This window comes from Bufo bufo, chromosome 6, assembly GCF_905171765.1.
Source record: "Bufo bufo chromosome 6, aBufBuf1.1, whole genome shotgun sequence".
NCBI classification, from domain to species: Eukaryota; Metazoa; Chordata; class Amphibia; order Anura; family Bufonidae; genus Bufo; species Bufo bufo.
Window position 1 is genome coordinate 439180228 of NC_053394.1, and position 110259 is coordinate 439290486.

Here is a 110259-nt window from a genome sequence, read left to right on the forward strand (position 1 = left end):
GTGCAGACCCCCCCCATATACTGTGCAGACCTACCCCCCATATACTGTGCAGACCTACCCCCATATACTGTGCAGACCTACCCCCATATACTGTGCAGACAGACCCCCCCCCCATATACTGTGCAGACAGACCCCCCCCCCCCCATATACTGTGCAGACAGACCCCCCCATATACTGTGCAGACCTACCCCCATATACTGTGCAGACAGACCCCCCCATATACTGTGCAGACCCCCCATATACTGTGCAGACAGACCCCCCCCCCCCATATACTGTGCAGACAGACCCCCCCATATACTGTGCAGACCTACCCCCATATACTGTGCAGACCCCCCCATATACTGTGCAGACAGACCCCCCCATATACTGTGCAGACAGACCCCCCCATATACTGTGCAGACCCCCCCCATATACTGTGCAGACCCCCTATATAATAGAACCTATTTATAAGCGAACAATATGACAATTGCTCCTGCAAAGGGTTAAAAGCGCTTTTGTGAAATGGATATTTATACTACCCTCGGCGCTTGCGCACTGGGACGTAATTTTTCCCTACCCCCACACTGCGCAGGCGCGTATATCGGGTGGATTTTTATAAGTTAACCGCGCTTGCGCACTGGGCCGTAATTTTTCCCTAGCTCGGCTCCCCGACGCATGCGCAGTGTCCCAGTGTGCTGCTGAAATCGGCAGTGAGATTTTCACTAGTCTGGCCTTTTGCGCATGCGCAGATTGTAAAAACTAAGACACGTCATCGCCGATGCGACAGGAAGTCAGGGGGTAGGGAAATCTAACGAGGAAGGGTAATGTAACGCTACACCGGCTCCAGGTTATAAACGCTTCTGGCGCAGCCAATAGGATGCAGCTGTCGCGCAGCAGGCCACCCTGCTGGACCGACAGGGAGGTGACGCTGCAGACTTCTCCGTCACTGATTGATGGAACCCACAGCCCTCAGCCAATAGCGCACGAGCGAAGACGGCAGCGAATGAGCATGGAGATGGGCGGTGACGCGCAGTCAGCTGCTGTCTGTTTACTGCGGATGTGGAGGTAGCCGGGGTCCGAGAGGAGCTCAGGCTGGAGCTGACGAGATGGAGCCTGGAGGCGGCGGCGGCGGCGAAGCGGGCGCCGGGGACAGCGACATCTGCTGCCTGTCCTACAACCAGGACTGCACGTAATGCTGACAGGCTGTACAGCGGGCGTACCATTATCACTCTCCAGGGGGGAGACCACTGCTCATAATGGGGAAGGGCCGTTATACGTATGGACTAGAAGTAGGAGGTGGGCCAGTCCTTTCTCACATTATACCACGGAGGGGGTCGTACCATTATCATTGTGGAGGGGAGTGTGGGGAGCTGGACTACTGCTTATAATGGGGAAGGGCCGTTATACGTATGGACTGGAAGGAGGAGGTGGGCCAGTCCATTCTCACGTTATACTAGGGAGGGGGTCGTACCATTATCATTGTGGTGGGGAGCTGGACCACTGCTTATAATGGGGAAGGGCCGTTATACGTATGGACTGGAAGGAGGAGGTGGGCCAGTCCATTCTCACGTTATACTAGGGAGGGGGTCGTACCATTATCATTGTCGTGGGGAGCTGGACCACTGCTTATAATGGGGAAGGGCCGTTATACGTATGGACTGGAAGGAGGAGGTGGGCCAGTCCATTCTCACATTATACTAGGGAGGGGGTCGTACCATAATCATTGTGGAGGGGAGTGTGGGGAGCTGGAACACTGCTTATAATGGGGAAGGGCCGTTATACGTATGGACTGGAAGGAGGAGGTGGGCCAGTCCATTCTCACATTATACTAGGGAGGGGGTCGTACCATAATCATTGTGGTGGGGAGCTGGACCACTGCTTATAATGGGGAAGGGCCGTTATACGTATGGACTGGAAGGAGGAGGTGGGCCAGTCCATTCTCACATTATACTAGGGAGGGGGTCGTACCATTATCATTGTGGTGGGGAGCTGGACCACTGCTTATAATGGGGAAGGGCCGTTATACGTATGGACTGGAAGGAGGAGGTGGGCCAGTCCATTCTCACGTTATACTAGGGAGGGGGTCGTACCATTATCATTGTGGTGGGGAGCTGGACCACTGCTTATAATGGGGAAGGGCCGTTATACGTATGGACTGGAAGGAGGAGGTGGGCCAGTCCATTCTCACGTTATACTAGGGAGGGGGTCGTACCATTATCATTGTCGTGGGGAGCTGGACCACTGCTTATAATGGGGAAGGGCCGTTATACGTATGGACTGGAAGGAGGAGGTGGGCCAGTCCATTCTCACATTATACTAGGGAGGGGGTCGTACCATAATCATTGTGGAGGGGAGTGTGGGGAGCTGGAACACTGCTTATAATGGGGAAGGGCCGTTATACGTATGGACTGGAAGGAGGAGGTGGGCCAGTCCATTCTCACGTTATACTAGGGAGGGGGTCGTACCATAATCATTGTGGTGGGGAGCTGGACCACTGCTTATAATGGGGAAGGGCCGTTATACGTATGGACTGGAAGGAGGAGGTGGGCCAGTCCATTCTCACATTATACTAGGGAGGGGGTCGTACCATTATCATTGTGGAGGGGAGTGTGGGGAGCTGGACCACTGCTTATAATGGGGAAGGGCCGTTATACGTATGGACGAGAAGTAGGAGGTGGGCCAGTCCATTCTCACATAATACCAGGGAGGGGGTCGTACCATTATCATTGTGGTGGGGAGCTGGACCACTGCTTATAATGGGAAAGGGCCGTTATACGTATGGACTAGAAGTAGGAGGTGGGCCAGTCCATTCTAGCATAATACCAGGGAGGGGGTCGTACCATAATCATTGTGGTGGGGAGCTGGACCACTGCTTATAATGGGGAAGGGCCGTTATACGTATGGACTTGAGGGAGGAATTGGGCCAGTCCATTCTCACATTATACCAGGGAGGGGGTCGTACCATTATCATTGTGCAGTGGAGTGTGCGGAGCTGGACCACTGCTTATAATGGGGAAGCGCCATTATACAAATAGACTGGAAGTAGGAGGTGGGCCAGTCCATTCTTGCATTATATTGGGGGGGGGGGGGGCTGGGCGTCATACCATTATCACTCTGCAGGGGGGTGTGGGGAGCTGGACCACTGCTTATAAAGGGGAAGGGCCGTTATACATATGGACTGGAAGGAGGAGGTGGGGCGGACTGTACCTATACTGTACATGGGCAACTGAAGTGACCCCTTATACATCTCATGACTGGACTGCTCCATTATATAGGGGGGAGTTGATGATCTTATGTGTCTATGAAACCAGTAGATCAAAGTCTGGAAATATACATAAGTATAATGCAGGATAAGTAATGTACATACACAGTGACTGCACCAGCAGAATAGTGAGTGCTGCTCTGGAGTATAATACAGGATGTAACTCAGGATCAGTACAGGATAAGTAATGTATGTACACAGTGACTGCACCAGCAGAATAGTGGGTGCAGCTCTGGAGTATAATACAGGATGTAACTCAGGATCAGTACAGGATAAGTAATGTATGTACACAGTGACTGCACCAGCAGAACAGTGAGTGCAGCTCTGGAGTATAATACAGGATGTAACTCAGGATCAGTACAGGATAAGTAATGTATGTACACAGTGACTGCACCAGCAGAATAGTGGGTGCTGCTCTGGAGTATAATACAGGATGTAACTCAGGGTCAGTACAGTATAAGTAATGTATGTACACAGTGACTGCACCAGCAGAATAGTGAGTGCAGCTCTGGAGTATAATACAGGATGTAACTCAGGATCAGTACAGGATAAGTAATGTATGTACACAGTGACTGCACCAGCAGAATAGTGAGTGCAGCTCTGGAGTATAATACAGGATGTAACTGAGGATCAGTACAGGATAAGTAATGTATGTACACAGTGACTGCACCAGCAGAATAGTGGGTGCTGCTCTGGAGTATAATACAGGATGTAACTCAGGATCAGTACAGGATAAGTAATGTATGTACACAGTGACTGCACCAGCAGAACAGTGAGTGCAGCTCTGGAGTATAATACAGGATGTAACTCAGGATCAATACAGGATAAGTAATGTATGTACACAGTGACTGCACCAGCAGAATAGTGAGTGCAGCTCTGGAGTATAATACAGGATGTAACTCAGGATCAGTACAGGATAAGTAATGTATGTACACAGTGACTGCACCAGCAGAATAGTGAGTACAGCTCTGGGGTATAATACAGGATGTAACTGAGGATCAGTACAGGATAAGTAATGTATGTACACAGTGTCTGCACCAGCAGAATAGTGAGTGCAGCTCTGGAGTATAATACAGGATGTAACTCAGGATCAGTACAGGATAAGTAATGTATGTACACAGTGACTGCACCAGCAGAATAGTGAGTGCAGCTCTGGAGTATAATACAGGATGTAACTCAGGATCAGTAATGTATGTATACAGTGACTGCACCAGCAGAATAGTGAGTGCAGCTCTGGAGTATAATACAGGATGTAACTCAGGATCAGTACAGGATAAGTAATGTATGTACACAGTGACTGCACCAGCAGAATAGTGAGCGCAGCTCTGGAGTATAATACAGGATGTAACTCAGGATCAGTACAGAATAAGTAATGTATGTACACAGTGACTGCACCTGCAGAATAGTGAGTGCAGCTCTGGAGTATAATACAGGATGTAACTCAGGGTCAGTACAGGATAAGTAATGTATGTACACAGTGACTGCACCAGCAGAATAGTGAGTGCAGCTCTGGAGTATAATACAGGATGTAACTCCGGATCAGTACAGGATAAGTAATGTATGTACACAGTGACTGCACCAGCAGAATAGTGAGTGCAGCTCTGGAGTATAATACAGGATGTAACTCAGGATCAGTACAGGATAAGTAATGTATGTACACAGTGATTGCACCAGCAGAATAGTGAGTGCAGCTCTGGAGTATAATACAGGATGTAACTCAGGATCAGTACAGGATAAGTAATGTATGTACACAGTGACTGCACCAGCAGAATAGGGAGCGCAGCTCTGGAGTATAATACAGGATGTAACTCAGGATCAGTACAGGATAAGTAATGTATGTACACAGTGACTGCACCAGCAGAATAGTGAGTGCAGCTCTGGAGTATAATACAGGATGTAACTCAGGATCAGTACAGGATAAGTAATGTATGTACACAGTGACTGCACCAGCAGAATAGTGAGCGCAGCTCTGGAGTATAATACAGGATGTAACTCAGGATCAGTACAGGATAAGTAATGCATGTACACAGTGACTGCACCAGCAGAATAGTGAGCGCAGCTCTGGAGTATAATACAGGATGTAACTCAGGATCAGTACAGGATAAGTAATGTATGTACACAGTGACTCCACCAGCAGAATAGTGAGTGCAGCTCTGGAGTATAATACAGGATGTAACTCAGGATCAGTACAGGATAAGTAATGTATGTACACAGTGACTGCACCAGCAGAATAGTGAGTGCAGCTCTGGAGTATAATACAGGATGTAACTCAGGATCAGTACAGTATAAGTAATGTATGTACACAGTGACTGCACCAGCAGAATAGTGAGTGCAGCTCTGCAGTATAATACAGGATGTAACTCAGGATCAGTACAGTATAAGTAATGTATGTACACAGTGACTGCACCAGCAGAATAGTGAGTGCAGCTCTGGAGTATAATACAAGATATAACTCAGGATCAGTACAGGATCAGTAATGTATGTACACAGTGACTGCACCAGCAGAATAGTGAGTGCAGCTCTGGAGTATAATACAGGATGTAACTCAGGATCAGTACAGGATAAGTAATGTATGTACACAGTGACTGCACCAGCAGACTAGTGAGTGCAGCTCTGGAGTATAATACAGGATGTAACTCAGGATCAGTACAGGATAAGTAATGTATGTACACAGTGACTCCACCAGCAGAATAGTGAGTTCAGCTCTGGAGTATAATACAGGATGTAACTCAGGATCAGTACAGGATAAGTAATGTATGTACACAGTAGCTGCACCAGCAGAATAGTGAGTGCAGCTCTGGAGTAAAATGCTGTCAGACATGTAGTATTGCAGGATGAAGGCTCTTTGATGATGTTTCCTTGTGATTATTCTTAGGAATGATGAGTTCTGATTCACGTATAATAATGACCTGTTATGTGAAGTGTCATAAATGTCAGATAGGAAAACTAGGCCTAAACTAAGGGCTCGTTCACACGACCGTGCAGTTTTTTGCGGTCCGCAAATCGCGGATCTGCAAAACAGGGATGGCGCCTTGTGCCTTCCGCAATTAGCAGAATGGAACAGGAGACCTATTCTAGACAAAAACGGACAAGAATAGGACAGGATAATTTTTGTGGGCCCATGTAACAGAGCAACGGATGAGGACAGCACACAAAGTTCTTTTTTCTTTCTTTTGCGGACCAATTGAAATGAATGGTTCCGTATACGGACCGTATTCGGAACGCAAAATACGTTCGTGTGAACTAGCCCCAACTCTCTGTCCTTGCTCCTCACTCCTCTCGTTCCCTGGGTAAGGAGTTGCTCGGCTGATCTAGGGAGGGCTTGAAGTTGCAGATAACATATTTATTAAGGCTGATAAAAGAAGTCCATCTGTGCCGTTTGTTATTCTGCCAAACTGGACCAATGGAAGGGAAATCCTTGGTGACGTGTAGTATTATCAGTGACCTCTTCCTGCCTTTCTGGTATATGCAGGTCGCTGGCGATCGGGATGAGAACAGGGTACAAGCTTTTCTCTCTTTCCTCGGTGGATCAGCTCGACCTCGTCCATGAAAGTTGTAAGTTGGCTCTGTTTAGCTGCTGGGGTGGGTTGCGGTGCTGTGTGGCTGCTGGGGTGGGTTGCGGTGCTGTGTGGCTGCTGGGGTGGGTTGCGGTGCTGTGTGGCTGCTGGGGTGGGTTGCGTTGCTGTGTGGCTGCTGGGGTGGGTTGCGGTGCTGTGTGGCTGCTGGGGTGGGTTGCGGTGCTGTGTGGCTGCTGGGGTGGGTTGCGGTGCTGTGTGGCTGCTGGGGTGGGTTGCGGTGCTGTGTGGCTGCTGGGGTGGTCTGGGGGCGCCGTGTGGTTGTTGGGGCATTCTGGGGGTGCTGTGTGGCTGCTGGGGTGGGTTGTGGTGCTGTGTGGCTGCTGGGGTGGTCTGGGGGCGCCGTGTGGCTGCTGGGGTGGTCTGGGGGCGCCGTGTGGCTGCTGGGGTGGTCTGGGGGCGCCGTGTGGTTGTTGGGGTATTCTGGGGGTGCTGTTTGGCTGCTGGGGTGGGTTGGGAGTGCCGTTTGGCTACTGGGGTCTGAGGGCGCCTTTTGGTTGCTGGGGTGGGTTGGGGGCGCCTTGTGGCTGCTCGGTTGGTCTGGGGGCGCCGTGTGGCTGCTCGGTTGGTCTGGGGGCGCCGTGTGGCTGCTCGGTTGGTCTGGGGGCGCCGTGTGGCTGCTGGGGTGGTCTGGGGGCGCCGTGTGGCTGCTGGGGTGGTCTGGGGGCGCCGTGTGGCTGCTGGGGTGGTCTGGGGGCGCCGTGTGGCTGCTGGGGTGGTCTGGGGGCGCCTTGTGGCTGCTCGGTTGGTCTGGGGGCGCCTTGTGGCTGCTCGGTTGGTCTGGGGGCGCCTTGTGGCTGCTCGGTTGGTCTGGGGGCGCCTTGTGGCTGCTCGGTTGGTCTGGGGGCGCCTTGTGGCTGCTCGGTTGGTCTGAGGGGGTGCTGTGTGGCTGCTGGGGTAGTCTGGGGGGGGCGCTGTTTAGTTTCTGGGGTGGGTTGGGGACTTTTCATTGGTGCAGTTGTCAGGAATTTATCGCTTTATTATAAAGCGTGTTCATTGTGAAAGTAAAAAGCTGTTGATCATCAATGATGGGAGTAGTCATTGTCATAGGGATCCTAAGCACACAGCAAGGGGGCAGCAAAGACTTCTACAGAGGCGATGGAGTGTTACATGGCGGCCCCTGCAGGGGAGATGGACTGTTCCGTCAAGTGCTGCTCCCCTGCCCCATCTTGTGCCGCGCTCATGCCTTATGTCTGTCTGGTGTAGATGACCTCTCAGAAGTCTACATCGTTGAGCGCCTCTTCTCCAGCAGTCTCGTGGTGGTCGTCAGTCACTCCAAGCCTCGCCAAATGAACGTCTTCCACTTCAAGAAAGGGACCGAAATCTGCAACTACAACTACTCCGCCAACATCTTATCCATCAGACTGAATCGGCAGGTATGTGGCGGGTTGGGCAGGGAATTTCTAGAAGGGAAGGAGCTTGCTGACAGATGTCACTCTGTGTTCTAGAGACTGGTGGTGTGTCTGGAGGAGTCGGTTTACATCCATAATATCAAAGACATGAAGCTGCTGAGAACTCTGCTGGACACCCCCAAAAATCCCACCGGTAAAGAGAGGGGCCCCAGTCTGATAGGCTGGGGGAGGAGGAAGTGGGAGCGTCAGTCTGTGCTCCGATGGGGTAGGGGACATCAGGAGGGTCATTGATAGGATAGGTAATTAGTGGTAGGTTGGAGAGGAGGGCCGGTCAGCGTTAGGGTAGAGGGGAGGGCCAGTCAGCGGTAGGGTAGAGGAGAGGGCCGGTCAGCGGTAGAATTGGGGGCTGATCAGTGGTGGGATGGCAGGAAAGTCAGTAGAAAGATGGAGGAAGGGCGGTCAGTGGTCGGATGGAGGGAGGGATGGCAGGAGAGTCAGTGGTAGGATGGGGGAAGGGCGGTCAGTGGTAGGACGAAGGGAGGGATGGCAGGAGAGTCAGTGGTAGGATGGGGGAAGGGTGGTCAGTGGTAGGATAGAGGGAGAGATGGCAGGAGAGTCAATGGCAGGATGGCAGGAGAGTCAATGGCAGGATGGCAGGAGAGTCAATGGCAGAATGACAGGAGAGTCAATGGCAGGATGACAGGAGAGTCAATGGCAGGATGACAGGAGAGTCAATGGCAGGATGACAGGAGAGTCAATGGCAGGATGACAGGAGAGTCAATGGCAGGATGACAGGAGAGTCAATGGCAGGATGACAGGAGAGTCAATGGCAGGATGACAGGAGAGTCAATGGCAGGATGACAGGAGAGTCAATGGCAGGATGACAGGAGAGTCAATGGCAGGATAGGGGAAGGGTGGTCAGTGGTAGGATGGAGGGAGAGATGGCAGGAGAGTCAGTGGTAAGATGGGGGAAGGGCGGTCAGTCGTAGGAGGGAGGGATGGCAGGAGAGTCAGCGGTAAGATGGGGGAAGGGCGGTCAGTCGTAGGAGGGAGGGATGGCAGGAGAGTCAGTGGTAGGAAGAAGGGAGGGATAACAGGAGAGTCAGTGGTAGGATGGGGGAAGGGCGGTCAGTGGTAGGATAGAGGAAGAGATGACAGGAGAGTCAGTGGTAGGATGGGGGAAGGGCGGTCAGTGGTAGGATAGAGGAAGAGATGGCAGGAAAGTCAGTGGTAGGATGGGGGAAGGGCGGTCAGTGGTAGGATAGAGGAAGAGATGACAGGAGAGTCAGTGGTAGGATGGGGGAAGGGTGGTCAGTGGTAGGATAGAGGGAGAGATGGCAGGAGAGTCAATGGCAGGATGGCAGGAGAGTCAATGGCAGGATGACAGGAGAGTCAATGGCAGGATGACAGGAGAGTCAATGGCAGGATGACAGGAGAGTCAATGGCAGGATGACAGGAGAGTCAATGGCAGGATGACAGGAGAGTCAATGGCAGGATGACAGGAGAGTCAATGGCAGGATGACAGGAGAGTCAATGGCAGGATGACAGGAGAGTCAATGGCAGGATAGGGGAAGGGTGGTCAGTGGTAGGATGGAGGGAGAGATGGCAGGAGAGTCAGTGGTAAGATGGGGGAAGGGCGGTCAGTCGTAGGAGGGAGGGATGGCAGGAGAGTCAGCGGTAAGATGGGGGAAGGGCGGTCAGTCGTAGGAGGGAGGGATGGCAGGAGAGTCAGTGGTAGGAAGAAGGGAGGGATAACAGGAGAGTCAGTGGTAGGATGGGGGAAGGGCGGTCAGTGGTAGGATAGAGGAAGAGATGACAGGAGAGTCAGTGGTAGGATGGGGGAAGGGCGGTCAGTGGTAGGATAGAGGAAGAGATGGCAGGAAAGTCAGTGGTAGGATGGGGGAAGGGCGGTCAGTGGTAGGATAGAGGAAGAGATGACAGGAGAGTCAGTGGTAGGATGGGGAAAGGGCGGTCAGTGGTAGGATAGAGGAAGAGATGGCAGGAGAGTCAGTGGTAGGATGGGGGAAGGGCGGTCAGTGGTAGGATAGAGGAAGAGATGGCAGGAAAGTCAGTGGTAGGATGGGGGAAGGGCGGTCAGTGGTAGGATAGAGGAAGAGATGGCAGGAAAGTCAGTGGTAGGATGGGGGAAGGGCGGTCAGTGGTCGGATGGAGGGAGGGATGACAGGAGAGTCAGTGGTACGAGGGAGGAATGGCAGGAGAGTCAGTCGTAGCATGGGGGAAGGGCGATCAGTGGTAGGATGGAGGGATGGCAGGAGAGTCAGTGGAAGGATGGGGGAAGGGCGGTCAGTGGTAGGAGGGAGGGATGGCAGGAGAGTCAGTGGTAGGATGGGGGAAGGGCGGTCAGTGGTAGGAGGGAGGGATGGCAGGAGAGTCAGTGGTAGGATGGGGGAAGGGCGGTCAGTGGTAGGAGGGAGGGATGGCAGGAGAGTCAGTGGTAGGATGGGGGGAAGGGCGGTCAGTCGTAGGAGGGAGGGATGGCAGGAGAGTCAGTGGTAGGATGGGGGAAGGGTGATCAGTGGTCGGATGGAGGGAGGGATGGCAGGAGAGTCAGTGGAAAGATGGGGGAAGGGCGGTCAGTGGTAGGAGGGAGGGATGGCAGGAGAGTCAGTGGTAGGATGGGGAAGGGTGGTCAGTGGTCGGATGGAGGGTAGGACGAAGGGAGGGATGGCAGGAAAGTCAGTGGTAGGATGGGGGAAGGGCGGTCAGTGGTAGGATAGAGGAAGAGACAGCAGGAAAGTCAGTGGTAGGATGGGGGAAGGGCGGTCAGTGGTCGGATGGAGGGAGGGATGACAGGAGAGTCAGTGGTACGAGGGAGGAATGGCAGGAGAGTCCGTCGTAGCATGGGGGAAGGGCGATCAGTGGTAGGATGGAGGGATGGCAGGAGAGTCAGTGGAAGGATGGGGGAAGGGCGGTCAGTGGTAGGAGGGAGGGATGGCAGGAGAGTCAGTGGAAGGATGGGGGAAGGGCGGTCAGTGGTAGGAGGGAGGGATGGCAGGAGAGTCAGTGGTAGGATCGGGGAAGGGCGGTCAGTTGTAGGACGAAGGGAGGGATGGCAGGAGAGTCAGTGGTAGGATGGGGGAAGGGGGGGTCAGTGGTAGGACGAAGGGTGGGATGGCAGGAGAGTCAGTGGTAGGATGGGGGAAGGGCGGTCAGTCGTAGGAGGGAGGGATGGCAGGAGAGTCAGTGGTAGGATGGGGGAAGGGCGGTCAGTCAGTGGTAGGATCGGGGAAGGGCGGTCAGTGGTAGGACGAAGGGAGGGATGGCAGGAGAGTAAGTGGTAGGATGGGGGAAGGGCGGTCAGTGGTAGGAGGGAGGGATGGCAGGAGAGTCGGTGCTGCTGTTCTCTGCTTTGTCCTCTGTGAACCTTTGTTTTGTCTTTCTCTGCCCAGGTCTCTGTGCTCTATCGATTAACCATTCCAACTCCTACCTGGCATACCCTGGCAGTGCCTCTATGGGCGAGATCATGGTATATGATGCCAACATACTGGTGAGTGGCCGCGGGAAGAGGTGAGAACACAAAGCAGCTTTTATCTTTTTCTTTTTTTGGGTGTACAGCACTGGGTTCTGCCTCCTGGTTGGTCAGGCTTCCCGGTTAGTCGCTGGATTCACACCAATCAGTGGTGGGATTCGAATTAGAAGATGTAAGAGGCTTCCATAGGTGACGCCTGCTTCTCCCTGCATCCTTGTAGCTTAGTCCATCTGCCGGAGCAAAATCACGAGGGTTCAAGGAACCATAGTGCACTCACTAGCCATGACGTGTAGAGGGTCACGGCCCCTTTGTCAAGTGTATGCCATCATCACGTAGCTCCATTTACATACCACGTTACATGATCCTACTAATGTATCAAATATTATACATACATATACACAGCCGTGAGTGTCCTATATACATATCCATACATTAACAACGACCACGTATTATATAAGATATCAATCACTCAAGTGACCTTAAAATGAATAGGAGGGATCGGGGGTAGGTTGGACGTGCCGATAGGAGTTAATGAATAGTTAATAACATTGATTTTTAAGTATGAATATAAACATGTGCATAGGCGTTACGTAACATAACTAAATACCAGTTTGTATATATGGACATCTGCACACACCTGTATCCATCCATCATAGATGCAGGCACACATTCATATACATATCTATATTTACACGTGTATACATGTCAACATATATACTACACACAATATATCAGTAAGGACACTGGTCTACATGCACGCACCCACATACAGTACAGACCAAAAGTTTGGAAACACCTTCTCATTCAAAGAGTTTTCTTTATTTTCATGACTATGAAAATTGTAGATTCACACTGAAGGCATCAAAACTATGAATTAACACATGTGGAATTATATACATAACAAACAAGTGTGAAACAACTGACAATATGTCATATTCTAGGTTCTTCAAAGTAGCCAACTTGTGCTTTGATTACTGCTTTGCACACTCTTGGCATTCTCTTGATGAGCTCCAAGAGGTAGTCCCCTGAAATGGTTTTCACTTCACAGGTGTGCCCTGTCAGGTTTAATAAGTGGGATTTCTTGCCTTATAAATGGGGTTGGGACCATCAGTGGCGTTGAGGAGAAGTCAGGTGGATACACAGCTGATAGTCCTACTGAATAGACTGTTAGAATTTGTATTATGGCAAGAAAAAAGCAGCTAAGTAAAGAAAAACGAGTGGCCATCATTACTTTAAGAAATGAAGGTCAGTCAGTCAGCCGAAAAATTGGGAAAACTTTGATAGTAAGGGCTATTTGACCATGAAGGAGAGTGATGGGGTGCTGCGCCAGATGACCTGGCCTCCACAGTCACCGGACCTGAACCCAATCGAGATGGTTTGGGGTGAGCTGGACCGCAGAGTGAAGGCAAAAGGGCCAAAAAGTGCTAAGCATCTCTGGGAACTCCTTCAAGACTGTTGGAAGACCATTTCAGGGGACTACCTCTTGAAGCTCATCAAGAGAATGCCAAGAGTGTGCAAAGCAGTAATCAAAGCAAAAGGTGGCTACTTTGAAGAACCTAGAATATGACACATTTTCAGTTGTTTCACACTTGTTTGTTATGTATATAATTCCACATGTGTTAATTCATAGTTTTGATGCCTTCATAGTCATAAAAATAAAGAAAACTCTTTGAATGAGAAGGTGTGTCCAAACTTTTGGTCTGTACTGTATATGTTAATCTTAACTATTAAAGCATTAGTTATTATATATTTTATAATATAGATATCAACATTAGTCTGGAAATGATCTATGATTAAGGGAAAATCCATCTGGTCTGGTACTTGGATAGTTCGGGTTCCATAGAGACCAGTATTTTTTTGTTTTTCTCAAAGATAGTGAATATGATGCAAATGTAACTTCCATACTGTGTGCGTGTGAGCGCGATGTCCGATTTCTGGACTTTTTCATCCTTGTGCTATGAGGCCTCTTGCGGACGGTGTTATATGGGAGCCCACTGATTTGGTAGGAAACATAAGGCAAAGTCTGGAGATGGTTGAATGTTTATATGGAGCATCTTGTTTAGTTTTTCTTATACCGTTTTCCAAAATGTTTGAATTCTTGGCCATGACCACCATAGATGTAGATTTTTCCAGCATATATGCAGGTATACACGTGGATCTTTTTGTATGGATATACATGGATTAATAACAACTGAAAACCTTCTCCACTCACTAATATTATATAATTCAACCACTCGAATTAACAAATAACGATAATACAAAGAAACCGTTGTATGTGGTAATAACTTTGGAACGCCTTTACTTATCCAGGCCATTCAGAGACTGTTTTCTCGTGACACATTGTACTTCATGACAGTCAATATATTTCACCTTTATTTATAAAAAATTAGCAATTTTCTCAATTTCAAATTTTAAAACAGAAAGTGATATATATATATATATATATATATCATTCCCCATATGTCTACTTTATGTTGGCATCATTTTGTAAATGTCATTTTATTTTTTTAGGACGTTACAAGGCTTAGAATTTTAGAAGCAATTCTTAAAATTTTTATGAAAATTGCCAAAACCCACTTTTTAAGGACCAGTTCAGGTCTGAAGTCACTTTGTGGGGCCTATATAGTGGATACCCCCCTAAATGACCCCATTGTAGAAACTACACTCCTCAACTTAAAACTGATTTTACAAACTTTGTTAACCCTTTAGGTGTTCCACAAGAATTAAAGGAAAATGGAGATCCAATTTTTACATTTCACTTTTTTTGGCAGATTTACCACTTTAATCCATTTTTTTTCTTTAACACATCGAGAGTTAACAGCCAAACAAAACTCAATATTTATTACCCTGATTCTGCGGGTTTACAGAAACACCCCATATGTGGTCGTAAACTGATGTAAGGGCACACGGCAGGGCGCAGAACAAAAGGAGCGCCACATAGTTCTTGGAAGGCAGATTTTGCTGAACTGGTTTTTAGATGCCATGTCCCATTTGAAGCCCCCCTGATGCACCTTTACAGTAGAAACTCCCAAAAAGTGACCCCATTTTGGAAACTAGGGGATAAGGTGCCAGTTTTATTGGTACTATTTTTGGGTACATATGATTTTTTTTATTATTCATTATAACACTTTATGGGGCAAGGTGACCAAAAAAACTGGTTGTTTCGGAACAGTATTTATTTATTTTTACAGCGTTCACCTGAGGGGTTAGGTCATGTGATATTTTTATAGAGCTGGTTGTTACGGACACGGCGATACCTAATATGTATACTTTTTTTCTTATTTATTTCACTTTAACACAATAATAGAATTTTTGAAACAATAAAAATGTTGCTTTAATGTGTCCATGTTCTGAGAGCCATATATATATTTTTTTTTTTGAGCGATTTTCTTATGTAGGGGCTCATTTTTTGCGGGATAAGGTGACTGATTTACTGGTACCATTTTTGGTGGACCTACGCCTTTTTGATCACTTGGTGTTGCACTTTTTGTGATGTAAGGTGACAAAAATGGCTTTTTTTTACACCATTTAAATTTTTTTTTATGGTGTTTATCGGACTGGGTGGATCATGTGATATATTAATAGAGCCGACCGTCACGGATGCGGCAATACCAAATATGTTTATTTTATTTATTTTGTTCTCTTTTTTTTAAACATTTTTTTATTTTTTTATTTTACACTTTGCGTCCCTCAAAAGGTCATACAAGACCTCTGGGGGACATGTAACTCCCCCCCCCCCCTTCACTATTGATTTCTCCTGTAACTGGGGCTGACATAGTAGCCCCAGTTACAGGGGAAATACACCCGCCAGAGAGGCTGTACAGCAGTATACTGTGCTGTACAGCCTCAGTGCAGGGCTCATCGAGGTCTGTAGAAGACCCGACATCTCCTGCACTCTCTGGCCCTGGGGGTCATGACCGCCGGGCCGGAACAGGAAGCACATAGCATATACAGCGATCTAGAAGGCAGGGACACCTGGGCACTGTCCCTGCCTTCTCTAAGGGTTGCCCGGCTGTCACTGACAGCTGAAATCTCTGAATGGACGTTCAGAAACGTCCATTCAGAGATAGAGAACCACCTCCCGGATGTTTATAGTCAACGGGCGGACGTGAGGTGGTTAAACATATGAAATGTATTGCATCTTGTATTTGTATCTTATTTGATCTGAACGGATATATATGTATCTATTGTATCAAACAGTCAATATGTTTGTTTTATTGGCTGATAAAACAATAAAAAGAGTTTTAAAACAAAAAACAATAAAAATGTACTGATAATAAATAAATAAAAATAATTATATTATTAGCTGGATTTGATTCCAGAACCTTGACTCATGGGAGTTTCACAGCTTCCTATTAACTTCTTCAGAGCCAGCAGTGTCCACTTGAGGAAGCCCGGGGATTATTTTTTTTTTACTGATCTCGGTCTTTATACGTACAGAAGCGTTTTCAGGATGATGCACGATATCGCCACGTCTCACTGCACAGTAACGCCGGCAGTCCCAGGGGACGGACCCTTCTTCTACACTGAACTGTAACGCCAGCAGTCCCAGGGGACAGACCCTTCTTCTACACTGAACTGTAACGCTGGCAGTCCCAGGGGACGGACCCTTCTTCTACACTGAACTGTAACGCCGGCAGTCCCAGGGGACGGACCCTTCTTCTACACTGAACTGTAACGCCGGCAGTCCCAGGGGACGGACCCTTCTTCTACACTGAACTGTAACGCCGGCAGTCCCAGGGGACGGACCCTTCTTCTCCACTGAACTGTAACGCCTGCAGTCCCAGGGGACGGACCCTTCTTCTCCACTGAACTGTAACGCCTGCAGTCCCAGGGGACGGACCCTTCTTCTCCACTGAACTGTAACGCCTGCAGTCCCAGGGGACGGACCCTTCTTCTACACTGAACTGTAACGCCGGCAGTCCCAGGGGACGGACCCTTCTTCTACACTGAACTGTAAAGCCGGCAGTCCCAGGGGACGGACCCTTCTTCTACACTGAACTGTAACGCCGGCAGTCCCAGGGGATGGACCCTTCTTCTACACTGAACTGTAACGCCAGCAGTCCCAGGGGACGGACCCTTCTTCTACACTGAACTGTAACGCCTGCAGTCCCAGGGGACGGACCCTTCTTCTACACTGAACTGTAACGCCAGCAGTCCCAGGGGACGGACCCTTCTTCTACACTGAACTGTAACGCCGGCAGTCCCAGGGGACGGACCCTTCTTCTACACTGAACTGTAACGCCAGCAGTCCCAGGGGACGGACCCTTCTTCTCCACCGTCTCACTGAACTGTAACGCCAGCAGTCCCAGGGGACGGACCCTTCTGCTGACCGTCACGGATGCGTGTCTAGAAGCGGCAGATGCGGCGGCTACCAGCAAGTACACGCCCAACTTGCTGGTAGTGAAGAAATTTGCATATGATAAAAGTATGCTAAGCCACAGACAAAGGTAGGACATGTATGATTGCACTCAGCTGACATTAGCAAATAGCTAATGTCGGCTAATGAAAATTGCACAATGGGGGGTGACAGAAGCCCTTTAAGGAATTTTTCCATAAGACAGTTGCTTTAGGCCTCTTTCACACGAGCGTGACGGATTAGGTCCGGATTTGTTCAGGGTGCATTCAGTGACACTCGCACCATTTTGAAAGCAAGTTCAGTTTTGTCTGCGATTGCGTTCAGTTGTTCATTTTTTTTTTTTCCGCAAGGGTACAATGCGTGCAGTGCAATGATTTGTTTTTCACGCGCATGATAAAAAAAACGGAAGGTTTACAAATAACATCTCTTAGCAACCATTAGTGAAAAATGCATCGCACCCGTACTTTATTCCGGATGCAATGCGTTTTTCACTGAAGCCCCATTCACTTCTATGGGGCCAGGGCTGCGTGAAAAACGCAGAATATAGAACTTGCTGCGTTTTTCACGCAACGCACAACTGATGCGTGCAAAAAAAAAACGCTCATGTACACAGACCTATCGAAATGAATGGGTCAGGATTCAGTGCGGGTGCTATGCGTTCACGTCACACATTGCACCTGCGCGGAAAACTCTGGAAATGTATTTGTTGGGTTTTTAATGAGAAACCTTTTATGAAGTGAATTAGACCTGTGGGTGTTTATTTTGTGATAGGCGATTAAGGCTCCATTCACACGTCCGCAAATGGGTCCGCATCCGTTCCGCAATTTTGCGGAACGGGTGCGGACCCATTCATTTTCTATGGGGACGGAACGGATGCGGACAGCACACAGTGTGCTATCAGCATCCGCATTTGCGGAGCGCGGCCCCGATCTTCAGGTCCGCAGCTCCGCAAAAGATAGAACATGTCCTATTCTTGTCCGCAGCTTGCGGACAAGAATAGGCATTTCTATAGGGGTGCCGGGCGGGTGTGTTGCGGATCCGCAACACACCACGGACGTGTGAATGGAGCCTAAGGGTTGTGGGGGGGAGCTGAGAAGCTGGATGCAGAGCTGAGAAGCTGAGCTCCAGCAGCCACAGCAGAGTACAGCATTATAAAGCGCCCCAGAGGCACCCAAACCACGCTGGAGAAGACCCCTTTCCACCCACTCACCCCCAGGAAGACACTGGAGATGACGAGGACAAAGAAAAATCCTGGTTCCCCCACAAAACTCGCCTCTTTCTTTACAGCAGCACCAATCCAAGATGGCCCCTGACACATTCAGGAGACAGCACAGACACCAATGAACTCCAGTAACGAGCGCACCAGGAGGAGCTGGTAGGATATGTGAGTGGGGGGTCTGCCCAAAGCTCTCCAGCAGGGGCACAGCCCTAATACAAGCTCTGAACATGATAGGGTCACCCTGTCTGCTGTGCAAGATTTAATGGCAGATATTCAGTCAGCCTTAAACACTAAGGGCAGACATCGCGGCCATTGGGGATCGCACTGCGCACCTTGAGGAAAAGATGGAGGAATTTAAGGAAGCACACAACTCCCTGGTGGATTTCTATAATGAGACGCAGGATGAGTTTGCTGCCATGAAACTGAAATTAGCAGACCTTGAGGATAGGTCTAGAAGGAATAATCCCTGAAGACATTAGAGGACTCTCCAGGATTATCTGATAGATCTCTTTCCATCAATCCTGCCGGACACCCCAGAGAGGGATTTACTTATAGATAGGGTGCACAGAGTCCCTAAACCCAAACCTATGCCGGCCAGCACGCCGAGGGATGTACTTCTTTTATTTTAAAAACAAGCTTCTGAGGGAAGCAGGAAGAAAAAAAGATGTTCCTGAGCTTTTAAACCAGTTTCTTTCTATGCTGATCTCTCCAGCAACTCGAGCCAGGAGGAGGGAGTTTGCTAAATATACCACAATCCTGAGAGAGCATGGAGTGAAACTTATTGTCAGTAGAAATGGCACTAACTTTATTTTACTTTCTCCATCTCAATCTGCAAACCTCCCTGGAGAGGTCGTCCTTACTCCAGCCACAAGAGGGAGCCAGATCTCCAGGGAAACGGAAGCCACCCACGCTGACCCAAAAATGGACTGTGGTGAAATCCACCAAGTGATGACCTCCATAGGTGCAACCATGTAAGGTACCTCACCTGCCTACTAGGGTTGGGCGATATACCGGTTTTTTGATATACTGCGATATAAAAAAAACGGCGATATCGCCGTTTCCTAATACCGCGGTGTATTTCGTGACGTCACAGCTTTAAAAACTGAGTCCGCGGCGCCGCTGCCCTCCCCCATCATTATCTATATCTACCAGCAGCTCCTCCTGCTTGCTCTGAATGTGCTGTGACTGTCTCCGCCCACCGACCGACCGACGTCGGAATCAGGTGCCGCCCCCCCCAGGCTGAGACTAGAGCAGTACATACAGACTACAGCAGCGAGTGGTAAAAGGTTTGTAATGTCACTCCAGTCCACTCTGCCTATTACCCCAGTTATATGTCTTGGCCCACAGCCCACTCAGTCCTGCGTGCTCCGCAGTGAGCCATCATCAGTCCCTCGACTCCCTCCAGTACCTCCCGGCTCCCCCATGACATGATGAGCATGACCAACAAGAAAGAATTATGGTGGTGGCAGCCTGGCAGGCAGGTGACAAGTCAGTCACACAAGTGGCCATAAGACATGGGGGGGCAGCTGCCCCCCAGCCCCATACTCTAACTAAGTAATGTCTCCTTTTGTGGCTGCTGCAGGCGCAGCTGCCCCCATACTGTATGTAACGTCTCCTTGTGGCTGCCCCCATACAGTATAACGTCTCCTTGTGGCTGCCCCCATACAGTATAACGTCTCCTTGTGGCTGCCCCATACAGTATAATGTCTCCTTGAGGCTGCCCCCATACAGTATAATGTCTCCTTGTGGCCCCCCATACAGTGTAACGTCTCCTTGTGGCTGCCCCCATACAGTATAACGTCTCCTTGTGGCTGCCCCCATACAGTATAACGTCTCCTTGTGTTTTTTTCTTTAAAACAGGTATTTATCGCGATATATATCGTTATCGCGATAATTTTTTTTATATCGTTATCGTCTGAATATTTTTGATATCGTCCAACCCTACTGCCTACACCATTCCACATTGGGTCTGCTTTCCTTCACTCTTGACCGATCTATATATCTCGAAACACACAAATGTTATAGTCCTTGACTTTCTCATCTACTTCGGAGACTCCCCCATATACGAGCTGTTGGGACATCCAGTAGTTATGTCTTGGCGGTGGCTGTTGGATGTCTACTGTTAGATAAAATTCAGATTTTTCACCACATGTTGTTTATTTTATTTTTTATTTTTTCGTTTTTGCTATTTTTGTTCTTCTTTTTCTCAGCTGATGTAGTTGTTTTTACATAGCGAACTGGATCTCCCCCTCTCTCTCCAACCCTACACATGGCAATTGTGACTGGGTTTGAGTTTGGCGATCTACTAGAGACTGTACGGTTTCTTAAAAGTTTTACTTTCCTTGTTGTTTATTCTGTTTGTTTTGAGGGTGACATGTCATTACCCGCTTCTGATTTACTGACGCATCTTTGCACTCTATTCTTCTATGTAGCATTGTACATTTTATATGGCATTACAGGGGTTTATGGGCGCCTTCTTAGGTACCTGATATGGCATTAAAGATCTCATCCCGAAATGTCAAAGGGTTGAACAGCCTAGAAAGAAGTATCTGACTTGCATTGTGACATTCTAGGTGCCCAGGAAACTCCTTTATTGCCTAAAGATAGTTTCAGGATTCAAAATAGGCGCTTTCCTCATATTTTTCACTCCCACACTGAAAAGAAACAAGCAGGGGTGATTCTAGCCTTTAAAGATATGGTCTCTTTTAAACTTCTATCTACTACTACAGATAGCCAAGGCATTCTCATTGTCTAATCAATAGTCAGCTTTACATTATAGCATCCATATATGCACCTAATAAATCACAGCTTCACTTCCTTCACCGCTTCTTCAACAAACTGACACCATAAGACAGGGGTTTTTAATTCTCTGCGGCGACTATAATAAAGTTATTGACCCTACGATTGACAAGACACCAGTGGACAGTAAGGACAGAGACTTCTCACTAAGAGTTATTGCACAAAGAGGAGATTTTTGACCCATGGCGCATATTCCATGCATCTGAAAAAGATTTTACTTTTTTCTCAAGTCCACATAACTCATACTCCCGCATAGATATGGTATTAGTGGATAAAAGACTACTACAAAATATAATTTTATCAGATTTCGGTCCGACCATGCCCCTACCTCTATACTTATTAACCTACAATACTCTCCCTCGCGAGCCCCATGGAGATTGAATAATTCCATTTTGAATAACTCTGAATACTTACCACTATTCCGCACCGCTCTGCAGGAATATTTTACTCTTAATAACTCATCTGATGTCTCCTTGTCCACGATGTGGTGCGCTCACAAAGCAGTCACGAGGGGTATCTTTCCAAAATACTCTGCTTTGGAAAAGAGAGAAATCAAAAGATCGAACTACTCATAGGCCAGATTAGACAAGTAGAGCGAGACAAACAAAATTACCTTCGCAACCCAATTGAAAAATGCCTCCACTTCTTGAAAGATCTGCCATCCTCAGAGTACTTCCAGTACATGCAGCTTAGACATACGCTTAGCTCTGGATTGATTCCCATTGCTCAATCCTCGAATTTTCCTTTTATTAAGGCTATGGATCTCCAATCCTAACTCCAATTCCCACAGCATATTCTTCTGCTACAGAAATCTGCTAATGGAGGAAGGGGACAAATTGGGGAAAATTAAAGGCCACTGGCACCATGATTTAAATCAAAGCTTTACTGATGATCTGCTCTTACCACTGTTCACAGATTTTCTAAGTGTATATCCCACTTTGAAACTCATTGAAAAGTATTCTATAGATGGCACCTCACACCGTGCCGCCTGTCACGTATTTTCCCCGACACATCAGAAGTGTAATGGCGATGTAACAGTGGAATTGGTTTATATATGCATGTGTGGTGGGAATGTGGATTAACAATGAAAGTTTGGCACCAGATTTATTTCCCTCACCCATGACGGCACCCATGCGACTAGGATCTCCCATCCAGGTCAGGAAACCTGAAGAGATAAAATGGTTCACACCCCCACGACACCTCAGTTCAGGTTTCCTGTCCTCTGGATAAGAGGTACCTGAGGAGTTCCCTCTTTTTTTGTATTTTTTTTAAATTATATTTATAATATTTTATTTTATTAAATTTTTTAGGCTGGGGAAGGTCCGGGTCTACAACACCGTAACGGGGCCTATTCCCGGCTGCGTACGTCTTCTGGGGGAGCCGTCGCCTAAGTCTGTCCTGCTTCCTGCCTCCACCCAAGCCTCATTGAGGAGTCGCTGTGGCCGTGTTCTGGCGGCTCCCGGTCCATAGTAGTGCGGTGGCCGGTGTCCCACTTCCAAAATGGCGGTGCCTGATCCCAATGCGCTTCGCGCATGCGCGCCAGGGCGACTTCTTCCGGCACATTGAGGCTGGTTTCCGGCAGCACTGACCGGAAGGGGGAGGGCTTACCTGCCTATGGATTAGGTGTTTTTTGGGCCTGGTGTTAAAAGGAGCTGAGGCACGTAATAAGTCGGCAGCAGGAGAGGACAGCCAGCCTTGGTGCGCACACAGTGCTGTGCAGGATCTGGAGCCTCCATGAAACATGTCTGAACCAGGTGACTGATGCTCCGATTCCTTGGAACCCTCGAGGCCCACAAGCTCGGTATTGGACCTGAGGAGTGGGGAAGCTTGACTCTACGAATTGGTGAGATTGATCCTCTACTAATAAAGATAGGTGTTGTTTGCTTTTTTGTAAGTAGCAAAAACACCTACAAAATCTTCCGGCAAAACTAAACATAAAGAATGTGGAGGATTCTTGAGGGCCTTGGCCCTAAACGCCATAGAGTTTTCTCCGTTCATAAGAACATAGAAGCACTGATTAAGAAAGAATGAAAAAACCCTGACAGAATTTTTTTTTATTCCGTATTCTGTTAAGAGAAAATATCCATTTGAAGAGTCAGTGGCAGGCGTATGGGACAGTGCTCCTTCTGTAGATGCCCCTGTAGCTAAAATAGCAAAAAAATCGGCTCTTCTGTTTGAGGATTTAGGCTGTTTAGGAGATCCTTTAGAAAAAAAAAGCAGATGTTTATCTTAAACGTACTTGGGAATGTGCCTCTACAAGTCTCAGGCCGGCCATTGCTGCCTCTTGGGTCTCCAGGTCATTAAGGCTATGGTTAGGTCAACTAGAATCTCATATTAGAGACAAAACTCCTAGAGAGGACTTGCTATCCTCCTTCCCAACCTTCCTCAAGGCAGCAGATTTCCTTGCGGACGCTTCTACTGAAGTGGTCCGTTTTTCTGCCAGAGCAGCTGCCATGTCAAATGCAACAAGACGTGCTATTTGGCTTAAATCATAGAAAGGGGGTCAAGGGTCCAAGTCTAGACTTTGCTCTCTCCCATGTGAAGGTTCTAGATCGTTTGGTTCCTCTCTTGATGACATATTTCCGGTTCCCCAGAAAACGTGTTCTTTTTTTTCGTAAACCCCAGGCCAGTTTTAAAAGACAATGGGATAGGCAAAGTAATAGAAGTGAAAGACAAAAATTTCCTAAAAGATCAGATTTTATTTTATTTTTTTGTTTAAAACCCAGTTAAACAGATTAAAAGACAAATAGCAATGATGCCAGAAGTCAGGTGCGAGGAAGACTGTCTCAGTTCTTCCCAGCCTGGAGGTCCATTTCTCAGAACAAGTGGATCCTAAGTGTAAAAGAAAATGGATTCCGGCTGGAGTTCATTTCTCGTCCCCAAATTTTTTCACTCAGACAGTTCGTCCCAAAAATCTGGAAAAAAGGAAAGCTTTAGAATTGGAGATTTTTTTTATCTCTTAGACAAGGGAGTAGTTTGTCCAGTCCCCAAGACAAAGAGGGGCAAAGGGTTCTATTCCCCTTTTATTTTTGGTGAAGAAACCAAATGGAACATTTAGGGTTATTTTAAGTCTGAAGAAACTGAACAGGTCCCTGGTCCAGGATTGCTGGATGGCAAGCCTGGATCTGGTGGATGCGTATTACCATGTTCCAAACCACTCCTCCTCCCAAAAGTTTTTAAGAACAGCAGTCTGGGTTCAGGGGAAGTTGCTGCATTTCCAATACAGAGTGCTTCCCTTCGGTGTAGCGCAAGCTCCAAGAGTCTTCACCAAAGTGGTAGCGGAGTTAGCGGCTTTTTCAGGACAGTCAGGAATTATTCTGGTGCCCTATCTGGATGATTTTTTGATAGTCTCTCAGTCAAAAGAAGGGCTAGAAAAAGATTTGAAATTCCTCTGCTCCACTTTAGAAAATCTAGGATGGATAATCAATTGGGGAAAAAATCAAATCTGATTCCTTCTCAAGTTTGTGTTTTTTTTGGGGGATTCAGTTGGACTCCTGTTTACAAAAAAGTTTTCTTCCACCTCAAAGGAGAGAGTCGATTATAGAACAAATATGGTCAGTCTTCCTGTCCTACCAGTGTACTTTCAGGGAAGCAATGGCGGTAATAAAAGGCAGATTACATCAGCAATCCCAGCAGTACCTTATGCACAGATCCACTGCAGAGATCTTCATGCAGACATCCTAAAATTGTGGGACGGCTCCCCTTATTCCTTGGATCAAAAATTCCACCTTTCCTCAAAGGCAGGATGCTCCCTGTTGTGGTGGATGGTACCAAAACATCTATCAGCAGGAGTTCCATGGACATTTCCAGACCAGACCATAATAACCACAGACGCCAGCCCTTGGGGTTGGGGAGCCCACTCCCAGAACAGATACTGGCAAGGGAGGTGGGATCTGATTAAGAGAAAAGCATCCTCCAATTTCAAGGAGTTAAAAGCAGTAGAGATGGCACTGACTGTGGCTCTTCCGGAAATAAAAAACAGGAAGATTGTGTTTTATTCTGACAATTCAACAGTGGTGGCCTACATAAACCGTCAAGGCGGAATGAGAGTCTCTTTCCTCCTACATCTATGCCAGAAGATCTTTTGCATAGCAGAAAGAAGAATGCTTTTCCTTTCAGCGGTACATCTGAAAGGGAAGGAGACTGTTATAGTGGACTTCCTCAGTCGAGTTTCCATAAAACAGGGAGAATGGTGTCTGAACAAAGAAATATTTTTGCAGATAGTCCAGAAGTACGGTCTTCTGACAGTGGACTTTTTCGCCTCAAGAGCCAACAGGAAGGTAGAATTTTTTTTCTCCCTCAGTCATTTGGACAGCCTATCAGCAGTGGACGGGTTAGCACAGGACTGGAGCCAAGAATTAGGGTATGCCTTCCCTCCAATTTTGCCTTATCCCACAAGTATTGAAGAAAATAGAGAGCGAGGAAGCCTTGGTTATTCTGATAGCTCCTAAGTGGCCCAAGAGGTCCTGGTATTCGAATCTTCTGAGGTAGGCAGTACAGCCTCCATGGTCCCTACCATTGAGAGAGGATCTTCTTTACCAGGGTCCGCTAGTTCATCCCAGCCCAGAAGTCCTTCATCTTTTAGCATGGATTTTGAAAGGGAAGTCTGGTCGGGAAGGGTATTGTCGGACAATGTGGTTTCCACCTCGCTAAAAAGTAGGAAGGTGGTTACCTCTAAAAAATATAATAACATTTTGAATATTTTTTTTCTACCTTCCTAGGTCAGAACCCAGATCCCTTTAAATCCCCAGAAATACCAAGGATACTAGATTTTTTACAAGCACGGCTAGATGGGAATCTTAAGGCTTCCTCACTAAAGATTCAGGTAGCTGCTCTGAGTTATTTCTTTGATTACAGGTTATCTGATCATCCATGGATTAAAAGATTCTGGTCAGCAGCCTCCAGGTTACATCCTTCATTAAGACCATTGTCTCCTTCCTGGGATTTGAATACTGTTCTTTCGGCCCTATCTCAGAGATTTTGCTTAATGGTTCAAACAGCTTCTATCAATAGGCTTTCTTTTAAAATGGCCTTCTTTCTAGCAATAACCTCGGCTAGATGGGTATCTGAGATTCAAGCTTTTTCTGCCTTCCCTCCCTATACCACGATTTTGGAGGATAAAGTGATCATTAGATTAATTCCATCTTTCCAGCCCAAGGTGGTCTCAGATTTTCACAGAAGTCAAGATGTGATCCTACCCTCTTTTTGCCCATATCCAGTCAATACGTTAGAAGAAAATATCATTGCCTAGATGTCAGGAGGGAGGTGTCTAGTGTTTTACCCAGATTCCACGTCACCTTGGAGGGTAGATGAAAATCTTCTTATTCAGTTTCAGGGAAAGTGTAGGGTCCGCAAAGTTTCCACTAGTGTTATTGCTAGATGGGTAAAGAATACTATTTCTCTTGCCTATTCTTCCATTAGCCTGCCTCCTCCTTCGGGGTTCGGGGCTCATTCTACCAGGGCCATTGCGACCTCTTGGGCAGAAAGGGCAGATGCTTCTTTGGCCCAGATTTGTAGAGCCGCTACTTGGAGCTCTCCCCATACTTTTTTTTTTTAGACATTACAGACTACTGCATCTTGATTCAGATGCGGCCTTTGGGAGGAAAGTGCTACAAGCTGTAGTCCCCTCCCTAATTTTTCTTATCTTATAGTTTAGTCTCGTATGGGTGAGGGGAAAACAATTATTGCTTTTACTGGTAATTGTTTTTCTTGAAACCCATGACCGCACCCCAAAAATTCCCTCCCTAATATATTTAGAAAAAAAAGTGTGTGTGTGTATGTATATATGTGTGTACAGTCGTGGCCAAAAGTTTTGAGAATGACACAAATATTAGTTTTCACAAAGTTTGCTGCTAAACTGCTTTTAGATCTTTGTTTCAGTTGTTTCTGTGATGTAGTGAAATATAATTACACGCACTTCATACGTTTCAAAGGCTTTTATCGACAATTACATGACATTTATGCAAAGAGTCAGCATTTGCAGTGTTGGCCCTTCTTTTTCAGGACCTCTGCAATTTGACTGGGCATGCTCTCAATCAACTTCTGGGCCAATTACTGACTGATACAACCCATTCTTTCATAATCACTTCTTGGAGTTTCAGAATTAGTGGGCTTTTGTTTGCCCACCCGCCTCTTGAGGATTGACCACAAGTTCTCAATGGGATTAAGATCTGGGGAGTTTCCAGGCCATGGACCCAAAATGTCAACGTTTTGGTCCCCGAGCCATTTAGTTATCACTTTTGCCTTATTACACGGTGCTCCATCGTGCTGGAAAATGCATTGTTCTTCACCAAACTGTTGTTGGATTGTTGGAAGAAGTTGCTGTTGGAGAGTGTTTTGGTGCCATTCTTTATTCATGGCTGTGTTTTTGGGCAAAATTGTGAGTGAGCCCATTCCCTTGGATGAGAAGCAACCCCACACATGAATGGTCTCAGGATGCTTTACTGTTGGCATGACACAGGACTGATGTTCCTGGAGGGAAACGCCAAATGGAAAAGGATTTAGGAAAACTAGAAGAATGGTCAGAACTCTGGAAACTGAAATTTAATGTGGATAAGTGCAAGATAATGCACCTGGGGCGTAAAAACCCAAGGGCAGAATGTAGAATATTTGACACAGTCCTGACCTCAGTATCTGAGGAAAGGGATTTAGGAGTAATTATTTCAGAAGACTTAAAGGTGGGAAGACAATGTAATAGAGCAGCACGAAATGCCAGCAGAATGCTTGGATGTATAGGGAGAGGTATAAGCAGTAGAAAGAGTGAAGTGCTTATGCCGCTGTACAGAACACTGGTGTGACCTCACTTGGAGTATTGTGCGCAGTACTGGAGGCCATATCTCCAGAAGGATATAGATACTCTAGAGAGAGTTCAGAGAAGAGCTACTAAACTAGTACATGAATTGCAGGATAAAACTTACCAGGAAAGGTTAAAGGACCTTAACATGTATAGCTTGGAAGAAAGAAGAGACAGAGGGGATATGATAGAAACTTTTAAAAACATAAAGGGAATCAACTCGGTAAAGGAGGAGAGCATATTTAAAAGAAGAAAAACTACCACAAGAGGACACAGTTTTAAATTAGAGGGGCAAAGGTTTAAAAGTAATATAAGGAAGTATTACTTTACTGAGAGAGTAGTGGATGCATGGAATAGCCTTCCTGCAGAAGTGGTAGCTGCAAATACAGTGAAGGGGTTTAAGCATGCATGGGATAGGCATAAGGCCATCCTTCATATAAGATAAGGGCCGGGGGCTATCCATAGTATTCAGTATATTGGGCAGACTAGATGGGCCAAATGGTTCTTATCTGCCGACACATTCTATGTTTCTATGATAGAAACATAGAATGTGTCGGCAGATAAGAACCATTTGGCCCATCTAGTCTGCCCAATATACTGAATACTATGGATAGCCCCCGGCCCTTATCTTATATGAAGGATGGCCTTATGCCTATCCCATGCATGCTTAAACCCCTTCACTGTATTTGCAGCTACCACTTCTGCAGGAAGGCTATTCCATGCATCCACTACTCTCTCAGTAAAGTAATACTTCCTTATATTACTTTTAAACCTTTGCCCCTCTAATTTAAAACTGTGTCCTCTTGTGGTAGTTTTTCTTCTTTTAAATATGCTCTCTTCCTTTACCGAGTTGATTCCCTTTATGTATTTAAAAGTTTCTATCATATCCCCTCTGTCTCTGCTTTCTTCCAAGCTATACATATTAAGGTCCTTTAACCTTTCCTGGTAAGTTTTATCCTGCAATCCATGTACTAGTTTAGTAGCTCTTCTCTGAACTCTCTCTAGAGTATCTATATCCTTCTGGAGATATGGCCTCCAGTACTGCGCACAATACTCCAAGTGAGGTCTCACCAGTGTTCTGTACAGCGGCATAAGCACTTCACTCTTTCTACTGCTTATACCTCTCCCTATACATCCAAGCATTCTGCTGGCATTTCGTGCTGCTCTATTACATTGTCTTCCCACCTTTTAAGTCTTCTGAAATAATTACTCCTAAATCCCTTTCCTCAGATACTGAGGTCAGGACTGTGTCAAATATTCTATATTCTGCCCTTGGGTTTTTACGCCCCAGGTGCATTATCTTGCACTTATCCACATTAAATTTCAGTTTCCAGAGTTCTGACCATTTTTCTAGTTTTCCTAAATCCTTTTCCATTTGGCGTTTCCCTCCAGGAACATCAACCCTATTACATATCTTTGTGTCATCAGCAAAAAGACAAACCTTACCAGCGAGGCCTTTTGCAATATCACTTATGAAGATATTAAACAAAATCGGTCCCAGTACAGATCCCTGTGGAACCCCACTGGTAACATTACCTTGTTTTGAATGTTCTCCATTGACTACAACCCTCTGTTGTCTGTCACTCAGCCACTGCCTAATCCACTCAACAATATGGGAGTCCATGCTCAATGACTGCAGTTTATTGAGAAGTCTTCTATGTGGGACAGTGTCAAAAGCCTTACTAAAATCTAGATATGCGATGTCTACTGCACCTCCACCGTCTATTATTTTATTCACCCAGTCAAAAAAATCTATAAGATTTGTTTGACATGATCTCCCTGAAGTAAACCCATGTTGTTTTTCATCTTGCAATCCATGGGATTTTAGATGTTCCACAATCCTATCCTTTAATAGGGTTTCCATTAATTTGCCTACTATTGATGTCAGACTCACTGGTCTATAGTTGCTCGATTCCTCCCTACTACCTTTCTTGTGAATGGACACGACATTTGCCAATTTCCAATCTTCCGGGACGACTCCTGTTACTATAATGATTGGTTAAATAAATCTGTTAACTGTTTTGCCAGCTCACCACTAAGCTCTTTTAATAATTTTGGGTGTATCTCATCAGGCCCCTGTGACTTATCTGTCTTCACCTTAGACAGCAAACTTAGAACATCTTCCTCTGTAAAGATACATGCATCAAACGATTTAATAGTCATTCTTTCTAGTGGAGGTCCTTCTCCTTTTTCTTTTGTAAAAACTGAACAGAACTATTCATTAAGGCAGTCGGCTAGCCCTTTATTCTCTTCTACATACCTTCCGTCCTTTGTTTTTAATTTAGTTATTCCTTGTTTTAATTTCCTTTTTTCATTTATATATCTGAAGAATGTCTTATCCCCTTTTTTCATAGACTGAGCTAGTTTTTCTTCTGCCTGCGCTTTAGAAGTTCTTATAACTTGCTTGGCCTCTCTCTGCCTAATCTTGTAGATTTCCTTATCTTCATTGCTCTGGGTTTTTTTATAATTACAAAATGCTAGCTTTTTATTTTTAATGATTTGGGCCACTTCTGCTGAGTACCACATTGGTCTCCTCCTTTTTTTGCTTTTACTGACGAGTCTAATGCAATTTTCTGTTGCCTTCAATAATGCACCTTTTAAGTAGTCCCATTTCTCCTGGACTCCATGTAATCCGTTCCAGTCTGATAAGGACTCATTTATGACTAATTTCATTTTTGAAAAGTTTTGAAAAGCGCTCACCTTTTCTTCTCCGGACAAGCCTTTTTCCAGATGCCCCAAACAATCAGAAAGAGGCTTCATCGGAGAATATGACTTTGCCCCAGTCCTCAGCAGTCCATTCACCATACTTTTTGCAGAAGATCAATCTGTCCCTGATGTTTTTTTTGGAGAGAAGTGGCTTCTTTGCTGCCCTTCTTGACACCAGGCCATCTTCCAAAAGTCTTCACCTCACTGTGCGTGCAGATGCGCTCACACCTGCCTGCTGCCATTCCTGAGCAAGCTCTGCACTGGTGGCACTCCGATCCCACAGCTGAATCCTCTTTAGGAGACGATCCTGCCGCTTGCTGGACTTTCTTGGACGCCCTGAAGCCTTCTTAACAAGAATTGAACCTCTTTCCTTGAAGTTCTTGATGATCCTATAAATTGTTGATTGAGGTGCAATCTTAGTAGCCACAATATCCTTGCCTGTGAAGCTATTTTTATGCAATGCAATGATGGCTGCACGCGTTTCTTTGCAGGTCACCATGGTTAACAATGGAAGAACAATGATTTCAAGCATCACCCTCATTTTAACATGTCAAGTCTGCCATTTTACCCCAATCAGCCTGACATAATGATCTCCAGCCTTGTGCTCGTCAACATTCTCACCTGAGTTAACAAGACGATTACTGAAATGATCTCAGCAGGTCCTTTAATGACAGCAATGAAATGCAGTGGAAAGGTTTTTTTTTGGGATTAAGTTAATTTTCATGGCAAAGAAGGACTATGCAATTCATCTGATCACTCTTCATAACATTCTGGAGTAGATGCAAATTGCTATTATAAAAACTTAAGCAGTAACTTTTCCAATATTTATGTAATTCTCAAAACTTTTGGCCACGACTGTATACATTGTGTGTGTGTATATGTATGTGTGTGTGTGTGTGTGTGTATGTATATATATATATATATATATATATATATATTTATATATATATATATATATATATATATATATATATATATATATATATATATATATAATTTATATATATATTTATATTTAATTTTACTAGAATTATAGTTGATAGAGCTTCTTTCCCATGGGAAATTAGAGGAGTTACCAGATAGGTTCTTTTCTTTACCATTATGTGCGTTTTCACTTTTTTTCAACTCTTCTTTCTTGGTGGTTGGCATGCCTCCGGAGGTCGGTTTTATATAATCACTGAGGTGTGGTGGGGGTGTGAACCATTTTATCTCTTCAGGTTTACTGTCCTGGATGAGAGATCCTAGTCGCATGGGTGCCGTCATGGGTTACAAGAAAAACAATTACCGGTAAGAGCAATTATTGTTTTCTATATTATCCGATATATGCCAATTCCAAATTGTCTCAGACCTGGCTTTAGTTCTTCTATCCCTTGGTAAAGAACAGTTCTCCCTTTTACATTCTACTATAGTTTCTCATGCATGCATCGCTATGCGACAAAAAATTGCTGCCAATTGGAAAACAAGAACGCCCATACACATTTCTCAAACATTCTACAGTCCATTAATGAACAATGCTGGTACGAAAGGATGTCCGTCTCGGCTTTCTACGCGTCACGTCAATGTCAGTCTAGACGGGAAGTTTGGATCACTTCTACTTTTCATAAACCCCTTTGATTGATTGCACGATCTCTTAATCAGATGAATGCCATATTAGCTATTAGTTAGCAAAGACTACAATTTATGTAAGAATTGACATCTCGATTCCCTCAGGTTATTAGGCAGTTTTCTATGTCTTTTCATTTGCGTAGCATTTTGATGTAATCTGTATAATTGAGAAGAATACCATGATACCTGTAAATCACATGCTGCCTTATGAATACTTGATGGTATTTCAATAAAGACTAATGTCTCAAAAAAAAAAAAAAAGTTTTTTTAGGGTTTAGTGATGAGATTTGTGAATTTTTTTCAGATCTGCGAGTTGTCGTAGGAGGTCGTAGGTGTCCCTTTCTTGTACTGTTGACCAGTAGATTCTATCTGTGGGATTAGAACAGAGTTAAAGGGGTATTCCCATCTTGGACATTGGGGGGCATATTGCAAGGATATGCCCCCCATGTCTGATAGCTGCGGGTCCCACACTTACACTTAGAATGGAGTATGAGTGGCATTTCAATGGGACTGCTAAAAATAGCCGAGGTCTGGTGCAGCTACTTCCGTAAGCCCCATAGAAGTGAATGGAGCAGTGGCGGTGGTGCGCTTCCCATTCCTCGGCTATTTTCAGCCGTCCCCTAGAAAGGAATGGAGGGCGTCCGCTTATGTGCAGAGCACCCCCTGGGGTTTTTCTGGCTCTATTCCAGAGGTGGGACCCGCACCTATCGGACATTGGGGGCAGGATAGGAATACCCCTTAAAAAAATCCTGAGAAACCAAATTCTTGTAAAACAGATTCAGATGAACTGTCAGTGCTTTACCTGCATCTGCAAGGGTCAGTTTAGTGCTGCGCTGGACCGGTCACAGTGTAATCTCCAGGAAGAGCTGAGCAGATTACATGGTGACAGCTTCTTTTTATAGTCTGCATACTGCCTGTCATAAAGCAGGAGGAGCTGAGCAGATTATATATAAAGAGAACCTGTCACCATGTAATCTGCAGGCATCGTGTTATAGAGCAGGAGGAGCTGAGCAGATTATATATAAAGAGAACCTGTCACTGTGTAATCTGCATACAGAATTTTATAGAGCAGGAGGAGCTGAGCAGATTATATATAAAGAGAACCTGTCACTGTGTAATCTGCATACAGAATTTTATAGAGCAGGAGGAGCTGAGCAGATTATATATAAAGAGAACCTGTCACCATGTAATCTGCAGGCAGCGTGTTATAGAGCAGGAGGAGCTGAGCAGATTATATATAAAGAGAACCTGTCACCATGTAATCTGCAGGCAGCGTGTTATAGAGCAGGAGGAGCTGAGCAGATTATATATAAAGAGAACCTGTCACCATGTAATCTGCAGGCAGCGTGTTATAGAGCAGGAGGAGCTGAGCAGATTATATATAAAGAGAACCTGTCACCATGTAATCTGCAGGCAGCGTGTTAGGGTGTAGCAGATGAGAGATATATAAATATATAGCAAAAGATGCAGAAAAACCTGTCATTTATACATTTTTATATCTGCTTTTTCTACCTTCTGTGAACAGAATCTGTACAGGAGGGAGGGTTTATCAGTGACTGACAGCATTGTGGGTATAACTGTTCTTAAAGATACGGCCGTCAGTCACTGATAACCCCTCCTCCTGTACTGATAGCTGTCACTGATAACACCTCCTCCTGTACTGATAGCTGTCAGTCACTGATAACCCCTCCTCCTGTACTGATAGCTGTCACTGATAACACCTCCTCCTGTACTGATAGCTGTCACTGATAACACCTCCTCCTGTACTGATAGCTGTCACTGATAACACCTCCTCCTGTACTGATAGCTGTCACTGATAACACCTCCTCCTGTACTGATAGCTGTCACTGATAACACCTCCTCCTGTACTGATAGCTGTCACTGATAACACCTCCTCCTGTACTGATAGCTGTCACTGATAACACCTCCTCCTGTACTGATAGCTGTCACTGATATCACCTCCTCCTGTACTGATAACTGTCAGTCACTGATAACTCCTCCTCCTGTACTGATAGCTATCACTGATAACACCTCCTCCTGTACTGATAGCTGTCACTGATAACACCTCCTCCTGTACTGATAGCTGTCACTGATAACACCTCCTCCTGTACTGATAGCTGTCACTGATAACTCCTCCTCCTGTACTGATAGCCGTCACTGATAACTGCACCTCCTGTACTGATAGCTGTCACTGATAACTCCTCCTCCTGTACTGATAGCTATCACTGATAACACCTCCTCCTGTACTGATAGCTGTCACTGATAACACCTCCTCCTGTACTGATAGCTGTCACTGATAACACCTCCTCCTGTACTGATAGCTGTCACTGATAACACCTCCTCCTGTACTGATAGCTGTCACTGATATCACCTTCTCCTGTACTGATAGCTGTCACTGATAACACCTCCTCCTGTACTGATAGCTGTCACTGATAACACCTCCTCCTGTACTGATAGCTGTCACTGATAACACCTCCTCCTGTACTGATAGCTGTCAGTCACTGATAACACCTCCTCCTGTACTGATAGCTGTCACTGATCACACCTCCTCCTGTACTGATAGCTGTCACTGATAACCCCTCCTCCTGTACTGATAGCTGTCACTGATAACTCCTCCTCCTGTACTGATAGCTGTCACTGATAACTCCTCCTCCTGTACTGATAGCTGTCACTGATAACACCTCCTCCTGTACTGATAGCTGTCAGTCACTGATAACACCTCCTCCTGTACTGATAGCTGTCACTGATCACACCTCCTCCTGTACTGATAACTGTCACTGATAACTCCACCTCCTCCTGTACTGATAGCTGTCACTGATAACACCTCCTCCTGTACTGATAGCTGTCACTGATAACACCTCCTCCTGTACTGATAGCTGTCACTGATAACTCCTCCTCCTGTACTGATAGCTGTCACTGATAACACCTCCTCCTGTACTGATAGCTGTCACTGATAACACCTCCTCCTGTACTGATAGCTGTCACTGATAACACCTCCTCCTGTACTGATAGCTGTCACTGATATCACCTTCTCCTGTACTGATAGCTGTCACTGATAACTCCTCCTCCTGTACTGATAGCTGTCACTGATAACACCTCCTCCTGTACTGATAGCTGTCACTGATAACACCTCCTCCTGTACTGATAGCTGTCACTGATAACACCTCCTCCTGTACTGATAGCTGTCACTGATAACACCTCCTCCTGTACTGATAGCTGTCACTGATAACACCTCCTCCTGTACTGATAGCTGTCACTGATAACTCCTCCTCCTGTACTGATAGCTGTCACTGATAACTCCTCCTCCTGTACTGATAGCTGTCACTGATAACCCCTCCTCCTGTACTGATAGCTGTCACTGATAACCCCTCCTCCTGTACTGATAGCTGTCACTGATAACACCTCCTCCTGTACTGATAGCTGTCACTGATATCACCTTCTCCTGTACTGATAGCTGTCACTGATAACTCCTCCTCCTGTACTGATAGCTGTCACTGATAACACCTCCTCCTGTACTGATAGCTGTCACTGATAACACCTCCTCCTGTACTGATAGCTGTCACTGATAACTCCTCCTCCTGTACTGATAGCTGTCAGTCACTGATAACCCCTCCTCCTGTACTGATAACTCCTCCTCCTGTACTGATAGCTGTCACTGATAACTCCTCCTCCTGTACTGATAGCTGTCACTGATAACTCCTCCTCCTGTACTGATAGCTGTCACTGATAACTCCTCCTCCTGTACTGATAGCTGTCACTGATAACTCATCCTCCTGTACTGATAGCTGTCACTGATAACTCCTCCTCCTGTACTGATAGCTGTCACTGATAACTCCTCCTCCTGTACTGATAGCTGTCACTGATAACTCCTCCTCCTGTACTGATAGCTGTCAGTCACTGATAACTCCTCCTCCTGTACTGATAGCTGTCAGTCACTGATAACCCCTCCTCCTGTACTGATAACTCCTCCTCCTGTACTGATAGCTGTCACTGATAACTCCTCCTCCTGTACTGATAGCTGTCACTGATAACTCCTCCTCCTGTACTGATAGCTGTCACTGATAACTCCTCCTCCTGTACTGATAGCTGTCACTGATAACACCTCCTCCTGTACTGATAGCTGTCACTGATAACACCTCCTCCTGTACTGATAGCTGTCACTGATAACATCTCCTGTACTGATAGCTGTCAGTCACTGATAACACTTCCTCTGTACATCCACACAGCCCCTTTGCTCTATTGTATGGTGCTTTCAGATTGCATTGCTTTATTTTGGTGACAAGTCCTTTTTTAAATTTGCTGTGTTTATAATATTCTTAGTAAGGCCATCGGGTCTCGGTGATTTGCCTAATTTCAAGGTTTTAATTTCTTCTATATTTTTTTTTGTTTAGGTGAAAGGAGAGTTTAGAGTTCTGTTTTGGTCTGATGATACTTCTGTTAGATTTAATGTTTCTAGAAATGTGTAAATGTTTGAGATCAAGGGTTGTATTTCATGTCTATTGTCTTAAATTGTATAAAGATGAGTAATATTCTTTAAAGGGGCTGTCTCACTTCAGCAAATGACATTTATCATGTAGACAAAGTTAAAACAAGGCACTTGCTAACGGGTTGTGATTCTCCATATGGCCTCCTTTTCTGGCTTCGTTCATTTTTCTATCACATTATACACTGCTCGTTTCCATGGTTACAGACCACCCTGCAATCCATCAGTGGTGGTCGTGCTTGCACAATATAGGAAACGGCATCAGCCTATGTGAGCTTGCACGGTCCCGGCCACCAGAGAGGCTGGCACCTTTTCCCATAGTGTGCAAGCACGACCACCACTGCTGGATTGTGTGGTGGTCATAACCATGGAAACGAGCTGTATATAATGTGATGGAAAAATGAATCCAGCCAGCAAAGGGTGCAATATGGAAAATTACAAGACATTAGGAAGGGCCTTGTAATTATTTCCTCTTCATGATAAATGCCACTTGCAGAAGTGACAAAAACCCTTTAAATTTAGATACTACTTCTTGAGGCTTGATTTTTATTTATTTTTTGGATTTTGGTGCACTCTGCGGTCTTACTAAACCCTCATACTGATGTAAAATTGAGAGATTAGCGAACATATCCTACTGTGGAGGACATGTCTGAGCCCGAGCACTGTGCCAAGGTTTCTCAAGTAGCTCAGGACCTAACGCTAAACCTACCTATGCCGTATGGTGGGCAAATTACAGGCGCGTAAGGTCCGACTCACAGCAAACTCCCAGTTACCTCCAGCATGCAGCCATGCTTTCAATGGCAGGAGGGAGAGAGCTCTGAGCCCCACTCAAGACTGGCTGATATAGCCCGGGCCTCACATGTGCACCTGAATGTTGCCTGTAGATGGAAATAAAGGCACATTCAGACTAGGAGTTTTTACACCTCCAAACAATTCTGTATATAAACTAGAAATTGGCGTGGTAATGAAAAGCAGGAAGTGCTCAACCCCATATGCAGTGGTGCATCTATACCGGGGGGGCAGATCCTGTACTTGTGGTCTGCTCCTAATGGCATTTCCCAGCAAAAATGCATACAATGGAGGATGCCGCAGCGGACCACAAGTACCACAATAGACATCCTACACAGGATAGCAGATGTGTGGATGTGATAAACAATCAAACAAAATAACAATAACTTTTACAAAGACAGGTGCACTCTGCGGTCTCACTAAACCCTCATACTGATGTAAAATTGAGAGATTAGCCAACATATCCTACTGTGGAGGACATGTCTAAGCCCGAGCACCGCGCCAAGGTTTCTCAAGTAAAACAAAACAATATCTGATCTTAAGGAGACCAGCGAAAGAAAACACAGTGGAGCCTCATTTAACAGTCTCAACACAGACTCCCCAAAATGCAAGGCTCCCTGGGAAACAGTAATATGCAAAATAACTGTGGATCCCCAGTTATGGGTCTTCAACACAGAGAGAGACAGATATCCTTCAAAGGAAGGAAAACCGAGCAAAGGGGTGTCTCCATTACAGAGATTAAGTGTCCCCTATATCAAGATCCCGGGATCTGGTTATCTCTGTAAGGCCTCATGCACACGACCGTTGTTTTAGTCCGTGTCCGTTGCGCCGTTTTTTGATTATTTTTTTTTGCGGACCCATTGATTTTCAATGGGTCCGTTGAAAACTCGGCTAATGCACCGTTTGCCATCCGCATCCGTGATCCGTGGTTCCAGTCTGTCAAAAAAATATAACCTGTCCTATTATTTTCGCGGAAAATGGTTCGTGGACCCATTCAAGTCAATGTGACCGCTAAAAAACGTGGAGGCACACAAGATTGTCATCCGCGTCCACATCCGTTTTTTTCCTATTGTTTGCATGGCAAACCTGTCTTAGACTTTTTTTTTTACATTCCTTTGTCTGGTGGTCCTCCAAAAATAAAGGAAGACACACGGAAACGGATCACGGAACAACGGAACCCCATTTTGCGGAACGGAACACAACAATGGTCGTGTGCATAAGGCCTAATGGAGACACTCCATTGCTCTGTTTTTCTTCCTTTGAAGGATATCTGGCTCTCTCTGTGTTGAAGACCCATAACTGGGGCTCCACAGTTATTTTGCATATTAAGGTTTCTCAAGTAGCTCGGGGACTAAGCCCTGACTTTGATCTGATAAATCTGAAACTCTTATCCAATATATTCTGATCAAAACACATCTGTGCCCACCTACCTGCACCCACCTATATGTACCACCTACTCATGGGTGCCCACACAGCTATATGTACCACCTAATCATGGGCGCACCCACAGCTATATGTACCACCTAATCATGGGCGCCCACACAGCTATATGTACCACCTAATCATGGGTGCCCACACAGCTATATGTACCACCTGATCATCATGGGTGCCCACACAGCTACATGTACCACCTAATCATGGGCGCCCACACAGCTACATGTACCACCTAATCATGGGCGCCCACACAGCTACATGTACCACCTAATCATGGGCGCACCCACAGCTATATGTACCACCTAATCATGGGCGCCCACACAGCTACATGTACCACCTAATAATGGACGCCCACACAGCTACATGTACCACCTAATCATGGGCGCCCACACAGCTACATGTACCACCTAATCATGGGCGCACACACAGCTATATGTACCACCTAATCATGGGCGCCCACACAGCTACATGTACCACCTAATTTATGGGAGCCCGCACAGCTATATGTACCACCTACTCATGGGCGCCCACACAGCTATATGTACCACCTAATCATGGGCGCACACACAGCTATATGTACCACCTAATCATGGGCTCCCGCACAGCTATATGTACCACCTAATCATGGGCGCCCACACAGCTATATGTACCACCTAATCATTGGAGCCTGCACAGCTATATGTACCACCTAATCATTGGAGCCCGCACAGCTACATGTACCACCTAATCATGGGGGTCCGCACAGCTATATGTACCACCTAATCAAGGTCGCCTGTGGGGTAGGCGGGTGCAAAAGTGTACAAAAATGCTGCTTCCCAGATAATAGGAGCACATTCACACTTGAAGGTGCCACTCCTCCAAGAGTATACTACAAACTGATAAAAAATCATAGAAAAAGATACAAAACATCCTGAACGATATGATAACTGAATATCTGGATGTACATGGCAACATTTATAAAGAAAAATCACGGAAAATAATGCACTAACACAATAGATGCAAACATTATATACGGACTATGCCCTGACTCTGATCTGATAAAATCCGAGACGCTCAGCCAATATACACTGCTCAAAAAAATAAAGGGAACACAAAAATAACACATCCTAGATCTGAATTATTTAAATATTCTTCTGAAATACTTTGTTCGTTACATAGTTGAATGTGCTGACAACAAAATCACACAAAAATTAAAAAATGGAAATCAAATTTTCCAACCCATGGAGGTCTGGATTTGGAGTCGCACTCAAAATTAAAGTGGAAAAACACACTACAGGCTGATCCAACTTTGATGTAATGTCCTTAAAACAAGTAAAAATGAGGCTCAGTAGTGTGTGTGGCCTCCACGTGCCTGTATGACCTCCCTACAACGACTGTGCATGCTCCTGATGAGGTGGCGGACGGTCTCCTGAGGGATCTCCTCCCAGACCTGGACTAAAGCATCTGCCAACTCCTGGACAGTCTGTGGTGCAACGTGACGTTGGTGGATAGAGCGAGACATGATGTCCCAGATGTGCTCAATTGGATTCAGGTCTGGGGAACGGGCGGGCCAGTCCATAGCATCAATGCCTTCGTCTTGCAGGAACTGCTGACACACTCCAGCCACATGAGGTCTAGCATTGTCTTGCATTAGGAGGAACCCAGGGCCACCCGCACCAGCATATGGTCTCACAAGGGGTCGGAGGATCTCATCTCGGTACCTAATGGCAGTCAGGCTACCTCTGGTGAGCACATGGAGGGCTGTGTGGCCCTCCAAAGAAATGCCACCCCACACCATTACTGACCCAATGCCAAACCGGTCATGCTGGAGGGTGTTGCAGGCAGCAGAACGTTCTCCACGGCGTCTCCAGACTCTGTCACATCTGTCACGTGCTCAGTGTGAACCTGCTTTAATTTGTGAAGAGCACAGGGCGCCAGTGGCGAATTTGCCAATCTTGGTGTTCTCTGGCAAATGCCAAACGTCCTGCACGGTGTTGGGCTGTAAGCACAACCCCCACCTGTGGACGTCGGGCCCTCATATCACCCTCATGGAGTCTGTTTCTGACCGTTTGAGCAGACACATGCACATTTGTGGCCTGCTGGAGGTCATTTTGCAGGGCTCTGGCAGTGCTCCTCCTGTTCCTCCTTGCACAAAGGCGGAGGTAGCGGTCCTGCTGCTGGGTTGTTGCCCTCCTACGTCCTCCTCCACGTCTCCTGATGTACTGGCCTGTCTCCTGGTAGCGCCTCCATGCTCTGGACACTACGCTGACAGACACAGCAAACCTTCTTGCCACAGCTCGCATTGATGTGCCATCCTGGATAAGCTGCACTACCTGAGCCACTTGTGTGGGTTGTAGACTCCGTCTCATGCTACCACTAGAGTGAAAGCACCACCAGCATTCAAAAGTGACCAAAACATCAGCCAGGAAGCATAGGAACTGAGAAATGGTCTGTGGTCACCACCTGCAGAACCACTCCTTTATTGGGGGTGTCCTGCTAATTCCCTATAATTTCCACCTGTTGTCTATCCCATTTGCACAACAGCATGTGAAATTGATTGTCACTCAGTGTTGCTTCCTAAGTGGACAGTTTGATTTCACAGAAGTGTGATTGACTTGGAGTTACATTGTGTTGTTTAAGTGCTCCCTTTATTTTTTTGAGCAGTGTATTTTGATCAAAACACGTGTGCCCGCTGACCTACATGTTAGATTTATGTTTATCTTCGTCCTCTAGTTTTGTTCATTTCGTTGTTGTTATTTTTTTTTGGTTTCATTTATTTGTGCTGCTGTTTGGATGAGATTCCACACATTACAGCTTTATGGGTGCTCCATATAGAAGAGGGGTTCAGTTCTTGAGCTGTATTAAAGGAGAAATACAGTTCGGTCCAGAAATATTTGGACAGTGACAGTTTGGGCATTTTAGCCGTTCACCAAAACATATTCAAGATCCAGTTATATAATCAGTATGGGCTTAAAGTGCAAACTGTCAGCTTTAATTTGAGGGCATTCACAAATCAACCGTTTGGTACATTCTGGTAAAAAAAAAGAGCGCACTGGTGAGCTCGGGAACGCAAAAAGACCTGGACAACAGTGGTGGACAATCGCAGTATCCTTCCTATGGTGAAGAATAACTCTAACCCTTCACGACATCCACCCAAGTAAAGTAGGTGGATCAGTATCTAAGTCTATAGAAGACTTCATGAGAACAAGTCCAGAGGGTTCACCACATGTACGGGTTAATGCAGGGATGTCCCTGCACTTACTATTATTTCTGTCCGGCACGCCGTTCACCCGCTGTGGCCCCCGTTACATTCTCCCGCGCTGTATGCTAAGTAATAGGACCGCAGTTCTCTGTGGATTTGCAGCGCAGAGCGTCACAGCCAGGGAAAAGGAACGCCCAGGGAGAAAAGCTGATGTCTCCTCCCTGGTGTTCCGATGCTATTACTTCGCATACAGCGCTGGAGAATGTAATGGGACCACAGCGGCGCCCAGAAATAATAGTAAGTGCAAGGACATCCCTGCATTAACACCTACATGTTCTGCTACTTAGTTTGTTATGTTTGGACCCATGAAAGGTCCTCTTTAACACCAGCCCACTCCGCGGACCAGTACCCGATGATCCACGGCTGTTGTAGGATTTCTGATTTTGGATAGGTCTCTTCTACTAAGAAGAAACAATGTAGTCTTCTGTGCCATGATGGCACCTCCTGACGTGTAAGCATCCCTCCTTAATAATTAGGCATTAATGTATCTACGTCAGGGACATCACTGAAATCACCTTCAATAAGAATTGGACCCTACGCTTCTTTTTAAGTCGTTTGGTGAAGTTATTCCGATTGGTGTTTGCGGAGAATATTTTGACTACGGTTATGTTATTGTTTATTTCATATATTAATATATCGCCTTTTGTGTCATTTATTTCATGTATCTGTAATGGCTATATAATGTGAATTCAAAAAAATTGAGAATTAATAAACTTACGTAGGATAAGTGAATAAATAAATTTACGAAGTGCGATTAAATATATGATCAAATCACATACAGAATAATAAAAAGTAAATAAACATTACTAGCCTAAATATGGGGTAGAGCTCCGGTCGGCCATGGCTTTCTACCAAGTTATAACACATGACCAACACCCCAGGGTGTACAAGAGATAGGGCAAATCAATACTTACATCCTACCTACGGTGAAGTTACTGGTGGAATCCCAATTAATGGTTAGTGCAGACCACAGTTATTCCCATCATCCCCTCCTCCAAGTGTGCATCCTGCATGTCTCTGATCACTCAGGAATGTGTAAAACTTGTAAACTATTACACAGAGTATTAAACAGAACATAAGAGAGGACAAAATTAAAGGGGACAGAACCAATTTGTACTTAAAAATACCCTTACAATACAGGCTATAAAACAACCTGTTTTTCGCTGACATTGAAGACGTATAACTGTGAGGGAAATCGTGGCGTTGGCGTTTTGGTGTTTTTTCTTTGTGGAAATGAGTTTCTTGCGCGAAAAAGAATCTCACATTTTAGTCCCTTAGTATTCTAATAGTCATCACATATAATTAATGGAGTGGGCATGTCTGAGTGCAGGGTTACTGTGTAATGAAGTCAGGCGGCACAGCGTACTGGTTGAGGGGTGCTCGGTTTGTGTGGACATAATCTCAAAATCAGAAGAATGAAAGAAAACTGGCACTCCCAAAATTCTTTGCTGGTGATAGATTTATTGGTCAGCCGCGCGTCACATGAGTGACCAATAAATCTATCACCAGCAAAGATTTTTGGGAGTGCCGGTTTTCTTTCATTCTTTTGAGTGTAGGGTTAGTCAGTAAAGAGATACTTCTCCTTTCCAATAGCTAGAGAACAGATATCGTAAAAAGTGAATTTTTTAGCACGTTAGTAGGTGGTGATGTTAGTCCTATAAATAAAAAAATATAAAATAAAAAACTAGTTCTATGGTATTTAAATGGAGCTACGTGATGATGGCATACACTTGACAAAGGGGCCGTGACCCTCTACACGTCATGGCTAGTGAGTGCACTATGGTTCCTTGAGCCCTCGTGATTTTGCTCCGGCAGATGGACTAAGCTACAAGGATGCAGTGAGAAGCAGGCGGCCTTGGAATAATGTGGACTCGATCAGCGTTACTATGGAAGCTTCTTACATCTTCTAATAGGAATGCTATTTTTGCGCCTTTCTGTGCCAGCAGTGAGCCAGTGCTAATGATGTCATCAGTGACGCTGTGGGTGGGCACTGTGAGGTTCGGAGAATGCTGATGTGTTGTGTTTCTGTACAGAAAATAGAATGCACAATCCCGGCCCATGACAGCCCCCTCGCTGCCATCGCCTTCAACTCCACAGGGACCAAACTGGCCAGTGCATCGGAGAAGGTGAGTGTGAGAAAGTAGGGCCATGCCGTGGTGACCCGCACCAGCTGACCCTCCCTCTCATTACAGGGTACCGTGATTCGGGTATTCTCCATCCCCGAGGGCCAGAGACTGTATGAGTTCAGGAGAGGAATGAAGAGGTGAGACGCACACATTTATTTAAGGAGTGCTGTAAAAAGTACTCAGCCCCTGCAAACACACAGTTCTCAACCCCCATACCACCCTTCCCCTGCACTTCATACTTGGCTACTTCCGCTTCAGTATCCATCCTTGTGCTAAACTCTTAGACAGGTGTGGGGGAAATGCTCTGCATTAAGGGTACAGCCTCACAGAGTTTTTTGGAAGAGGTTTTGAGGAGGATTTGCCTGCAGGATTTTCTGCCTAAGCCAGCAGTGGTTACAAAAGGAATCGGAAATATAAAGGAAGGATTTATATCTCTTTTTTGCTGCATCCACCTCTGGCTGAAAATTCTGCAGGCAGATCTGCCTCAAAACCTCCTCCAAAAAAACTGTATGTGGCCGTATCCTAAGAATGCTTTCCTTAATAGAAGCACTCCCACAAAAAAAAATTATTCTCTGACCTGTTAGAAAGGTAGCGAAGGTAATCTTCTTATCAGTGACTGTATTTGTGAGTTATCCCCTCCATTCTGATCCTCAGCTGTGTCGTGACCAACTCTCTGTGATCTCGAACGGACATCTTATGTGTGGGCAGGATGCTATAGTCTCTATGTACTCCTATGGGAGCCTCAATGTCCGTCTCGGGAAAGAATACAGAAGTAACTGACTTCCTGTCCAGTGTCAGTTGGAGATCTCAGCTGAGGATCAGAAGGGAGGTTATAACTCACAAATACAGTCCCTGGTAAGAATATTACCTTCATTCAGCACCAGTTCTTCTAGGTACTCATATACATACACCTGTTTACAGCATCAGTTCTTCTAGGTACATATATACAGAGTTATGCTAAAAGTTTGGGCACCCCTGGTCAAAATTACTGTTACTGCGAACAGTTAGACTAGTTTCACATCTCCGGCAGCAATTGCGGCAGGCTTTTCCGGCAGAGAACATCCTGCCGGATTTCTCCAGAACCGGCACTGCCGGATGCAGCTGGAATACCTGCCAGCCCCATTAAATATAATGGGGTCCGGCAGATATCCATCTGCTAGCAAGCAAAAACTGCAACGCGCTGCAGTTTGTGTTTGGCCAATTCCTGGCATTCTCTGCTGGAACTGGCTGCCAAATCACAATGCCAGAGAAACTAGCCTTAAGCGCATTGAGGATGAAATGATCTCCAAAAGTCATAAAGTTATAGGTGACACATTACCTATGTATTTTAAGCTAAAACTTTTTTTTTTTTTCATCTTTTACAATAATAATAATAATAATTTTAAAATAACAACTGAAGCAAAACTTTGGGCCCCCTGCATTGTTAGTACCTAGTAGCACCCCCTTTGGCTAGTATCACAGCTTGTAAATGCTTTTTGTAGCAGCCGAGAGTCTTTCACTTCTTGTTTAAGGGATTTTCCTCCATTCTTCCTTGTAGAAGTCTTTCAGTTCTGTGGGATTCCTGGGCCGTCTTGCATGCCCTGCTCTTTTGAGGTCTATCCACCGATTTTCAATGATGTTCAGATCAGGGGACTGTGAGGTCCATTGTAAAACTTTCAATAGATTAGGGGACTGTGAGGTCTATGGTAAAAGCTTCAGCAGATCAGGGGACTGAGGGCCATGGTGAAAGCTTCAGCAGATCAGAGGACTGTGAGGGCCATGGTAAAAGCTTCAGCAGATCAGGGGACTGAGGGCCATGGTGAAAGCTTCAGCAGATCAGAGGACTGTGAGGGCCATGGTGAAAGCTTCAGCAGATCAGAGGACTGTGAGGGCCATGGTGAAAGCTTCAGCAGATCAGAGGACTGTGAGGGCCATGGTGAAAGCTTCAGCAGATCAGAGGACTGTGAGGGCCATGGTGAAAGCTTCAGCAGATCAGAGGACTGTGAGGGCCATGGTAAAAGCTTCAGCAGATCAGGGGACTGTGAGGCCTTTTCAGGTAGTTTCAGGTTGCCATTTCCTCAGTTTGAAATGTAATTAAGAAATAGCAGTTAACAAGAAAAGTGGAGGTCAAGAGAAGGCCTGGAAGACTAAGAAAATGTCAGACAGCTGCAGAATTGCTAGAAAGGAAATTTTTTGGTTAGGCGGGGTTGGTGTTAGAGACCCAAAAGTCCTTTTAAGGACTATTGTATCTGGCAGCAGTATATATTTTTAGCGCAACCTGTGCTAAATAGCTTGCAATTGTTTGGCCGCTGCAGACAGTGACATTATCTGCTCTACATCTCCTGTGTAACGTGTGCGCAGCCGAAAAATATCTGTGACATCCAGTGTACTTTTTCCATAGACGCTGCGGACAGTGACATTACCTGCGCTACATCTCCTGTGTAACGTGTGTGCATACTAAAAATATCTGTGACATCCAGTGTACTTTTTACATAGACAGTGTCCGCTGCGGACAGTTACATTACCAGCGCTACATCTCCTGTATAACGTGTTCACATCTTAAATATCAGTGACATTCAGTTTAATTTATCTGCACATACACTTACAAAACCTGTGCTACTGTACGTGTGACATACTTGCAAGCATATATACCATTTAATATGCAGAAAGCGAGCAGTAAGGGACGGGGAAGTGGCCGTGCTGCTGATGGTGCACGCAGAGGCCATGGCCCTGTGCATGGTGAAACTGTGCCTGCTGCCAGAGCACAAAATAAACCACTCATCCACGATACCTAGCTTCATGTCCCAGTTTGCAGGGTGGCGCAGGACACCACTCTCTAAGTCACACCAGTGCGACCAGGTGGTCGGTTGGATTGCAGCAGATAATGCTTCCAGTCGGTTAACCACCACCCTGTCTTCCACAAAGTCCAGTCTCAGTATCCAAGAGTATGGTCAACAGAATCCTCACCCTGAGTCTCCTTCCTCCAACCATGGAGAGTCTTGACAAACAAGTGATCCCACACTCGGATATTGGGAAGGTCCACTTAACGACTGACATATGGACAAGTGCATTCGGCCAGGGACGCTACATTTCCCTGTCGGCACACTGGGTGAACGTTGTGGAGGCCGGGAGCGAGTCGTGCCCTGGGATGGCACAGGTGCTACCGACGCCAGGGATTGCGGGCCCTACTTCCATCAGGATTTCCGCCACCACCTCCTCCCTTCTCCTCCTCTTCCACCTCTGAATTATCATCTTGCAGCACCAGTCAGTAGCTGAAACCAGTGTAGCACTGCAGTGGGGAAGCGGTAACAGGCCGTGCTTAAACTAATATGTTTAGGTGACAAACGGCACACCGCCACAGAGCTGTGGCAGGGGATAAGAAACCACACTGAGCTGTGGCTCTCGCCACTCAAACTAGAACCAGGCATAGTTGTCTCTGATAATGGCCGTAACTTGGTGGTGGCTTTGGAGCTCGGCAAGCTCACACACATACCATGTCTAGCCCACGTGTTCAACTTAGTGGTTTAGTGGTTTCTCAAAACCTACCCCAATTTGCCTGAGCTACTGGTGAAGGTGCGCCGTGTGTGTGCACATTTCCGAAAGTCATCTACAGCTGCCGCCTGTCTGGCAACACTGCAGCAGCGCTTGAAATTACCAGCTCACCGACTGTTGTGCGAGGTGAGCACGCGCTGGAACTCGACGTTCCACATGTTGGCCAGGCTTTGTGACTAGCAGAGGGCAGTAGTGGAATACTAGCTGCAACATGGTCGTTGCCTTTCCAGTCAGCTTCCGCTCTTCACAAGCGACGAGTGGGCCTTGATGTCTGACCTCTATAAGGTTTTACGCAACTTTGAGGAATCAACACAGATGGTGAGCGGCGATAACGCTATTATCAGTGTAACCATCCCGCTTCTGTGTCTACTGAAATGCTCCCTGCCCACAATGAAGGAGGACGCGTTGCATGTGGAAGAGGTGGAAATGGGGGAAGACCGTACACAGGGTGATAGCCAGACCACCCTCAGTTCGTCTTCTCAGCGCAAATTGGATGATGAGGAGGAGCAGGAGACTGTTGCTTCCGCTACAGAGGGTAGTACCCATGGAAGTTTTATTCCATCTGTTCAGCGTGGATGGGTAGAAGAGGAGAAAGAGGATGAGGAGATTGAGAGTCATCCTCCTGATGAGGACAGCGAATTCTTGCTTGTTGGTACTCTGGCACACATGGCTGACTTTGTTAGGTTGCCTTTCCCGTGACCCTCGTATTATAGGCATTTTGGCAACACGGATTACTGGTTGTTAACCCTTCTCGCCCCCCCCCCCCCTCCCCCCCCGCTACAAAGAGAACTTCTCATCTCTCATTCCTGTGGTGGTGAGGACTAGCAAAATGGTGCAGTACCAGAAGGTCCTTGTGGAAAAATTGCTCCAAAAATTTCCATCTGACAATGCTGGCAGCAGAGTACGTAGTTTCTTGGCCAACCGAGGAGGGGAGACAAGGGGAACACACAGCAGTTCCAAAAGAGGCAGGGCAACACTCTCCAAGGCCTCGGACAGTTTCATGACACCCCGCCAGCAACCTCACCCTGATGCGCGGCCTAGTGTCACAAGGAGAGAAAAGTTTTGTAAGGTGGTGAAGGAGTACATAGCAGTGTAACAGTCCTACAGGCTCACCTGAGTCAGAGGACCGCTGGCTGGAGGTAGGAGTGGAGCCCAGTGGCAAGGACCGCAGGCAGGTAGTAGGTGCAGGAAGTCTGGCAGAGGCGTAGTCGGTAGGCAGGCGGTGGGTCAGGGCAGGCGGCAGTAAGCGTGGTCAGACAATCCGGATGGCAACGGTGGTAGCAGTTCAGTAGGTAGGGACAAGCAGAAGAGTAGTCGGTAGGCAGGCGGTGGGTCAGGGCAGGCGGCAGTAAGCGTAGTCAGACAATCCGGATGGCAACGGTGGTAGCAGTTCAGTAGGTAGGGACAAGCAGAAGAGTAGTCGGTAGGCAATTCCTGGTCAGCAGTGGACTTCCAGTTGTAGCAAGAGCAGCAGATGAGGAGACGCTTGATCAAGGCTCAGGAGCTCAATAATCAGCAAGCTAGAGTGCAAGGGGCTGGACTTATATAGGGAAGTACCAGGTGTGGGGAATCAAGGGTGATGAGCAAGGCTTGGCAAGACTGAGGTTACATAATAGGTTTCAGGGAGTAATGTCCAGAGAGGACGGTAGCCTAGTAAGCAGGGCTACCGCCTGGGATGTGGCTGTTCACGGGTTCGAATCCCGACAGTACTCCCCCCCCCCCCTTCCAAGGTGACCTCCGGGCACCGCAGGGGCAGGCTTACCGGGGTGCCGTTGGTGGAACTCTTTTACCAGTCTGGGGACGTGGACATTTTCTTCTGGCTCCCAGGAGTTATCCTCGGGAGGGTAACCCTCCCACCCAATTAGGTATTGTAGTCTTCCCCGGTGGATCCTGGAGTCGAGGATCTTTGCGACAACGTATTCTTCCTTACCCTGTACCCTCACGGGTGGTGGAGGGGGCGAGTGGCGGCCTGTGAAGGTGTTCTCCACGTATGGCTTGAGGAGTGAGCAATGGAAGACAGGGTGCACCCTAATGGAGTCCGGAAGGTCGAGCCGGAACGTGACCTCGTTGATTTGTTCGGTGACCCGAAACGGACCCATGTATCTTTGGGCCAATTTTTTGGAGGGGACCTTCAATCTGAGGTTCCTGGTGGACAGCCACACCTTGTCTCCCACATGGAAGCCCGGGGTGGGTTTGCGACGTCTGTCTGCTCCCTGTTTAAAACGCCTCTGGGCGAGCTGGAGGTTGTCTATAATGTTCTTTTGTGCCTCCTGTAGGGTTGTTAGGCGTTCGGCCACTGCTGGGAGGGTGGAGGCGACGGGCAGGTGGGGAATGAACACCGGGTGCGAGCCTGTGTTAGCAAAGAAAGGGCTGTGCTTGGTTGAGCTATGCTCAGCATTGTTGTAGGCGAACTCGGCCGTGGGGAGATGGTCAAGCCAGTCATCCTGCAGGTGGGAGCTGAAACAGCGTAGGTACTGCTCTAGGGTCTGATTAGTTCTCTCAGTCTGCCCGTTTGACTGAGGGTGGAAAGCGGAGGATAGGTTCACTTTAACCCCGAGCGCCAGGCAGAAGTTCTTCCAGAACTTTGAGGCAAATTGTACGCCTCGGTCGGAGACCACGTCGTCCGGGATCCCATGCAGCCTGAAGACCTCTCTGAGAATTAGATCGGCCGTCTGTTTGGCGGTGGGTATGCCTTTGTAGGGGATGAAATGGGCCATCTTGGTGAGACGGTCGACCACGACCAGGATAGTGTTCATCCCTTTTGAAGGAGGAAGGTCTACCACAAAGTCCATGGAGATCGAGCCCCAGGGGCTGGAGGGAATAGGGAGGGGTTGTAACAGACCCACAGGGGAGGAACGAAGAGTCTTATTGCGGGCACAGACCGCGCACGAGGAGATGTACCTCTTGATGTCCTCCTTGTATGTTGGCCACCAGAAGGAGCGGGAGAGAAGCTCCTGGGTCTTTCTTATGCCAAAATGGCCGGCCAGTTTGGAGTCATGGTTGAATTTGAGCACTTCGAGCCGTGCGATTTCTGGTACATATAGTTGTAAGTCCTGATGAAACCAATGACCGTTCTTAAACGTAAGGCTGATATTCCTTGTGGGGTGGGCAAGGAAGGGGTCATTTTCGTATCCTTCTTTGATTGTGCCCAGGAGTTCTTTAGAGTAGGTGGCCCCTACGACCCTTCTCTCGGGTAAGATGTTATTTTGGCCCTTGTTACTCTGTGAGGGCTCGGAAAACATTCTGGAGAGGGCGTCAGCCTTGCCGTTTTTTGATCCAGGGCGATAGGTGATGAGATAGTTGAAGCGGGAAAAGAATAGGCTCCATCTGGCCTGTCTGGCTGAGAGTCTCTTAGCGCTGCGGATGAACTCGAGGTTCTTGTGGTCAGTTAGTACGATTATGGGGTTGGTGGCTCCCTCCAGCAGGTGTCTCCACTCGGAGAAGGCATCCTTGATCGCCAGCAGTTCTTTGTTCCCGATGTCATAGTTCTTCTCGGAGGGGGACATCTGGCGGGAGAAATATGCGCACGGGTGTAATAGCATCCTCTCCCCTGTCCGTTGTGACAAAACTGCGCCCACCGCAGAGTCTGATGCATCCACTTCGACTGTAAATGGGAGCTCGGGGTTCGGGTGGATTAGGATTGGGGCAGAAGTGAAGAGGAGTTTCAACTTGGTGAAGGCCTCCTGGGCCTCGGCTGTCCAGGAGAAGGGGACTGCCTTCTTGGTGAGTTGGGTGATTGGTGATATGACCTTGGAGAAGTTCCGGATAAACTTCCGATAGAAGTTGGCGAAGCCAATGAATCTTTGTATCTCCTTCTCGTTTTTCGGAATGGGCCAGTTCATCACAGCTTGGACCTTCCCCGGGTCCATACTTAGGCCCTCTGGGGAGATGATGTATCCGAGGAACTGAGTGGTGGTTCGCTCAAACTCGCATTTCTCTAGCTTGATATAGAGAGAGTTCTGTCTGAGTCTCTGCAGTACCCTGCGGACGTGTTCGCGGTGCTGCTCGAGGTCTTCAGAGAAGATCAAGATGTCGTCCAGGTAAACGACTACAAACAGATCCAGCATGTCCCTGAGGACGTCGTTAATGAAGTGCTGGAAGGTGGCGGGAGCATTGCAGAGTCCGAAAGGCATGACCAGGTACTCGAAATGACCATAACGTGTCCGGGAGGCGGTCTTCCATTCGTCCCCAGGGCGGATTCGGACGAGGTTGTAGGCCCCTAGAAGGTCGAGTTTGGTGAAGATCTTCGCTTCCCGGAGTCTCTCAAGGAGTTCGGAAATCAGTGGGAGCGGGTACCGGTTTTTTACGGTTATGTCATTAAGCTTTCTGTAGTCTATGCAGGGAGGAGTCTTTTTTCTCTACGAAGAAAAAGGGGGCTCCCGCGGGGGAGGTGGAGGGCCGGATGAACCCCTTCCTCAGGTCCTCGTCCAGGTACTCTTTCAGAGCCTTGAGTTCAGGCTCTGAGAGGGAGTAGATACTGCCAAAGGGTATTTCGGCCCCGGGCAACAGTTCTATAGGGCAGTCATAGGGTCGGTGTGGTGGCAGCTTGTCTGCGTTTTTCTTGTCGCAGACATCCTGGAACTCACGGTATTGAGGGGGTAGCAGATCCTTGACGGATAGTTTTAAGATGGTGGTGTCTTCGGGTGGAAAGACGGGTTTGTGGGAGCAATTTAGCGTGCAGAACTCGGATGGGAATCGTATGCAACGGGTTTCCCAGTCCACCGAGGGGTTGTGGGTGGCCAACCATGGGAGGCCCAAGATCACTGGGAACTTCAGGGAGGCGATCAGAGAGAAGTGGATCTTTTCACGGTGATCAGGTTCTATGAGGAGTTGTAGTTCGGTGGTCTCGTGAGTGGCCGGCCCCGAGGAGAGTGGGGATCCGTCGACGGTTTCCAGGTCAACGGGGGCTGCCTTGATTGTCAGTGGAATGTTCTTTTCGCGGGCGAAGGTTAGGTCCATGAAGTTGCCTCCCGCCCCGGAGTCTAACATCGCTGAACAGGGGAGTTGTCGCCCCTCAATGTCGATGAGGATGGGGACGATGAAGTGGGATCCATGAGCCGCCGTGTTGTTATTTTCCGGGGCTGCTGGCGGGGTTGGAGTCTGTGGTTGCTCCTTTAGCTCCGTGACGGCAATAGTCTTTCGGATCTTATAAAGACATTTGATGGCAAAATGACCCGGCTCCCCACAGTAGAGGCAGAGGTTTTCGGCCAGCCTTCTCTCCTTCTCAGCTGTGGATAGAGACCTACGTAGAGCGTCGACCTGCATAGGTTCAGTTACTGACTGGGGGTTGCGCTGGGCGGTGGAAGAGAAGGAGTAAGTGGGTCTGTGGTCCGAGGACCAGAGTCTTTCTTTCTTCCTCTCGGAGAGTCTTTGATCTATCCGGATGCATAACTGAATGAAGTCATCCAGATCGTCCGGGGCCTCAACTCTGGCGAGTTCGTCCTTTATTAATTCTGACAGGCCTCGCCGGAATTGGCTTCTCTGTGCCGCTGGGTTCCAGGTGGTGTCCGTGACCCAACGGCGAAATTCGGCGGTGTATTCGGTGACGGAGCGTCTCCCTTGCCGCAGACCATGTAGTCGCGCCTCGGCTGTCGCACAGCGGTTGGGGTCATCGAAGACTTGGCTCATGGCGGTGATAAAGTTGTTTAGGTTGTCCAGGAGCTGACTGTTAGTCTCCACGTATGGTGATGCCCATGCTAATGCTTCATCCGTCAGGAGATTGACCACGAATAGCACCTTCTTTTTCTCGGTGGTGAAGGGGGCCGGGTACATCTGAAAATAGATGCGGCATTGGTTTAGAAACCCCTGATACTGGCGTCTGTCGCCGCTGAATCTTGATGGGAGTGGCATGCGGGTGTCTGCGGGTGCGCCGCGAACGTCCAGGAGTTGCCTCTGTAGTTCAATAATCTCCCTCTGTTGGCTTTGGACTACGCCTTGGAGCTGGGCAAATTTCTCCTGATATGTAGTACCAAATTCTTGAAGTTCGGAGACCTGCTTACGCAGAGTGGCCATTGCGGACTCCATAGTGTGGCTGATTATTCTGTAACAGTCCTACAGGCTCACCTGAGTCAGAGGACCGCTGGCTGGAGGTAGGAGTGGAGCCCAGTGGCAAGGACCGCAGGCAGGTAGTAGGTGCAGGAAGTCTGGCAGAGGCATAGTCGGTAGGCAGGCGGTGGGTCAGGGCAGGCGGCAGTAAGCGTGGTCAGACAATCCGGATGGCAACGGTGGTAGCAGTTCAGTAGGTAGGGACAAGCAGAAGAGTAGTCGGTAGGCAATTCCTGGTCAGCAGTGGACTTCCAGTTGTAGCAAGAGCAGCAGATGAGGAGAAGCTTGATCAAGGCTCAGGAGCTCAATAATCAGCAAGCTAGAGTGCAAGGGGCTGGACTTATATAGGGAAGTACCAGGTGTGGGGAATCAAGGGTGATGAGCAAGGCTTGGCAAGACTGAGGTTACATAATAGGTTTCAGGGAGTAATGTCCAGAGAGGACGGTAGCCTAGTAAGCAGGGCTACCGCCTGGGATGTGGCTGGTCACGGGTTCGAATCCCGACAAGCAGACCATGTCAGCGCCCGCAATGATCCATCTGTGCCTTGCAACTATTGGGTGTCCAGGCTGGTCACGAACTGGCGCTTTACGCCTTGGAGGTGCTGGCCTGCCCTGCTGCCAGTGTTTTGTCAGAGCGGGTATTTAGTGCTGCTGGGGGCATAATAACTGATAAGCGCATCCGCCTGTCAACTAAAAATGCTGGCACAGGTTGACTAAAAAATGAACAAGGCCTGGATTGCCCCTGACTTCTCTACTCCACCAGAGGAAAGCGGCTGAATATAAAGGCACTTTACATGTGGCTTTTATGGTGTACACCACAAACAAGGGTATATGGTTCAGTCTTCCTTTACTCGTCCTCCTCCTCCATCATATCAACATGCTTATTAGGCTGCCCTCGCTCCTAATGTTTTAGACGGTCAGCTCAGCAGCAGGCCCTCACCACTAATGATTTAGATGGTCAGCTCAGCAGCAGGCCCTCGCCCCTAATGTTTTTGAGGGTCACCAGCAGGCCATCAATCATAATTTTTCAAGGCTGTGTATGATGCCTTCCTTTATGTGATATACAGCTTGTATCTGAGTGCCTCTTCCTTGTAATTTTTGGCAGCACTTTATATACAAGTAAATATACAGGAAAGAATGTTTCCTAACAATTTTCCTCTAAAATCGATTTTATCTTCTGTTTTGTGCATATTATTCCAAAGAGCACCTTTCGGATTTCACTGGTCATTTTTTACAGAATTTGATTTCAAACTCCTTACCACACATTTGGGCCCCTAGAATGCCAGGGCAGTATAACTACCCCACAAGTGACCCCATTTTGAAAAGAAGAGACCCCAAGGTATTCGCTGATGGGCATAGTGAGTTCATGGAAGTTTTTATTTTTTGTCACAAGTTAGTGGAATATGAGACTTTGTAAGAAAAAATAAATAAAATCATCATTTTCCACTAACTTGTGACAAAAAATAAAAAATTCTAGGAACTCGCCATGCCCCTCACGGAATACCTTGGGGTGTCTTCTTTCCAAAATGGGGTCACTTGTGGGGTAGTTATATTGCCCTGGCATTTTCCAGGGGCCCAAATGTGTGGTAAGTAGGTAAATGACCAGTGAAATCCTAAAGGTGCTCTTTGGAATGTGGGCCCCTTTGCCCACCTAGGCTGCAAAAAAGTGTCACACATGTGGTATCTCCGTATTCAGGAGAAGTTGGGGAATGTGTTTTGGGGTGTCATTTTACATATACCCATGCTGGGTGAGAGAAATATCTTGGCAAAAGACAACTTTTCCCATTTTTTTATACAAAGTTGGCATTTGACCAAGATATTTATCTCACCCAGCATGGGTATATGTAAAATGACACCCCAAAACACATTGCCCAACTTCTCCTGAGTACGGCGATACCAGATGTGTGACACTTTTTTGCAGCCTAGATGTGCAAAGGGGCCCACATTCCTTTTATGAGGGCATTTTTAGACATTTGGATACCAGACTTCTTCTCACGCTTTAGGGCCCCTAGAATGCCAGGGCAGTATAAATACCCCACATGTGACCCCATTTTGGAAAGAAGACACCCCAAGGTATTCAATGAGGGGCATGGCGAGTTCATAGAATTTTTTTTTTTTTGGCACAAGTTAGCGGAATTTGATATTTTTTATTTTTTTCTCACAAAGTCTCCCTTTCCGCTAACTTGGGACAAAAATTTCAATCTTTCATGGACTCAATATGCCCCTCACGGAATACCTTGGGGTGTCTTCTTTCCGAAATGGGGTCACATGTGGGGTATTTATACTGCCCTGGCATTCTTGGGGCCCTAAAGCGTGAGAAGAAGTCTGGAATATAAATGTCTAAAAAATTTTACGCATTTGGATTCCGTGAGGGGTATGGTGACTTCATGTGAGATTTTATTTTTTGACACAAGTTAGTGGAATATGAGACTTTGTAAGAAAAAAAAATATAATTTCCGCTAACTTGGGCCAAAAAAATGTCTGAATGGAGCCTTACAGGGGGGTGATCAATGACAGGGGGGTGATCAGGGAGTCTATATGGGGTGATCACCCCCCTGTCATTGATCACCCCCCTGTCATTGATCACCCCCCTATAAGGCTCCATTCAGATGTCCGTGTTTTGCGGATCCGATCCATGTATCAGTGGATCCGTAAAAATCATACGGACATCTGAATGCAGCCTGACAGGGGGGTGATCAATGACAGGGGGGTGATCAGGGAGTCTATATGGGGTGATCACCCCCCTGTAAGGCTCCATTCAGATGTCCGTATGTGTCTTGCGGATCCGATCCATGTATCAGTGGATCCGTAAAAATCATACGGACATCTGAATGCAGCCTTACAGGGGGGTGATCAATGACAGGGGGGTGATCAGGGAGTCTATATGGGGTGATCACCTCCGTCATTGATCACTCCTCTGTAAGGCTCCTCTCAGACGTCCGTATGTGTTTTGCGGATCCGATCCATCTATCAGTGGATCCGTAAAATTCATACGGACGTCTGAATGCAGCCTGACAGGGGGGTGATCAATGACAGGGGGGTGATCAATGACAGGGGGGTGATCAGGGAGTCTATATGGGGTGATCACCCCCCTGTAAGGCTCCATTCAGACGTCCGTATGTGTTTTGCGGATCCGATCCATCTATCAGTGGATCCGTAAAATTTATACGGACCTCTGAATGGAGCCTTACAGGGGGTTATCAATGACAGGGGGTTATCAATGACAGGGGGGTGATCAATGACAGGGGGGTGATCAGGGAGTCTATATGGGGTGATCAGGGGTGATCAAGGGGTTAATAAGTGATGGGGGGGTGTAGTGTAGTGGTGGTTAGTGCTACTTTACTGAGCTACCTGTGTCCTCTGGTGGTCGATCCAAACAAAGGGGACCATCAGAGGACCTGTTAGGGGTTAAAAAAATCACATCTCCAGCCTGCCAGCGAACGATCGCCGCTGGCAGGCTGGATATCCACTCTCTTACCTTCCGTTCCTGTGAGCGCGCGCGCCTGTGTGCGCGCGTTCGCAGGAAATCTCGCGTCTCGCGAGATGACGCACGGATGCGTCCAGGTGGAATGAATCAACCACCTTCCGGACGCATCCGTGCGTTAGGCGGTCGGGAGGTGGTTAACAGTGACCGCCTTTTTAACAGTGGTCACCCCTTTAACAGTGACTTTAACAGTGGCTGCCCCTTTAATAGTGACTTTCACAGTGCCTGCCCCTTTAACAGGGACCTTCATAGCACCCGCCCCTTTAAAAGTGACTTTCACAGTATCCGCCCTTTTAACAGTGACTTTCACAGTGACCTCCCCTTTAACAGTGGCTGCCCCTTTAACAGTGACTTTCACAGTGACTGCCCCTTTAACAGTGACCACCCCTTTAACAATGACTGCCCCTTTAACAGTGGCAACCCTTTTAACAGTGACTTTCACAGTGACCGCCCCTTTAACAGTGACCGCCCCTTTAACAGTGACCGCCCCTTTAACAGTGACTGCCCCTTTAACCACCTCAGCCCCCAGTGCTTAAACACCCTGAAAGACCAGGCCACTTTTTACACTTCTGCACTACACTACTTTCACCGTTTATTGCTCGGTCATGCAACTTACCACCCAAATGAATTTTACCTCCTTTTCTTCTCACTAATAGAGCTTTCATTTGGTGGTATTTCATTGCTGCTGACATTTTTACTTTTTTTGTTATTAATCGAAATTTAACGATTTTTTTGCAAAAAAATGACATTTTTCACTTTCAGTTGTAAAATTTTGCAAAAAAAACGACATCCATATATAAATTTTGCTCTAAATTTATTGTTCTACATGTCTTTGATAAAAAAAAAATGTTTGGGTAAAAAAAAAATGGTTTGGGTAAAAGTTATAGCGTTTACAAACTATGGTACAAAAATGTGAATTTCCGCTTTTTGAAGCAGCTCTGACTTTCTGAGCACCTGTCATGTTTCCTGAGGTTCTACAATGCCCAGACAGTACAAACACCCCACAAATGACCCCATTTCTGAAAGTACACACCCTAAGGTATTCGCTGATGGGCATAGTAAGTTCATAGAACTTTTTATTTTTTGTCACAAGTTAGCGGAAAATGATGATTTTTTTCTTTTTTTTTTTTTTCTTACAAAGTCTCATATTCCACTAACTTGTGACAAAAAATAAAAACTTCCATGAACTCACTATGCCCATCACGAAATACCTTGGGGTCTCTTCTTTCCAAAATGGGGTGACTTGTGGGGTAGTTATACTGCCCTGGCATTCTAGGGGCCCAAATGTGTGGTAAGGAGTTTGAAATCAAATTCTGTAAAAAATGACCTGTGAAATCCGAAAGGTGCTCTTTGGAATATGGGCCCCTTTGCCCACCTAGGCTGCAAAAAAGTGTCACACATCTGGTATCTCTGTACTCAGGAGAAGGTGGGGAATGTGTTTTGGGGTGTCATTTTACATATACCCATGCTGGGTGAGAGAAATATCTTGGCAAAATCCAACTTTTCCCATTTTTTTTATACAAAGTTGGCATTTGACCAAGATATTTATCTCACCCAGCATGGGTATATGTATAATGACACCTCAAAACACATTCCTCAACTTCTCCTGAGTACGGCGATACCAGATGTGTGACACTTTTTTGCAGCCTAGGTGGGCAAAGGGGCCCATATTCCAAAGAGCACCTTTAGGATTTCACAGGTCATTTACCTACTTACCACACATTAGGGCCCCTGGAAAATGCCAGGGCAGTATAACTACCCCACAAGTGACCCCATTTTGGAAAGAAGACACCCCAAGGTATTCCGTGAGGGGCATGGCGAGTTCCTAGAATTTTTTATTTTTTGTCGCAAGTTAGTGGAAAATGCTGATTTTTTTTTTTTTTTTTTTTTTTTCATACAAAGTCTCATATTCCACTAACTTGTGACAAAAAATAAAAACTTCCATGAACTCACTATGCCCATCAGCGAATACCTTGGGGTCTCTTCTTTCCAAAATGGGGTCACTTGTGGGGTAGTTATACTGCCCTGGCATTCTAGGGGCCCAAATGTGTGGTAAGGAGTTTGAAATCAAATTCTGTAAAAAATGACGAGTGAAATCCGAAAGGTGCTCTTTGGAATATGGGCCCCTTTGCCCACCTAGGCTGCAAAAAAGTGTCACACATCTGGTATCTCCGTATTCAGTAGAAGTTGGGGAATGTGTTTTGGGGTGTCTTTTTACATATACCCATGCTGGGTGAGATAAATATCTTGGTCAAATGCCAACTTTGTATAAAAAAATGGGAAAAGTTGTCTTTTGCCAAGATATTTCTCTCACCCAGCATGGGTATATGTAAAATGACACCCCAAAACACATTCCCCACCTTCTCCTGAGTACGGAGATACCAGATGTGTGACACTTTTTTGCAGCCTAGGTGGGCAAAGGGGCCCATATTCCAAAGAGCACCTTTCGGATTTCACTTGTCATTTTTTACAGAATTTGATTTCAAACTCCTTACCACACATTTGGGCCCCTAGAATGCCAGGGCAGTATAACTACGCCACAAGTGACCCATTTTGGAAAGAAGAGACCCCAAGGTATTCGCTGATGGGCATAGTGAGTTCATGGAAGTTTTTATTTTTTGTCACAAGTTAGTGGAATATGAGACTTTGTATGAAAAAAAAAATAAAAAAAAAAAATCATCATTTTCCACTAACTTGTGACAAAAAATAAAAAATTCTAGGAACTCGCCATGCCCCTCACGGAATACCTTGGGGTGTCTTCTTTCCAAAATGGGGTCACTTGTGGGGTAGTTATACTGCCCTGGCATTTTCCAGGGGCCCTAATGTGTGGTAAGTAGGTAAATGACCAGTGAAATCCGAAAGGTGCTCTTTGGAATGTGGGCCCCTTTGCCCACCTAGGCTGCAAAAAAGTGTCACACATCTGGTATCCCCGTACTCAGGAGAAGTTGGGGAATGTGTTTTGGGGTGTCATTTTACATATACCCATGCTGGGTGAGAGAAATATCTTGGCAAAAGACAACTTTTCCCATTTTTTTATACAAAGTTGGCATTTGACCAAGATATTTATCTCACCCAGCATGGGTATATGTAAAATGACACCCCAAAACACATTGCCCAACTTCTCCTGAGTACGGCGATACCAGATGTGTGACACTTTTTTGCAGCCTAGATGCGCAAAGGGGCCCAAATTCCTTTTAGGAGGGCATTTTTAGACATTTGGATACCAGACTTCTTCTCACGCTTTGGGGCCCCTAGAATGCCAGGGCAGTATAAATACCCCACATGTGACCCCATTTTGGAAAGAAGACACCCCAAGGTATTCAATGAGGGGCATGGCGAGTTCATAGAAATTTTTTTTTTTTGGCACAAGTTAGCGGAAATTGATATTTTTTATTTTTTTCTCACAAAGTCTCCCGTTCCGCTAACTTGGGACAAAAATTTCAATCTTTCATGGACTCAATCTGCCCCTCACGGAATACCTGGGGGTGTCTTCTTTCCGAAATGGGGTCACATGTGGGGTATTTATACTGCCCTGGCATTCTAGGGGCCCTAAAGCGTGAGAAGAAGTCTGGAATATAAATGTCTAAAAAATTTTACGCATTTGGATTCCGTGAGGGGTATGGTGAGTTCATGTGAGATTTTATTTTTTGTCACAAGTTAGTGGAATATGAGACTTTGTAAGAAAAAAAAAAAAATTCCGCTAACTTGGGCCAAAAAAAAGACTGAATGCAGCCTTACAGGGGGGGGGGGATCAATGACAGGGGGGTGATCAATGACAGGGGGGGTGATCAATGACAGGGGGGGTGATCAGGGAGTCTATATGGGGTGATCACCCAACTGTCATTGATCACCCCCCTGTAAGGCTGCATTCAGACGTCCGTATGATTTTTACGGATCCGATCAGTCTATCAGTGGATCCGTAAAAATCATGCGGACATCTGAATGGAGCTTTACAGGGGGGTGATCAATGACAGAGGGGTAATCAATGACAGGGGGTGATCAGGGAGTCTATATGGGGTGATCACCACAGTCATTGATCACGCCCCTGTAAGGCTGCATTCAGACGTCCGTATGATTTTTACGGATCCGATCAGTCTATCAGTGGATCCGTAAAAATCATGCGGACATCTGAATGGAGCTTTACAGGGGGGTGATCAATGACAGGGGGGTAATCAATGACAGGGGGGTGATCAGGGAGTCTATATGGGGTGATCACCACAGTCATTGATCACTCCCCTGTAAGGCTCCATTCAGACGTCCGTATGATTTTTACGGATCCGATCAGTCTATCAGTGGATCCGTAAAAATTATGCGGACATCTGAATGGAGCTTTACAGGGGGGTGATCAATGACAGGGGGGTAATCAATGACAGGGGGGTGATCAGGGAGTCTATATGGGGTGATCAGGGGTGATCAAGGGCTAATAAGGGGTTAATAAGTGACGGGGGGGGGGTGTAGTGTAGTGTAGTGTAGTGGTGCTTGGTGCAACATATTACTGAGCTACCTGTGTCCTCTGGTGGTCGATCCAAACAAAGGGGACCACCAGAGGACCAGGTAGCAGGTATATTAGACGCTGTTATCAAAACAGCGTCTAATATACCTGTTAGGGGTTAAAAAAATCACATCTCCAGCCTGCCAGCGAACGATCGCCGCTGGCAGGCTGGAGATCCACTCGCTTACCTTCCGATCCTGTGAACGCGCGCGCCTGTGTGCGCGCGTTCACAGGAAATCTCGCGTCTCGCGAGAGGACGCACCGGCGCGTCCACCCAGAACAACAGGACCGCCGCAAAGACGCAATCCTGCATACGGCGGTCCTGAGGAGGTTAACAGTGGCTGCCCCTTTAACAGTGACTTTTACAGTGACCGCCCCTTTAACAGTGACTTTCCCAGTGACCACCCCTTTAACAGTGGCTGCCCCTTTAACAGTGACTTTCACAGTGACTGCCCCTTTAACAGTGACCACCCCTTTAACAGTGACTGCCCCTTTAACAGTGGCAACCCTTTTAACAGTGACTTTCACAGTGACCGCCCCTTTAACAGTGACCGCCCCTTTAACAGTGACCGCCCCTTTAACAGTGACCGCCCCTTTAACAGTGGCTGCCCCTTTAACAGTGACTTTTACAGTGACCGCCCCTTTAACAGTGACCACCCCTTTAACAGTGACTGCCCCTTTAACAGTGGCAACCCTTTTAACAGTGACTTTCCCAGTGACCGCCCCTTTAACAGTGACCGCCCCTTTAACAGTGGCTGCCCCTTTAACAGTGACTTTTACAGTGACCGCCCCTTTAACAGTGACTTTCCCAGTGACTGCCCCTTTAACAGTGACTTTCCCAGTGACCTCCCCTTTAACAGTGACTATTACAGTGGCCGCCCCTTTAACAGTGACCGCCCATTTAACAGTGACTTTCACAGTGACCGCTCCTTTAACAGGGACCTTCACAGTGCCCGCCCCTTTAAAAGTGACTTTCACGGTATCCGCCCTTTTAACAGTGACTTTCACAGTGACCTCCCCTTTAACAGTGACCGCCCATTTAACAGTGACTCACAGTGGCAACCCTTTTAACAGTGACTTTCACAGTGACTGCCCCTTTAACAGTGACCACCCCTTTAACAGTGACCACCCCTTTAACAGTGGCCACCCTTTTAACAGTGACTTTTACAGTGACCGCCCCTTTAATAGTGACTTTCACAGTGCGTGCCCCTTTAACAGTGACTTTCACAGTGACCGCCCCTTTAACAGGGACCTTCATAGCACCCACCCCTTTAAAAGTGACTTTCACAGTATCCGCCCTTTTAAAAGTGACTTTCACAGTGGCAACCCTTTTAACAGTGACTTTCACAGTGAAAGTGGCAACCCTTTAACAGTGACCGCCCCTTTAACAGTGACCGCCCCTTTAACAGTGACCGCCCCTTTAACAGTGGCTGCCCCTTTAACAGTGACTTTTACAGTGACCGCCCCTTTAACAGTGACTTTCACAGTGACCGCCCCTTTAACAGTGACCTCCACATTGCCTGCCTCTTTAACCAGTATAGAAAAATGGCTGGGTTGTTATGTAAACCTGGAGTAAGACTTACAGGCTTGTATTGGGGGGGGGGGGCTAATTATTTTTTGTGGATCTCTCAGGAACGGTACATCCTAGAGAGCTGAGACCCGGTCTAAAACCTTCCCGGACACCTGATGTACCTGTGTGCCAAATTTTGTGAAGATCGGTCCAGTCGTTTGGTCGCGCATAAAGAACGTCTAGACAGAAACTCATTTTTATATATATGAGATATATATATATATATATATATATATATACACTGCTCAAAAAAATAAAGGGAACACAAAAATAACACATCCTAGATCTGAGTTAATTAAATATTCTTCTGAAATACTTTGTTCTTTACATAGTTGAATGTGCTGACAACAAAATCACACAAAAAAAAAAAAATGGAAATTAAATTTTTCAACCCATGGAGGTCTGGATTTGGAGTCACACTCAAAATTAAAGTGGAAAAACACACTACAGGCTGATCCAACTTTGATATAATGTCCTTAAAACAAGTCAAAATGAGGCTCAGTAAGTGTGTGTGGCCTCCACGTGCCTGTATGACATCCCTACAACGCCTGTGCATGCTCCTGATAAGGTGGCGGACGGTCTCCTGAGGGATCTCCTCCCAGACCTGGACTAAAGCATCTGCCAACTCCTGGACAGTCTGTGGTGCAACGTGACGTTGGTGGATAGGGCGAGACATGATGTCCCAGATGTGCTCAATTGGATTCAGGTCTGGGGAACGGGCGGGCCAGTCCATAGCATCAATGCCTTCGTCTTGCAGGAACTGCTGACACACTCCAGCCACATGAGGTCTAGCATTGTCTTGCATTAGGAGGAACCCAGGGCCAACCGCACCAGCATATGGTCTCACAAGTGGTCTGAGGATCTCATCTCGGTACCTAATGGCAGTCAGGCTACCTCTGGCGAGCACATGGAGGGCTGTGCGGCCCTCCAAAGAAATGCCACCCCACACCATTACTGACCCAATGCCAAACCGGTCATGCTGGAGGATGTTGCAGGCAGCAGAACATTCTCCACGGCGTCTCCAGACTCTGTCACGTCTGTCACATGTGCTCAGTGTGAACCTGCTTTCATCTGTGAAGAGCACAGAGCGCCAGTGGTGAATTTGCCAATCTTGGTGTTCTCTGGCAAATGCCAAACGTCCTGCACGGTGTTGGGCTGTGAGCACAACCCCCACCTGTGGACGTTGGGCCCTCATATCATCCTCATGGAGTCTGTTTCTGACCGTTTGAGCAGACACATGCACATTTGTGGCCTGCTGGAGGTCATTTTGCAGGGCTCTGGCAGTGCTCCTCCTGTTCCTCCTTGCACAAAGGCGGAGGTAGCGGTCCCGCTGCTGGGTTGTTGCCCTCCTACGTCCTCCTCCACGTCTCCTGATGTACTGGCCTGTCTCCTGGTAGCGCCTCCATGCTCTGGACACTACGCTGACAGACACAGCAAACCTTCTTGCCACAGCTCGCATTGATGTGCCATCCTGAATAAGCTGCACTACCTGAGCCACTTGTGTAGGTTGTAGACTCCGTCTCATGCTACCACTAGAGTGAAAGCACCACCAGCATTCAAAAGTGACCAAAACATCAGCCAGGAAGCATAGGAACTGAGAAGTGGTCAGGTCACCACCTGCAGAACCACTCCTTTATTGGGGGTGTCTTGCTAATTGCCTATAATTTCCACCTGTTGTCTATCCCATTTGCACAACAGCATGTGAAATTGATTGTCACTCAGTGTTGCTTCCTAAGTGGACAGTTTGATTTCACAGAAGTGTGATTGACTTGGAGTTACATTGTGTTGATTAAGTGTTCCCTTTATTTTTTTTGAGCAGTGTATAATTATATACACCTGCACAGGACGGATCCCGGCCGGGTTCCTGGGCGCACAGGACGGATCCTGGCGATGTTCCTTGGCGGCCAGAGACTACAGTGCTTGTCTTCACTTTTCTACAAATAAAAAAATAGTATTCCAACAAGGATGCAAAAAATCTGGGAACCTGGGGGGTGAATACTTCTACACAGCTCTGCATGCTGCTGCTCTGGAAGCGACAAGACATTGCTGTCATTTCTTCTCTTGTACTACAGATACGTTAACATCAGCTCCCTGGTATTCAGCATGGACTCTCAGTTCCTTTGTGTGTCCAGCAATACGGAGACCGTGCACATCTTCAAACTGGAGCATGTACCAGAAAGGTGAGACCGAGGGATGCTACACGAGCCTCTTATCCTGATGAATGAGAAAACTGCAAGTTGAGATGGAGTTGTAATCATTAGAGAGAACCACAGGCAGTATGGAGGGATCAGTTGCTAGTGAGGACCACAGGGGGCAGTATTGGAGGGATCACAGTTACTAGTGAGGACCACAGGGGCAGTATTAGAGGTATCACTTACTAATGAGGACCACACGGGCAGTATTAGAGGTATCCGTTACTAATGAGGACCACAGGGGGCTGTATTGGAGGGATCAGTTATTAGTGAGGCCACAGGGGACAGTATGGAGGTATCAGTTACTAGTGAGGACCACAGGGGACAGTATTGGAGGGATCAGTTATTAGTGAGGCCACAGGGGGCAGTACTGGAGGGATCAGTTACTAGTGAGGACCACAGGGGACAGTACTGGAGGGATCAGTTACTAGTGAGGACCACAGGGGGCAGTACTGGAGGGATCCGTTACTAGTGAGGACCACAGGGGGCAGTACTGGAGGGATCACAGTTACTAGTGAGGACCACAGGGGACAGTACTGGAGGGATTAGTTACTATTGAGGACCACAGGGGGCAGTACTGGAGGGATCACAGTTACTAGTGAGGACCACAGGGGACAGTACTGGAGGGATCAGTTACTAGTGAGGACCACAGGGGGCAGTACTGGAGGGATCAGTTACTAGTGAGGACCACAGGGGGCAGTACTGGAGGGATCACAGTTACTAGTGAGGACCACAGGGGACAGTACTGGAGGGATTAGTTACTATTGAGGACCACAGGGGGCAGTACTGGAGGGATCACAGTTACTAGTGAGGACCACAGGGGGCAGTACTGGAGGGATCAGTTACTAGTGAGGACTACAGGGGGGCAGTACTGGAGGGATCAGTTACTACTGAGGACTACAGAGGGCAGTATTGGAGGGATCAGTTACTAGAGAGGACCACAGGGGGCAGTACTGGAGGGATCACAGTTACTAGTGAGGACCACAGGGGGCAGTATTGGAGGGATCAGTTACTAGTGAGGCCACAGGGGGCAGTGCTGGAGGGATCAGTTACTAGTGAGGATCACAGGGGGCAGTACTGGAGGGATCAGTTACTACTGAGGACTACAGGGGGCAGTACTGGAGGGATCAGTTACTACTGAGGACTACAGAGGGCAGTATTGGAGGGATCAGTTACTAGAGAGGACCACAGAGGGCAGTATTGGAGGGATCAGTTACTAGTGAAGACCACAGGGGGCAGTACTGGAGGGATGCACTGAGGTGAGAAGTACAAGGGTTGGTAAACTGCTATTGTCCTTGTGTTCATTTGATACGCCTTTGATCAGGTTGCAGTTCCTTTTGGTCACCAGCAGATGGCACTATTTGGTCACTGATGCTTCGTTGATGTGACTTGTAGAATGCGGTCTGTGCTTGGGAACGGTCCTGGGATCTGCAGCTCAGTTGACTATTATATTGCTATATCGCCCCCATAGATCAGAGGAAAACTCTTCTTGGAGCGGCTATATGGGAAAGATGTTCATGGCTGCCTCAACCTACCTCCCAGCTCAGGTGTCAGACATGATGAACCAGGACCGCGCCTTCGCCACTGTCCGTCTCAGCTTCTCTGGGCAGAAAAATGCGTGTACTCTGGTGACGTAAGTGCGTTAACCCCTGGACGCCTCTTCTCTGATGTCAGATACTGACACAATTCCTCTGCTTTCAGGATACAGAAACTGCCACGGCTCCTGGTGTCCTCTTCCAGTGGCCTTCTCTACATCTATAACCTGGATCCACAAGATGGTGGCGAGTGTGTTTTAATAAGGAAGCACAGGTAAGTATGACCATGGACATCCCAGTGCTCTTTGGTTCCACTGATGTTTATCAGTATTCTAGATGTCACAAGACCCAGGCTTGTAAGACTTCCTCCTGAGTTACATCATATATAGACTGGTTAGCACTTTCCTCCTCAGTCGTATCTAGACTGGTCAGAGGACTCTTACTCCCCTGGGTCATTTCTAGACTGGTTAGCGGGCTCCTCCATCCCAGGTCATATCTAGACTGGTTAGAAGGCATCTCCTCCCCAGGTCACATCAAGACTGGTTGGAAGGTTCCTCCTCCCCAGGTAAAATCTAGATTGGTTAGCAGGCTCCTCCCCAAGTGATATCTAGACTTGTTAGAACGCTTTTTCCCTGGGTCATAGATGGGTTAGAAAGCTTTTCTTCCTCCTGGGTCATATATAGACAGGTTAGAGGTCTCTTCCCCCTCCTGGGTCTTATCTAGGTGGGTTAGAATGCAGCTCCTCCTTAGTCACATCTAGACTGTTTTGGAGGTTCCTCCCCTGGTCATATCTAGACTGGTTAGAAGGTTCCTTCCCCTAGGTCATATCTACACAGGTTAGAAGGATCTTCCCCATGGTCATATCTAGACTGGTTAGAAGACTTCTTTTTGGGTCTTATCTAGACTGGATAGAAGGCTCTTCCAGCTTCTGAGTCATATCGAGATGCGTCAGCAGCCTTCTGCTTGGTCCTATCTAGACTGGTTAGAACGCTTTTCTCCTGGGTCATATCTATATGGTTTAGAAAGCTTTTCCTCCAAAAGCTATCATATCTAGGATGCTACTCCCCTGGAACTTTTCTTGATGGACTGGTAAGCTTCTTCCCCTGGGCATGTCATCTCTTTGCAGCCTCCTCAGTTTGGAGAAGCCAGAATCTGGTGATGTGGAGACTCCGGCGCCGGTATCTTACGCAGCCACTGTGGCCAGAGCGAGCGGTGTCCCCTCCACATCCACTGTTGCAGGTGAGACCTGCGGCCAATGATGTCCAGCAGTGTTTCACTGACTGGCTCTGACATTACTGTTTTGTTTCTCAGGATACTCGGAGGATGGAGGCGCCCTTCGTGGCGAGCTGCTTCCAGAACACGAGTTTGCTGTGGGTCCAGTGCAGCTAGATGATGAGAAAGAGTTTCCTCCTGTGAGCATTCGGGGTCCTTGAACTGGGGGCGGGAAGGGCCAGTGACCCACCATTCCAGTGCCTAGCAGTGATGTCTGGATGGTTTATTGGAGGAGCAGCTCAAGGGTTACGTATCGGAGCCATGCCTTGTGGATATCATCATTGTGACAAAGCTGGGGACCCCGATGAACGTGGGATTATTTGGCGTGTTAGATTGAGTAGAACTACACCTATCAGCATGCCCAGACGGCCAAGGTTTCTAGCTTCGGATCAGCTGCTGCTTCCCCTAGTCTGGGCAGTAGTGGCATCCTGGGGCTGTTTGGAACTCCTAAGTGTCCTATGGACAAGCGGAAATCACAGGACGTCATCTTTACAAAGTGGTCACGCCCTTGTTGTAGTGGGCGGGTTATTACCAGTGCGCTGTAATATCTATATAATGTTTCAGGGCGGACATTATACCTTATATTGTAAAACCAGTGTCCTGAGACTCGAATTATCAATGGGGGGGAATAATCCCCTATATTACACGAGTGTACGAGGTGACGTGTATTATCCATATAATGTCACAGTTGGGGGAAATAATCCCTTATATTACACCAGGGTACCAGGTGACGTGTATTATCAATATAATGTCACAGGGGGGGATAATCCCTTATATTATACCAGAGTACGAGGTGACGTGTATTATCCATATAATGTCACGGGGGGGGGGGGGGGAATAATCCCTTATATTACACCAGAGTACGAGGTGACGTGTATTATCCATATAATGTCATGGGGGGGGGGGGGATAATCCCTTATATTACATTGATATGTTGGATTATTACATTGTGGGGGGTATAATCCCTTACATTCCATTGATATGTTGGATTATTTCAGTGCCTGGGGGGGAGATAATCCCTTATATTACGTTGATATGTTGGATTATTTCAGTGCTGGGGGGATAATCCCTTATATTACGTTGATATGTTGGATTATTTCAGTGTTGCGGGGATAACCCCTTATATTACGTTGATATGTTGGATTATTTCAGTGCTGGGGGGGGATAATCCCTTATAATACGTTAATATGCTGGATTACTACAGTGTTGGGGGGTAACGTTGTCTCACAGATCTTTACCTACCCCCCCATTCCCACTAGATCACGCCAGTGTTTGGATGCGGACAGCTTTATTGATGACGCAGTGCACACTGGAGAATAAGGCGCTTCTGTTTTGATTTTGGTAGATAAATTTGTGCCGTGGAGGTCAGAGAGATTTGCCGTGACTAGCTGCCAAAAAGTCGAAGAGCGCACGCACTGGAGTGCGAACGAAGGATGGGCGAGGTGACAGGGTGTGGGAAAGGTCACCGCCGCCACCTTTCATCAGTGGATTCTGTATTTTAACATCATTTATTATGTATGATAATTAAACTCTTCAAATACTAAATGTCTGCTGAGTACAAAACGGTTAATGAAGACGGACAATGCCCCCCCCACCTGGCTCCGCACAGCGGCAAGCAGCGAGCTCCGGGTTACAGCAGGGGGCGGCTGATGGATGCTGGGAGTAGTCAGCTGTAGAAACATTGTCGGTGCGGACATCGTCATGAAGATCCACCATTGCCTGGGAAAGGAGAGGAAGCAGCCACTCGTACTCCTTGCTTCCCGGGGGTAACGGTGCCCCCTCCTGGGGGTCATAATTAAGGTTGAACAGCAGAGGGGGGTCATGGAACTGAGGGCGTCCGATGCTTCCATCACAAGCCAAAGCGCCACCTGCCAAAAAGTAACCAGAAAGTGAAGAAGATGAAAAGCTGCATCCAAGGCATTACAAAGCCGGAAACAATATGGGAGGGTGGTCAGGAGCACAGGAGAGGGCATATGGGAGGGTGGTCAGGAGCACAGGAGAGGGCATATGGGAGGGTGGTCAGGAGCATAGGAGGGGCTTATTAGAGGGTGGTCAGGAGCAAGAGATAGGCTTATGGGAGGGGTGGTCAGAAGCACGGGAGGGGGCATAAGAGAGGATGGTCAGGAGTACAAGAGGGGGCATATTGGAGGGTGGTCAGAAGCATGGGAGGGGGCATATGGAAGGGTGGTCATTGTGTCCTCACTCCTGTAATACAGATGGCAACCCCCCCCCTCCCGATCAGGTGTGCCGCGTCTTTCCGTGCCCCCATTACCTGTGGTGTAGAAGGCCTTGTAGTGCCCCCATCTCATGGCCTCTATGTCCCCTAATCTTCCGCCGGCTCCGCTGTTGGGGTGATACATGATCTGAAGAGGGAAATGAGATTCAGTTTCTAGTATGATGATTTGACCGGACGGAGAAAGCATGGTCGCCCTCGCCAATGTGAGACTGAAGGGGGCAGATAATGTGTGAGCGGACAGGGGCAGACTACGTGCCTGCAGAGCTTACACTTCATTTGTCACTACAGGGTAGAGTGATCTGCAGGCAACATGCCGGCGGCTGACACCCGAGGCCAGAGCCAAGAAGTGACGGCTGGTACCGACAAGCAGCAGAACATGGACATCATCCGGAACAGACACCCTCTTTAAAGTATTTTCTGTCGGACACGGGAAACTCTCGCTGGCAGGATATAAGCAGATCTATCCACTTCTGCTAGGAAGGATTTCTGAGGTCAGCAGCCCACGTGCCACCACTTACCCTCTGTGCATCCTGTGGGCCTCCACGCAGGATCTCAGACACGTCTTTTCCATCAAACCTCCGATTGGCAGGTAGCGTGCCATGTGCCAATGCCACCAAAGTGGGGAAAATGTCCAGAGTACTAAGGGAATAGAAGTGAATGAAATGCATCAAACATCACACCCAGCCACGTTCTCCATCATCATCGACCTGTGACCTTCTGCTGCCTGACTCTGCCGACTGGACCGTAGCATCAAGCTGCCCAAGTCACAGAGCAGGCGGCTACGCAGATCTTAGATAACATTGTGAAGTGCTGGGCAATGTAATAGTGTGTCCGTAACAGAATGCAACAGGGCCCCTGCCTCGGCTCCAAAGCCACATACAACAGGACCCCCACCTCGGCCCCAGAGCCATTTACAGCAGGACCCCCACCTTGGCTCCAGAGCCATATACAGCAGGGCCCCCACCTTGGCTCCAGATCCATATACAGCAGGGCCCCCACCTTGGCTCCAGATCCATATACAGAAGGGCCCCCACCTTGGCTCCAGAGCCACATACAACAGGGACCCTACCACAGCTCTAGAGCCATATACAGCAGAGCTCCCACCTTGGCTCCAGAGCCACATACAGCAGGGCCCCACCTCGGCCGGTGGGAGCCACATACAACAGGTCGCTCGCCTCAGCTTCTGAGCCATATACAGCAGGGCCCCCACCTCGGCTCCAGAGCCATATACAGCAGGGCCCCCACCTAGGCTCAAGAGCCATATACAGCAGGGCCCCCACCTTGGCTCCAGAGCCATATACAGCAGGGCCCCCACCTTGGCTCCAGAGGCACATACAACTAGGACCCTACCCAGCTCTAGAGCCATATACCGCAGAGCCCCCACCTTGGCTCCAGAGCCACATACAGCAGGGCCCCACCTCGGCCGGTGGGAGCCACATACAACAGGTCGCTCGCCTCAGCTCCAGAGCCATATACAGCAGGGCCCCCACTTAGGCTCCAGAGCCATATACCGCAGAGCCCCCACCTTGGCTCCAGAGCCACATACAGCAGGGCCCCACCTCGGCCGGTGGGAGCCACATACAACAGGTCGCTCGCCTCAGCTCCAGAGCCATATACAGCAGGGCCCCCACCTAGGCTCCAGAGCCATATACAGCAGGGCCCCCACCTTGGCTCTAGAGCCACATACAACTAGGACCCTACCACAGCTCTAGAGCCATATACAGCAGAGCCCCCACCTTGGCTCCAGAGCCACATACAGCAGGGCCCCCACCTCGGCCGGTGGGAGCCACATACAGCAGGGCCCCCACCTCGACCGGTGGGAGCCACATACAACAGGTCGCTCGCCTCAGCTCCAGAGCCACATACAGCAGGGCCCCCACCTCGGCCGGTGGGAGCCCAATACAAAGGTCGCTCGCCTCAGCCCCAGAGCCATATACAGCAGGGTCCCCACCTCGGCTCCAGAGCCACATACAGGGCCCCCACCTCGGCTCCTGAGCCACATACAGGGCCCCCACCTCAGCTCCTGAGTCACATACAGCAGGGTCCCTTCTCGGTTCCAGATCCACATACAGCAGGGCCCCTCCTCGGTTCCAGAGCCACGTACAGGAATGTGTATAGCCACCATGTTGGCCGAACAGCTATCTTTCCCATCTTCCTCCCCGCTTCCCCAAACACATTCATCCCGACTTTACGTGTGTGTGTATTCTATGGGGAGGGCAAAGAAATCTGCTGCCAGACACTTCTGATGGCGGCTAAAGGATCGGGAGCGCCCCACACACACATTAGACTGACAATACACCAATGTGTGTGGGGGACAACCACACAAAAAGAGTATTGGTATGTTCAGGGAAGAGCGGCCATGAAAGGGTTAATCACTCAGCATGTTATGGTGGTGAGACGGGTAATAAATCACTGATCACAGGTCAGTAACAATAACATTTACTCTGCTGGAGCAAAGGCCACCATCCAAGCTGCTGAGGTCAACCCTGCAAACGAGGGAGACGAGGCTGCTGACGAGCCGGAGCTAGCTGCTGCAGCGTAGGATGCCGTTGAGCCGGTAGGTGTACCTCTCAGCTGCTGCGGTGAGGGTGGGTCTGGTTCCTTGTGGCGCGCAGGGGATGCCGCTCTGCGCTGTCTGGACTCCATCTTAGGAGAATCGTCTCCCTCCCGGTCAGCGTCTGTCTGGCTGGAGGAGGCTAAGAAGCGGGAAATCGCTCCCGTTTTGCGGTGGATCGGGGCGGGTGTTGATGAGGGTCTCCTCCTGCGACCTTTCATGTATTCAGCTGGGTCAAGGGTGTCCTGTATTAGCGGCAAAGCTGGAGTCTGTCAGGAGCCGATGCAGAGCACGTCTTACTCAGCCATTGGTAAGCTCCTCCCCCTTAACTTTTATTTTATGAATTATGTGTGACTGTATGCGAATTGTTTACTAGATCCTATCCCACTAATAATAAATATTTTCCCTATATTCTTATGGTCCAAGTGTTGGGAGTGCTCACTCCCCTTTTTTAACTATTACATTATTTCATTTTGGGGCCGGGCACCCAATTGTGAGTTAGTAGCACCCGGCATAGCCACTAGGTGAGAGCCAACCACCCATCTACACTGCTCAAAAAAATAAAGGGAACACTTAAACAACACAATGTAACTCCAAGTCAATCACACTTCTGTGAAATCAAACTGTCCACTTAGGAAGCAACACTGAGTGACAATCAATTTCACATGCTGTTGTGCAAATGGGAAGGACAACAGGTGGAAATTATAGGCAATTAGCAAGAAACCCCCAATAAAGGAGTGGTTCTGCAGGTGGTGACCACAGACCACTTCTCAGTTCCTATGCTTCCTGGCTGATGTTTTGGTCACTTTTGAATGCTGGCGGTGCTTTCACTCTAGTGGTAGCATGAGATGGAGTCTACAACCCACACAAGTGGCTCAGGTAGTGCAGCTTATCCAGGATGGTACATCAATGCGAGCTGTGGCAAGAAGGTTTGCTGTGTCTGTCAGCGTAGTATCCAGAGCATGGAGGCGCTACCAGGAGACAGGCCAGTACATCAGGAGACGTGGAGGAGGCCGTAGGAGGGCAACAACCCAGCAGCAGGACCGCTACCTCCGCCTTTGTGCAAGGAGGAACAGGAGGAGCACTGCCAAAGCCCTGCAAAATGACCTCCAGCAGGCCACAAATGTGCATGTGTCTGCTCAAACGGTCAGAAACAGACTCCATGAGGGTGATATGAGGGCCCGACGTCCACAGGTGGGGGTTGTGCTTACAGCCCAACACCGTGCAGGACGTTTGACATTTGCCAGAGAACACCAAGATTGGCAAATTCGCCACTGGCGCCCTGTGCTCTTCACAGATGAAAGCAGGTTCACACTGAGCACATGTGACAGACGTGACAGAGTCTGGAGACGCCGTGGAGAACGTTCTGCTGCCTGCAACATCCTCCAGCATGACCGGTTTGGCATTGGGTCAGTAATGGTTTGGGGTGGCATTTCTTTGGAGGGCCGCACAGCCCTCCATGTGCTCACCAGAGGTAGCCTGACTGCCATTAGGTACCGAGATGAGATCCTCAGACCACTTGTGAGACCATATGCTGGTGCGGTTGGCCCTGGGTTCCTCCTAATGCAAGACCTCATGTGGCTGGAGTGTGTCAGCAGTTCCTGCAAGACGAAGGCATTGATGCTATGGACTGGCCCGCCCGTTCCCCAGACCTGAATCCAATTGAGCACATCTGGGACATCATGTCTCGCTCTATCCACCAACGTCACGTTGCACCACAGACTGTCCAGGAGTTGGCAGATGCTTTAGTCCAGGTCTGGGAGGAGATCCCTCAGGAGACCGTCCGCCACCTCATCAGGAGCATGCACAGGCGTTGTAGGGAGGTCATACAGGCACGTGGAGGCCGCACACACTACTGAGCCTCCTTTTGACTTGTTTTAAGGACATTACATCAAAGTTGGATCAGCCTGTAGTGTGTTTTTCCACTTTAATTTTGAGGGTGACTCCAAATCCAGACCTCCATGGGTTGAAAAATGTGATTTCCATTTTTTTATTTTTGTGTGATTTTGTTGTCAGCACATTCAACTATGTAAAGAACAAAGTATTTCAGAAGAATATTTAATTAATTTTGATCTAGGATGTGTTATTTTTGTGTTCCCTTTATTTTTTTGAGCAGTGTAGTTGATTATCGGTGCTCTGCTCCGCAGCTCTCCTCCTCCACCTTCAACTGCTGCAGCGTCTGTGTCTGTAAACCCACGGGCTGTTCAGGATCGATCTTGCCACAACCTTCAAAGAAGTACTGACATAGCATAGACCCGTTTTAAAAGTTCATAGTACGGTACACTTTTTATTTTACTTACAAGATTGTAGTCTTGAGTTCAACATCACATATAAAACAATGCCTGACCAGGGTTTCGCTCCTGCTTCATCTGGGGCGTCCGCTTGGGTTTACAGACACAGGAGCTGCAGCAGTTGACGGTGGAGGAGGAGAGCTGCGGAGCAGAGCACCGATAATAAACTATATTTGTGTTACCTCTGAGACTTGCTGACACTAGCACGGACCCTATGCCTTTTTTTAATAATATATTCTGAGGAAGTGGGGACCTGCTTCCCGGAGACAAAAGTCCTGCATGCACAACTTTTGTCTCCGCTCCAAAATCATCTTCTGAGCGGAAACATAACGGACCCCATTATAGTCTATGGGGTCCTTAGGCTCCGTTTGGCTTAGTTATGTTCCTTCTCCGTCCTGAACGGTGATGTGAACGAAGCCTGACAGTGTCAGCTGCCAGTCACACCATTTCAATTTTACTCTCATCCTCCATAGCACAAGACATGGGCTTTAATGGAACCTATACACCCCCAGCCTGACTCTGCACCTCTCCCTTTATGACTTTTTTCGGCCAATTTCCCTTCCTTTTAATCTGTATAATGTTCAAACATTTTGGAGGCTTTCTGGAACCCATCAACAAGCAGGCTATGTAATATTTCTTACGTGTTATGTGGCGTCAGCGGAGCTTGGAGTGTTTGGGATACTAAACAGTCGGTGACTTCCTTCAGAGCAAGTACATCTCTGTGCACTCAGGGTACTTGGGTAAAGATAAAAAAGTGCTGAGAAATCTCCATAAAGGCATTGGGCCGCTTGTTTCCACCAGGCCAAAACCACAGAAGAGGTGGAAATCTTTCCATGATACCTGATCTCTGTAGCCTCCACTCCTGGGTTTGGGTCCCAGTTACGGGTGATAACAATGGATCAAACACTGTGTGAATGTGGCCTTAGAGTAAAGACACGAGAGCTTCATAGATCCAACACGAGACAAGGAAGCGGGCATATCAAGTCCTGGACACGTGTCAGTGGTATACGTGTGAATATCCATCCAGTCAGGATGACAGTCACACCAAATCCATGGTAGGAAGCATTCACTGAAGCACTCCACTGCATCTGACCAATCTGCCCAGACCCAAGCACATCAGCTGTCTGGTGGGCACCTACCTCAATAATGCAGAGCTTGTGCTGTTTGGTGGAATCTGGCCAGGCCAATATACCACCGTGGGCATCCGGTGGCCACCTTCCCATGTTGTTTGCTTTGCTGAGCTGCCACCTGGATAGAGACAAGATGGATGTGTTCTCAGTCTGTGTGGACATGCAGACAACTGGATTCAGCAGAGGATACAATTGTGGCCACGTGGCTTGTAGGGTGGAGTCCATATCTATACACTTCCACGTGATATCTCCCCCCAGAACATATTGTCGTGTAGCTCAGACCACTGAGCTACAGGTATCACTCATCTCTGAGGGTCTGGAGCTGTTGCTCGGTCAGATCTGGACAATAAGGATCATTACCTTGCGTTGTCTGCCATTTTCCCAAAAAAGGTCCCACGCTTCCTGCAAGATGGCACTTCTGAGCCCAAGGTCCATTGTCACCTGCAGAAACAGAATGTGACATGAAGTCAAGCGGCAGCAGTGAAAGGCCGGTGTTATGGCGTGAACCTACCTGTGAACCAGATGAGGGTGTTACTATCAGTGCAGGCTGTGATATCGCCTACCATCCGGTCCATCTCCTGCAGGTTGTCCTCATAGGGTCCATGTTCAGGGCTTTCATGGGCGGGTGATAGGGGCACATGCATGTGTGCCAGAGCCACATAGAGGAAGAATGGCTCCCCCCGATACCTTCAGCACAGACACAAGCGGCATGTCACACTGGTCTCCATATTGAATACTGCACATTATGGTGAGATAGCAGAAGGATAGGTAACTCAGCTAAAGGTCTTGGCACTGACAGATGTCAGGAGCTGCCAAGGGCCTGATGAGGCAGAAGGAATTACACAACCAGGAGGGCATGCCTATACCCAGCCAGGAGCTGCCCTCACATGGAGCAGGGAGGAGACACACCCAGCATGTCTTGTACTTTGGACGATGAGATGGAGCAACCTGATATTTAGTGTACACAGCAAACATCACCTGACTGCAAAGAGGGCACAAACCTTGGAGTCTTGTCCGGTCACCACACAGTGCTGCGACCACCCTGCTAACACATACTGATTGTCTTACAGATTCACCCGCATTCCACCTCTCACTGTGCCACGCTAACACCGTCCTGGGCATTGATGGGAGATCATAAGAAATAACACCTTACTAACCTGGCATTCTTGATAAAAGTGACTGCCTGCTGGGCATATCGTGCTGATAAGCTGGTTAGGTTTACTGGCTGCTCCAGGATGGCAGTGTTCTCCATCAGGGGGAGTGCCAGCTTTGTATAGCATCCTCCAGCTGGACTAGAGAGAGTAATACACAGGGTCATAAAACTCTGATGTCACACAAAAGGGTGACTTAACTTAGGTTTTGAAGCTGCCATTACCTGTGGGGGGTGCTGGGATCCTGCGGACATGGTGCACATTGAGGGCGGTTGTATCCTGGGCCGTCGGTACAGCCCATGTCATTACTGTATGGAATGCCATAGTAGTATTCGAAACCTGAAAAGTGAGAGAGGAATAAGGCGACTCCTCTCCCATGGAGTACTTCCCAGCTGGTAGGAAAGGGATGCAAATCAGCTCTTAACAAGCTCTGCCTCTGACGCCACCAGATGTAAGGCAGCTATCCTAGAAGTCAATGTTCAGCTCTTTAACTAAGCCTTGAGACATGACTTGGATATTAAATAATCCAGCACCTCATCTGCAGACAGCTGTTTCGGGGTGATTGCCCCTCATCAGTGCAGAGCAGAGAGTACTGGGTGAGAGGCCTGTCAGGGTTAGGGGGGTACTATCTCGCCCTAGGGAGAGAGCGCCTTAATCAGCGTGAGGAGACTTATAGGCCATACATGCGCCTCTGATGCCACCAGATGTAAGGCAGCTATCCTAGAAGTCAATGTTCAGCTCTTTAACTAAGCCTTGAGACATGACTTGGATATTCCCAGCTGGTTACACTCACCGCGCCGACTGGGATGAAAATTTCCATAGTGACCCAGGTGCCATTTTCCTGCAAAAACAAAAGTGATCAGTCAGAGTAGGTAATGTGGCCAAAAGATGGAAGCAGATAGAGGAGGTTGCTGGGGCTAGCAGTCTTCACCACAAAGTTATATTAGAGAGGAGAGGCACCTATAAGACCAGTCATGTAGCCGCATTCTTTTAAAGCCTCCGCCAGTGTCGTCTCATTGATAGGAAGGCCCCCCACTGAAGTGGTTGCAAAGTTGTGTGTGACCCCATTACGGATTCCAAGTCTTCCGGTAAGTATCGAAGCTCGAGACGGAGAACAAGTGGAGGCCGCAGAATGAAAATCGACAAGTCTACAAGACACAAGAAGGGGCCTGTGACTGAGGGGAGCCGGGCAACGTTCACTTACAAGCATGTAATAAGCGTGCAAGGAAACTCAGATGTGGTTGCCTCTAGCACAGGAACAGGGAGAGTTCTCAGTGTCAGCTGGAAGCCGCACATCATTAGCCAGAAAATAATATCCTGATATGAAAAAAACAACAACTCTAAACATGCCTTTCCTCCAGCCACTGATACAATGCTGCCCCTGCTCTCCTCCCGCCACTAATATAATCCTGCCCCTGCTCTATTCCTGCCACTAATATAATGCTGCCCCTGCTCTCCTCCCGCCACTAATATAATCCTGCCCCTGCTCTCCTCCCGCCACTAATATAATCCTGCCCCTGCTCTCCTCCCGCCACTAATATAATCCTGCCCCTGCTCTATTCCTGCCACTAATATAATGCTGCCCCTGCTCTCCTCCCGCCACTAATATAATCCTGCCCCTGCTCTCCTCCCGCCACTAATATAATCCTGCCCCTGCTCTCCTCCCGCCACTAATATAATCCTGCCCCTGCTCTCCTCCTGCCACTAATATAATCCTGCCCCTGCTCTCCTCCTGCCACTAATATAATACTGCCCCTGCTCTCCTCCTGCCACTAATATAATCCTGCCCCTGCTCTCCTCCCGCCACTAATATAATCCTGCCCCTGCTCTCCTCCTGCCACTAATATAATCCTGCCCCTGCTCTACTCCTGCCACTAATATAATCCTGCCCCTGCTCTCCTCCTGCCACTAATATAATCCTGCCCCTGCTCTCCTCCTGCCACTAATATAATCCTGCCCCTGCTCTACTCCTGCCACTAATATAATCCTGCCCCTGCTCTACTCCTGCCACTAATATAATCCTGCCCCTGCTCTACTCCTGCCACTAATATAATCCTGCCCCTGCTCTCCTCCTGCCACTAATATAATCCTGCCCCTGCTCTACTCCTGCCACTAATATAATCCTGCCCCTGCTCTACTCCTGCCACTAATATAATCCTGCCCCTGCTCTACTCCTGCCACTGATACAATGCTGCCCCTGCTCTCCTCCTGCCACTAATATAATCCAGCCCCTGCTCTACTCCTGCCACTGATATACTGATGCCACTGCTCTCCTCCTGCCACTAATATAATCCTGCCCCTGCTCTCCTCCTACCGCTAATATAATCCTGCCCCTGCTCTACTCCTGCCACTGCTCTCCTCCTACCGCTAATATAATCCTGCTCTCCTCCTGCCACTAATATAATCCTGCCCCTGCTCTACTCCTGCCACTGCTCTCCTCCTACCGCTAATATAATCCTGCCCCTGCTCTACTCCTGCCACTAATATAATCCTGCCCCTGCTCTCCTCCTGCCACTAATATAATCCTGCCCCTGCTCTACTCCTGCCACTAATATAATCCTGCCCCTGCTCTACTCCTGCCACTAATATAATCCTGCCCCTGCTCTACTCCTGCCACTAATATAATCCTGCCCCTGCTCTCCTCCTGCCACTAATATAATCCTGCCCCTGCTCTCCTCCTGCCACTAATATAATCCTGCCCCTGCTCTACTCCTGCCACTGATATAATCCTGCCCCTGCTCTACTCCTGCCACTGATACAATGCTGCCCCTGCTCTACTCCAGCCACTGATACAATGCTGCCACTGCTCTCCTCCTGCCACTAATATAATCCTGCCCCTGCTATCCTCCAGCCATTGATATAATCCTGCCCCTGCTCTCCTCCAGCCACTGATACAATGCTGCCACTGCTCTCCTCCTGCCACTAATATAATCCTGCCCCTGCTCTCCTCCTGCCACTAATATAATCCTGCCCCTGCTCTACTCCTGCCACTAATATAATCCTGCCCCTGCTCTCCTCCTGCCACTAATATAATCCTGCCCCTGCTCTCCTCTTGCCACTAATATAATCCTGCCCCTGCTCTACTCCTGCCACTGATACAATGCTGCCCCTGCTCTCCTCCTGCCACTAATATAATCCTGCCACTAATATAATCCTGCCCCTGCTCTATTCCTGCCACTGATACAATGCTGCCCCTGCTCTCCTCCAGCCACTGATACAATGCTGCCCCTGCTCTCCTCCTGCCACTAATATAATCCTGCCACTAATATAATCCTGCCCCTGCTCTACTCCTGCCACTAATATAATCCTGCCCCTGCTCTACTCCTGCCACTAATATAATCCTGCCCCTGCTCTCCTCCTGCCACTGATATACTGCTGCCACTGCTCTCCTCCTGCCACTAATATAATCCTGCCCCTGCTCTACTCCTGCCACTGCTCTCCTTCTGCCACTAATATAATCCTGCCCCTGCTCTCCTCCTGTCACTGATAAAATCCTGCCCCTGCTCTACTCCTGCCACTAATATAATCCTGCCCCTGCTCTACTCCTGCCACTAATATAATCCTGCCCCTGCTCTACTCCTGCCACTGATACAATGCTGCCCCTGCTCTCCTCCTGCCACTAATATAATCCTGCCCCTGCTCTACTCCTGCCACTGCTCTCCTCCTGCCACTAATATAATCCTGCCCCTGCTCTCCTCCTACCGCTAATATAATCCTGCCCCTGCTCTACTCCTGCCACTAATATAATCCTGCCCCTGCTCTACTCCTGCCACTGATACAATGCTGCCCCTGCTCTCCTCCTGCCACTAATATAATCCTGCCCCTGCTCTACTCCTGCCACTGCTCTCCTTCTGCCACTAATATAATCCTTCCCCTGCTCTACTGCTGCCACTGCTTTCCTCCTACCACTAATATAATCCTTCCCCTGCTCTACTGCTGCCACTGCTCTCCTCCTACCGCTAATATAATCCTGCTCTCCTCCTGCCACTAATATAATCCTGCCCCTGCTCTACTCCTGCCCCTGCTCTCCTCCAGCCACTGATACAATGCTGCCACTGCTCTCCTCCTGCCACTAATATAATCCTGCCCTTGCTCTCCTCCAGCCCTTGATATAATCCTGCCCCTGCTCTCCTCCAGCCACTGATACAATGCTGCCACTGCTCTCCTCCTGCCACTAATATAATCCTGCCCCTGCTCTACTCCTGCCACTAATATAATCCTGCCCCTGCTCTACTCCTGCCACTAATATAATCCTGCCCCTGCTCTCCTCCTGCCACTAATATAATCCTGCCCCTGCTCTACTCCTGCCACTGATACAATGCTGCCCCTGCTCTCCTCCTGCCACTAATATAATCCTGCCCTTGCTCTCCTCCAGCCATTGATATAATCCTGCCCCTGCTCTCCTCCAGCCACTGATACAATGCTGCCACTGCTCTCCTCCTGTCACTAATATAATCCTGCCCCTGCTCTACTCCTGCCACTAATATAATCCTGCCCCTGCTCTACTCCTGCCACTAATATAATCCTGCCCCTGCTCTACTCCTGCCACTAATATAATCCTGCCCCTGCTCTACTCCTGCCACTGCTCTACTCCTGCCACTGATACAATACTGCCCCTGCTCTCCTCCTGCCACTGCTCTACTCCTGCCACTAATATAATCCTGCCCCTGCTCTACTCCTGCCACTGATACAATGCTGCCCCTGCTCTCCTCCAGCCACTGATACAATGCTGCCCCTGCTCTCCTCCTGCCACTAATATAATCCTGCCCCTGCTCTACTCCTGCCACTAATATAATCCTGCCCCTGCTCTCCTCCTGCCACTAATATAATCCTGCCCCTGCTCTACTCCTGCCACTAATATAATCCTGCCCCTGCTCTCCTCCTGCCACTAATATAATCCTGCCCCTGCTCTACTCCTGCCACTGATATACTGCTGCCACTGCTCTCCTCCTGCCACTAATATAATCCTGCCCCTGCTCTCCTCCTACCGCTAATATAATCCTGCCCCTGCTCTACTCCTGCCACTGCTCTCCTTCTGCCACTAATATAATCATGCCCTTGCTCTCCTCCAGCCATTGATATAATCCTGCCCTCCTCCTGTCACTGATAAAATCCTGCCCCTGCTCTACTCCTGCCACTAATATAATCCTGCCCCTGCTCTACTCCTGCCACTAATATAATCCTGCCCCTGCTCTACTCCTGCCACTGATACAATGCTGCCCCTGCTCTCCTCCTGCCACTAATATAATCCTGCCCCTGCTCTACTCCTGCCACTGATATACTGCTGCCACTGCTCTCCTCCTGCCACTAATATAATCCTGCTCTCCTCCTACCGCTAATATAATCCTGCCCCTGCTCTACTCCTGCCACTGCTCTCCTCCTACCGCTAATATAATCCTGCTCTCCTCCTGCCACTAATATAATCCTGCCCCTGCTCTACTCCTGCCACTGCTCTCCTCCTACCGCTAATATAATCCTGCCCCTGCTCTACTCCTGCCACTAATATAATCCTGCCCCTGCTCTCCTCCTGCCACTAATATAATCCTGCCCCTGCTCTACTCCTGCCACTAATATAATCCTGCCCCTGCTCTACTCCTGCCACTAATATAATCCTGCCCCTGCTCTACTCCTGCCACTAATATAATCCTGCCCCTGCTCTCCTCCTGCCACTAATATAATCCTGCCCCTGCTCTCCTCCTGCCACTAATATAATCCTGCCCCTGCTCTACTCCTGCCACTGATATAATCATGCCCCTGCTCTACTCCTGCCACTGATACAATGCTGCCCCTGCTCTCCTCCAGCCACTGATACAATGCTGCCACTGCTCTCCTCCTGCCACTAATATAATCCTGCCCCTGCTATCCTCCAGCCATTGATATAATCCTGCCCCTGCTCTCCTCCAGCCACTGATACAATGCTGCCACTGCTCTCCTCCTGCCACTAATATAATCCTGCCCCTGCTCTCCTCCTGCCACTAATATAATCCTGCCCCTGCTCTACTCCTGCCACTAATATAATCCTGCCCCTGCTCTCCTCCTGCCACTAATATAATCCTGCCCCTGCTCTCCTCCTGCCACTAATATAATCCTGCCCCTGCTCTACTCCTGCCACTGATACAATGCTGCCCCTGCTCTCCTCCTGCCACTAATATAATCCTGCCCTTGCTCTCCTCCAGCCATTGATATAATCCTGCCCCTGCTCTCCACCAGCCACTGATACAATGCTGCCACTGCTCTCCTCCTGTCACTAATATAATCCTGCCCCTGCTCTACTCCTGCCACTAATATAATCCTGCCCCTGCTCTACTCCTGCCACTAATATAATCCTGCCCCTGCTCTACTCCTGCCACTAATATAATCCTGCCCCTGCTCTACTCCTGCCACTGATACAATGCTGCCCCTGCTCTCCTCCTGCCACTAATATAACCCTGCCACTAATATAATCCTGCCCCTGCTCTACTCCTGCCACTGATACAATGCTGCCCCTGCTCTCCTCCAGCCACTGATACAATGCTGCCCCTGCTCTCCTCCTGCCACTAATATAATCCTGCCACTAATATAATCCTGCCCCTGCTCTACTCCTGCCCCTGCTCTACTCCTGCCACTAATATAATCCTGCCCCTGCTCTACTCCTGCCACTAATATAATCCTGCCCCTGCTCTACTCCTGCCACTAATATAATCCTGCCCCTGCTCTACTCCTGCCACTGATACAATGCTGCCCCTGCTCTCCTCCTGCCACTAATATAATCCTGCCCCTGCTCTACTCCTGCCACTGCTCTCCTCCTGCCACTAATATAATCCTGCCCCTGCTCTCCTCCTACCGCTAATATAATCCTGCCCCTGCTCTACTCCTGCCACTGCTCTCCTTCTGCCACTAATATAATCCTTCCCCTGCTCTACTGCTGCCACTGCTCTCCTCCTACCGCTAATATAATCCTTCCCCTGCTCTACTGCTGCCACTGCTCTCCTCCTACCGCTAATATAATCCTGCTCTCCTCCTGCCACTAATATAATCCTGCCCCTGCTCTCCTCCAGCCACTGATACAATGCTGCCACTGCTCTCCTCCTGCCACTAATATAATCCTGCCCTTGCTCTCCTCCAGCCCTTGATATAATCCTGCCCCTGCTCTCCTCCAGCCACTAATATAATCCTGCCCCTGCTCTACTCCTGCCACTAATATAATCCTGCCCCTGCTCTCCTCCTGCCACTAATATAATCCTGCCCCTCCTCTACTCCTGCCACTGATACAATGCTGCCCCTGCTCTCCTCCTGCCACTAATATAATCCTGCCCTTGCTCTCCTCCAGCCATTGATATAATCCTGCCCCTGCTCTCCTCCAGCCACTGATACAATGCTGCCACTGCTCTCCTCCTGTCACTAATATAATCCTGCCCCTGCTCTACTCCTGCCACTAATATAATCCTGCCCCTGCTCTACTCCTGCCACTAATATAATCCTGCCCCTGCTCTACTCCTGCCACTAATATAATCCTGCCCCTGCTCTACTCCTGCCACTAATATAATCCTGCCCCTGCTCTACTCCTGCCACTGCTCTACTCCTGCCACTGATACAATACTGCCCCTGCTCTCCTCCTGCCACTAATATAATCCTGCCCCTGCTCTACTCCTGCCACTAATATAATCCTGCCCCTGCTCTACTCCTGCCACTGATACAATGCTGCCCCTGCTCTCCTCCAGCCACTGATACAATGCTGCCCCTGCTCTCCTCCTGCCACTAATATAATCCTGCCCCTGCTCTACTCCTGCCACTAATATAATCCTGCCCCTGCTCTCCTCCTGCCACTAATATAATCCTGCCCCTGCTCTCCTCCTGCCACTAATATAATCCTGCCCCTGCTCTCCTCCTACCGCTAATATAATCCTGCCCCTGCTCTACTCCTGCCACTGCTCTACTTCTGCCACTAATATAATCATGCCCTTGCTCTCCTCCAGCCATTGATATAATCCTGCCCTCCTCCTGTCACTGATAAAATCCTGCCCCTGCTCTACTCCTGCCACTAATATAATCCTGCCCCTGCTCTACTCCTGCCACTAATATAATCCTGCCCCTGCTCTACTCCTGCCACTGATACAATGCTGCCCCTGCTCTCCTCCTGCCACTAATATAATCCTGCCCCTGCTCTACTCCTGCCACTGATATACTGCTGCCACTGCTCTCCTCCTGCCACTAATATAATCCTGCCCCTGCTCTCCTCCTACCGCTAATATAATCCTGCTCTCCTCCTGCCACTAATATAATCCTGCCCCTGCTCTACTCCTGCCACTGCTCTCCTCCTACCGCTAATAAAATCCTGCCCCTGCTCTACTCCTGCCACTAATATAATCCTGCCCCTGCTCTCCTCCTGCCACTAATATAATCCTGCCCCTGCTCTACTCCTGCCACTAATATAATCCTGCCCCTGCTCTACTCCTGCCACTAATATAATCCTGCCCCTGCTCTACTCCTGCCACTGATACAATGCTGCCCCTGCTCTCCTCCTGCCACTAATATAATCCTGCCCCTGCTCTACTCCTGCCACTGATATACTGCTGCCACTGCTCTCCTCCTGCCACTAATATAATCCTGCCCCTGCTCTCCTCCTACCGCTTATATAATCCTGCCCCTGCTCTACTCCTGCCACTGCTCTCCTCCTACCGCTAATATAATCCTGCTCTCCTCCTGCCACTAATATAATCCTGCCCCTGCTCTACTCCTGCCACTGCTCTCCTCCTACCGCTAATATAATCCTGCCCCTGCTCTACTCCTGCCACTAATATAATCCTGCCCCTGCTCTCCTCCTGCCACTAATATAATCCTGCCCCTGCTCTACTCCTGCCACTGATATACTGCTGCCACTGCTCTCCTCCTACCGCTAATATAATCCTGCTCTACTGCTGCCACTGCTCTCCTCCTACCGCTAATATAATCCTGCCCCTGCTCTACTCCTGCCCCTGCTCTCCTCCTACCGCTAATATAATCCTGCCCCTGCTCTACTCCTGCCACTGCTCTCCTCCTGCCCCTAATATAATCCTGCCCCTGCTCTACTCCTGCCACTAATATAATCCTGCCCCTTCTCTACTCCTGCCCCTGCTCTACTGCTGCCACTGCTCTCCTCCTACCGCTAATATAATCCTGCCTCTGCTCTACTCCTGCCACTAATATAATCCTGACCCTGCTCTACTCCTGCCCCTGCTCTACTCCTGCCACTGATATACTGTTGCCACTGCTCTCCTCCTGTCACTGATATAATCCTACCCCTGCTCTCCTCCTGCCAATGATATAATCCTGCCCATGCTCACCTCAGGCCACTGATATAATCCTGCCCCTGCAGTCCTACTATCACTGATATAATCCTGACCATGCTCACCTCCTGACACTGATATAATCCTGCCCCTGCTCACCTCAGGCCACTGATATAATCCTGCCCATGCTCACCTCCTGACACTGATACAATGCTGCCCTTGCTCTCCTCCTGCAACTGATATAATCCTGCCACTGCTCTCCTTCTGACAATGATATAATCCTGACCATGCTCACCTCAGGCCACTGATATAATGCAGCCCCTGCTCTCCTCCTGCCACTGACAATGCTGCCCCTGCTCTCCTTCTGCCACTGATATACTGCTGCCACTGCTCTCCTCCTACCGCTAATATAATCATGCCCCTGCTCTCCTCCTACCGCTAATATAATCCTGCCCCTTCGCTCCTCCTACCACTGATATAATCCTGTCCCTGCTCTCCTCCTGCCACTGATATAATCCATAATCCTGCCCCTGCTCTCCTCCTACCACTGATATAATCCATAATCCTGCCCCTGCTCCACTCCTGCAACTGATACAATGCTGCCCCTGCTCTCCTCCTGCCATTGATACAATGCTGCCCCTGCTCTCCTCCTGCCACTGATACAATGCTGCCCCTGCTCTCCTCCTGCAACTGATACAATGCTGCCCCTGCTCTCCTCCTGCCATTGATACAATGCTGCCCCTGCTCTCCTCCTGCAACTGATACAATGCTGCCCCTGCTCTCCTCCTGCCACTGATACAATGCTGCCCCTGCTCTCCTCCTGCCATTGATACAATGCTGCCCCTGCTCTCCTCCTGCCACTGATACAATGCTGCCCCTGCTCTCCTCCTGCCACTGATACAATGCTGCCCCTGCTCTCCTCCTGCCACTGATACAATGCTGCCCCTGCTCTCCTCCTGCCATTGATATACTGCTGCCCCTGCACTCATCCAACCACTGATACAATGCTGCCCCTGCACTCATCCAACCACTGATACAATGCTGCTCCTGCTCTCCTCCTGCCACTGATACAATGCTGCCCCTGCTCTCCTCCTGCCACTGATACAATGCTGCCCCTGCACTCCTCCTTCCACTGATACAATGCTGCCCCTGCACTCCTCCTTCCACTGATACAATGCTGCCCCTGCACTCATCCAGCCACTGATACAATGCTGCCCCAGCACTCATTCAGCCACTGATACAATGCTGCCCCTGCTCTCCTCCTGCCACTGATACAATGCTGCCCCTGCTCTCCTCCTGCCACTGATACAATGCTGCCCCTGCTCTCCTCCTGCCACTGATACAATGCTGCCCCTGCTCTCCTCCTGCCACTGATACAATGCTGCCCCTGCTCTCCTCCTGCCACTGATACAATGCTGCCCCTGCTCTCCTCCTGCCATTGATATACTGCTGCCCCTGCACTCATCCAACCACTGATACAATGCTGCCCCTGCACTCCTCCTGCCACTGATATAATGCTGCTCCTGCTCTCCTCCTGCCACTGATACAATGCTGCCCCTGCTCTCCTCCTGCCACTGATACAATGCAGCCCCTGCTCTCCTCCTGCCACTGATACAATGCTACCCCTGCTCTCCTCCTGCCACTGATATAATGCTGCCCCTGCTCTCCTCCTGCCATTGATATACTGCTGCCCCTGCACTCATCCAACTACTGATACAATGCTGCTCCTGCTCTCCTCCTGCCACTGATACAATGCTGCCCCTGCTCTCCTCCTGCCACTGATACAATGCTGCCCCTGCTCTCCTCCTGCCACTGATATAATGCTGCCCCTGCTCTCCTCCTGCCACTGATACAATGCTGCCCCTGCTCTCCTCCTGCCACTGATATAATGCTGCCCCTGCTCTCCTCCTGCCACTAATATACTGCTGCCCCTGCTCTCCTCCTGCCACTGATATACTGCTGCCCCTGCTCTCCTCCTGCCACTGATATACTGCTGCCCCTGCTCTCCTCCTGCCACTGATATACTGCTGCCCCTGCACTCATCCAACCACTGATACAATGCTGCCCCTGCACTCCTCCTGCCACTGATATAATGCTGCCCCTGCTCTCCTCCTGCCACTGATACAATGCTGCCCCTGCTCTCCTCCTGCCACTGATACAATGCTGCCCCTGCTCTCCTCCTGCCACTGATACAATGCTGCCCCTGCTCTCCTCCTGCCACTGATACAATGCTGCCCCTGCTCTCCTCCTGCCACTGATACAATGCTGCCCCTGCTCTCCTCCTGTCATTGATATACTGCTGCCCCTGCACTCATCCAACCACTGATACAATGCTGCCCCTGCACTCCTCCTGCCACTGATATAATGCTGCTCCTGCTCTCCTCCTGCCACTGATACAATGCTGCCCCTGCTCTCCTCCTGCCACTGATACAATGCAGCCCCTGCTCTCCTCCTGCCACTGATACAATGCTACCCCTGCTCTCCTCCTGCCACTGATATAATGCTGCCCCTGCTCTCCTCCTGCCATTGATATACTGCTGCCCCTGCACTGATCCAACTACTGATACAATGCTGCTCCTGCTCTCCTCCTGCCACTGATACAATGCTGCCCCTGCTCTCCTCCTGCCACTGATACAATGCTGCCCCTGCTCTCCTCCTGCCACTGATACAATGCTGCCCCTGCTCTCCTCCTGCCACTGATACAATGCTGCCCCTGCTCTCCTCCTGCCACTGATATAATGCTGCTTCTGCTCTCCTCCTGCCACTGATACAATGCTGCCCCTGCTCTCCTCCTGCCACTGATACAATGCTGCCCCTGCTCTCCTCCTGCCACTGATATAATGCTGCCCCTGCTCTCCTCCTGCCACTGATATACTGCTGCCCCTGCTCTCCTCCTGCCACTGATATACTGCTGCCCCTGCTCTCCTCCTGCCACTGATATACTGCTGCCCCTGCTCTCCTCCTGCCACTGATATACTGCTGCCCCTGCACTCATCCAACCACTGATACAATGCTGCCCCTGCACTCCTCCTGCCACTGATATAATGCTGCTCCTGCTCTCCTCCTGCAACTGATACAATGCTGCCCCTGCTCTCCTCCTGCCACTGATACAATGCTGCCCCTGCTTTCCTCCTGCCACTGATACAATGCTGCCCCTGCACTCCTCCTTCCACTGATACAATGCTGCCCCTGCTCTCCTCCTGCCACTGATACAATGCTGCCCCTGCTTTCCTCCTGCCACTGATACAATGCTGCCCCTGCACTCCTCCTTCCACTGATACAATGCTGCCCCTGCTCTCCTCCTGCCACTGATACAATGCTGCCCCTGCTCTCCTCCTGCCACTAATATAATCCTGCCACTAATATAATCCTGCCCCTGCTCTACTCCTGCCACTAATATAATCCTGCCCCTGCTCTACTCCTGCCACTAATATAATCCTGCCCCTGCTCTACTCCTGCCACTAATATAATCCTGCCCCTGCTCTACTCCTGCCACTGATACAATGCTGCCCCTGCTCTCCTCCTGCCACTAATATAATCCTGCCCCTGCTCTACTCCTGCCACTGCTCTCCTCCTGCCACTAATATAATCCTGCCCCTGCTCTCCTCCTACCGCTAATATAATCCTGCCCCTGCTCTACTCCTGCCACTGCTCTCCTTCTGCCACTAATATAATCCTTCCCCTGCTCTACTGCTGCCACTGTTCTCCTCCTACCACTAATATAATCCTTCCCCTGCTCTACTGCTGCCACTGCTCTCCTCCTACCGCTAATATAATCCTGCTCTACTCCTGCCACTAATATAATCCTGCCCCTGCTCTACTCCTGCCCCTGCTCTCCTCCAGCCACTGATACAATGCTGCCACTGCTCTCCTCCTGCCACTAATATAATCCTGCCCTTGCTCTCCTCCAGCCCTTGATATAATCCTGCCCCTGCTCTCCTCCAGCCACTGATACAATGCTGCCACTGCTCTCCTCCTGCCACTAATATAATCCTGCCCCTGCTCTACTCCTGCCACTAATATAATCCTGCCCCTGCTCTACTCCTGCCACTAATATAATCCTGCCCCTGCTCTCCTCCTGCCACTAATATAATCCTGCCCCTGCTCTACTCCTGCCACTGATACAATGCTGCCCCTGCTCTCCTCCTGCCACTAATATAATCCTGCCCTTGCTCTCCTCCAGCCATTGATATAATCCTGCCCCTGCTCTCCTCCAGCCACTGATACAATGCTGCCACTGCTCTCCTCCTGTCACTAATATAATCCTGCCCCTGCTCTACTCCTGCCACTAATATAATCCTGCCCCTGCTCTACTCCTGCCACTAATATAATCCTGCCCCTGCTCTACTCCTGCCACTAATATAATCCTGCCCCTGCTCTACTCCTGCCACTAATATAATCCTGCCCCTGCTCTACTCCTGCCCCTGCTCTACTCCTGCCACTAATATAATCCTGCCCCTGCTCTCCTCCTGCAACTGATACAATGCTGCCCCTGCTCTCCTCCTGCCATTGATACAATGCTGCCCCTGCTCTCCTCCTGCAACTGATACAATGCTGCCCCTGCTCTCCTCCTGCCACTGATACAATGCTGCCCCTGCTCTCCTCCTGCCATTGATACAATGCTGCCCCTGCTCTCCTCCTGCCACTGATACAATGCTGCCCCTGCTCTCCTCCTGCCACTGATACAATGCTGCCCCTGCTCTCCTCCTGCCACTGATACAATGCTGCCCCTGCTCTCCTCCTGCCATTGATATACTGCTGCCCCTGCACTCATCCAACCACTGATACAATGCTGCCCCTGCACTCATCCAACCACTGATACAATGCTGCTCCTGCTCTCCTCCTGCCACTGATACAATGCTGCCCCTGCTCTCCTCCTGCCACTGATACAATGCTGCCCCTGCACTCCTCCTTCCACTGATACAATGCTGCCCCTGCACTCCTCCTTCCACTGATACAATGCTGCCCCTGCACTCATCCAGCCACTGATACAATGCTGCCCCAGCACTCATTCAGCCACTGATACAATGCTGCCCCTGCTCTCCTCCTGCCACTGATACAATGCTGCCCCTTCTCTCCTCCTGCCACTGATACAATGCTGCCCCTGCTCTCCTCCTGCCACTGATACAATGCTGCCCCTGCTCTCCTCCTGCCACTGATACAATGCTGCCCCTGCTCTCCTCCTGCCACTGATACAATGCTGCCCCTGCTCTCCTCCTGCCATTGATATACTGCTGCCCCTGCACTCATCCAACCACTGATACAATGCTGCCCCTGCACTCCTCCTGCCACTGATATAATGCTGCTCCTGCTCTCCTCCTGCCACTGATACAATGCTGCCCCTGCTCTCCTCCTGCCACTGATACAATGCAGCCCCTGCTCTCCTCCTGCCACTGATACAATGCTACCCCTGCTCTCCTCCTGCCACTGATATAATGCTGCCCCTGCTCTCCTCCTGCCATTGATATACTGCTGCCCCTGCACTCATCCAACTACTGATACAATGCTGCTCCTGCTCTCCTCCTGCCACTGATACAATGCTGCCCCTGCTCTCCTCCTGCCACTGATACAATGCTGCCCCTGCTCTCCTCCTGCCACTGATATAATGCTGCCCCTGCTCTCCTCCTGCCACTGATACAATGCTGCCCCTGCTCTCCTCCTGCCACTGATATAATGCTGCCCCTGCTCTCCTCCTGCCACTAATATACTGCTGCCCCTGCTCTCCTCCTGCCACTGATATACTGCTGCCCCTGCTCTCCTCCTGCCACTGATATACTGCTGCCCCTGCTCTCCTCCTGCCACTGATATACTGCTGCCCCTGCACTCATCCAACCACTGATACAATGCTGCCCCTGCACTCCTCCTGCCACTGATATAATGCTGCTCCTGCTCTCCTCCTGCCACTGATACAATGCTGCCCCTGCTCTCCTCCTGCCACTGATACAATGCTGCCCCTGCTCTCCTCCTGCCACTGATACAATGCTGCCCCTGCTCTCCTCCTGCCACTGATACAATGCTGCCCCTGCTCTCCTCCTGCCACTGATACAATGCTGCCCCTGCTCTCCTCCTGTCATTGATATACTGCTGCCCCTGCACTCATCCAACCACTGATACAATGCTGCCCCTGCACTCCTCCTGCCACTGATATAATGCTGCTCCTGCTCTCCTCCTGCCACTGATACAATGCTGCCCCTGCTCTCCTCCTGCCACTGATACAATGCAGCCCCTGCTCTCCTCCTGCCACTGATACAATGCTACCCCTGCTCTCCTCCTGCCACTGATATAATGCTGCCCCTGCTCTCCTCCTGCCATTGATATACTGCTGCCCCTGCACTGATCCAACTACTGATACAATGCTGCTCCTGCTCTCCTCCTGCCACTGATACAATGCTGCCCCTGCTCTCCTCCTGCCACTGATACAATGCTGCCCCTGCTCTCCTCCTGCCACTGATACAATGCTGCCCCTGCTCTCCTCCTGCCACTGATACAATGCTGCCCCTGCTCTCCTCCTGCCACTGATATAATGCTGCCCCTGCTCTCCTCCTGCCACTGATACAATGCTGCCCCTGCTCTCCTCCTGCCACTGATACAATGCTGCCCCTGCTCTCCTCCTGCCACTGATATAATGCTGCCCCTGCTCTCCTCCTGCCACTGATATACTGCTGCCCCTGCTCTCCTCCTGCCACTGATATACTGCTGCCCCTGCTCTCCTCCTGCCACTGATATACTGCTGCCCCTGCTCTCCTCCTGCCACTGATATACTGCTGCCCCTGCACTCATCCAACCACTGATACAATGCTGCCCCTGCACTCCTCCTGCCACTGATACAATGCTGCCCCTGCACTCCTCCTTCCACTGATACAATGCTGCCCCTGCTCTCCTCCTGCCACTGATACAATGCTGCCCCTGCTTTCCTCCTGCCACTGATACAATGCTGCCCCTGCACTCCTCCTTCCACTGATACAATGCTGCCCCTGCTCTCCTCCTGCCACTGATACAATGCTGCCCCTGCTCTCCTCCTGCCACTAATATAATCCTGCCACTAATATAATCCTGCCCCTGCTCTACTCCTGCCACTAATATAATCCTGCCCCTGCTCTACTCCTGCCACTAATATAATCCTGCCCCTGCTCTACTCCTGCCACTAATATAATCCTGCCCCTGCTCTACTCCTGCCACTAATATAATCCTGCCCCTGCTCTACTCCTGCCACTGATACAATGCTGCCCCTGCTCTCCTCCTGCCACTAATATAATCCTGCCCCTGCTCTACTCCTGCCACTGCTCTCCTCCTGCCACTAATATAATCCTGCCCCTGCTCTCCTCCTACCGCTAATATAATCCTGCCCCTGCTCTACTCCTGCCACTGCTCTCCTTCTGCCACTAATATAATCCTTCCCCTGCTCTACTGCTGCCACTGTTCTCCTCCTACCACTAATATAATCCTTCCCCTGCTCTACTGCTGCCACTGCTCTCCTCCTACCGCTAATATAATCCTGCTCTACTCCTGCCACTAATATAATCCTGCCCCTGCTCTACTCCTGCCCCTGCTCTCCTCCAGCCACTGATACAATGCTGCCACTGCTCTCCTCCTGCCACTAATATAATCCTGCCCTTGCTCTCCTCCAGCCCTTGATATAATCCTGCCCCTGCTCTCCTCCAGCCACTGATACAATGCTGCCACTGCTCTCCTCCTGCCACTAATATAATCCTGCCCCTGCTCTACTCCTGCCACTAATATAATCCTGCCCCTGCTCTACTCCTGCCACTAATATAATCCTGCCCCTGCTCTCCTCCTGCCACTAATATAATCCTGCCCCTGCTCTACTCCTGCCACTGATACAATGCTGCCCCTGCTCTCCTCCTGCCACTAATATAATCCTGCCCTTGCTCTCCTCCAGCCATTGATATAATCCTGCCCCTGCTCTCCTCCAGCCACTGATACAATGCTGCCACTGCTCTCCTCCTGTCACTAATATAATCCTGCCCCTGCTCTACTCCTGCCACTAATATAATCCTGCCCCTGCTCTACTCCTGCCACTAATATAATCCTGCCCCTGCTCTACTCCTGCCACTAATATAATCCTGCCCCTGCTCTACTCCTGCCACTAATATAATCCTGCCCCTGCTCTACTCCTGCCCCTGCTCTACTCCTGCCACTAATATAATCCTGCCCCTGCTCTACTCCTGCCACTGATACAATACTGCCCCTGCTCTCCTCCTGCCACTAATATAATCCTGCCCCTGCTCTACTCCTGCCACTAATATAATCCTGCCCCTGCTCTACTCCTGCCACTGATACAATGCTGCCCCTGCTCTCCTCCAGCCACTGATACAATGCTGCCCCTGCTCTCCTCCTGCCACTAATATAATCCTGCCCCTGCTCTACTCCTGCCACTAATATAATCCTGCCCCTGCTCTCCTCCTGCCACTAATATAATCCTGCCCCTGCTCTACTCCTGCCACTAATATAATCCTGCCCCTGCTCTACTCCTGCCACTGATATACTGCTGCCACTGCTCTCCTCCTGCCACTAATATAATCCTGCCCCTGCTCTCCTCCTACCGCTAATATAATCCTGCCCCTGCTCTACTCCTGCCACTGCTCTACTTCTGCCACTAATATAATCATGCCCTTGCTCTCCTCCAGCCATTGATACATTGATATAATCCTGCCCTCCTCCTGTCACTGATAAAATCCTCCCCCTGCTCTACTCCTGCCACTAATATAATCCTGCCCCTGCTCTACTCCTGCCACTAATATAATCCTGCCCCTGCTCTACTCCTGCCACTGATACAATGCTGCCCCTGCTCTCCTCCTGCCACTAATATAATCCTGCCCCTGCTCTACTCCTGCCACTGATATACTGCTGCCACTGCTCTCCTCCTGCCACTAATATAATCCTGCCCCTGCTCTCCTCCTACCGCTAATATAATCCTGCCCCTGCTCTCCTCCTGCCACTGCTCTCCTCCTACCGCTAATATAATCCTGCTCTCCTCCTGCCACTAATATAATCCTGCCCCTGCTCTACTCCTGCCACTGCTCTCCTCCTACCGCTAATATAATCCTGCCCCTGCTCTACTCCTGCCACTAATATAATCCTGCCCCTGCTCTCCTCCTGCCACTAATATAATCCTGCCCCTGCTCTACTCCTGCCACTAATATAATCCTGCCCCTGCTCTACTCCTGCCACTAATATAATCCTGCCCCTGCTCTACTCCTGCCACTGATACAATGCTGCCCCTGCTCTCCTCCTGCCACTAATATAATCCTGCCCCTGCTCTACTCCTGCCACTGATATACTGCTGCCACTGCTCTCCTCCTGCCACTAATATAATCCTGCCCCTGCTCTCCTCCTACCGCTAATATAATCCTGCCCCTGCTCTACTCCTGCCACTGCTCTCCTCCTACCGCTAATATAATCCTGCTCTCCTCCTGCCACTAATATAATCCTGCCCCTGCTCTACTCCTGCCACTGCTCTCCTCCTACCGCTAATATAATCCTGCCCCTGCTCTACTCCTGCCACTAATATAATCCTGCCCCTGCTCTCCTCCTGCCACTAATATAATCCTGCCCCTGCTCTACTCCTGCCACTGATATACTGCTGCCACTGCTCTCCTCCTACCGCTAATATAATCCTGCTCTACTGCTGCCACTGCTCTCCTCCTACCGCTAATATAATCCTGCCCCTGCTCTACTCCTGCCACTGCTCTCCTCCTACCGCTAATATAATCCTGCTCTCCTCCTGCCACTAATATAATCCTGCCCCTGCTCTCCTCCTACCGCTAATATAATCCTGCCCCTGCTCTACTCCTGCCACTAATATAATCCTGCCCCTGCTCTCCTCCTGCCACTAATATAATCCTGCCCCTGCTCTACTCCTGCCACTGATATACTGCTGCCACTGCTCTCCTCCTACCGCTAATATAATCCTGCTCTACTGCTGCCACTGCTCTCCTCCTACCGCTAATATAATCCTGCCCCTGCTCTCCTCCTACCGCTAATATAATCCTGCCCCTGCTCTACTCCTGCCACTGCTCTCCTCCTGCCCCTAATATAATCCTGCCCCTGCTCTCCTCCTGCCACTAATATAATCCTGCCCCTGCTCTACTCCTGCCACTAATATAATCCTGCCCCTTCTCTACTCCTGCCCCTGCTCTACTGCTGCCACTGCTCTCCTCCTACCGCTAATATAATCCTGCCTCTGCTCTACTCCTGCCACTAATATAATCCTGACCCTGCTCTACTCCTGCCCCTGCTCTACTCCTGCCACTGATATACTGTTGCCACTGCTCTCCTCCTGTCACTGATATAATCCTGCCCATGCTCACCTCAGGCCACTGATATAATCCTGCCCCTGCAGTCCTACTATCACTGATATAATCCTGACCATGCTCACCTCCTGACACTGATATAATCCTGCCCCTGCTCACCTCAGGCCACTGATATAATCCTGCCCATGCTCACCTCCTGACACTGATACAATGCTGCCCTTGCTCTCCTCCTGCAACTGATATAATCCTGCCACTGCTCTCCTTCTGACAATGATATAATCCTGACCATGCTCACCTCAGGCCACTGATATAATGCAGCCCCTGCTCTCCTCCTGCCACTGACAATGCTGCCCCTGCTCTCCTTCTGCCACTGATATACTGCTGCCACTGCTCTCCTCCTACCGCTAATATAATCATGCCCCTGCTCTCCTCCTACCACTGATATAATCCTGTCCCTGCTCTCCTCCTGCCACTGATATAATCCATAATCCTGCCCCTGCTCTCCTCCTACCACTGATATAATCCATAATCCTGCCCCTGCTCCACTCCTGCAACTGATACAATGCTGCCCCTGCTCTCCTCCTGCCATTGATACAATGCTGCCCCTGCTCTCCTCCTGCCACTGATACAATGCTGCCCCTGCTCTCCTCCTGCAACTGATACAATGCTGCCCCTGCTCTCCTCCTGCCATTGATACAATGCTGCCCCTGCTCTCCTCCTGCAACTGATACAATGCTGCCCCTGCTCTCCTCCTGCCACTGATACAATGCTGCCCCTGCTCTCCTCCTGCCATTGATACAATGCTGCCCCTGCTCTCCTCCTGCCACTGATACAATGCTGCCCCTGCTCTCCTCCTGCCACTGATACAATGCTGCCCCTGCTCTCCTCCTGCCACTGATACAATGCTGCCCCTGCTCTCCTCCTGAAATTGATATACTGCTGCCCCTGCACTCATCCAACCACTGATACAATGCTGCCCCTGCACTCCTCCTGCCACTGATATAATGCTGCTCCTGCTCTCCTCCTGCCACTGATACAATGCTGCCCCTGCTCTCCTCCTGCCACTGATACAATGCTGCCCCTGCACTCCTCCTTCCACTGATACAATGCTGCCCCTGCACTCCTCCTTCCACTGATACAATGCTGCCCCTGCACTCATCCAGCCACTGATACAATGCTGCCCCAGCACTCATTCAGCCACTGATACAATGCTGCCCCTGCTCTCCTCCTGCCACTGATACAATGCTGCCCCTTCTCTCCTCCTGCCACTGATACAATGCTGCCCCTGCTCTCCTCCTGCCACTGATACAATGCTGCCCCTGCTCTCCTCCTGCCACTGATACAATGCTGCCCCTGCTCTCCTCCTGCCACTGATACAATGCTGCCCCTGCTCTCCTCCTGCCACTGATACAATGCTGCCCCTGCTCTCCTCCTGCCATTGATATACTGCTGCCCCTGCACTCATCCAACCACTGATACAATGCTGCCCCTGCACTCCTCCTGCCACTGATATAATGCTGCTCCTGCTCTCCTCCTGCCACTGATACAATGCTGCCCCTGCTCTCCTCCTGCCACTGATACAATGCTGCCCCTGCTCTCCTCCTGCCACTGATACAATGCTACCCCTGCTCTCCTCCTGCCACTGATATAATGCTGCTCCTGCTCTCCTCCTGCCATTGATATACTGCTGCCCCTGCACTCATCCAACTACTAATACAATGCTGCTCCTGCTCTCCTCCTGCCACTGATACAATGCTGCCCCTGCTCTCCTCCTGCCACTTATACAATGCTGCCCCTGCTCTCCTCCTGCCACTGATATAATGCTGCTTCTGCTCTCCTCCTGCCACTGATACAATGCTGCCCCTGCTCTCCTCCTGCCACTGATACAATGCTGCCCCTGCTCTCCTCATGCCACTGATATAATGCTGCCCCTGCTCTCCTCCTGCCACTGATATACTGCTGCCCCTGCTCTCCTCCTGCCACTGATATACTGCTGCCCCTGCTCTCCTCCTGCCACTGATATACTGCTGCCCCTGCACTCATCCAACCACTGATACAATGCTGCCCCTGCACTCCTCCTGCCACTGATATAATGCTGCTCCTGCTCTCCTCCTGCCACTGATACAATGCTGCCCCTGCTCTCCTCCTGCCACTGATACAATGCTGCCCCTGCTTTCCTCCTGCCACTGATACAATGCTGCCCCTGCACTCCTCCTTCCACTGATACAATGCTGCCCCTGCTCTCCTCCTGCCACTGATACAATGCTGCCCCTGCTTTCCTCCTGCCACTGATACAATGCTGCCCCTGCACTCCTCCTTCCACTGATACAATGCTGCCCCTGCTCTCCTCCTGCCACTGATACAATGCTGCCCCTGGACCTTGTTCTCCTCCTGCCACTGATACAATGCTGCCCCTGGACCTTGTTCTCTTCCTGCCACTGATATACTGCTGCCCCTGCACTCATCCAACCACTGATACAATGCTGCCCCTGCACTCCTCCTGCCACTGATACAATGCTGCCCCTGCACTCCTCCTTCCACTGATACAATGCTGCCCCTGCTCTCCTCCTGCCACTGATATACTGCTGCCCCTGCTCTCCTCCTGCCACTGATATACTGCTGCCCCTGCACTCATCCAACCACTGATATAATGCTGCCCCTGCTCTCCTCCTGCCACTGATACAATGCTGCCCCTGCTCTCATCCTGCCACTGATATACTGCTGCCCCTGCTCTCCTCCTGCCACTGATACAATGCTGCCCCTGCTCTCCTCCTGCCACTGATACAATGCTGCCCCTTCTCTCCTCCTGCCACTGATACAATGCTGCCTCTGCTCTCCTCCTGCCACTGATACAATGCTGCCCCTGCTCTCCTCCTGCCACTGATACAATGCTGCACCTGCTCTCTTCCTGCCATTGATATAATGCTGCCCCTGCACTCCTCCTGCCACTGATACAATGCTGCTCCTGCTCTCCTCCTGCCACTGATACAATGCTGCCCCTGCTCTCCTCCTGCCACTGATACAATGCTGCACCTGCTCTCCTCCTGCCACTGATACAATGCTGCCCCTGCACTCATCCAAGCACTGATACAATGCTGCCCCTGCACTCCTCCTGCCACTGATACAATGCTGCCCCTGCTCTCCTCCTGCCACTGATACAATGCTGCCCCTGCTCTCCTCCTGCCACTGATACAATGCTGCCCCTGCACTCCTCCTGCCACTGATACAATGCTGCCCCTGCTCTCCTCCTGCCACTGATACAATGCTGCCCCTGCACTCCTCCTGCCACTGATACAATGCTGCCCCTGCTCTCCTCCTGCCACTGATACAATGCTGCCCCTGCTCTCCTCCTGCCACTGATACAATGCTGCCCCTGCTCTCCTCCTGCCACTGATACAATGCTGCCCCTGCACTCCTCCTGCCACTGATACAATGCTGCCCCTGGACCTTGTTCTCCTCCTGCCACTGACCTAATTGTCCCTTGCTCTCATCATGCTACTGGTCCCCACTCACTTCCTAACCCTAGACCCCGCTCTCCTCCGGACCCCACATAACTCAAAACAATCCAATCTGCAGAATTGTGACAATAGTCTTGGAAATTTACCTCAAGCCCTCAGAGGCCAGCTTGTCCAGGTTAGGAGTCTGTGACCGCTCTGCGGCCATATTTGCCCCCAGGTCTCCCCATCCTATGTCATCTGCTAGAAAAATAATAAAGTTGGGCTTTGAGAAGTTTGCCTGTTGATGGCAGGAACTGGAATCCAGGAACCAGACCAAACCAACATAAGTTGAAGTCAGGACACAAGCGAGGAGAGAGGACACCACGGTCATGGTGATCGGGATAATGGACGGTGAGATCATCAGGTCATCATCCTCGTGGCTGCAGAGTCTGAAAAACAAAGTAATGCTCGGATGCTGCACGGAGAACAGGACAGACAGACGATGCTGACAGCAGCCAGACTACAGGGCAGCCAATTCGGAATTTCTCACAACTGAAGGACTGTTACAGTGAATCATGGAAGTAAAAAGCTGTCGGCCTGTCCTGCTACAGTGTTCAACTCTGAAGATTGTCTACCATCACTCACAGTAAGCAGAGATCTTAAAAATAATAACTGCAAGATTATCACTACAAAACCGTTCACAATTTGTACAAACTCCATCTAAACAAGTCCTCACTAGGTAAGAAAATCAGGAATAACCTACACTCTACAGGACAAGACTACGCTGACCATAAGAGCTTACACTCTACAGGACAAGACTATGCTGACCATAAGAGCTTACACTCTACAGGACAAGACTACGCTGACCATAAGAACTTACACTCTACAGGACAAGACTACGCTGACCATAAGAGCTTACACTCTACAGGACAAGACTACGCTGACCATAAGAGCTTACACTCTACAGGACAAGACTACGCTGACCATAAGAGCTTACACTCTACAGGACAAGACTACGCTGACCATAAGAACTTACACTCTACAGGACAAGACTACGCTGACCATAAGAACTTACACTCTACAGGACAAGACTACGCTGACCATAAGAGCTTACACTCTACAGGACAAGACTACGCTGACCATAAGAGCTTACACTCTACAGGACAAGACTACGCTGACCATAAGAGCTTACACTCTACAGGACAAGACTACGCTGACCATAAGAGCTTACACTCTACAGGACAAGACTACGCTGACCATAAGAGCTTACACTCTACAGGACAAGACTACGCTGACCATAAGAGCTTACACTCTACAGGACAAGACTACGCTGACCATAAGAGCTTACACTCTACAGGACAAGACTACGCTGACCATAAGAGCTTACACTCTACAGGACAAGACTACGCTGACCATAAGAGCTTACACTCTACAGGACAAGACTACGCTGACCATAAGAGCTTACACTCTACAGGACAAGACTACGCTGACCATAAGAGCTTACACTCTACAGGACAAGACTACGCTGACCATAAGAGCTTACACTCTACAGGACAAGACTACGCTGACCATAAGAGCTTACACTCTACAGGACAAGACTACGCTGACCATAAGAGCTTACACTCTACAGGATGGAGAGGACCTCACTGACCATAAGAGCTTACACTCTACAGGATGGAGAGGAGCTCACTGACCATAAGAGCTTACACTCCACAGGATGGAGAGGAGCTCACTGACCATAAGAGCTTACACTCCACAGGATGGAGAGGAGCTCACTGACCATAAGAGCTTACACTCTACAGGACGGAGAGGAGCTCACTGACCATAAGAGCTTACACTCTACAGGACGGAGAGGAGCTCACTGACCATAAGAGCTTACACTCTACAGGACAAGACTACGCTGACCATAAGAGCTTACACTCTACAGGACGGAGAGGACCCCACTGACCATAAGAGCTTACACTCCACAGGACGGAGAGGACCCCACTGACCATAAGAGCTTACACTCTACAGGACGGAGAGGAGCTCACTGACCATAAGAGCTTACACTCTACAGGACGGAGAGGAGCTCACTGACCATAAGAGCTTACACTCTACAGGACGGAGAGGAGCTCACTGACCATAAGAGCTTACACTCTACAGGACAAGACTACGCTGACCATAAGAGCTTACACTCTACAGGACGGAGAGGACCCCACTGACCATAAGAGCTTACACTCCACAGGACCCCACTGACCATAAGAGCTTACACTCTACAGGATGGAGAGGACCTCACTGACCATAAGAGCTTACACTCTACAGGACAAGACTACGCTGACCATAAGAGCTTACACTCTACAGGACGGAGAGGACCCCACTGACCATAAGAGCTTACACTCCACAGGACGGAGAGGACCCCACTGACCATAAGAGCTTACACTCTACAGGACGGAGAGGAGCTCACTGACCATAAGAGCTTACACTCTACAGGACGGAGAGGAGCTCACTGACCATAAGAGCTTACACTCTACAGGACGGAGAGGAGCTCACTGACCATAAGAGCTTACACTCTACAGGATGGAGAGGAGCTCACTGACTATAAGAGCTTACACTCTACAGGACGGAGAGGAGCTCACTGACCATAAGAGCTTACACTCTACAGGACGGAGAGGAGCTCACTGACCATAAGAGCTTACACTCCACAGGACGGAGAGGACCTCGCTGACCCTAAGAGCTTACACTCTACAGGACGGAGAGGAGCTCACTGACCATAAGAGCTTACACTCTAAAGGACGGAGAGGACCTCGCTGACCATAAGAGCTTACACTCTACAGGACGGAGAGGAGCTCACTGACCATAAGAGCTTACACTCTACAGGATGGAGAGGACCTCGCTGACCATAAGAGCTTACACTCTACAGGACGGAGAGGAGCTCACTGACCATAAGAGCTTACACTCTAAAGGACGGAGAGGACCTCGCTGACCATAAGAGCTTACACTCTACAGGACGGAGAGGAGCTCACTGACCATAAGAGCTTACACTCCACAGGACGGAGAGGACCTCGCTGACCCTAAGAGCTTACACTCTACAGGACGGAGAGGAGCTCACTGACCATAAGAGCTTACACTCCACAGGACGGAGAGGACCTCGCTGACCCTAAGAGCTTACACTCTACAGGACGGAGAGGACCTCGCTGACCCTAAGAGCTTACACTCTACAGGACGGAGAGGAGCTGTGGGAGGTTAGACGGGTGACGCAGGGACACAAGGAGGATGGGGGTTGTTGTCCTCAGCAGTAGCACAGCACGAGGTGAGGAAGACTCCGGATTTTCCTCGTCTGAACTGGCACAAACCTGTTCTGCCTGGAGAGTGCGCGCGGCCGCGGCTCCAGCACGTGCGGGGCCGGAAGTGACAGGTGTCACACAAAGTGTCAGCTCTGCGGCACAGGATGGAGACGCCTGCACTCCCGCTCCTGACCCACAGGCGGCCGCTCACCTGCAGGGGCTGTGGCCCCAGGAGCTTGCACTCTACACCTCGCCTCCGCCCGGCTGTTTGTCGCCCTCGGCAGTTAACCCTGTCGGGGTGTCACCGTTCTCCCTGCAGGGCAGGCGGAGCCGGCAGGGAGGCAGTTAATGGCAGAAGGCGCGGCCCCGCCACATGCGCGCCCCCGCCCAGACCGGCTAAAGCCGGTATATATACAGTATAAGTCAGCGAGAGGCTTCAGAGCCGGAGCTGCTGCCGCCATGGGGCCCCTGAGAGCCCCGCTGTCTGTCTGATCGGCGGCCGCAGGAGGGTCATCCGTACGCCGGCTGGACGAGGGGACCGGGGGCCCCGACACAGAGGTGGTCTCCCCCCATAGAGGGACATGTAAGTGCCCGGAATGTGCTGCACCCCCGCTAAATAGTGTTAGATGGTGGGGTCCGTCCCCCCAAAGGGTGTCATATGGTGGGGTACCCCCCCTAGAGGGTGTCATATGGTGGGGTACCCCCCCTAGAGGGTGTCTATTGGTGGGGTACCCCCCCTAGAGGGTGTCTATTGGTGGGGTACCCCCCCTAGAGGGTGTCATATGGTGGGGTACCCCCCCCCCCTAGAGGGTGTCATATGGTGGGGTACCCCCCCCCTAGAGGGTGTCATATGGTGGGGTACCCCCCCCCTAGAGGGTGTCATATGGTGGGGTACCCCCCCCCCCCTAGAGGGTGTCATATGGGGGGGGTGCCCCCCCCTAGAGGGTGTCATATGGTGGGGTATCCCCCCCCCTAGAGGGTGTCATATGGTGGGGTACCCCCCCCCCCCTAGAGGGTGTCATATGGTGCCCCCCCCCCCCCCCAGAGGGTGTCATATGGTGTGGTATCCCCCCCCCTAGAGGGTGTCATATGGTGGGGTACCCCCCCTAGAGGGTGTCATATGGTGGGGTACCCCCCCTAGAGGGTGTCATATGGTGGGGTACCCCCCCCCTAGAGGGTGTCATATGGTGGGGTATCCCCCCCCCCCCTAGAGGGTGTCATATGGTGGGGTATCCCCCCCCCCCTAGAGGGTGTCATATGGTGGGGTATCCCCCCCCCCTAGAGGGTGTCATATGGTGGGGTACCCCCCCTAGAGGGTGTCATATGGTGGGGTACCCCCCCTAGAGGGTGTCTATTGGTGGGGTACCCCCCCTAGAGGGTGTCTATTGGTGGGGTACCCCCCCTAGAGGGTGTCATATGGTGGGGTACCCCCCCCCCCTAGAGGGTGTCATATGGTGGGGTACCCCCCCCCTAGAGGGTGTCATATGGTGGGGTACCCCCCCCCTAGAGGGTGTCATATGGTGGGGTACCCCCCCCCCCCTAGAGGGTGTCATATGGTGGGGTACCCCCCCTAGAGGGTGTCATATGGTGGGGTATCCCCCCCCCTAGAGGGTGTCATATGGTGGGGTACCCCCCCCCCCCCTAGAGGGTGTCATATGGTGCCCCCCCCCCCCCCCCAGAGGGTGTCATATGGTGTGGTATCCCCCCCCCTAGAGGGTGTCATATGGTGGGGTACCCCCCCTAGAGGGTGTCATATGGTGGGGTACCCCCCCCCTAGAGGGTGTCATATGGTGGGGTATCCCCCCCCCCCCTAGAGGGTGTCATATGGTGGGGTATCCCCCCCCCCCTAGAGGGTGTCATATGGTGGGGTATCCCCCCCCCCCTAGAGGGTGTCATATGGTGGGGTACCCCCCCTAGAGGGTGTCATATGGTGGGGTACCCCCCCTAGAGGGTGTCATATGGTGGGGTATCCCCCCCCCCTAGAGGGTGTCATATGGTGGGGTACCCCCCCCCCCCAGAGGGTGTTATATGGTGGGGTCCCCCCCCAGGGGTTACTGGTGTCCCCATACTGCCTTGTATGATCCCCTATAGTGACATCCTGTCTCACCATACTGCCTTGTATGATCCCCTATAGTGACATCTTGTCTCACCATACTGCCTTGTATGATCTCCTATAGTGACATCCTGTCTCACCATACTGTCTTGTATGATCCCCTATAGTGACATCCTCTCACCATACTGCCTTGTATGATCCCCTATAGTGACATCCTGTCTCACCATACTGCCTTGTATGATCCCCTATAGTGACATCCTGTCTCACCATACTGCCTTGTATGATCCCCTATAGTGACATCCTGTCTCACCATACTGCCTTGTATGATCCCCTATAGTGACATCCTCTCTCACCATACTGCCTTGTATGATCCCCTATAGTGACATCCTCTCTCACCATACTGCCTTGTATGATCCCCTATAGTGACATCCTCTCTCACCATACTGCCTTGTATGATCCCCTATAGTGACATCCTGTCTCACCATACTGCCTTGTATGATCCCCTATAGTGACATCCTCTCTCACCATACTGCCTTGTATGATCCCCTATAGTGACATCCTGTCTCACCATACTGCCTTGTATGATCCCCTATAGTGACATCCTCTCTCACCATACTGCCTTGTATGATCCCCTATAGAGTGACATCCTGTCTCACCATACTGCTTGTATGATCCCCTATAGTGACATCCTGTCTCACCATACTGCCTTGTATGATCCCCTATAGTGACATCCTGTCTCACCATACTGCCTTGTATGATCCCCTATAGTGACATCCTCTCTCACCATACTGCCTTGTATGATCCCCTATAGAGTGACATCCTCTCTCACCATACTGCCTTGTATGATCCCCTATAGTGACATCCTCTCTCACCATACTGCCTTGTATGATCCCCTATAGTGACATCCTGTCTCACCATACTGCCTTGTATGATCCCCTATAGTGACATCCTGTCTCACCATACTGCCTTGTATGATCCCCTATAGTGACATCCTGTCTCACCATACTGCCTTGTATGATCCCCTATAGAGTGACATCCTGTCTCACCATACTGCCTTGTATGATCCCCTATAGTGACATCCTCTCTCACCATACTGCCTTGTATGATCCCCTATAGAGTGACATCCTGTCTCACCATACTGCCTTGTATGATCCCCTATAGTGACATCCGGTCTCACCATACTGCCTTGTATGATCCCCTATAGTGACATCCTTTCTCACCATACTGCCTTGTATGATCCCCTATAGTGACATCCTCTCTCACCATACTGCCTTGTATGATCCCCTATAGTGACATCCTGTCTCACCATACTGCCTTGTATGATCCCCTATAGTGACATCCGGTCTCACCATACTGCCTTGTATGATCCCCTATAGTGACATCCTGTCTCACCATACTGCCTTGTATGATCCCCTATAGTGACATCCTGTCTCACCATACTGCCTTGTTGATCCCCTATAGTGACATCCTGTCCTCACCATACTGCCTTGTATGATCCCCTATAGTGACATCTTGTCTCACCATACTGCCTTGTATGATCCCTATAGTGACATCCTGTCTCACCATACTGCCTTGTATGATCCCCTATAGTGACATCCTGTCTCACCATACTGCCTTGTATGATCCCCTATAGTGACATCCTGTCTCACCATACTGCCTTGTATGATCTTCTATAGTGACATGCTGTCTCACCATACTGCCTTGTATGATCCCCTATAGTGACATCCTGTCTCACCATACTGCCTTGTATGATCCCCTATAGTGACATCCTGTCTCACCATACTGCCTTGTATGATCCCCTATAGTGACATCCTGTCTCACCATACTGCCATGTAATGATCCCCTATAGTGACATCCTGTCTCACCATACTGCCTTGTATGATCCCCTATAGTGACATCCTGTCTCACCATACTGCCTTGTATGATCCCCTATAGTGACTCCTCTCTCACCATACTGCCTTGTATGATCCCCTATAGAGTGACATCCTGTCTCACCATACTGCCTTGTATGATCCCCTATAGTGACATCCTGTCTCACCATACTGCCTTGTATGATCCCCTATAGTGACATCCTCTCTCACCATACTGCCTTGTATGATCCCCTATAGAGTGACATCCTGTCTCATACCATACGTGCCTTGTATGATCCCCGATAGAGTGACATCCTGTCTCACCTATTACTGGCCTTTTGGGGGGTAGGATCCCCTATAGTGACAGCCTCTATCACCATACTGCCTTGTATGATCCCCTATAGTGACATCCTCTCTCACCATACTGCCTTGTATGATCCCCTATAGTGACATCCTGTCTCACCATACTGCCTTGTATGATCCCCTATAGTGACATCCTGTCTCAACCATACTGCCTTGTAAGATCCCCTATAGTGACAGCCTGTCTCACCATACTGCCTTGTATGATCCCCTATAGTGACATCCTGTCTCACCATACTGCCTTGTATGATCCCCTATAGTGACATCCTGTCTCACCATACTGCCTTGTATGATCCCCTATTAGTGACATCTTGTCTCACCATACTGGCCTTGTATGATCCCCTATAGTGACATCCCTGTCTCACCATACTGCCTTGTATGATCTTCTATAGTGACATCCTGTCTCCCCATACTGCCTTGTATGATCCCCTATAGTGACATCCTGTCTCACCATACTGCCTTGTATGATCCCCTATAGTGACATCCTCTCTCACCATACTGCCTTGTATGATCCCCTATAGTGACATCCTGTCTCACCATACTGCCTTGTATGATCCCCTATAGTGACATCCTGTCTCACCATACTGCCTTGTATGATCCCCTATAGTGACATCCTGTCTCACCATACTGCCTTGTATGATCCCCTATAGTGACATCCTGTCTCACCATACTGCCTGTATGATCTTCTATAGTGACATCTTGTCTCACCATACTGCCTTGTATGATCCCCTATAGTAACATCCTGTCCTCACCATACTGCCTTGTATGATCCCTATAGTGACATCCTCTCATCACCATACTGCCTTGTATGATCCCCTATAGTGACATCCTGTCTCAACATACTGCCTTGTATGATCCCCTATAGTGACATCTTTGTCTCACCATACTGCCTTGTATGATCCCTATAGAGTGACATCCTGTCTCACCATACTGCCTTGTATGATCCCCTATAGAGTGACATCCTCTCTCACCATACTGCCTTGTATGATCCCCTATAGTGACATCCTGTCCTCAGACCATACACTGCCTTGTATGATCCCCTATAGTGACATCTTGTCTCACCATACTGCCTTGTATGATCCCCTATAGAGTGACATCCTGTCTCACCATACTGCCTTGTATGATCCCTATAGTGACATCCTGTCTCACCATACTGCCTTGTATGATCCCCTATAGTGACATCCTGTCTCACCATACTGCCTTGTATGATCCCCTATAGTGACATCCTGTCTCACCATACTGCCTTGTATGATCCCCTATAGTGACATCCTCTCTCACCATACTGCCTTGTATGATCCCCTATAGTGACATCCTCTCTCACCATACTGCCTTGTATGATCTTCTATAGTGACATCCTGTCTCCCCATACTGCCTTGTATGATCCCCTATAGTGACATCCTGTCTCACCATACTGCCTTGTATGATCCCCTATAGTGACATCCTGTCTCACCATACTGCCTTGTATGATCTCCTATAGTGACATCCTGTCTCACCATACTGCCTTGTATGATCCCCTATAGTGACATCTTGTCTCATCATACTGCCTTGTATGATCCCCTATAGTGACATCCTGTCTCACCATACTGCCTTGTATGATCCCCTATAGAGTGACATCCTGTCTCACCATACTGCCTTGTATGATCCCCTATAGAGTGACATCCTCTCTCACCATACTGCCTTGTATGATCCCCTATAGTGACATCCTGTCTCACCATACTGCCTTGTATGATCCCCTATAGTGACATCCTGTCTCACCATACTGCCTTGTATGATCCCCTATAGTGACATCCTGTCTCACCATACTGCCTTGTATGATCCCCTATAGTGACATCCTGTCTCACCATACTGCCTTGTATGATCCCCTATAGTGACATCCTGTCTCACCATACTGCCTTGTATGATCTCCTATAGTGACATCCAGTCTCACCATACTGCCATGTATGATCCCCTATAGTGACATCCTGTCTCACCATACTGCCTTGTATGATCCCTATAGTGACATCCTCTCTCACCATACTGCCTTGTATGATCCCCTATAGTGACATCCTCTCTCACCATACTGCCTTGTATGATCCCCTATAGA

At 49.1% G+C, this 110259-nt stretch overlaps 2 protein-coding genes across 4 annotated transcripts; one reads left to right on the forward strand and one right to left on the reverse strand.

The window, feature by feature from the left end:
• The first annotated feature begins 1004 nt into the window (after positions 1 to 1004).
• Positions 1005 to 69814, forward strand: WIPI1 (WD repeat domain, phosphoinositide interacting 1). Of its 3 annotated transcripts, none has more exons than XM_040434872.1 (13): positions 1005 to 1168; positions 6714 to 6796; positions 8023 to 8192; positions 8265 to 8361; positions 11579 to 11676; positions 44120 to 44212; positions 44279 to 44349; positions 65406 to 65513; positions 66997 to 67158; positions 67227 to 67334; positions 68187 to 68299; positions 68372 to 68472; positions 69678 to 69814. In XM_040434872.1, exons 1-13 carry the CDS (start codon positions 1086 to 1088, stop codon positions 69714 to 69716), a joined length of 1326 nt encoding a protein of 441 aa, XP_040290806.1. In that variant the 5' UTR covers positions 1005 to 1085; the 3' UTR covers positions 69717 to 69814. The 3 variants fall into 3 exon arrangements, with proteins under 3 accessions (XP_040290806.1, XP_040290807.1, XP_040290808.1); XM_040434873.1 differs by having other exon boundaries at positions 1022 to 1164; XM_040434874.1 differs by having other exon boundaries at positions 1124 to 1168; positions 8066 to 8192.
• Positions 69815 to 69867: 53 nt separating this feature from the next.
• On the reverse strand, positions 69868 to 104494 carry ARSG (arylsulfatase G). Its single transcript, XM_040434871.1, has 12 exons — positions 104127 to 104494; positions 100818 to 101104; positions 78655 to 78842; positions 78488 to 78535; positions 77919 to 78033; positions 77701 to 77835; positions 77055 to 77230; positions 76904 to 76984; positions 76553 to 76661; positions 71087 to 71207; positions 70605 to 70695; positions 69868 to 70200 (listed from the first exon to the last, which is right to left on the reverse strand). The coding sequence occupies exons 2-12, from the start codon at positions 101069 to 101071 to the stop codon at positions 69899 to 69901; spliced, it is 1620 nt and encodes a 539-aa protein (XP_040290805.1). The 5' UTR covers positions 101072 to 101104; positions 104127 to 104494; the 3' UTR covers positions 69868 to 69898.
• Between the last annotated feature and the right edge of the window lie 5765 nt (positions 104495 to 110259).

Bases quoted from the DNA above. Each gene is read 5' to 3' on its own strand.
- WIPI1 (XM_040434872.1), top strand. From the start codon at position 1,086: ATGGAGCCTGGAGGCGGCGGCGGCGGCGAAGCGGGCGCCGGGGACAGC. The intron at 6,797-8,022 runs GTAAGTTGGCTC...TGTCTGGTGTAG, and splicing joins CGACCTCGTCCATGAAAGTT to ATGACCTCTCAGAAGTCTAC. The intron at 68,300-68,371 runs GTGAGACCTGCG...TTTGTTTCTCAG, and splicing joins CTCCACATCCACTGTTGCAG to GATACTCGGAGGATGGAGGC.
- ARSG (XM_040434871.1), bottom strand. From the start codon at position 101,071: ATGATCTCACCGTCCATTATCCCGATCACCATGACCGTGGTGTCCTCT. The intron at 78,536-78,654 runs GTGCCTCTCCTC...TTGTTTTTGCAG, and splicing joins CTACATGACTGGTCTTATAG to GAAAATGGCACCTGGGTCAC. The intron at 76,985-77,054 runs GTAGGTTCACGC...CTGTTTCTGCAG, and splicing joins CACCCTCATCTGGTTCACAG to GTGACAATGGACCTTGGGCT.